The 144179-nt window shown below is 36.9% G+C and overlaps 4 protein-coding genes across 6 annotated transcripts; all 4 read right to left on the reverse strand.

Moving 5' to 3' along the window:
• Positions 1-23569: 23569 nt before the first annotated feature.
• On the reverse strand, positions 23570-43525 carry LOC109105149 (sodium-dependent noradrenaline transporter-like). Of its 2 annotated transcripts, XM_042727863.1 has the most exons (15): positions 43268-43525; positions 42498-42999; positions 41280-41411; positions 40689-40926; positions 33566-33704; positions 33284-33418; positions 33041-33144; positions 31215-31339; positions 30901-31013; positions 30543-30671; positions 30076-30175; positions 28317-28417; positions 26598-26765; positions 25727-25798; positions 23570-25598 (listed from the first exon to the last, which is right to left on the reverse strand). In XM_042727863.1, the coding sequence occupies exons 2-15, from the start codon at positions 42793-42795 to the stop codon at positions 25575-25577; spliced, it is 1878 nt and encodes a 625-aa protein (XP_042583797.1). In that variant the 5' UTR covers positions 42796-42999; positions 43268-43525; the 3' UTR covers positions 23570-25574. The 2 variants fall into 2 exon arrangements, with proteins under 2 accessions (XP_042583797.1, XP_042583796.1); XM_042727862.1 differs by lacking the exon at positions 43268-43525 and having other exon boundaries at positions 42498-43240.
• A 6918-nt stretch (positions 43526-50443) lies between these two features.
• Positions 50444-60226, reverse strand: LOC109105508 (lysophosphatidylcholine acyltransferase 2). The gene is made up of 14 exons (XM_042727864.1): positions 59784-60226; positions 58538-58680; positions 57561-57778; positions 57154-57266; positions 56774-56834; positions 55889-55947; positions 55569-55603; positions 55061-55115; positions 54834-54916; positions 54577-54702; positions 54242-54395; positions 53922-54020; positions 53486-53627; positions 50444-51505 (listed from the first exon to the last, which is right to left on the reverse strand). The coding sequence occupies exons 1-14, from the start codon at positions 59898-59900 to the stop codon at positions 51318-51320; spliced, it is 1593 nt and encodes a 530-aa protein (XP_042583798.1). The 5' UTR covers positions 59901-60226; the 3' UTR covers positions 50444-51317.
• A 995-nt stretch (positions 60227-61221) lies between these two features.
• On the reverse strand, positions 61222-77615 carry LOC109105509 (72 kDa type IV collagenase-like). Its single transcript, XM_042727860.1, has 13 exons — positions 77244-77615; positions 76567-76793; positions 72471-72619; positions 71903-72031; positions 71578-71751; positions 71231-71404; positions 70035-70208; positions 69731-69886; positions 68978-69104; positions 65611-65747; positions 63845-64004; positions 63272-63381; positions 61222-62182 (listed from the first exon to the last, which is right to left on the reverse strand). Exons 1-13 carry the CDS (start codon positions 77394-77396, stop codon positions 62079-62081), a joined length of 1974 nt encoding a protein of 657 aa, XP_042583794.1. The 5' UTR covers positions 77397-77615; the 3' UTR covers positions 61222-62078.
• A 53697-nt stretch (positions 77616-131312) lies between these two features.
• LOC109073196 (iroquois-class homeodomain protein IRX-6-like) lies at positions 131313-136128 on the reverse strand. 2 transcript variants are annotated; one of them, XM_042727865.1, is made up of 7 exons: positions 135604-136128; positions 134518-134781; positions 133984-134093; positions 133574-133869; positions 132819-133457; positions 132453-132558; positions 131313-131824 (listed from the first exon to the last, which is right to left on the reverse strand). In XM_042727865.1, exons 1-7 carry the CDS (start codon positions 135667-135669, stop codon positions 131806-131808), a joined length of 1500 nt encoding a protein of 499 aa, XP_042583799.1. In that variant the 5' UTR covers positions 135670-136128; the 3' UTR covers positions 131313-131805. The 2 variants fall into 2 exon arrangements, with proteins under 2 accessions (XP_042583799.1, XP_042583800.1); XM_042727866.1 differs by having other exon boundaries at positions 132444-132558; positions 135604-136127.
• Between the last annotated feature and the right edge of the window lie 8051 nt (positions 136129-144179).

Raw genomic sequence — 144179 nt, forward strand, 5'->3', positions numbered from 1 at the left:
GTAACTCTAAGGTGAGCAGTCTCAGTACTATGATACGCTCTAAATCCTGACTGGAAATCCTCACAGATGCCATTTTTTTCTAAGAAGGAATATAATTGTGAGGATACTACCTTTTCTAGTATCTAAAGGGAGGGCGTCGGACTGGGGGGGTAATAAAGGGTAACCGAGTACCCAGGGCCCGAGGCAGGGGGGGGGGGCCCTTAGAAGTCAGTTTCTTTCTATACATATACATGCACTAACATTTGTATAGCATTTATGTACAAATAAAAAAGTTCCTGTGCAAAAATAAACTTGTAGTTAGGCACTGGTTTGGTATAAAAAAGTCATTTTCATGCTGTGCAGGGCAGCTCTCGAATCAATGTAAATTACGACCCGCAGGTCAGGTGCTTTTGCTGCGGACCTGCGGTGAGTCAGTTAATGAGACAGGAGCTGGAGTTAGCCGTGAAATGAAACTAGGAAGACAGGGGAAGAGTCATGTCTTTCCTTAAGAAAGGAAAATCAGGGGCTCAAACACGAAAAGAAAAGAAGATTAAAGAGAGAAAGGCAAATGAGGGCAAGCAGTTGCTCACTCAGTTTTTTTGAAAAGAAAGGTGAGCTCCAAATGCATCATCGAGCATTGACATTGTTTTAACATAAATATCTACTCCAGGCAGAATAGCATACATTTCTGTTCGTACTCTATTTGAATAATATACCAATACTTTATAGTATCACACCCTACATAGCGAGCAAACAATATGGGTAAATAACAGGGAGTGAGAAGCAGACGGAGACGGAGCTGGGAGCTCAACACACTGCGCAGCTGGTCTCCCTCTTCTGCTGCAGTTCTCCCCAGAGTCAGAAGTTTGTATATTTCCCTCCATTGTCAAAATCTAACACCGCGCGAAAACACACATCGTTAGCGCCTATTTTACCGCGTTGTTATGCAAATTAGCTCGCGCACGCTCTTACATTAAGTACAGGATTGTTCTCAGTTTAATGCACATCTTAATGATTGAAAATGACTTATTTTAAAACGTAATTCAAAGACTGAATGTCTAGTTTGGCGGTTAGTGTACCCTGTGATTCTATAGTCTGCATTTATTTTAAACAGACAAATAATCAGCAATTAACTTGTACTTAGCCTACACTTTAAAAAAGGTATTTGACAATAAAGGATATTTTAGCAACCATTTGAAGCCATATATTTCAGTTTCAGACCCTGCAGCAGCAGGATCATGGCCAGGTGAAAGCAGTGACAGTGAGGTGGATGTGACAGTGAGACAAGGTGAGCTTTTAGCGGAATTGCCTGTTTTAACACTTAGTAATTAAGTGTTAAGAGGAAATAAGCAAAATGGGTACATTGTTATTGTACACATTTAAACTTTAAAGGGATAGTTCACCCAAAAATGAAAATTCTGTCATCGTTTACTCTCCCTCAAGTTGTTTCAAACCTGTATGATTTCCTTTCTTCTGCTAAACACAAAAGAACATATTTTAAAGAAGGTTGGTAATTAAACAGTTGCTGGTCCCCATTGGCTTCCATAGTATTTTTTTTCCTACTATGGAAGTCTATGGGATCCATCAGTCGTTTGGTTACAGACTTTTTAAAATATCTTCTTTTGTGTTTAGCAGAAAGAAAGAAAGTCATACAGGTTTGGAACAACTTGAGGGAGGGTAAATGATTACAGAATTTTCATTTTTGGGTGAACTACTGTAATTACTTAGTTTAAAGTTTAAATGTGTACAATAACAATGTACCCATTTTGCTTATTTCCTCTTGTAGCAGAGGCAGAAATAGAAGATGAGGTTGATATTCATATAAGTGATGAGAGGGAAAGTGAAGAATGTGATGAAGGTAGTCAGGAGCAGGAGGACAGAGAAGAGAATGAGAGACTTAGGCCATTGGTATCACAATGGTATTTGGTACGGGGGCCCAGCAAGATGGTTTGTACCCAGGGCCCAAAATTTGGTGCTACGTGATCTTGGACAGAAAAGGGAGATTCGAGATCGGTCTATAATTAACTAGTTCTTTGGGGTCAAGTTGTGGTTTTTTGATGAGAGGCTTAATAACAGCTAGTTTGAAGGTTTTGGGAACATATCCTAATAACAATGAGGAATTAATAATAGTCAGAAGAGGATCTATGACTTCTGGAAGCACCTCTTTTAGGAGCTTAGATGGAATAGGGTCTAACATGCATGTTGTTGGTTTAGATGATTTAACTAGTTTATACAATTCTTACCTCGGTATTTACAAAAACCTGCGTACAGCCCTGATTCCACCCTTCAACCGTGGATCATTAAAAGCGTACAAGCATGCAATATGTGTTAAATGTTACTGTAGTAATATGTCTCTATAACATACTTCGCCTTAATCAAAAATCTTCATTAACTGAAACAGTGAGGGTCTATATTTTAGTGGCTATATTTAGCTTATTCATATAGTGGACTTCAATGGCACCCAACTGGTTTAAAAGGATCTTCACAATCCCAGCTGAGGAATAAGGATCTTATCTAGCGAAACAATTGGTCATTTTCTTAAAAAAATGTTTTTAACCACAAACGCTTGTCTTGCACTAGCTCTGTAATGAATATACTGTACACAACTCCACGCATTATGTGATCACGTTGGAACAGTCACCCGTGGTTAGTTCTTCGTCTGTACTTCGGCAGGGTAGGGCAAAACTCTTCTCCAATTTCAAAATTGTCTGACATCGTTGTTTTGCCTTTAATGTTAAGGGAGTTTGACTATGTCACGCATGACTTTTCCAACGTGATTACATAATGCGTGAGGTCGAGCTTGTGCAAGATGAACATTTGTGGATAAAAAGTATGTCATTTATTTTTTATTTTTTTTAGAAAATGACCAATCGTTTGGCTAGATAAGACACTTATTCCTCAGCTGGGATTGTGTAGAGCCCTTTAAAGTCCACTATATGGAGAAAAATCCTGGAATGTTTTCCACAGAAACCTTAATTTCTTTTCAACTGAAGAAAGAGAGACATGAACATCTTGGATGATATGGGGGTACATAAATTATCATGAAATTTAAATTCTGGAAGTGAACTAATCCTTTAAGCAACTGACTTATTACCTCGCTGCCTTATCAGTCAATGACTTTGCAGGCAGCGTGCATGAAGGTACCTCCTGAAGCTGATTTTAAAAAGGCTTCTGACGCAGCATAATGGTCCAATGGTCAATTTGTCTCCAAAAATTTTATAATATAAGTTGTTCTAAACCATGCAATTACACAATCTGACCACTAACTTTCAGACACCATTTTAGCCTTTTTTAGCTCAACTGTCACACAAACAAACACACAGGATAGTGGGATATGATATAGGCAGCAAAGAATACAAAACTGTTCAGATGAATCTATCTCAGTATAGACAGGATGCGATACAAATTAATCATAGCATTTGCAAGTGGTTCCTATCACCGGGCAGCTTTTTTTTTTTTTAGCTTTCTAATGCAGGGTAAAGGGGCGATAATCGCCAAATCAAAGAGAGCTACTCTACCCTCTAGTACATATAGGATAACAGCATAACTTCCTTCTCTTGTGGTGTACAACATAACTGAAGCAGCATAGACATGACTGGACAAAGACAGAAAAATTCAAGGAAAAACACATATGCAGGTGCAGTATGTAGAGTGGAAAGAAATGCAATGAATCACTTACATAAGCACAGAAAATATATTTTCTTTGCTTTCTCTGTTTTGTGTCTCTGTTTGTACCCTAAGCCTGAAGGGGTGAAGATATCATCTGAACCAGTCCACCGCCACTGTGATCCCTGACATCCAGACTCCAGCCATGTTCTCTGTTTTCCTTTAATGTTGATGGATTTTTCGCATTGGGAAATAAACCCTGTGATGTCGCATCACATTTGCTGATGTTTGAAGATGATTATGTAATGACATGCAGTGTGATTTAGGCATCTGATAACAGAAGTGATTGCCATACAACTTTGTTCAAATCTCTTAAGAAAAGACCATCATTTTGGATTGATTGTTCCTCTGATGCTAGTGATGGACTTGGTACATTCCCACCATCTTTCAAGTGACTCAAAGGAAACTGGTTCTGAGAAAGATATAAAAACACAGAAAAGAAATAAAAGAGATGAGATGGAGAGATCATGAGAAAGTGTATACAAAATGAATGAATGTTCTCTGTTTCTTTTTTCTGCAATCAAACAATGGGCATACAGTATTAACATTTAAGACCATGTTCAAAGGCAAAAATAGAGACTCACCTTTTGATGGTTTATTAAGACAATGTAGAAAACATATCTTAATAACAATAAAATATTGATTTAATTCTGATTCTGGCAGCACAAACGTAGCAAGTGAATATGTAAGTTTAAAACTGGTTTTGTACACGTAAGTGAACTCGAGTTAAATAAACAAAATGAAGTGCCCCCAAATGAACCATTGAATTGGCTCTTTCAAAAAAGCACTCATTTCCCATTGCTTAATCTGGAAATCAGCAAATCTGTAATTACTACTGTCCAGTTTACTCTGTGCTATAATTAGTTTACATTGAAAGCCTCTTTGCTGTTACTTCTAAATGCATAACCAAAGCTGGACAGTCAGAGGAGACATTACACAACCTTTCAAACTTGAGGAGATGGTGACTTACTTGGCCTATTTTAGTTGTCACAATTAATACGAATATTTACAGAAATATTTATAAAACTTTTTTGATTCTAAGTATCGGCAAGTTGATGCTTCCCCTTTTACACAGACTTGATTTTTTTGAAGCATATTCACACAGGTTTTTTTGAGGAGATGGCTGTTAATTGGTGAACACCCTCAATGCTGTCATTCTCGCTGTTTGTTTTGGCTCCTGAAGGCTTCCTGAGTTAAATGTGTCTCAGATTTGAAACAAGAATATAAGTCTGTAGGTTCTGCCTTGAAATAGTATTTGTCTCTCCTTAAAGTATTACGATGGAAAGAGTATCTTATACAAATACAATGGATGTTATGCATTTAGTTTAATTCATTTCCAGTGGCCTTGACTTGTACTGTGATCTATTGACTTTTACTGAGATGAAACTGCAAGATAGTAACAGTTTTTGTTAGTGTTGGAAAGTGTGTTGTTAATAGATAAATTGATATTTCATAAACATTCTTGACCAAATGATCTTCCACCCATTTTGTTTCTTAATAGCGTGCACTTGCTTACGTGAGAGACACGTGTCATGACTAATAGCAATTGCCCACAATAACCTTGGAAAAAAATACTGTTTATATCTCATTTCCTCTTGAGTTCCACCTCAGTACTAAGTTCTAAAAGTCAATGCCATGCACTCTTGATGCAAAAACATTTCAATGTCAATTTTTCCCCATTCTTTCCATCTGTGATACAACTTGGGAAGTAACACACTAAAACATTGATGACATGTCCTTGACACTTAGTATGTGTCAACAGGCACTCACAGCAGACAAAACACTAAACATCTGTCTGGAAAGCATGCGTGCTATGTAGTTTTAAACAAACCTATGCAGTTTTGTAGCTGCTGTCATTCACTGGCAAACAGCAAGTGTGCTTCCATGCCAAACACTGGTCTGGTGTAAGAATGACTAGATGTCGTACTCTCCCAGTGCTGTAACCTGGCAGATTTCCTTTCCAGTTGTGAGGCAGTTTTGAAGCAATATCAAAATAGCCCCCACTGAACAGGCCAAGATAGAACATGTTATCAGAATAAACAGCTGATAGGAATGTCTGATTGTTGCCTTTGGACAGTCTGAACTACCACAATGTCTTCATAAAAAGCTTTACAAAAGGCTTTCTGATTTAATGGACAGCTATTACGTCAATTAATGTTTTGCATAACATTTGTATAAATTCTAAATTGAAATATTGCTCTTCTTTGTGTTTTCAGTTTACAGTTATCCCAGTAGCTTAGCATACTGCTAAAATCAGTCTGCTAAACTATCATGGCAGTGGATTTTAACAGAGGGCCACTGCATTATGCAATTTAGCACAGTGAGAATAAGAACAGCATTTTGATTAGCTAGAACAAAATATTGGCATTAAATGGTTTTGAGTAAGCTTTAGATGGAGCTACTGCTCATGGTCCAAGAAAGTGCAGGGTTTTTTTTTTTTTTGGAAGTAGGGGTGTAATGGTAAACAGATGTCACGGTTCATACCTCGGTTCGGGGGTTACGATTCGATATGATTTCGGTACAACAACAAAAAACAACAACTAATCTTCTATGCTTTCTTTTCATTTATTTTAAACAGACAGTAGTACAAATTAAAAAAAAAATTCCACCTAGATGGTGGATGGTCAAGGAGCTGACCTTGAAGAAGCCTTCTAGAAATCTAAACAATTAAGACATTAGGATATATTTAGATGTTATTTATATGTTAATAATAAAATGTTATATAATATAATATATAGTAATTGGTACTTTTGACTCATCCCTTTTCCTAAAAATGGTTTAAAGACAGAAATGTGATGTTTATCATTTTATAACTTTTTGTATTTGTGAAAAACTCTCTGAACTGTAAATGATGCTTTTTACAGTCATTTTATGATGTTTAATATGTTACCACAGACACTGACCTACCCCACCCATATGATATTAGTTTTATTTGTGCAGGTCTTAAAAATGTCTTTATAAGTCTTAAATTTGATTTTAAAAATCCTGCAGATACCCTGTAAAATTGTAGACTTTTGTTACAATCGACGGCTTAGCACAGGGGTCACCAGACTCGGTCCTGGAGGGCCGGTGTCCTGAAGAGTTTAGCTCCAACCCTAATTAAACACAGCTGAACCAGCTAATCAAGGTCTTATACAGTAGGTACACTTGAAACGTCCAGGCAGGTGTGTTAGAGTTAAACTCTGCAGGACACTGGCCCCCCAGGACCGAGTTTGGAGACCCCTGGCTTAGCACAGTGAAAGTATTTGAAGTTTCACTCACACAAATAAATCATTTAATTTTTTGATCGTTGTATTGGTCTTTGCTATTAAACTATATGGGTGTTTTTGTAACAAATTGCACTTCATGTTTTTACAGATTGGTGCAGAATTTGAGACATACAGAATTACCATAGGCCCATTAGCGTCAAAAATCTTTGCCAAAATGGATCCACACTGCAAATCTTATGAAGATGTTTGCAAACTGAAGAAGAGTCCTTGGACATAGAATTAAACCCACTTAATTTCCTACTACACAGGTAAGAACAACTGCATTAAACAAAAACATTAGAAACATTAAAACATTATTCTCTCACCAGCCACTGAGTTTTAGGGTTATGATCATGGAAATTAACAACAAAAAAAGGACATATAATAAGATTAGGTTTATTAATACTTTAAATACAAAATATGTGGTTTTACTATAAACTGACAGATTACAAATGGTTTAGCTGTGGAGTTTAGCTCCAACACACATGCCTGGAACTTCTAGTAAGACTTTGTTTTTGTTTGAAAATTTCTAAAAACCTTGATTAGCTGGTTCAGGTGTGTTTAAATGGCTAGATCACCCAATAATAAAAATTCTGTCATTAATTACCCACCCTCATGTCGTTTCAAACCTGTAAGACCAGCATTCATCTTCAGAACACAAATTAAGATATTTTTATGAAACTCCGAGAGCTTTCTATACCTCCATAGGCTGCAATGCAACTGAAATGTTCCCAGACCCAGAATCATACTAAGGACATAGATAAAACAGTCCATGTGACATCAGTGGTTCAACCACAATTTTACGAAGCTATGAGAATACTTTTTGTGTGCAAAGAAAACAAAAATGATGACTTTATTCAACAATTCTTCTCCTCCAAATCACTTGTTCCACCATTATGGAGAGTTTCACGAGGCATGGAGATTGCTTTCCTCTCTCAGGAGAAGAATTGTTGAATAAAGTCGCTATTTTTGTTTTCTTTGCACACAAAAAGTATTCTTGTAGCTTTGTAAAATTACGGTTTAACCACTGATGTCACATGGACTGTTTTACTGATGTTCTTACTACGTTTCTGGGTCTGGGAACATTCCAGTTGTGTTGCTCATTATGCAGGGTCAGAAAGTTCTCGGATTTCATCAATATCTTAATTTGTGTTCTGAAAATGAATGAACATCTTGCGGGTTTGGAACGACATGAGGGTGAGCAGTTAATGATAGAATTTTCATTTTTGGGCGAACTATCCTTTAACTGGGAATATTGCTAATCTCTGCAGGACAGTGGCTTTCTGTGCTGATCTGGCCCAGTACTATTTCCACTTTAATGTTTGCTAGAATTCCATCTTGACTGCTTGCCTGTATTTCCCATAAAGAAATAGATGAATGACTGGCATTTTTTTTTTTTTTTTTTTTTTTTTTTTTGTGATTAAAAAAAAAAAAAAAGGGTATTAGTTTTTCAAACAAAAAATTCATTGTTGTTTGCATCTTCAGACTAATGAAATTGAAGTACCCAAAATGAAGACCCTAGAAGTATGGAGTATATGCTGAGTTTATTTATTTATTTATTTTTATTTTCAAGGTTGATAAATGCTGTGGTAATGTTAATACACAAGAATTTGAGTACTCCATTCTTTTAAATACTTCTAGGATACAGACGTTGCCAGCAATCAGAAGTCGATTCAGAAGGCTCATGGTAATCTATTTGAAGGTGCAGTCATTGAAGACAGCCCAGCAGGTGTTGGAGTGTTGGAAGATAAAGTTCTTCAGGACCATGTTGCTGGGACTTATATATGTACTGAACTTGAGCAACCCTCCTGAACTCAGGTACACATCTGAAGCACTGCAGAAGTTCTTTCTGGAGCCAGTTCCTGTTTCTGGAATAAGGTTGGATTGGTTACCTATAAATGTCAATTAGAAAATGACAGTAGTTTGATATTTCTGCCATTTTGTGTAATTTTGCAATGTAGTTTCAACTGTATTTAACTGTATGTAACTATTTATTGCTTGTTTAACAAATACACTATGATCATTTGTGACATCTTGTCTTTTATGATTCATTACAAGACAATCACACAAAATGCTTTGTTGAAGGGAGTAACTTTAAATAGAAATCATTTAGTTAAAGTAACTAGAACTAATTGAATGGAACCACTGTCCGTAATTTAAATGAGTTGTTTTAAATAAACTTCTTAATGTTGATAGAGTAAAACACATTTGGCCAGTTTGTAATTAACCAAAACATGTCCACTAAACTTAACCAATTTAAAAGTAAAGTGAATAAATAGATTTGGTTAGACATTACTATTTCACATAGATTCTTCCTCATTCAATTGTGTTGTCACAACACAAAGAGTTTGCATAGATTCAAAAAATTCCATTAATGTTAACAAGATACAATTTGGTTGTGTGGAACCACTGTCCATAATTGAATTAAGTTAGTTTAAAGAATAATTTTTTTTGAGTGAAAAGATTAAATATTATATTAAATTATAATGTTATATATAAAATCTAGAGTACATGCATTCAAGGAATAAATACTTAAATATAAATATATTTGAATTAGATAACAACTGCGACAAGTAACATAGCCTATTATGCTGAGTTTCAGTTATTTTTTGTGGCACACTTAATTTGTTCACAGAAAGGAAACTCTAATGGCAGAAAGCAACATCCTATTTGTTTTCTTTATTTTATAAAAAAAAGCACAATGTTTTGTTTTTATTGTGAGTATACACAAATAAAAGTAGACCTTTTACAGTGATGCATTATTAAACAGTTGAGTTCACAAACCTTTAAAGCAGGGTTCCTCGAATCTTACCCTGGAGGGCCAATGCGCTGCAGAGTTTAGCTCCAACCCTGATCAAACTCACCTACCCGTGATTTTTTTAATGATCCTGAAGACACTGATTAGCATGCTGAGGTGTATCTGATTAGGGTTAGAGCTAAACTCTGCAGGAAAGTGGATCTTGTGGGACAGATTTGAGGATCCCTGCTTTAAAGTATACTCCTTTGTCAGTGAGAGACGTGTTCAGAATCAGCACATGGTCACTGTCTAGTGGGCTTTGTTTTCAAGTGCACAACTCATGGCATTCGCTGTTTTTCTGCTGGCGGTTATCAAACAGCGTAGCATTTCTGTGGGTGCTCCCTTCTGGATTGAGTGTGAATTGCCTGTTTTCGTTGTAAGGCCTCATGCACCGAACTGAGATGTTCATACCGTGATGGTTTGGTACAAATGCATGTATCGTTACACCCTTAGTTAGAAGATATGAAAGTTGCGACAGATTTTTTTATTTATTTATTATCTTTTTTTTAATCATTCATGTCCAATTAGAGAGCATCAGAGTATTTTTCTTACAGTATATTTTAAATCACGTATTATAATATGTTGCAATTTCTGATAAAATTACCGTCCAACTGAGTTTTATTTATTTGACTAAGCCATTTCTTTCCTTACATTTGGCACTTGTGTCCTTACATTTGGACCTTTCTTTTAATATAATATGGTAAGATAGTAGTTGGAAAGTAGTTGGAAAAATCATTGCCCAGTCCCATGTGTAGCAGTTTAATATTTTGCATTAAAGATCATTTAATACACTATTTTACTTCTGAAGTAATTAGGGAAGACTGATCAGACATAAAGTTTGTTTTTGTACACCCCTAAGATGAAGTGCCACTGTGTATCTCCTTTAGCTGGAGACTCAAAATTCTCATTTGGAACCAGATTATATGGATTAAATGTATTAAAGTGATTTATGTCCAGGCATTCTCAGACAGATGATTGCAATCTTAAAATAATAATAATAATAATAATAATAAAGACTATAACCCATGGCTTTACTATGTCAAATTCAGATACCCTAATGCACAGTGACGGTGCATGATTTACCATTGTTTATTATGTCTAACTGTAAGTTAAGGTATTTTTCTGGACTACGTACTCTGGTAACTGTGGTCTGTGGTAATCATAATATGACAACAAGACAAATGTTTAAGCATCTTTTCTCCAAATAACTAACTTAATGCACCATTGCTCCTAGAATGTTATTTATAGTCCAATGTTATGAGAGTCCAATTAGTCGTAGATTTTGGTTTAGTCCACAAAGTCTGTACTCAGTGCAAGTCTCTCTTCATGTCTCCTTTTTTAGCCTCAGTGGGAGTCTATTTGATGACAAGTGTGCTTCTGTGCTGTCGTGTTTTATTAGGGCAGAAAAACAAGTTTGATTGAGTGTGCTTCTCCATTAACCATGTAACAAAAACACCCACCTCAATGTTCACAACTTCATTTAGGCCTGTGTGTGTATGAACATACATGGGTGCCTCACTTTTGAACATCAAGATATGACAATTCTCTGTGTGTCTCTTTCTGCCTGTCCCTATTATTTCTAAATTTGATCCTATTTTTTTCTACCAGTTTACAACTGCCAATTACTTACACACCAGGGAGTCCTTGAGATAGGAAAATTCCCACAGCAATACAGGGTTTTTGATGTTATCAGTCAGAGCTTACATCTTTGTTGTGAAAAGTCTTCAGTCTTTGCTTTTAACTTTCTTAATCTCTGCTTCTGCTCTGCTCTCCTACACTCTCCAGGAACCAATGACTGCATCCTGTACGGAGAGAGTAATATTCTACTATTAGCCAGCTTTCTTTCAGCAGATATTTAAACTTTGTGAGAACCCATTTTGAAATATGCAAATGTATTTCAATAATAAAAAATTAAAATGTGTCTACTGTATGTTTGCAGAATTTCTGTATGTTTCCAAAATGAATTATCATTATCCAACTACAACAAAACAAAAGAAAATGTAATTAAAATAATTAAAATATTTAAATTACAAAACAATATATGAAATCTAAAAAAGCTTTTATAATATAATTAATATTACAATTATTAATAATAATAATAATAATTACCAATATCGATTTTTACAATTTCGATATTTAAATTTTTGTTTAGTTGAAGCTGACCTACTAAAATAGCTAAAACTAAATAAACAAACAACTAAATCATAATAGCAACTATATAGACATGTTAAAAAATAGTAAAAAATTACAGAAACACAACTGAATTAGAATTTTACTATATAAATTTGTTATATAAAACACAAATGAAGATATTTTTAATGGTATCTAAACGCTTTCCTCTGCATGTAAACAACGCATGTGCGTGGTGCTGCTGACGTAGAACACACATGCGCTGCGCCTCGTTTACATGCAGAGGAAAGCACGCACATGCATCATGGTAATCTCCATATTGGAGGCAGAGGGTGACTTGGGGGAGAAGAATTTTTGAATAAAGTCATTCCTTTAGTTTTTTTGTTTATTTTTTTGTACACAAAAAGTTTTCTCATAGCTTTATAAAATTACGTTTGAAACTTAATGACAGATTTTTCATTTTTGGGTGAACTATCCCATAATTTAATGTATTATTAAAAACTATGATAGTATATCAATGATACTATAATATCACTGCTTTGCAATTATTGGAGCATAATATGACCCATATAGCAACTTATTCTAGCCATGAACTGCCAACTTAAACAGTAAGTTAGAACATTTGCATTGATAGAGACCAATCATAGCTTTTGTTTTACATATCATTTAGAGGCAGTTGTAACTGAAGTTCTGTGGGAAGCTGAAAAAGGTTATCTTTCCCTTAGAACCAAAAACACACTTCTTTGGAGACATTCTTCTCAAGCAAGCCCTGCGCAACACTGCCGAATAAAGCGTGTTGATGTCCGCGCTTTCGCTCTGGGGTGTGTTTCCGAAAAGTAACATTGGTAGTAAGTTCTGTCATTGCCAACTGAGTTCAGTGGAACTTGGGACCATTGTTGGCTAACAATGTTTTTTGGAAACCTCTGGTCGAGGTATGCACTTGCGCTATTCTGTTAGAAATGCCCATACAAGGAATTCCACCCTACATGATGTCATGAAGAGCCATGCTCGAAAAAAAAAACTTTTTTTCTAGGCTTGATTGTGTTTATGGTGTGCAGTCTAACATGTGTTAATGCTTAAAAAAAAAAAAAAAAAAAAAAAACATTTTTCACATAATTAACTTTTATTCCACACCACTCTGTCCCTTCTCTGAGAAACATGCTGATCATTTCCTGCTTTTATGAAACACCTCCCTCAAAAACAGGCAACTGCACGCGCAGCCATGTTTAATGCTTCTCATAGCTATGTGAAAATAAGTGTATAATTGGAACAGTTCATGGTTGGAGCTGAGCTGAGACAGAGAGAGAGAGAGAGAGAGATGCAGAGCAGGGGGACCCGAGGAACAGTATTGAGAACCGCGGCTTTAGAACATTGATTTTGAAACTTGTGAATCCATTAGAATCATTAGAACACAGATTCATATTTGAATAGATTTTTACGTTCTCCTCTAGTTTTCTCTTCCTCCTCTCTAAAGCAGCACAGCATGGCCTCGCCCCCTTTGCTGCCTTTTCCGAGGGCAGGGTTTATCTGGGTTTGTTATGTCACAAACCTAGGAAGTAACTTGTTGTAGTCCATATGAGATGTTTTTTTAGGCATTAAACTGCCAGAATTTTAAAAGATCTCCGTTTGCACTGAGTGTATTTGGCACAGAAATGTCCAGTCATATATCAATTTTTTTGTATTTTTTTAAACTTTGGCCATGTTTAGCATGAGAATCCAACTCTTTTACAGTGTAAATAACTCAGAATGCATAAAGTTACTTAGACCCCCCTTTAATGTAGAGGTAATTCTATGCAGAGATAATTATAATTGTCTATCAGTAAGTATTTATTCATTTATATATTTTACATTTACATTTAGACATTTAGCAGATGCTTTTATTCAAAGCGACTTACAAATGAGGACAATGGAAGCAATCAAAATCAACAAAAGAGCAGTGATATACAAGTGCTGTAACAAGTCTCACTTAGCTTAACACAGTACACATAGAGTAAACAAACAAGCGTTTCCTAGCAATGACAACTGCACTAAACATTAATGAGACAAGAAATAAATACACTTACGATCTGCTTTTAACTTCTGCTGATTAACTGCTTCTCTCAAAGAGTATTTCCTTACACTGTCTTTTGCTTGAACTCACTTTACTGTTTATCACAACAAAGGTCTAAGCAAGCGCACAACACTGAGAGGGTTTTATAACTTTTATTTTTATAACAGTATCAGACATAAAAAAGAATGCAGAATGTACACTTCTATTTGTGCATAGTTTACTTAAGTGCCACAAACACCTATCTACTGCTTGTTTTGTGATCAATGTATATGAGGCCATCAATGAACGGGCTGTGCATCGTCCACAGGAGGAGGTTTAAGAACCTTGTGCCAGGGATGGCTGTCTGAAGTCACAAAAGTTTTGGTGTTTGAGGGAGTAAACAGGAAACACAGTTGAACATCACCACCAATCTTTGCCCAAGAGAGCGGAACAAAATCATGGCAGAAAGGAATGGTGGGCAATTAAAAGTACCCTCAGTGGCCGCAGTCGCTATTACTGTAAATTCCTCAGTGTGCAGCGGCCTCAGCATGTGCTGACCCAGTCGGAGTGTTTTCTTCTGAAGACCCATCAGCCCTGCATTAGCTGCTCATTTTCAACAATCAGATAACCTATAATGCTAAGGCTCTCAAGCATATCTGAATCACTGAAATGAACTATACAATATTAATTAAAGCCTGAGCAACACAGAGGCTAATTTCATAGCTGGCATTTTATGTATTCTAAGCACAATTTAATAATGTTTTTACACTGTTTGCGTAGTTTTACAAAATCCACAAACTAGTGGAAACTGAAAAAATGCACAACCTAGTTTTATTTATTTAATTTTTTTATTGATAACAATTAATAATAATAATATATTCTGTTACAATGAAATAATAATAATAATTCAATATTTAATTATTAAAATAACAATTATTATTATTATTAATCATCATCATTTGTATTAATATAAACCAACACCTGGTGCATAAAAGTTAGTTATATTAAGTACTTAAATTTGTATGTTTGTATGTATATACAGTTTTCCAGGAGACAAAATATATAACTTTCAGATTGTAAATTACTTCATACATATTTAGCTTTTTTCTTTTTTCTTTTTCTTTTTCTTTATGCGGGCTTCAGGGAAAAACTATAGTGCATCCACTGTTTTGAATTTCTCCAGAAAACAGCAAGGCTTATCTGGGAGCTGCAATCCTGCTACACATGCAACATTTTTGGCCCACTGCACTGGAAACTAAATGGAATATTAGCATCTACCACAAAAAAAAATTCCATATCCCTCATGTTCGCCAGAATCAGATATCTGCAATCAACACTGCAAAGGTAACTTACTGATCCACCCTCGTTGGACTATGGATTCCATACTTTTACTCTCTGGCACAGCAAACAAAAATAACCACTGGGAATTTTTACTCTACTGACGAAGAACATTGATTCCTGGCTTCCTCTGTTACACCCCAAATAGTCCCTTTTAAGCGAGGAAATGCCCTGCAGTGACCCTATTTTCTGACATTTAGAGATGTAGCGAAAAGCCATAGCACTGGAAGATGTTATTCGAAAGTGAAAACAGTAATGGAAATGGACTGCACAATACTGCTAGTCAGAAATCTAACACCAAGTAAACAACTAGCTGAACCTGTGGCCTACATTTTGATGGTAGACAGGGAGGGAAAAACATACCACCTATCAGTACACTGCACCTGAACTATCATATAACATCTCATTATTTAGTTATTTTAATTTTTAATTAAACCTCATTAAAGTTCCCTTTCAAGGGAACTTCGAACTGCGTCCTCTAGGGGTCGCTATGGGGAACACCTCGTCGTGACCCGTGTCTGAAGCATACAAATGAAAAAACACCAACGAGTTGGCCGGCGACAGCCTCTGACATCACTACCGGTGCGACTATAAAACAGGCACCGGGAAAACACTTCATTCTCTTCTTCGTCTTCACTGACTGTTTTGTTTGAAGCGTGCATCTGAAAGAACCGGTAAGAGCGCTCTTTCTCTGTCTATCATGGCGACTACTAGCAAGCGTTAAGACAATGTATGCATCCGTGTCAGCGTTATTTGACACCCGATGACACACGATCTTTACGTGATTTGTTTGGGTAAAGAGCACACACGCGATGTCTTTGAGGAGGCAATCTGCGTGCATTGCGAGCATTTTTTCAAGGAAAAAGCTCCGCTCTCATTCGTCTCTCTTTCCGAAAAAAAAAAAAAAAAGGCAGCCATCTGCTTCCCGCGGTTCAGGACCCCGCCGCTGCTGAGGCACGGAGGAGAATGAGCTCGTGAGAATTTCAGGTGGATCTGTCTGAATGGTTTAAAGAGGGACTTTACCTTTCGCGCTCAAAATGGCGGCTTACGAGAGAGAGCCTCGGGAGGATGATGTTATATCTTTAACACTTTCTGATACTGAGGTTAGTGCTCTGCTGGGTTTTTACCCAGGAAAAGCAGGAGATATTTGAGGAAGGTGAAGAAGCTGAGGCTGAGCCTTCTCAATTATCCTGCCCTGCGTATGTAGAGCTGTTGGAGTTTATGGATCGCGCCTCGATGAGCGTTATCTTTCCGACCATAGCCCTCCAGCTCAGGTGAGCCTTCCATTTCTGCCTGATCTCCATACAGAGATCGAAAGGAAATGAAAGAGGCCGTTTTCTTCTCGCATCCATCGGTTTCAGCATAAGAGTTTTGCCGACATCGAGGCGATGCGCGGAAAACGGCTATGAGAGGATGCCCCCTGCAGAAAGAGCTTTCATTCTGCGGGGGAGACATCCTCTCTTAATCTCCCTCCTTGCCATCTAAGCCCCTTAAAGCAATGCATCTTGCTTAAATCGCAAGGCATACGCAGCAGCAGGTCAGGCTGTGGCTTTATTACAAAATAAATGCTTCAAGCATATCAGACTGATCTGCTAAGAGACCTGGATAGAGGCGAAGGCCTTTTTCCTGATCAGGTAGCCGAGTTGCGCCGCACCACAGGCCTCTCTCCGGGCTACCAAGCAGGCCGCCTCTGCCAAGCGCAGGACTATGGCGGCCATGGTGGTGGCGGAGAGACATCTGTGGATGAACCTGGCAGACATCGGGAAGAAAGAAAAGGCTTTCTTCTCGATGCTCAGGTTTCACCTTCTGAACTTTTCGGTATTTCCGTTGAGACGGTGATCAAGAAGTTCGGGGAGACGAAGGCGCACTCCGCTGCTTTCAGATCCTTCGTTCCACGAAGGTCCAGGTCTGAGCCCGAACAACATAGGGGTCCTGGCCTGTCTCGATCTGAGGATCAAAGATGGGCACAGAAGGCTAGTGTCGCGACTCACGCTCCTCCCCCACCTGCAGGCAGGGTTAAGAGGATTTGTGGGTCACAAGGGGGTAAGCAGAACCTAAGGGATGTGATCCAGACGAGGCAGCGTTCTCGTCTGAGTCAGAGTGATACTGAGGTATCTACTCATTCCCTTTAGGGATTTTTAACTTCTGCTTTTATCCTCCCCTTCCTAATTTCCCTGTAACCACCAGCTCTCCACCTGATCGAGGTTAGGTGGAAACCTCTAACGCATAACAGTCTCCTATGCTGGACCTATAATGTTTTGGCTGGTTCTATTTTCATAGCAACCACCTTACTGATGGTCCGGACTAAAAGGAGGCGCCCCTTGAGCGGGGCTCCAGCGCAGGAGGGTGGGAGTATAAAAATAACCCTTTCTGTATATACTTATGTGTAAATTGCTGGTGGTTATGTGTCTACTAATAAACTCTGTGAGTTTCCTTTGCAGTGCTCAGTTACAGTGTTTACTAAACACTCATCAGCACCAGCCATCTGGCTTCATGTTTCGGTATTAGGCGGCTGAGATCATAGGTTTCTGCGAGAGCCTCCTTGATCATCAGGCCTGGCACAGCACTGCAGGGAATTTCATGGATGTCCGGCCAGGTCACCCTGAGGGGTCTCCTGGCCGCTTAGGTGCTGTCGCATCCAGCGGGAAGTGAAGGTGGCAGTTACAGAAGTCTTCTTGTATATGCTGCCTCAGGTGATGCTCCCCTCGCTAGAGGTTTATAAAATTCGAGCTTGCCTCTCCCGTGCGGTTCAGCGCCTCTGCGATGCTTAGGAACCTTTAGGTACACACGCTAAGCTCTGTGTGCTTTCTGAAAACCACATGGTGGTCAGTGTGCACGTGAACACTTTGCGCACTTTCTAAAAATCCACGTATTGGTAAGTGTGCACGCAAGACTCTGCGCACTTTCTGAAATCCTGTATGGTAAGGGTTACGCGCTCCGCCTCGTTCCCTTTCTTGAGATGATTAGACCTTGGTTCCTTGGGCTCCATTCAGCCAGTGTGTATTTGTTTATACACTTCAAGCATCGCTTCCTTTAACATGAGGGGCTATTCGGGCGATTCTCGTGGTAGTTTAGCAGCGCTCCCCTTTTCCAAGAAGGGTCGCCTATGAGCGTGCTACTCTGGATTCAGGAGTTCTCCTCTCATATGAGACTGAGTTCACTGTTTTTCCCAGAGCGCTCCAGCATTATTTCCACAGATCGAGTTAATGACTCTCAAACATACTTTTATGAGATGCACCATTCCATCTATGAGCTGCTCTATCAGAGTGCCACGAGAGTCCTTCCTTAGAACAGTATTTGAAAATCCATGATATGGTAAGTGTGCACGTGAAGTCTTTGCACACTTTCTGAAATCCACACTGTGGTAAGTTCGCACGCTAGTACTCTGCGTACTTTATATAAAATCCTATAGGGTGAGGGCTTCGCGCGGTTGCTTCGTGCCCTTTCTTGAGCTGGTAAAAGCCCCGTTCATCTTGGGCGCCACTCCACCCATGTATCCTCGGATACCTATCTAAACAGGGTGTTGCTACTGGAGATCTGTTGAGACAGCTCCTTCAGCAAGCTTTTACGGAAGCAAGCTGTAGCCCATGTGTGACAGGCTAGACTTAGTATAAAATGCTAGGTTCCTAGCCGTATCCCTTTAAAGGAATCTTTCCTGATTCCAAGCCTTTAGCTCTACCACTGGGCCGAGGCCCTAACAATTAAGTTGGGTATGTAGCTTAGGCCTTTGGCCGTAAGGGGTATTGTCACAGACAGCCGTCTAAACGTCCCAGGGGGAACTCCCATTGAAATGGTAGAGTTGGTACTTAGTGTTCGCCATGATTCTGGCCTGCACTCCCCTCAGCATGGCGGCGTGGGTATACTGTCCCCAATAGCGACCCCTAGAGGACGCAGTTCGAAGTTCCCTTGAAAGGGAACTTCTCAGGTTACGAATGTAACCATGGTTCCCTGAGTAGGGAACGAGACACTGCGTCCTCTAGCTCCCTGCCATGCTTCGGACGCAAGCTTCAGACGAAGAAGTGAATGACGTGTTTTCCCCGGTGCCTGTTTTATAGTCGCACCGGTAGTGACATCAGAGGCTGTCGCCAGCCAACTCGTTGGTGTTTTTTCATTTGTATGCTTCAGACACGGGTCACGACGAGGTGTTCCCCATAGCGACCCCTAGAGGACGCAGTGTCTCGTTCCCTACTCAGGGAACCATGGTTACATTCGTAACCTGAGACGTTTTCTTGTAGTGTCAGCTCACACTCAATGCCATATTATATACTTATTCCAAGGAAATGCTCTAAGTGCAGCATGTTAAGGTGATCATTTGTGAGCGGTGCTTAAATCGAAAATGAACAGTCTTTGTGATAAACTGCAATCTGTGTAATTAAAAATAATGAGACCGATTACTGGAAGATGATTTACCGCTATGGAACGTTTCTTGTGGTCAGCAGAGTTTTTCATCCCGGCTTTTGCAAAATGTTGAATTAATCTTCTTGGGACAACAACACTCTCTCTCTCTCTCTCTCTCTCTCTCTCTCTCTCATTTGCCAGATTTAGGTCTTCTCTGGCTGTCGACAGAAAGTATAGATTTTATCAATGTGGTCACATGGATTAATCTTCTGCGATTGGATTACAAGGAGAGAACAAGGCCCTCAACATGAAGAGAACCAAAAAACCTCTTTAATTGCATTACAGCTGCAGAAAGTCTGCAATTAGCCCGCTGTCTGTGGAGAGCCGGCTTGACTTTTATTGGCTAAGCAAATTTGATGAAAGTTTGTGGTTTTGACCTTTTTGGTGCATTAAGCAAGAACACAGGGCAGGCCACAGCAGATAAGATGAATAAGAGTGGGGGAAGAGGAGAGAGTGAAAGACAGAGGAAGAAGGAAAGAGGCAGGGAGAAAGTGTTATCAGCGCTCAATATCTTCCTGTATCAGGAGCTCTGGGAGAACAGAGTACGGAAATTCAGAACAGGTCATCTCTCTCTCTCATCAGCGAAGGATACACTGACCGGAATAACTGAGTTTAGGAGGATGACCGAACCACAAATAAAATAAAACACAAGATATCCGGCAGCTGAATTCATATAATTTATCCTCAGTTTATATACTGTAGTCTTATTCTGGGAAATACTACGCTAGACATCCTAAAAATCTAGTCTCCGCTAACTAATACTCTACAATTGATTTATAATTCATCAATCAGAATAATTAAAAATAAAGTTACTAAAATCTCCTTCAACCCTCAGCATACTTTTAAATATGCTAAAAAATTTGAGAAATCACAAGAAAAGGTGGGTATTATTTCATCTATCAGAAATATTAACAATAAATGTAATTTAAATCATTATTTGCATTAAAACGCAAAAGGTCTGGTTTCTCTCATAGCAAACACATTGAGGAGGTCACAAAGGATTTTTAAGAGCATTAAATATTATTAAAGACAAATAGTACTAATTATTTTTTTAGCCAGAAAGTCAATAAGCTTCCAATAAATTGTCTTTAAAATATTTGAGTCAAATTTAGTCAGCATGTTGCAGCTAGAGATCATCTTTAAGGTAATCTTTTTATTTTTTATTTTCAATTATACATTTTCAGTATTATTGCTCTACTGACTCATGCAGTCTCTGTTCATTATAAATAAGTATCAGTCTTGATACTGTTTGCCTAATGTGTTTTTAAAAATCTCTGTCCTGAAAAGCAATTATACAGTAATCTGACAGATTCCACTCTCGGCACCTTATTGCACTGCAGGGGAGAGTTAATACATTGGTGACCCATTAACTTTGCTTGCTTGTCTCATGTTGTGAGAGGAGGAGTGACCTTTCACCTCCAGTCTTCCTGAACTGTGGTATTCCAATAGTTTATAGTTTGATCAGAGTTATTACCCTCAATACACTCTGATATTGGTTGGTTCTTTGAATAATGTTTTTCCTGTCTCTTCCAGTCTGCGTCCATCTCTCAATTGCAGAAACTTGTAATTTTCTCCCCTTCATTCATTATTTTCTCTCCCAGGATTAGACAAACTGAAGCAGAATAAAGCCTCTAATCTCCTTTCAGGCACTTAATTCCTGCTGTCTCCTGCGCATGTAGTCTGTCTGTCTTTCAGACTAATTGGCGTCGTTCCCTTATTTTTTTGTCTTTCGGCAATTTGTCTTTATAAGCAAATCATTAAAACCTTTTAATTTCTTAATACCAGGTCAAGGGTACATTGTTTCATTTGTTCTGTAGGATTACATATTGTGTGCTTGAGAGTCTTTTCATGTGAGAGAAAAGATAGAATTGAATTTTACTACCTAAATCTCCATAAAACAATGCCCAATTTGTCATAGTGAAATATAAATGAATTAAAACATTTATTATTCATCTTATTATTAAAAATATTGACAAGACTGTCTGTTTATTTCTGATTTCAAGATTCAGATTCAGGTTTGTGGAGCTCCTCTTCTGTAATATGTAATGTACAACCCAGTTCCAGAGAAGTTGGGACATTTTGTAAAATGCAATAAAATCAAGAATCTGTGATTTGTTCATTCTCTATAACTTTTATTTAATTGACAAAAGTACAAAGAAAAGATTTCCAAAGTTTTCACTGATCAATGTAAATGTAAACATGAAGACATTTTTATTTTGATGGCTGACACACATTCCAAAAACGTTGGGAAAGAGGCATGTTTAACACTGCCACATCAACCTTCCTTTTAATTACAGTCATACAATTTCCTTGTTTGGGAATTGAGGATACCAATTGTTTAAGTTTTGCGAGCAAAATTTTTGTCCAGTCTCGCTTGATACAAGACTTCAGAAGCTCAGCAGTTTGTGATTGTCATTGTCTGATTCTCCTTTTCATGACTAGTCATACATTTTCAGTAGGAGACAGATCTGGACTGCAGGTAACACATTCACTCTGTCTCTACAAAACCACCCTGTTGTAGCACATGCAGAATGAGAGCTGGCATTGTCTTGATCTAATAACCATAGACTTCCCATGAAAGACATCATCTCCATGTCAACAGAACCTTTGCACATATGCCAATTATCCATGCTATTTGCTCTGACCATAGTCTGCTGCTGTAACTTGAATATCTGTTACTCTAGGAGAAAGCTATACATCAGTTCTATGCAGCGATTCTGTCAGGTTCTCTGGGCCAGAGCTCATCTCAGATAGTCAAAAAGACAGTGAAAATGTGTGCTGTACTCAGATGAGTCCACATTTCAACTTGCTTCCAGGAAAAAATGGATTTCGATTTCTCAGTCCCAAAGACCAAAGGGACCATCCAGACTTTCATTAGCGACAGAAGCAAATGCAAACGTCTGCCATGGTATGGAGGTGCAGAAATGACTGAAGTTTTCTGAAGTACTCCTGAGCCCATGTGGCTGTATTTTACACCGCAGCACGACAGTTTCTTATTCAATACCATCTGAGGGCTCAAAGGTCAAGCACATCCAACTGAGGTTTCCTGCCTTGCCCTACATGTACTGTGATTTCTCTGGATTCCCTGAATCTTTACACAATATTATGTATGGTACTTGGTGAAAGACATAAATTCTTTGCAATTTTGCATTGCGAAATGTGATTTTTGATTTGTTTGACATTTCTCTCATGAAATTTGGCACAAAGTGATGAGCCATGATCCAGCTATGCTTGCAAAGACCGAGTTGCTCCTTTTATACCCAAACATCACTGACCTATTGCCAAATTCACCTGCTTACTGTGAACTTTCAAAACAGCTTAACATGGATATTCTATAACCTTTTCACTTTTATTTTCCCTCTCCTAGCTGTTGTGTTGAAGCCTTTAAAAACACAATTTGTTCATATTTACAGACTACATTTACATTGATCAGTGAAAACTTTGGAAATCTTTTCTTTGTACTTTTGTCAATTAAATAAAAGTTAAAGAGAATTAACAAATCACAGATTCTTGATTTTATTGCATTTTGCAAAACGTCCCAACTTCTCTGGAATTGGGGTTGTGCTATAGATATTACCCTGGAAAGGGAAAATGAAAAAAATTGTCAGAAAAATCTTGGCTGATGTATAAAATTTGATACTCAACGCATATGCAACCTTTTTTTTAATGAACACTTTACTGAACCAAAAAAAAAAAAATATATATAAATAATATATATATATATATATATATATATATATATATATATATATATATATATATATATATATATATATATATGCAAAAAAATGCATATGTGTTGAGTATCAAATTTTATACATGCTATATACTATATATATATACTATATGAAGCTCATACTCAAGGTGGGGAAAAACACCTGTTTATTATGACCCCAAAAATATGCAGTTTGGTGCAGTTGCTGATACGTATAAAAGAAGATGAAATTCTGAAAGCTTCTGATAAATACTACTTGTCAATCAATATTTCCCAATATGTATTGTAAGGACTTTATTGTTATAGTGTGCATATTTGAACTTTTTCATATATGTTTGTCACTTACAATCAAAATGACAGTTTTGTAGTTGTACACATTATTCTGTAAGCATCACTCAGAAATGCCAGAGCTGCTCCGTTTACATTCATGTGGCTACATCACCTCCGGTTACACGGAATAATACATTTCTGAATATTTATATCTTTACCGACATCACACAGCATGATATAACAGTAGACACTTTGTTTAAAATGTTTTACATTCACATTTTATAAAGAATTTGTTACATACAATATTAGATATATAACAAAAGAATATATTTGTATCTCTTTATATGTCATAATCCACATATGTTGCTTGCTTCCTACCAGTGATCATGTTTTCTGTCATTTTTTGTATTTCAAATGATTCTACACAAATAAATAAAAAACACAAACCAACATAATGGGAGTTGATTTTGACACTTTAAAATGTTAAAACAATTCCTTCAAGCAAAAAAGCCACAGTGAATCACAAAATGTATGCGTCATCTCGAGACAAAGACAACCATATAGACTATTGATTTTAACTAGTTTGAAAACCTAAGAGACCTAATCTGTTATCTATACTCGCACACAGACACACAAACACACATTCCATACAAGGCATAAAATGCTCAAAGGGACCACATTATAATGGGGTTGTACCACAAGAGCTCAATTAATTGAATTGTCAGTGTATAGTGTAAAAAGATTTCCAATATCATGTCAAACAGAAGCTAAACCCCTGCCTAGTGTATTTGAACATTGCTGCTGTACATGGTCAGCTGGACTTTCTTGAGTTTAAAATATAATGTTCTTTGTCTTTGATCTGATGCTTTGAATCTCCCGAAGGGGCAAAAATGTCTTGTGCAAGGTAGCGAATTTGTCACAATAATAATTGCTGCTCTGATCCAAGGCCATAAGTAAAGCATAAAAGTTGATCCATTGACTCGAAACACTAAAAAATCCCTTTTCTTTAATATTGAACTATAACAAAAGAAGAGCTCTTAAGCTCTACTTGAGGCAGATCATTGGATCTCAGTTCATTTTGAAAGCTATGAGCGTAAATTGAGCGTCCTTTGGCATGGAGTTAATTGAGACTCTCTCTCAATGAGATGCTTTAGTCTTTCTTCATGAGGATGAGTTACTTAATGACAGGAAGTTCATGGCTAGATAAGGCACTGACACAGTGGTGTATGTCTGCTTTGTGAGATATGTCAAAAAGGGAAAAGATGTGCTTGAAAAAATGCTTGGTAGACCCTTGATGTAAGCCAGCTGTTGCAAACCATTCTTGGGAAACAAGGTAAAATGTGAGAAACTCACAGCTGCGCTCTAACATGTACTGTAGCAACGACTCAAAATGCTCCAAACCTGTTATATGGCATGAAAGATTTCCGGGAATATCAAGGGGGTTTCCATTTCTCAGTGTGTTACGTAAACCTCTACAACTTACACTATGAAATAGGGTATAAGTTAACCCGTCACACTCTCATACTCACCTTCCCAGCTACACAGAATAATATAGTTTCAAGGTGTTTTTCTGCTTACATTTTCATACACAAAGACCTATAACCATATATATATATATATATATATATATATATATATATATATATATATATATATATATATAAAACATCTTAAAAGATACCTGTTTTACCCCCAAATTAATGTATTTTGAAGTCTTTTGAGAGTTCAGACTAAAACCTAAGGGTATGATTTAATAAGGAGCCGCAACATTTATTTTGCCCTACAATATAAAAAAGTCTAGTCAACCACTGAACACAAATGGAGCAGACTGGACAATACAGTGTGTGGTTGGGAAATGCAGAAAGCTTTTGCTTCATTCTGTCCTTTTCTCGGGACACTTTTCAAACGGTAAAAGACCTTTGCAGAAACTTCTCTCTCTCACACACCATATCTTCTCCAGTATTCAAGTAGCATTTGAGAGGTCACTCCCACCTGACCCCTTCATCAGATGGATAACCAATGTCTGAGCTGGAAAAAAAAAACAAGACCAAATGTACAATAGAAAAACCGTGAGGATGTTGCTCTGTGGCATGCAATTCTCTTCAAATACATATTGGTAAGCTGTAATTGTAATTGTACCTTTTGCATTGTCTTACCTTATACTGCCTGACATTACCCTCCATCACCATGTGATATTCATGTTCTGGAGTAATGCAGTACGCTGTCCTCTGCAATGGAGGACATTAAAAACCAAAAGTGAACTGGCAGAAATAAGAACGCAGCAATAATAAACCACAAATTTAAACAAAAACTGCATTATCGGCTCACAAACATTCTGCATATGTTAGATGATATCTGAAGCCATTTAAGATAGCATGCTGCTTGTGGAAAATATGAGTATGTAAGCACTGAGCCAGATGTCAGTAGCATGTTTGTGGCTTTGGGAAGTGACGCATTTAGAAATGAAAACATCTCTCAGTTTTAGGACCACACAAAGTCATGAAGCAGATTTAAGTCATGGACAGATTTATTGAGCGCATTCAACGTATGACGAGATTGAAACAAGGAATCTAATCGAAGTTCACTCTGCTTGAGTGAAAATGAAGTGGTGAATGAATATAACACCTAATATAATCTGGCTTGATATACGATTATTTAAAATATAATTCTAAATTATCTTTATTTTTCTTATTTCACTCTAAGAACTGGACCTAAGAACTAGATATATAGTCTGAAAATGAATGTACAGTATATATTTATATATCTTCTTTTTTCTTTTCTTATTTCTTTGTTTCCTTTTTCAATGATAAATGTGTGTGTGTGTGTGTGTGTGTGTGTGTGTGTGTGTGTGTGTGTGTGTGTGTGTGTGTGTGTGTGTGTGTGTGTGTGTGTGTGTGTGTGTGTCTGTATGTACCTATAGCATTAAACCATATTTTGAGGACAAATGTATAGTATTTATAACTTGCTGTATGCAAAATTTATAGAAGTCCTCATTTAGACCATTAAGACAAACGTGTGTTTACTAACCTCCTTGAAGGTGCCTGGCAAAGTAAGGAATTTGTAGATGGCGTAGATTGGTACACACAGCATTGAGGACAAGGCAATGAACCAGCCCACAATGTTTGACCAGTCAGGGAAAACATAGTCATCATATCTCAATTCACCGGAGGTAACAATGCTGGCGATTACCACAAACTGCACAGAAAAAAGAAGTCAGGAAGTACAGAAACAATAAGGACAAAACAATTCACTATTCTGTACATTTGAATTAGATCTGTCTAATAAAAAGACGTAAGAAAATAAAACGTTTTTTTTACTGGTTGAAACTATTCTATTCTGTCAGCTGTATTACAAGTACAATTGAGTAAATTTTTCGGTTAACTGACAAAACAGATTTAAAGGGTAATCTGACAGGGGACAAAGAAAGACATTATTTCCTTAAAGGGGTTATGACATGAGAAACCAAATTTCCCTTGATCTTTTGACATAGAAGAGGGTTTTGTATGCTTGATACATCCTGCAAGTTTCAGAACTTTAATTTCCTCATCATCAATAAAAAAGCATTTATCTAATAACAAATGGCTCGTTTGGATATGAGGTGCCAGGTGACATCAACCGGGCACAGTAGTTTGCATATGACCACCTCCAGAGCAAGTAATCTTCTCACCTTAGGCCCCACCCACTGGTGTTCACACGTTTAACAGCTGACACCGTGTCCTAACTACATGCGAAGCTGCAACATGCGATGAAAGGTATCTTTTCCATGTTAATCAGAGTTTTTGTCCTAACTAGCCACGATGGCGATACGTGAAATTTCTAATTTAGAAACAACAACATACAAATGACAGTCTATAATGATTATGTGCTTTATTCAAAGGTAAACGTGTCTAATATGAGTTTAAATAACATTTTGCGTGACCTTATAGCTAAACTGAAAGCAACAAGATATAGTTTACCTCAGATCTTGAAAATAAATGAAAGCATAGATGTCCATTAAAACTGAACTCACTGCGAGCCAACAAGTGTATTCCATGACAAATATAGTATCAGTCACTAAGTATGTACATTTCATGATGTTAAAAAAGGATTAATATTTATGAATTAGATTATAAACATATCAATTTCATTCCATGATGCATCGAGGCAACAAGTCAGCTACCTAAGTTTGCAACCAAGATGATGGCGGAAGATTTCGTTTCGAAATGAAATACAAAAACACCAGTTTGGCAATATTTTGGATTTTGCCTGTTGACACTTGCCATTTATCTAAGGTGATTTTTGGAAGTTTTTTTGTATCAATTATTTTTTTATTATTATAATTTTTTTTTACTTTAGTTAAACTTAGTGTAATTTATTTATTTTATTTTACATCAAAGTGTAATGCCGTGCCTCCAAGCTTTCTTATTGGTTTCACTAATAAAAGCTTTATGTTTCTTATTTATTTGATTTGACAGTTTGCTGATTTTTAGTTTTTTATATGTGCTGAAAGTAGGCAAAAGAGGGTAAATTCAACTAACGTACACCCCTCCCCCCATCCCATAATTATTTTAGCCAGAGGGTCAGAATGAGGGTTGAAAATATATATATATTTTTTTTCTTTTTGCGCAAAAAAACTTTTTTAACATTTAAGTAAACCTCAAGGAATGTATTAAAATAATGAAAATAAAAATAAAAAATCCAAGTCATGACCCCTTTAAGAGTCAAATTACATCAGGTGTTATGTTCATACATCCCTGTTTCACTCACCAGTAAGAACGTTGGACTGACGTACTTCCAGCAGAGCCTCCAGTAGATCCCTGGTTTGAAGCCTGTCATGCGTTCAATGTCCTCACTAAATCTGTCCACGCCTAAGGGACAAACACACAAGCAAATTAGCAGCATCTGGACATCATTTCAAGATAAAAGTACCAGAGACCTTTCTCTGTATTTATCTGAATTGTGGTTTCTCTTCAATATCAATGATGATCTGAACTCTTTGTACTCTACTCTTAGACAGCACTGTATTAAAAATTTATGTAATACAATATAAAGTAGATATGAAAAGTTTTGGATCTCAGGAAGTGATGTACAGTAATGGAATGCAGTGCTGATAATCTTGGCATTTTAAAGTCCAGAGGCTTTAAACTATTTGTTTATGTTTGCTCTTTTGGAGAGGCAGGGATACTTCATATTCATAAAGTAACCATGGATCGTGCTAGAGTAATTGCATAAAAAAATATTATAGACAATGTGTTGGAATGTACAGTATGCAAACAATTTTTTAAATACACAGAATACACAGTATGACTATAATAAATTACCTCGCTTGCAGTAACTAAAACTGCATATGTTTCGGAATAATTACAAAAATATATAAAGTTGAGATAAATGTATAATTGCTTGGTCAGTCTTCAAACTTTCATTGTCATAGCTCTGATCTGGTTCAGCTCTGACCTTACTTGCACTGTAATGCATTAGTGTGTTGAGGCTGAGTTTCTCAGTCCTACTGGAAGATGCAGTAGCTCCACTGATAACCATTCAAAAGTAGTTGTGTATGCAAGATACACACTACATGGACAAAAGTATTGGGATGACTGACTATTACACCAACAGGGACTTTAATGGCATAGCGTTCTAAATATAGAAACATTAATATGGAGTTGGTCCCCCCTTTGCAGCTTCCACTCTTCTGGGAAGGCTTTCCACAAGAATTCTGTGGGAATTTGTGCCCATTTATCCAGAAGAGCATTTGTGAAATCAGGCAGTTATGTTGGATGTGAAGGCCTGGTTTGCAATCTCCATTCTTGTTCATGCCAAGGGTGTTCGATGGATTTGAGGTCTGATTGAATCAATTATTGATTAATTATAAGGTGTGCCCCAAAACATTTATCCAAGGAGTGTAGATATTAATATATGTACCTGTATGTATATATCAATACCAGAAGTCACAGTGAGTATCTGGTATAGCCACCAGCTGCTTTTAATGCTACAGTGCATCTCATCCTCATGGACTGCATCAGATTTGTCAGTTCTTGCTGTGAGATGTTACCCCACTCTTCCACCAAAGCACTTGCAAGTTCTCAAACATTTTTGGGGGGACACATGGTTACCTTCCTGTCTCCATGTAGCACAGTTTTAGGCATCTTACATTATGGACATTGCAGTTTATTGCTCTGGCCACATCTCCCTGTAGTCCCTGAGTCAGTAGAAAGGTGTCTTTACTGTCCTAAGTTACTGTAAATGTCACCTTCATTGCCTTACACCTGTAAACTGTTGTCGCAAGTGTTTTAAGAACTATTGCACAGGTGCATGTGGAATAATTGTTAAAGGTTCATTAAAAAAGCATGAAAAATACTGTTTTCCAAAAAATTAAAATAAAAAGAACTGTAAACCTTATTTGGATTATCCTAAATGTAGTACAAAATCCTGTTATAGACTACAAAAAGTTTACTAGTATGTGCACGAAATTCAGTCAGTAGTGGAAAGGACCTTTGAAGATAAATTTATGTTGTTTATTTCTGCTCACCATAGAACCAAGATACTCCAATGGCCTCAATCAGCACCCCAAATAGAATAGACGTCCCTGCAGCGTACTTGTCCAACAGGGTCAACACATAGATCCCTCCCTGTCATGACCGAGATATAAGTCAAAATGCTGCTGAATAAAGGACTTCTATTAATTAACTCATCATTATATTGCTTTTTTGTTATTTTGTGAATATTCATTTATTTTGCCTGTTCATGAATAAAAAAAAAAGAAGTTTTTTTTTTTTTTACTGTAAGCTAATACATGCTGAAATTCTCCACAGTGTAGTTTCAACTGATGTGATCACATGGATCACACCATTGATGCTGAATAAATATTATCACAAAAGCAAATTAAATAGGGATATTATGCAGAATATAATATAATGTGACAAGAAAATAAATCATATTATTATAAGTATTTTCATATTGTCACACTACTAAAAAAAACAGACACAACATACTTACATTTGTGATGCACAAAAGGGCCATTAGGAATGTCCCAAATGCTACAATAAATGTAAACAATTTTCTATTCCTCTTCAGGATTTTGAAATCATCTGATAGCCCAGTGATCACTGCCTCCATGCCACCCATCTAAATAAGACATTATTAGTAATTCAGTTATTAGTATTAGTAATTCAAATATCAGTTATTAGTAATTTCATTGTTTAGGCCAATTATATTTTATGTGAGATGGCCCAGACAAATAAAAAAGGTGTTTAACCAAAAGGACTATTCACATGATTTTTATATATGCCATACAAATATATTACAAACTAGTTGCATATAAATCTATACAATTACAAGGTTACTTTGTACTCACAGCACTGTCAATTCCAAGAGTCAAAAGCATAATGAAAAAGACTATCGCGAAGAATGTGGCTCCAGGTAGGGTTGAGATCGCTTCTGGGTAGATAATAAAAACCAGTCCAGCTCCTGCACACAGATATAAACAATCACTACATAGATCAGCAGAGGGACACTGTACAAGACCAAAAAAAAAAAAAAAAATGTTGGGTGTCACACTCTGGTTAACCACAAAAGATGAAAGAATAGTTTACCATGTAAGACAGAGAAACATGAATAGGTTGAGTAATACACAAAGAGGAAACCAGTGAGGTTTTAGGTGTCACAGACCCTCAGTGGCCACATCCTTTATGTTGACCTGATGCTGATTAGCCATATACCCCAGTACTGAGAAGATGGCAAACCCTGAGATGAAACTGGTTACACAGTTTATTGTGCTGGTCAGAATAGCATCCCTGCAACAAAGCACAAGATAACAGTTTACATTGCACCAGAAGTCTCAAAACTGCTAAGCAGAATCTATGACTTGAACACCTTAATCCCACAGTGAGTCGATGCCAAAACTGTGGCTTATCCCCAATGTGGATATGCTTCGAGTTATCAAGTCTCATTTAGATGGTTCCTGTGCAGAAGAACTGTGCACTGTTGAAGTTTAGCATTGTTCTTTGAAAGGTTGTTCCCACAATGTTTGCCAGTTGCAGTGACTAGACATTACAAAAGCCCAATTCATAAACAAACAATTTATACAAAGAGTAGATCCAAGAAGAAAGTACTGTATACAACAATTCATGATTTTAATCATTTCAAAGTGTGTCCTAGAGTGGAACCAGTCAGTGTAGTCTGTGTAGAAGCGCATAAATCTGAGCAGCCATCTGCTTGCAACATATTGCCATGGTGGCCAAAAGATGAAGAGGTGAAAAATGCTGCTGAATACTATGTACTAGATAATTTAAATGTGATTAATGTGAAGATGAATATTTCAAACTGACATCTTCATTGGTTTTCTTTATTTTCTGTTAGAAACATAAGCAAATATTTTGTCATGACTTTAGATTTTAGGTCTTAGTAAGACATATGTGCCCTGGAGAGCAAAAACCTGTTGGATCAGTGGGGTTCCAGCTTTAGATGTCAACATATTGTGATGTGAAATCAATAGTGCTTACTGTAAGTCATTGACAAGCTTTAGATGTGCACACTGACAAAGCATCAAAAGAAGATTGCAAACATATTTGAATATTAATCTAATGTAATTTAAAACAAGCCAACCAAAGTGGACATTGACTTTTAAGTCAATAAATGAATCAGACTGACTTTTGCCACTTCATACCTTCACACAAAACTTCATGCACGAACGGAAATCACCATATTCAAGCCTCTTGTAACTTTGTACCAATTTTAACTACGTGACAAATAGTTTTTTATGACAACCATGTTTGCAACTTTGTTCTTTCATTCATACCTGACAATTTCACCCCACTTCAAATATGTAATTTCCACCTCTGCAATTACTCAGAAATGAACAAGTTGTGCCATTAATCATGATGAGGTTAAATGCTCAGTGCACAACCGAATGAGTGTTGAAACATATGAATCTACAGACTGACTCTAGTCTAGTTGACAAGAATACTGTACTATAACCTAACTGTTATTTAGTCTATTGGGTTCCACAAAGCCCACAAGGTGACTGCCACCTGCTGGTCCCACTAACAACTCTTCCTAACGTTTGATCTCTGGAAAGAACATGCTGGTTTTCCCATGAGAACTTTAACCCTCTAGCAAGCAAAGCCATAGCTTCTTAGTATTAGTAAACTGTAATTATGGGATAACAGATCAGGCAAAAAATCATTATAAGCCTTCAAATAAGATATTACTCACATCGGAACCTGTTTGTAGTAAACACCATTATATAATTCTGAAGAGTTGTTATTAAGGCCAGTGCACACTGAACAGACAGACGCAGACCAATGCCAACAGTGAAGTGAAGACCTGACAAACACTGATTTAACATGTTCAATCGATGAAATGAAGCATTGACCAATGGCAACAGATACTGACAGATGTAACACAGTTATCCGACAAAAATCATTGTTGCCGTTTGTCTGCATCTGTGAATAGACATTTAGGGAATTTACAAACTTATCAAAGATTGGTCGTACCTGTAGCAATTATTTTCAAATTTATTGTAGCTTGCGAAGGCAATGAGGACTCCAAACCCAGCTCCTAGAGAATAGAATATCTGAGTAGCTGCGTCAATCCATACCTGCAGCAAACAAAAATGAGTGACAATCCATTTATATCAACGAGAATTATGTTTTGTGACCTTTTTAAAAATCCAAGATATACAGTATATATCAGGAATAGTTCATAAAATAGGTTGAGCCCTATTGACATGAATTTACTTGAGGATTATTGAGCTTCTTTAGGTCAATGTGGAGATATGCCCTAATTCCATTCATTGCACCAGGGAGAGTGATGCCTCGAATCAGCAACACCAACAGCACTATGTAGGGCATAGTAGCTGTAACATACACCACCTAAACACACACACAAATAAAGATAGGTAATTTTTTGTCTAGTGCCTTGAGATTGCTTTTCAATTAAAAGTGTATATATGAACAATAAATTCATCTTTGACAAAATGAAAAAAAAAAAAAAAAAAAAATTATCTGGAGTTTTTGCACCTTTCCTGAGGACTTGACTCCCTTCCACAGGCTGAAGTACAGGATGAAGACAACCACAATAAGGCAGATAGCGAGCTCCCAGCGAGGAAGACCCAGGTCATCAATGCCTCTACTCTCATGAATGTGCAGCACCCCACGCCTGGAGGAGGAGGAATGGTAAGTGAGATCAAACAATTACATCAGTGTGCCTTGTTTAAAGGCTCTACAGTAGTAAAGGAAGTGTCCTGGGCCACAGTTCTCCTGGGACCAGGAGATTCTTTGGAGTGTTTTCCTCATCAAATGATCTCTATTCTTATCTCTGTTATGCTCTATTCTTAGTCATGCTCCAAGAGAATGGTGCAAAAATATTTATCTGCACACAAAAAAATGTTTTGAATAAACATATTGTACAGGTCCATTGGTGCCTCTATGCAGGGGTGTGTGTGGCGGGGAGGGGGGTCACTAAGTTATAAACCACTGAAATTCTTGTTAGACTCTAAGGTGTATGTAGAAGTTGCCTTGTCACTTGACGTCACTGCTCATATAATTCTTGGAAAATGAGTTATGTATCAAAATAAAAGTGATGTTCTCTCAAGTTAAAGTATGATAAAGCCCTGTACTGATAACTGAAGATCCTATAAAAAATCTACAGCTACAGAGAATTAAGTCCACTCCAACTCTGTCTAGGGAACTGTATCTTGTTTTTATAACACATTCTTACACCCTTTCATGTGCTTTATGTAATGCTTATGCTAACTCTCATTTTACGGCTGTTTCCACTAGACTGTCCACTTTGAACTGATGTTTACTATGTGCTAACTCTAACCTAATCTTCACAGAAACTTAAATAGATTTGAAAAAAAAATAAAAAAAATTGTGTGGACCACTTCAGATTGTGGGTTTCACAATATTAATGACATCTTCAAAACTCACTAGTGTAAAAATGGGAACTCAGAATTTAGTGACCACTGGATTCAGTGTCTATAATTATATAATAACAAAGGTACAAGTAACACAGAAACAAGAAAACAGAATAAGCTCATCAAACAGTACAACTGTGTAAGTACCAGGTCTGACAAACAACACTGGAAACACAAGGCCTTACAGTATATACATAAGGGCTAATTTGGTAAAGGGAACAGGCAAGACAATCTGGGAAAAACAAGAGGAAACAGGAAACCAGGCACAACTACAAACTACAAACTTTAGTGATATTAAACTGTCCCTCTGAAAGAGATGTGTAAAAATGATTTAGGCTACTATTTGTCATATATACCAGGAAAGACAAATTATAATGTAAAGAAGTAGGCCTATGCCAGTCATTCATTAATGTTAATAAGAATTTCAATTAAAATGTGTGGTATGTTGCAGACTGGGTGTGGTGGGCTGCTCTGTGCCAGAAATTCCAGGGCCATTTTTTTATCCCCAGTCCACCCCTGACTGTATGTGTCACACAATCGCTTCAAAAGATTTGCCAGATAGTAAATTACCCATAAACTCCCTTTTCCTCAGGTTCTTGCCCCCCTAGAGGGATGACCTATGTTTCTAACATTTTAATGGCTGCATAAATAAAAAAGGGTTGAATAATGGTTAAGAACAAAGGTTTCTCAACCAGCCAATGATGAATATTATTGCTGGTTTCTAGCAAAATATCTGGATACACCCTGTGAAAATAGTCTCTGAATAATGTGATCTAAATGATTCCTGTGCTGCACCCAGTGAGGTTCAAAGCAGCGAAACAGTACAGGCCATTGTTCATATATTATAAACAAACCCCTATAGCACTGCCAGAATATTGCTGTAGTCTTTTCCTAAAGAGGTATCTTGTAAAGGAAAAACGAAAGCTGCTCTGTTTGAATACACTTTATAATAGTTTAGAAGCCATGATGTGAATGTAAGCAGACTTGATCCATCTCTATTTTACTTTAAAAACAATATTGAATACCCAGAATATCAACATTAGGACACTTGTCAAGTGACAAAATGACATTCCCTAATGATTACGGTCTTAAATTCTGTTCAGCCCAATGTATTAATCTCTGTAATATTTCTGTGTAATATGCCAGAGTTTAATTTGATGACATTAAATCAGTATTAATAAATGATTAAATCTTGCTTGGTTTTGCAACATTCCAAACTAAGATAGTTGTATTTAAAAGAAAAAATTTCAAGCTAGAGAGAACTTGAGAATTGCTCAACTTCTCATCAAACAAGTAATTTGGTCATGCACTGGAAATAAGGGAATAAACGAGGTCCACAGAAACATGGATGTTGAAGCCATTATGGCTGAGTTAACAAAGAGAAGAAAAGCCAGACAAAAACTCAGGGCTCAAGAGACGGGAGACAGTCCAATCCCATCATCACTGCCAATAACATCACGGTGGGACCTGTCGACCCGCCTGTCCTGCTACAACTTGACCTTTAATCCACTCTCTGTGACATTTCAGTTGACCCCTGGCCCTTTAACATACCTACATCCTATACAAATCTCTCAGTTTATATCAGTCTGTCATGACAATAAATATTTTTTCGAATAGCTCACTCACATTTGATAATTCATTTACTGGAATTTTTCACTAATCCTTTATTAAATCAAGCTTTGATGAACATCTTTTAGAATTACACATGTGTGTTGGTTGTACGGAGCCCCGCACATGGCATGCAGGAAAAATAGTAGGCTAAATCGTGCGCACGATTTACTATTTCATTCACTCAATTTATAAATTGTACACACGATTTACTAATTCGTTCCCTTGATTTGCTAAATTGTGCACACGATTTATAAATTGAGAGAACAAAATAGTAAATTGTGCGCATGATTTAGCAAATCGAGGGAACGAATTAGCAAATTGAGGGAACGAAATAGTAATCGTATGCACGTTTTAGTACATTGAGGGAACAAATTAGTAAATCGTGCGCACAATTTATTTATTTTTTCTTGCATGTCATGTGCGGGGCTCCGTATGGTTGAAAGCAAAAGTGCAGGTAGAAATTCTAACAAAACACAGATTTTAATTGATACATTTTAATAAAAAGCACTGAAAAAGATACCGCATATCCTAAAAGCCAATGACAAACAGGACTATGTGTTATACAGGTTAAAGACAGCATTTGGGTGTTTTCAAGTAATCTGCTCACCAGATCCAGTATTAAAGAACTACTTTATAGATAAAGGACACATCCATATTAATGATGGGTTTGTTTCTTACAATCACACTACTTTTTGTTTCACAGTATGTTAATTAATAGAGTGGAGTTATGTGGGATACTTGTGGCTTACTGTGATGTTTTTTATAAGCTTTTTGGACTTTCATTCTGACAGCAACCATTCACTGCAGAGGAATCATTGGTGGGTAAGTGATGTAATGCTAAATTTCTCCAGATCTTTTTAGATGAACAAACAAGCTAATCTACAACTTAAATGGCCTTAAAGTGAGTAAATTTTCATTTTTGGGCGAATTTTGAAGAATCCAATGCTCTGTTATAAGCCAACAACAAAACTAGTTATTCTGTCACACTATGACAGAAGGAACTGTGATAATATAGTCCAAAAACACGCAAACAGAAACACAAACACTCCTGAACAATTTTCCTAACTTCAAAAACAGACATAACCACTCTTTTCAATCCGTGGCAGCAGATCTTGAGCCTGAGCTCAGTCTCGGTGACAGCGGTTAAGTCAGGACAGATGTGAGCACAGCCTCCTCTAACTGAATAATTACATTAGATTGGCGAGTATCTTGGCAAGCGTTCCCTCTAGAGCTCTTCATTTATCTGCTGTACCGTCCTTGCCAAGCTAAATCCAAACACCTATGATTTCAGCATATCCTCAGCTATGTACACTGAGCCAGAAATCGTCCACAGAAGAAAACTCTGATGGTATGTGGGGTCACATCACAGCTTGCTTAAGGCAAATTATATTTGTTTTCATAACAGGCAACTGAATGTCAAAATGTGTGTGGTGTTTTTTTTATTTTTTTTTTATTATTTTTATAATTATTAAAGACACACAAGCACTGCAAATAAATAGCATTTGTAAGACTTACAACCTTCATATCTCATTTTTTAAAACTATTTACTGAAACACAACCGCTTGGTACTTTTAATAAATCATGATATAAAAAATAAATCAAACAAGCACAATGAACCTATATACTAAGGGTTCACTATTATGCTGGTTTGATTTACTATTTTAATTACTTTTACCCCCTGGTTTCACAAAAAAAGGCTTAAGCCTAGTCCCAGACTAAAATGCATGACTGAGATGTTTTAACTGAAAAAAAAAAAAAAGTCTTAAAATATGTAAGTGTCTTTGATTATTTTTTTTTTCTAAGGCATGTTTGCAAAAATGACTTAAATGTTCTATTTAAACTATGGCGTAATCCTGGCTTAGTCTGAAACCAGGCCTTAATGATTATTATTTGAAAACACCATAAGCATGGTCAAGATCTTTGTCTTGGCTTTTCAAATGATTATATTTTTTTCCTCAAAATCCACTATTTCTGTCTTCATGACATCAGTCCGGTGTTAAATCTAACAAGATTTCAGTAATGACGGAATAATTAGATCTAGGACACCTGCTGTGTAAAACAATACATCGGAGCAGTAACGGTTCATTATTCTCAACAAACAGTGATCGACTCGAACATGTCAAGATTGGCAGAGACAGCGTAGTCAAAGGATATGTGGGTGGCATACAAGCTGATGAAATTTGCTTTGTTGAGCTTGTCATATTTTGCTTTTGTCTGGTTGTCGGTTGTTTTAGAAAGATGTGTGTCATGAAGGATTTGTGTAAGACCAATGAACTTGACTGGCTTCTGGACTGACAGCTGCTGGTTCAACACCTCTTTCTGTGATTGGTTTCTAGCTCTCCCCATCATTTTAGATTTTCCGAGCAACACACTGCTTAATCTAATATTCAATGTACGGCACACCTGCTGAGCATGTGAGTCTGCTGTATGTGTGACAGTAATGAATATTCTCTAGTGCCCTGTGTGCTGTCCCATGATGGCAGGATTACTGGTGGCCGAAAACTATTATAATAGAGCGGCATGAGGGGGGAAAGCGGAGGAAATGACAGCTTTCCACATCCTCTCACACACAGAAGACAGCTGGGGAAATGACACTTCAAAGCACTGCTGGGTGGGAAACCAGTCCAAAAGAGGGTAAGAGCACAGGAGAGGGAGAAAGTGAGAGAAACAGCTAAACAGACAGTGAGAACAAGACAAGCAGAGGGCATAAGAAGCGGCAGATCACCAAGAAAGACAGGAAAAGGGGAGAAACAAATGTGTTGAGGGTTGGACAAATTAAACTATATCATACCTGTATGTATAGGAGATAAACAAATGGATTCTACAGTGATGCTAGACTCTTTAAAAGATTTTGTGATATACAAACATGCATAAGATTTGAGCATTAATAACGACACGGAAACCCTCACTAGAATCTGATGACGTGTTTTTGTGATTTTGTCCATAACTGATTGTAAACAAATCAGCAAGTGCTGTAGGTTCTTCCTTGTTCTACACATTCTTCTGGTTTCCCCTGACACAAGGAACCTAATTTTCCCTTAGACACAGGAAAAGACTTGCTTTTCTTTGAAGTGCAAGCGGCTGCATTTCTTTCAGTCAACATCAAGAGTTTTACACACAGATTGTAGGCAGGCGTTTCAGAGTTTCGAGTGCCGCATATACGTTTAAGTGATTCTGACCTAATTTTGAACAATTTTAAGCAAAATTGTTCACATCTGATCTGCTAATCATTGGGCCTGTGTTCTACCCCAGAGCAGCAACAGGGTACAATATACCTGGATAATCGTTAGGAAGAAATAGTTACAGAAAAATGATAATTCTGTCAATATTTACTCAGTCTCATGTTGTTCCAAATCTATATGCTTTACTTACCTCTATGAAACACAAAAGAATACATTTTTAAAAACCTTAAACAGTTTGACGACCACTGACCATTTTTTAAATAAAACAATGAATAAAATCACTTAGAATATCTTATGTTCCACAGAAGAAGGGAAATCATACAGGTTTGGAATAACATGAGGGTAAGTACAAATTTCATTTGTAGGTGAACTTTAAAAAATAAATACATAAACAAAAGATCTCAGCTGGGCTGTATCCTCAGTTAGGAAAAGCCTTAAAAAGATTGATTTTCTAGAACTTACGGAACTTACGGAACAGAAAAAAAACTATAAAATGTGTTAGATTATTATAAAATTATTAGATAAATGCAGACTAAAAACCTTTTCCTTGGTATTCCTAATGGGATCACTAAAGCCAATTAACTTTTCCAAATGGCTGTCCCTGATACATATGCATCTCATGTCTGGGACATACAATGCATGCATACAGCGAACTTAAACTGCAGCTTCACAGTTCTAGAAGAAATTAGACCAAATATTGCTTCAACAAGATAATTATGATAACTGCTAGAATGGATGGAAATCAACCTGTCTTCCAATACTAAACTAGCACTGATACATCTGACTGATTTAGTCTCCCTCATAGCTGACTCCTCATGCAACTAGAAGTAATGATTAACTAAAACCCAAAACCCCTCCAACACAGGCACAGGCACAGCCAGGTTTGATATGTCTTTTCATCTTTTCCTGTCTGATCCAAAAGAAATCATTCATATCTTTAAGAATGTTCTCATGATCTCACAAAGGAAAGAGAGAAAGAATTTGTGAAAAACAAATAGCTAAATGGTAGCTCCATTAGGCGCCATATCAGCAAGACTCCATAGGAAGCGACAAGCAACTGGTACGACATGACAAACTGGAACAATGTCGAAAGACATCACAGACATTGTGAAGCGTAAGGAAACACCTGACTTGTTAAACAGCTGTATCATTCATAACTGATTTTGTACTTGGAAATGTTTCATGTACTTGTTTTAATGGTTTTGGAAAACCTACAAGACAAAAATACAGTAAAAGTGTTTGTTTAGTAAACAGGATATTCATACTTTTAAACAAATCTCAAGCTCACTGCAGTTAATTAAATAGAAAGTCTATCAACTGTGTGCCTGAATTCATTTAACTGACAATGATATGAAGATTTCATTTGCAAAAACAGTACAACAGCAAAGCCACAGAGCGAAAAACAATAATAAAAATGAATTTAAGACTCACTCGTAGAACTCTCCGGCTGGTGTGTTCTTGAACTTGGAATAGGAGGTTCTGTTACCCAAGATAGTGCCATTGATGTGTTGTGGTTCTGTGCAGTTGGGGCTGTTCCATGAATGTTTACACCCAAGCCAGGGCAGCTCACTCGTCAATGAGGCAAATAAGTAATACAATGACCAGGCTATGATGACGTTGTAGTAAAAGCCCACATACAATGCTATGATGATCACAGTGTACCCAACACCTGAGGAGGAAAGTCATGAATATTTTGTTATTATATGTGAAAAAGTTTTGCTTTATCTGTTTCAGGCCTCTCTTTGCTTCGGTATATGAGGTTAAAAGTGTGTGCACTGACTTCAAAGTCACAACACAGTCACTGTATAACCTAGTTCACTGCCCCAACGAACACATTTGTTGGCTTTTGTTTGATCATTGAGTTAACCCTGTTTGTGTTTGTTAGGTCAGTGCAAAATAAAACATCCAAAAGTTAGAACATTTGTTTTGGGGTTCGTTGAGTGAACTGTGTTAATTGTTGAAATGTGTGAACCTGGTACAGTTCATCTCAGCATCTTTTATGTCTACAAATTTTCAGCATACCTTTAAATACAGGGCAGATCTTCCAAACCGTAGCTGCTCCCTCTCTGTTAAACTGACCCAAGGCAAGTTCCATGTAGAACAGGGGCATCCCAGCAATGACAAGGAACAGAACGTATGGGATCAAAAAGGCACCTGGGGGGGGGGGGACACGTTTTTTACATTTGATAGCTGATAGATATGTACAGATGGCCGAAGAATAAATGAAGGCTAAACATTTGTGACTACACCTGCTAACATAGTAAATAGTCAATCAACAGTGGAGATTGACGTAATCATAGTTTTTAAGTCTGACTTTGCATTATAATGTATTCAGATATGGAAAATTCAAAAAACTTTCTGACCCCATGACCTTAAGTATGTTTTCAAAATCAGAAATCTACCCGATCCCTGCTATATTTGTCTTTGTTAATGATGTTTTAATATTATAGTTTTAATATTATAATTGATACACAAAAGGAAAGCATATCATTTATGCAAAAAGTGGTTTATTTTATGAAAAACTGATTACTGTAATGCATTTAAATTAGTGGGTTTTTTTTCAGTCATAAACCCATTTCTGCCTCAATGCTGATCTACATGCCTAAAAAGTAAAAAATAAATTTTGTTACTCATAAATTATAAAAGACAAGAAAACTGTTAAACAATAGCCCACTAGTAGTTAATGAGTTCACTGACAGTGATGTCTAGTATATGGACGACCGGCAGGTTGTTGAGAAAAACAACAGGTTAAATTGTTTTGAATGATGTGAGTCATTATGGTTGAAATCAATTATATAATGTTGTTTAAAAAGCATAAATATATAATGAAAATATACTCTTTTGTAAATTACAGGGCAAATCATTTTTTTTTTTTTACAGCTGACAAATGTAAAAAGTATAATCTTTCAACATATATTTCTTAATTTATGTGAAGATAATACAGTTATCAAATTAATTTTCTTTTTTTTTTTCTTTCATAAAGTATTTGCTCTCACTTATCAGCAATAAATAATAGATTCAACTCAAAGAATTTCTGAAATACTGAATGTGTTTTAAGCTAATAGTTTGACACATAATTTGTATGTTATACAATGTATATGCAATTAAAATTAATTTCAAAATCAAGAGCAACGTTTGTAAGTTCGTGAGCTGCTCCCCGTAAAGACTATATATCAAGTAGCCCACGTTTTGTTCAGTGTAAAGGGTGACCCTTAGAATAAACGGAATAACCGATCTTACCTCCTCCATTTTTGTAACACAGGTAGGGGAACCTCCACACATTGGCCAGGTCCACAGCGAAGCCTATGACAGAGAGCAGAAAGTCCAATTTCTTGCCCCAGGTCTCCCTGACCACATCATCAGCGGAGCCGGGGCTGCAGCCGCGGGAGCTTGGAGAAGCCACGACAGAGGAGTTCGTGTACTGGACCCCATTCTGCTCCTTCACCAGGATCAGCTCCACTTCCTTTTTCTCCATGTTAAACTGTTTCAACGGGGCCACCGAGGACAGTTTGTGCTCAGGCAGGACTTGGATGTTCATCTTTGCGCTCTGGCGCTCTCGTGGCCCCAAGGATGTGGAGCAAGTGAGGTGCGTGCAGCTCGAACTGACGATGATGATGCTGATGATGCTGCTACTGAGGATGATGATGGTGATGATGATGATGATGATGATGATGATGATGAATAGGAAACGCTACAGCAGTTGCTCTCCCGGCGAGGTTGATTGTTGCCTAGTCTTCATCAGCTGAAAGAGAGGAGAGATGAAAGTTTACTGTTACTGTGAGATATTAAAAGCATCCCATGCACCCTACTGTTAACCAACCGAGCGCGCAAAACGATTTACAATGAATGTGCGAAAGCGGTCTGTGTAACGGTCAACGGCGAAAAGAAAACTTTAGGGTGACAATCACTCGGCATTTTCCGCTGGGCGCAACATAATTTATGGGGTAACTGTATATGTCTGCATAAAGTGTCGCTTTTCGAATCTGTAATATTTAAAGATGACTCTGTACTTGTCAGCATGAGGGGGTCCCTCCATGATCCGTCCCTTCTGCTTGATCCAGAAAATAAGAGACTGCTGCTTCTCATGAAGTTTTACTTTCCCCTCCCTTCCAGCTGGAGGCTATAAATTCTGAGCATTTAAACCAACATCCAGTTTCTCCACACGTGATATTTTCTATACGATCATCTTCATCCTCTCTTCTTAATGTCTTTTAAGATTCATCTCCGCCCCGAATGTCACAGTCATCTTCAATCACGCGCTGCGCCACCGCGGGACTTAAAAAAATGAAGCACCTTACGAGATAGTTTCGTAATTAAGGGGAAAAAAACGTAGTAGCCTATAACATTACTGAATTGTTAATAAAGCAATCTAAATTCAGTGTGCAAAGTAAAGAGTAAACTGAATATATTCGATTCTGTTTATTTATTATTACAACAGAATATAATAATTGGACGTTTGTTCAGTGTTATAAGCTTTTTAATAATATTCTCAAAATAACAGTTCAAAATAAAAGTGAAGAACTTTTTTTTCTTTCCTGAAACGTTTTAGTTGAATATTCGTTTAACGTTTTTAAACGTTACTAGTACTTGTAAATGATAAAATAATTTTGGTTGATGCAATACTGTATGACACTGGTGGGCGTGGCTACCCATCAAAGGAGGACTTATAACATTTTTACTTGTAACTTATAAGGTTGCTCACTAAGTGTTCGTTCATTCAAAAGCAGGCTAACATTCTCGTAATGTTTGCAAAATTATAAGATGGAAAGTTCCCTTAATATTTTCCCTAATGATGGCATAAACGAGAAAAAAAAAAAAAAAGTATTTGAGTGTTAAGAGATCATTCAGAAATAAAGTTTTGATAACTTAATGGGAACGTTAGCAAAACGTTCTTAGAACATATTTTTAGCTGATGACGCTCCTAAGAGAACTCTTAACATTTTTTTTTGGTAATATGTAAGGTGAATACATCAGGTAAAGTGGGCCGTTTAAGCTCGATTGTACTGTGCTCAAATGGTTTACACTTTCAGAGCATAATCGTTAAAGGGACTCTATTCTTCTAAATGATAAAATAGTTTTGGTTGATGCAATATGACACTGGTGGGCGTGGCTACCCCTCAAAGGAGGACTGTGTCATGGTGAAAGGTAAAAAACTTATAAGGTTGCTCATTAAATGTAAACAAACATTATTGTGACAGTTTCTGTTTTATTCAATACTACCATTAACAGGGAATACAATGCAAATAATACATATATTTTTAAAACACTGTTCATTTTCTTGTAAGTTGTTTAAATATTGCTGGCCCACTTTGGCTGAAAGTGTTAGATAAAGTGGGCCGACCTTTAACCTTCAGTAATTATACCCAAATTCATCAAATAAATTGACATTCACTGGTTATTTTATAGTTGACATTTATAATTTACTTATTTAGAAAACAGAAATGAGACTGCAGTCAGAAATTCAAGTCAGAGATGGAAGAAAGGAAATAGAGAATAAAAAGAAAATTGAGGCATGAATTTCAATTTGTGGAGTGAAGAAAGGATGAAAGGAGAAAAATGTAGCTGTAGAATATAAATCTTAAAAATATGGACACAAGTAAAAATTGTTTAAAGTGTTTAGAGAGCATAGACAGAAAAACATTTTTTACATATGGTTACCATTTTAAATGTTCCTCTTTTTAATGTGTTTTAGCCTATATGTTGTTGCTTGTTGCTATATGTTGTTATAGTCACATCTTTAATATATTGTAGAGTTCAGTCTTTTTTTTTATCAATATTCTGATTTCTGAATATTCTGGTATTCAGATTTCATCAAATTTAATGTCAACACAACTTGTTCTTTCAGTTGTTAGGAATTTCACACATGATTTATTTTACTCACAACCTGTAGGTTATATGTTTTTTTGGGGGGTTGTTAAATATGTTGTTAAATATGTTTGTCTGATCATTATAACACGTTATATGAGCTGTATTCAAATTGAAATATTAAAGCTGGACCTTAAAGTAAACAAAAAGAAAAAGAAAAAAACATCCAGGAATCTAAATTACATGACTTTACCCAAGTTCACCCTACATAATCTACAATAAAACAATATATAAAGACAGTCTTAGGTTCAGACAATAAACAGTGAGAGGAAGCACAAAGGTCAAAGTCAGTCAAATGGTCAAAAGAGTAAATGAGTTTTGAATAGCTTGAAAATGCCAATATCAAATGTCACATTACTTCTGCATCATGTGCAACTCAAAATCAAGCAGCATGTGTGATGTTCCACTCATAACTTGACCTGTCTTTGGATGTGAAAAACAATTAAAAAGACATGCAGTGGAACACAGAAACGTGTTCTGTGTGAACTGGCCTATATGTTTTGTCAATGCTTGTCCAAAACTGATCTGGATAGAAAGCGCTTGAGGAACAAAGCATTGCTTTGGTTACCTTTGCTTATGTCTGTAAGATCAGTCGAACTAAATCTTGTAATCTATATCTTTACTAAAACATTGTGTAGTGGAAAATAAATAAATACATTTTAAAAAAGTGTTGCATTGGGAGTTACTAAGATAGTGGGCCTATTCAAAATTAAACAGCTTTATGTCATATGAATCATCATCTTATTTAAATGTGCATGATTTTAAGCGTGTTCAAAAATACTGCTCACTTCCCCCCTACAATTAGAAGGGTCAGATTTCCCAAATCCCTCTCTTAATTCACACCCTATGTATTTTGTCAAGAAGACATAAAAAATAAACATATTACAGCTATGTCCATCTCCCATCACTACTATATATATATATATATTTTAAAGTCTGTTTTTATTCCTCTTCGAGTTGCCTGTTTCTTCTCTCTTCTTCTACATAGATTCAATTAGTTGTTTTCTAAGAAGCAGTAAAAGCATTGTGTTCCACGTGTAATCTAATTCCACACCCGCTCTAGCCAAAGGCGATGATTTCTATTAGATATGGGCAATCAGTTCATCCCATTAAAGTCAATGAATGTCCCCTTAAAGCTCTCCAGCGTTTCTTTTATGAAACCTTTACAGGCCTGTTTTTGTGCAGTTTTGTACATATTCGGGTTCAGATTAGATAACAAAAGTAAGGAACAGGGTTTGATTTATTTGTTCTGTAACACACATTCTTCCTCCAAAGGAACTGGAATCTCTCATTTCTATTTCAGGATGTTGCCATACATGTGAGAGAGGGTGATGCTAAAGAAGGTAACCTTTAAAGCAAAGCAACCTTTCCTTGAAGCATAAAGGATATTTGCATATTTTGCATCAATATTGCAATAAGTCTCAGGAGTTAGACAGGAGTAAGCACTGGAATTATCTGCCATATGAGCCACTACAATATCTGAGGGCATCGTATAATCATGCTATAAACACAATCATTGAACCCTGACCTGCACTTTTATCTATTATTTAAACCAACTGTTTACATAAAATGGGTTTTGCATCATAAATCTATATACCAGTTCAGGGTATAATTCATTTTATTTAAAAGAAACTCAAAGCAGTAGATGATCAACGGTGCCAGGGCCCACAGTAAACTGTCACTTATTGCACTAAATAAGGACTTTGATGTCAAGAAATTAGTATTCTTGAATTCCCCTAATTATGCCGTTTCCAGTTCTGTGACAGATCAATGTCACGAATATGGGGTAATGCATGTCATTCAGGACAAGACTGATGAGCTAGGATCACATTTGCCCTTTTTGTTTTCTAATGATTGTATTAATATGTAGTTTGGATCAATAAACCTACTCTTCAGTGTTTTACAAAGCATGTATTGACCATTAAACACATGTACACATTAATTTCATGTATTTTGTCACTTTGGTTTTGGTATAAAACCTACAGTATAAAACAGAAATTGTGACAAAAATATTAGGACACCAAAATGTTAAGATAATGAATCTTGATGTCGTATACACTTATACAGTAAAAATACAGTATGACTTAAAAAAGAAGTCAACAATTGTATTGGTGCTTTTCTAATCCTTTTTTAACATGGTCAAATTGAAATGACAGATGTTGAATTGAGATTCATTAAGTATTTTTAAATCTCACACCAAAGATTTTTGTAGATGCAAGTCATTTAGCCATAATGTTTGGCAAGTACTTCCTACATTAGCAGTACAGTAGCCTATTTCAGCATTAGATCAATCCTAATCCCAGTTTCAATTGAACTAAACATCAGTATTAATTGATCTAACTGTCATGACAGATACACAAGTGAAGAACTTCCTTATATTTCCTCAAAAATGTTATTTCTGTCACATTGTGACTCATAGTTATGCAGTTCAAAAGCTGTAGCTTTACACAACACATAATTCTAATGCATTTCAAATAAATGCAACTTTTCTGAACTTTCTATACAGTACATCAAAGAACTGTGAAGAAATATCACGGTTTCCATAAAAAGGTGAAGCAGCACAATAATTTCCAACTAAGATAGTAAGAAATGTTTCTCAAGCACCAAATCAGCATGTTAGAATGATTTCTGAAAGATCATGTGACACTGAAGACTGGACTGAAAATTCAGCTTTGCACTCACATGAATAAATTACATTTTAATATATATTAAAATAGACAACTATTATTTTACATCACAATGATATCACAGAATTACTGTTTTTAATCTATTTGTGATCTAATAAACACATCCTTAGTGAGCACGAGACGACTTTCAAAAGCTTAAAAAAATATTTTAAACAGTAGTGTATGTATTCAAAAAAATATATATATGGGAAGTTTTTTTTTTTTTTTTTAGCATGAATTAATGCCTTGCCACAAGGAATCTATTTCACAATCTCTAGGCCTTAACATCAGTGCACTGTGCCCTATATTACATCATCTTTTTATGAGCAACATGTCATACAAAAACAGAAGCAGGTGTAATGATGAAATGCATAAAACTGAATGTTGTGCTTTGCTTGTCCTGTCTGAGAGAATAGACTTGAGTACATCAGCATGTACTCATTCATCCAGTGGATGGCGAAAGCTTAATGTACGTTTTATATGTGCTCTCACTAAGAGGAACTATAAGATGCTTCTTTCCAAGGTCAGGACCTCCTGCTCTGTAGGCATGATGGCTCAAAATAAAAAAGAAAGAGAGAGAGAGAGAGAGAGAGAGAGAGAGAAATGAAAATGATAAAACACAGCGATTTAAAGCCCCATTCTGACATCTTGACACACAAATTAAAGCTAAGATCAAAAGATGCAGTATGCTATACATTTCCTTATAAGGGAAAAGTATTTGATGCATACATTGTCTACACATACTGTGGGAGTGAAGGGTCTGTGATTTGCAGCTATTTTGCAACCCGTCAATAAGCAGTGTAGCCTGTCGGCACTGACCTTTTCAGACGAGCCCCCGATCAGCCCCCTCATCTGTTCCAGCACAGACCGCCCAGCCAAAGCCCTAACAGCTAACTCTTGTTTGGTCTTGTGCTAATAAAACCAGATTACTTGGGCTGATTGCCCACAATTTGACTAGGCAGACTCACCTCAGGCTGAAATAAAAATGAATGCTGCAATATTGTAAGCAAAAGAAGGGAGAAAGAGAGCGAAAGAAAGAAAGATGGACACGGAGACAGCGAGAGACAGAGAGAGAGAAACAGTAACAACAATGTGACTTAATTGATTCCATGCAATCTCATCAGTTGTGATTAAATGAAATGAATTTAATGAAATGCCCCCGTCATGTTTGAAAAGGTTAAAACAAATTGACGGTGGAAATCACAGCTGGTTATCACAGCGTGTGGAGCAGCAGGACCTTAATGAAGTGAGTGCAATCCCATCCTTCATCCTGCTGTATCAAGAGGAGAGAGAGAAAGAACATTAGCTGCTCATAAGACATCATCATATCGTCGTCCCTGACCTGCCCTCTGATGATATTATATGGACAAAAGCACTGCAAGTCGCATGCTGAGTACTCTTACTGAGTGACTTGGTTTTGATATACTGCAGCTCAGCACTACTGAAGGTACATTACAGAAACCGCTTAATGATGAACCTGTTTCTCCTTTACCAACCTCCTTTAAAATATTAAAGAGGACAGGTATTTCATCCTACGCTGATGGAAAGGCGTTGCAGGCATTGTGTTTGACTATGCTGAATCAATGTAATGTAATGTCACATGCTGTCTACTAAGCAACTTAATTTGCTTGATTTTTGGAGGCAGCAGATTTATCCTTCACTGCCTATACTGTGGAATCGATTCTGTGACAGTTGAGCTAAAAATAAATGGTGTCTGAAAGTTGCAGTTGGCGGTGAGTTTGTGTGTAAATGTATTTTTTGAATTATTATTATTTTTTTTTTTTTTTACAATATTTTGAACTTTTAATTTCATTTATGACAAGAAATTTGTATTGTAGTAGTAATTCAATATACACTTGGTTATCACCAAACCTCTCTCAATTTTGCTATCAAGAGAAAAATGACATTATCACTAAAAATGTTATAATTAAAAAATTATGCTTCCCCAGAAGCTTGTCCAGTTTTGTGAGGTACCTACTTGCCCAAAGGCTGCCTGCAAAGTCATTGCCTGACAGGCCAGCTAGGCAACAAGTCAACTGCCTAAACTTCTGGACACAGAGAAAGGGTGTCTTTTTTTGTCATTTTGAAGAATAGACCCTCTATGACCACTATGTGCCCTAAAAGCAGTTTATCTGAGCCTGCACTGATGCTGACTATACTTGACAGTCTTTGTGACATTATGACATCAATGTGTGAACTCAGATTGTAGAGGCTTATGCTGCTATTTGGGACAGAGCTGAGTAACAGCACAGATGATGAAACATGACCTTTGACCTCAACTATATGATATTTTATAATGACTTGAGACCGCAGAGAAGTGACAAAGGGGATTTTTCATTTTATTATTTCTAACTTTGTACACATGCATCCTGAAACGCCATAAAAGCGGGAGTATATCCACTATTGTGGATGTACATTTCCAGTATTTGCACATTCACTAAAGATTTCTTTAGAAATGAGGAGAGGTTTATGCAGATGATTGGCTTTCTGTATGGAGTTGCTGTCACCTAGTGGAAGTTTTCAGTATGAAAGTATTTCTTAGGAGGCTGCTAATCAGCAGTTTTTCTTCTGTATGGCCTGATAATTCACAAGAGTGTACAAACTCTTCTAACAAGTGTTCATGAACTCAGCCATAAAAGGGACAACAAATACTAGTTAAAATTCAAAGGATTTTTTTAATTGCAAAAAAAAGCTAACTTTGCTGTGTTAACAAAATCATAATTGCAACCTGCATTGCTAAATAAATACCACTGCAGAGGGATCATCTGAAACCAAGCCCTTTGGTGCATACTACCGTGGGCGTGTTGTGTTGTCTGTTTGCTCACAAATTGGCCTATTTTCAGTGGATGCAACAGAGCATTAGTCTGAACAAGCAGCAGGGACAGAACGCTAACTCAGCAACATCTCCCCTCAATGGGAATGCAAATAAAAACAAGATGCAAAGCAAAACCTTTGATTACAACTCACTTTCTGTACCAACATCCCTGAGCAGAAAGGGAAAAACATTTAAAAAGAAAAGAAACTTTGTATTTGTATAAGAATATATTTTGTAAAATATTCATTAAAAAAAAATCCACTTTTCCATAAAAGACACACAAGCACATGATCTCCAATGTTATCACAAAATAACTTTTTTTCAAATGAGATATTATCAAATAATATATATATTTATTAGACTTTCTAAAATAAAATGCATAAAAAAACTGAATTGGAACTAAGCTTCATGTCTAAAAAGCTGAGGGGTGTTATAACAATAAAATTAATTTTTAGCTGCAGATTAAGACAGTTTGAACTATGACTTTGTCTCAATAAACTCCTAATTTGCTTAAGGTATGTTTTAGCATGCCTATATGCATTATCAATGATCTGAAACCCTTTAAATAAACCACTGAATAGTTTATGAAATACTTGGTGGTGTAAACAGAAAACTGCTGACAGGGCATATGCGAGTGTACAAAATCCCTCCGCCCAAGCTTAATGGATGTGTTCAAATGGCGTGGCAGAATATGAACTTTATGACTGCATGCTCTCAGTCATCTTTCTTATCAGAGGTACTGTCCTCTTGGTGGTTATTATGAGAAGCAGTACAGCAGTGAGACAAACTGGCATCAAAATCTAACTCCTCCCCCTGGAGACCCTGGTAACGCTGTAGCTCGATGTAGGTGGTGAAGAGCTTGGCATACTCTGGGTGGGTGAGAGCGAAGGAACAAAACTCATCTGAAAGTCAAATAGAGAAATTAAAGTTACTACAGATTTATACTTTTGATACTCAAAAAGAAGCCACACTAATCAACTAAGTGTGGCGGGCATTAATGAATGAATAACATAATATGAATATGCTATGGTAAATAGGATATTTACAACAGACAATGTATGAAAACATCCTTGGTTTAATTTGGCATGCAGCTGAAATCAATTCACACTTCATGACAACTTTCTACAAGTTTTACAAAAGACCAATCCCAGTCATAATTCAACCTTGACAACTGATAAATGAGAAAAATAACAACAAGCCTTCACTAGAAAGTGTTCATGATTAAACATACAAATATTTTCGAAGGCACACTCTTAAAAATTACGGTGCTTCACGATGCCATAGAAGAACCTTTCTGTCTAAATGGTTCCATAAAGAACCTTTAACATGTGATGAACCTTTCTGTTTGACAAAATGTTCTTTGTGCCAAAAGAAGGTTCTTCAGATTACAAAAAGGTAAGAAAGAGATGGTTCTTTAAAGAACCTTTGACTGAATGGTTCCTTGTGGAACCAAAATGGTTCTTCTATGGCATCACTTGAAGAACCTTTTGAAACACCTTTATTTACATACACAGAATGGAATCATGTGCCGCTAACCATGATACTTTCATTTGCAGAAAAAGCATTGGGACCTGGGTTGATGCTTTTTAAATAACTTAAATTAGTGTGGAAACTTCTGTTGGACTTTTAAACCTATACTGAAAACAAGCATTCAGACTAAGAAATCTGCTAGTTCTTGCTTGCTGAATGCATGCAACAGACAGCCCAAAGTCAAGGTTCATTTCAGACATGAAATGATCTGTTTTAAGGGATTTGGACTGATTTGGAGTGATACTGCCTAGATTGTCAAGTCAAGACAAATCCATGTTCAAAAGCAGTTCTATTTAAACATTTATTGGAACAATTAAGCCTAAATATATTTTCAAATCAATAAGATTAGTTTAATAAAGATGATGTTAGTATAATGCAATTTAGCATTGAGTAATTTGCTTAATACAACCTAATCCAGGGATCTCCAACCCTGCTCCTGGAGAGCTACCGTCCTGTAGACTTCAGTTCCAACCCTGCTCCAACACACCTGTCTGTAATTATCAAGTAGCCCTGAACACCTTGATTAGCTGCTTCAGGTGTGTTTGATTGGGGTTGGGGCTGAAATGTGTAGGACGGTAGCTCTCCAGGAGCAGGGTTAGAGACCACTGACCTAAACAGACCACCAAAGTTAACATTGCCAGTGTTAGGCCTGTGTGTAGTTCAGTTCAGTCTTACAAGCAACAATTGGGTTTCACAACTTGACAACCACTGCCATCGTTCCTGTGAATTGTGTTTGCTTTTAAAAATCTAAAAAACATTCCAACTTGCAAAAACACTGAATATAGCAAAAAAATGAAATTATCATGACAGCCCACAGAACACTTGGTTATAATAGTAGCAGTTCTAATAGTATGTTATTTGTTTGATAATTGAAATACACCATGGTTGAAAAACGAAGGATCCCACTTTATAGTAGGATGTCTTAACTACTATGTCTATCAGAAATGTACTTATTGTGTTCATATGTATTGCAAAACACTTTTTCTGCTATTGAGGTGGGACATGGGTAAAGTTAGGGGACAGGTTTGGTGGTTTGGGTAGGTTTGAGGGTGAGTAATAATTACACTGTTGACCCATTCCTTGGTCAACAGTGTAATTATAAATGTAATAAGAGAAATCAATTACAGATGCAATTACATGCAGATATTTTTTCAAATATAAGTACAATGTAAAAACATGTATGTACACAAATAGTGCACTGTACCAAATGATTAATTTAAATGTAAGTACATAGTAGTTAAGGCCACCTAATAAAAAATGGGAATAAAATAAGTATTCTCTGAATGAAAGCAATATTAATATGATTGACAGTTTTATCACTATGGTAGTTGCTATACAGTTGGCAAACAGACCATAAGTTATGTGTCCTGATCCATCTGCATCAATTTCTTTGAAGAGGCTGTGGACGTCAAGATCACACACTCCAAGAGCAGAACGCAGCAAACCGCTAAACTCCTCTTGTGTGATGCAGTTGTCCTCATCAATGTCAAACAGCTGTAGCAAAAATTCACAGACACATGATGCACATTTTTTGACAATAAATCCCACAATAGTACTCACACGTAGTAATATTCTACTCTTGACTTTCTTTTTGTCAAGTTCAAGATTTTGTTTTTGTAAACCACCTCAAGGTGTTAACAACCACTGGCACTAACCACACCACAAAATACCTTCTTTTAATCTTTATCAGATGAAATCTTCTTTTTATCTTCGCACAATCACATTTTGAGATTTCATTGATATTTTTTTTTTTCACAATAACATCAGTGCTATCTGTGATATCATTACCTTAAAAATAGTCTGAATGACTTCTTCATTATTAGCAGGGCGGCACAGAACTGTGACACCAATGACATACTCTCTGAAATCAATGGTGCCATCACCATTCTACAAAGAGAAAACATATGCTTCAAACAGGCAACACTGTGAATAAAATATAATGCAGTTAGAGTCATCCAGTACCATAGATTCACTGTAGATTTGTTGTTTTGGAAATATTATTAAGCAGATTTTAAAGCAGATATCTGAGAGCATTTCATACATTAGCTTGAGTTCTGGATCTAAGTCAGAATATCTTTTTCCATGTGGTTAGTTATAGACAAACTCACCCTGTCAAACAGAGCGAAGAGCTCCTGTAGAGCTGGGCTGACAGGCAGTTTGAGAAAGCCGGCAAACTCCTCAATTGTGATCCTGCCGCCTTTGCAAGAACAGGCTATGTTGGCAAAACTCTCCAATTCCTTCTTCACATTGTCCCATTTTAATCTGGAGTTACAACCGAAACAAAGATTTTAAGCTTAAACTAAAATAAGATTAAAATGTGGGATACCAGTCTCAAAATGTTTACTAATATATATATATATATATATATATATATATATATATATATATATATATATATATATATATATATATATATATATATTTATTAAATATACAGTCATACTCCAGTTTCCTGCTAATCTTGGTAAACTCCACGAGACCTGCCTCCATAGGCAGGGTCAGTTCTCCAGCTGCAATCATCAGACGACAATCTTCGTAGGTGTGGTCTGTGACCGGTAGGCCCAGAGACCTAGTGACAGAGTGAGAAATTGTGATACAACCAATAACACTGAAATATTGTATTGTGCACACATCGTAAGTATCCATTAAATATAACATTATAAAGACACAGAAGGATAAATAGCAACAAGGCATGCTTACTCAGCCATTACAGCTCTCACTGACTGAGCAAACTTGAAAGGACACTTTTTCTCCATCTCAGTAGGAATTTGAGGGGGCAGAAACTAAAACACAAATGAAATAAATATACTTAACTTTTTGGAGATTAGCTATAGTATGTGGGATTAGCTTTGTCATTCATCTTTCTTCATTAAAGGTGCAAAAAGCTGAGCATATAATCATGAAATACATAAATATTTCTCACAGACCTCAACCTCCACTGTAGTATAGAGCTGACAGAGTGTGAGCAGCAGTAGTCTGGCCCTAAAACAGGAACTGGTGGTGAGGTTCCAAACCAACAGCATTTTCAGGAAGCACTGCTCTCTTTATATGCATGACTGTGCAACTGCATTTCTCGTATAACATACAAAAGGGTCTCAAAACCAAGCTTATCTACGAAAGCGATCTACAACATTACGCATGCAGAGATGTCTCAACGTGTAAGGAGGAAGATGAGAATTTAGTCAGACCACATGTTATTTCCCCATTTGGTTTGAATATAAAATTTCTCTTATATTAAATTCAAAAAAAAAAAAAAAAAGATTTATCATCATTTGGCTCATAAAAAGAGTGTTTCTTGCAACATAATATTCAATTCTGGCGGGTGAATCTGAATTATGATGACCTTTTCCTTGTAACAATGATTGGAAAATACCTAATTGTGAAAGCATTTCATCAGCTGTTTTACTGGCTTTGTTTATGTTTATTACTACTTACGATTTTGGACCCTGCCATGTCCATGTAACTGTGTCCTGTAAGTATTAAAAAGACACACTTTGGTAAGAAATCTTTCATTTAAAGAGGTATGTATGAACATTGATCTATTCACACAAGAGCAGCAGATTATGTAAGTGCTCAACTGACATACTTGCAGAGCCGTTTGCTAGGTATGCATTTGTATGCTAATTTTATGGTCTGCTAAAGTGCTCTTTGGTTATTTATGGATTTTTATTTTACATATATTTAAAATTCTTGTGTTACTCAAAAACTGAGGCATCATGACAACAGTATAGGACTTTTGTTGAATTCATACTGACCAACTTATTTGGGTATCTGATCAGAACAGGCTGTACTGGGACTCCTGGGACAAAGGCACCTATGGAGGTTAAGAGAGTAGCACATAAGCACCTTTTATTAATTCTCATGAAAAACTGCTCAGTACAAGAGTTCCATCTGTTTTCTGTATGGAGTCATATGCTTCAGAATGCTGTTAAATCCCTGTCTGACACTCCATTGATCACACCATGCTCTACATATCAGGTCATAGCTATCTGACAGGTTCTCAAGCGGACAATCAATGATTATAAATGAAGCAAACACTGTCCTAATGATATGACCTGAATGTAGAGAGAAATCTATAGATCTTACATAATACAGTAATAAATATAATCACTCTGATCTGCTCAATTAATGTAGCCTACAACATAACAGAGTTTTTTTTTTTTTTTAAATATATTTTAATAAATGTCACAGACTCAAAGGGATAAACACTTAGCGGTGTGGATAAAACCTATTCATAGACACAACACTCCCTCTCTTTTATGTGCTGTGTTTTGCTGGCTTCAGCAGACCTCATTCTACTTTTTATAGTACGCCAAAACAAACTGTAAGCTTTGGAATCCCGTAATACCACGATAGTTTCTTTTTCCCTTGAATTGTATACATTTGCATTAGGAAAATGAGTTATCTGATAACAGACAATAAGATTTCCATACTGTGCAGTTCATACACAATCTTCATTATGCACTGACTTTTGCTGCCTACAACACAGTATATTTGTATATTTAATGTATCTGTAAATATCTCAAACAGATCTTAACAGTTAATCTGTAATATTATAGTGACTATGTTATAATTAAAATGCATCGTTAATAGAATTTCTACATAACAAAAAAATAAATTAATAAACACAATCTGCTAACCTTGTTTAAAGGTAATGAGACATGATCTGTTTGTACATGTTCCTTCAGGGAAAATAAGAACCTAAAAAAGAAAATAACACCAGTGATATTTTCAATGGTCCAAAAGATCCAAAATGTTGACACCAAACATTGTTTGGGAACCGGACATCCTTTATTCTATCTGGGGAAGTACAGGTCTAAGAGTAATTTCCTGCTTTCAAAATGTGGAAAACACTTTGTTACTTTGGTTTCACATGGTCAGATTCACAAAGTCACATATGAAAAAATATATAATAAAATAAAGTTATTTAAATGAGGCAGTGTAATCTTTCATTTATGATGTAATCGAGTAAATTAGTGGTGTTACAGACCTTTAGGATGTTAGAAGAAGAGACACTCACCTGTGGCCAGTGTCCTCCTGACTTTGCTCTCCGCTCAATCTCAAGGATAGTGTTTCTACGAGAGTCTGGATCTTTGCGTGAAACAAGCACTGGCTGCACACAGCGCAAAAACCCTGGGGAACATAACATCATCTTACCCACTGAAGTATAAGGGAATGCTAAGTAATGATAATAGTCAATGCAAAACTAAACACATGCAAAATTAACAAATAATGGATATTTAACAACATTTTTTTTCTTTCTGCCCTGGTTTTGTTTTGGTTTGTTTCTTTGTGTTGTATGTGGTACTTAGAAACTAAACTGATAAACAAAACATACATATTCAAAAGCTACTAGAACACATTATGAAATCATTTGCCATTAGAGTTAGTTTTTGCATAGACCAGTATTGATGCAAATATCCATACTGCCAAAGATCGGTGCTTCCAGGGACTCTGAACGGGATACAGTAGAGGGTAGACCAGTTTCAATACAGACAATGGCATCAAAGAAAGAAGAGTGGGGGGCCACAGCTAGAATAGGGGCCTCTACACTGCTGGCCTGCTTCCCCTTCACCACAACCCTGAAGCCCATGCCGAAGAAATACAGCCGGCTTAGAAAGGTCATCACTCTTTTGTGCATGAACCTGCCCACAAACAAACATATACAAGCACACAAACATGAGGAATCATACTGGATATTGACATTAATTAGTCCAACATACTGACACATACACACAGCACAAAAAGCTTGCTTTAATGGCTTTGAAACTGTGTGCTCATCGGGTGTCAGATCAGCACATTGTTGCATCAGTTTAGAAAAGAACCACATCCCTCCAACCGCCGTGTTACCTCCTACGCTAAGACTTAATTAATCTGATCAGTGTGGTCAATCCAAGAAGAAACGAGATACAGCAAAATGAGCTGTTTTGCAAGAAACCATGTGGCTTGTTTGACAGAGAAGCATGAATTAAACAGAATGGAGGGGTTCTGTAATGCAGCAGTTATGTGTAACTGCTGATATGCAAACCACAAATTTCACACCACCATCTCTTACATCTATTATTAACACAGAGGAAACAAACACACATACAAATACATAAACCCACCTTCCTCCCACCCACACATCCTGACAAATCACTATTAGCTTATGTTTAACTTTTTAGCATGTAGCAAAGGGAACAAATCAGGAACTAAGACAAAAACTCAAAATGATAAGAGGTAGTGCTATCTGTAAGGTCAAGGTGTAAGGTTTGATGTGCTAACTGTCAAGTTTAGTTAATAGGCCAGGAGAATATAAAGCTCAAAAAAGTCGCCCATAAAAAGGTCAATTTTATTCTTGTGTTGAAATGTAAGAGGTGGCATGTATCTGTGATTAATATGAGTGAACAGGGACTGGTATTTACCTTCTCCAGCCAGTCATGGGCTCCACTGCTCCTTTCAGAGACTGTCTGAATGTTATCATGACAGAAACCGGCCACATGAACATGAGAACGAGAAGCAAGAAAATGCCACGGAGCGGCACAAGGATGATTCCCAGAAGAAAACACTAGATACACAGATAAGATAAAAATCGACACACTACATTAATATAACGTAGTTAATATTTTTTTTTAATACATTTCATAAACTTATCTAACATACAAATAACCCAGCACAATTTCCATCCTTGGCAACAGGATGACAGGATAAAGTATTATGTAGACATGCAATGCAGTCAAGACCTGTCTGGAAAACATTCGTCAACCAATCAGATTCAAGCATTCAACAGCCCTGTAGTATATATACTCATCTCAAATCAAATAAATAAATAACAAAAATTAATAAGTAAAGATAATATATATTTTTTAGACTTTTATTGAAGAACATGCACTTTTTAAAATGTCTGGAATCAGAAAATAAAATAGTTAGAAAAATCATCTTTGACAATTACAGTAAAAAAAAAAAAAAAAAAAAAAAATATATATATATATATATATATATATATATATATATATATATATATATATATATATTAGCTAAGCATATGAGATGGGGTTGGGTTACCTCAAATATTGCGTTGGGAAAGGTTGAGAAACGCCGACCTACCATGTAAACTAGCTCATTTAGACATAGTGTCAGAGATCTTGATTGTGTTCAACAATCAAAAGCATACCATAATACCCTAATTTTCCACTATATTTGATTGATATGCTTTACTGTAGTAAAAACATCTTATTAACTACTTTAAGTGATCAGAAATGCAACATTTATAACATTCTCTCTACCACATGTTGTGAACCGCGTTACTGCGTGATTCTCCCTTATTACACAAACGGTAACACTGTTTAAAATGGTAACATACACGAAGTAGCATAATCTGAACGCTTTCTGCAGCAGAGTGAAGTGCATATTTCTCATTTGTTTACTAATCTTACTAATTAAACATGTTCTACATTTGTTGAGAGCATTTACCAGTCCCTTTCCCTATTCAACCAATAAGATTAATCAGTTTTTGGAGGAAGGAGAAAATAAGAGAGTTAATGCAATGCAGAGGGAAACGGATCATAGGCAAATCAAATAGAAGTGGATACATTAATACGATGAAGACCTGAATGACGTCAGTGAAGAATAATATTGACAGGCATGTCATAAATGGAGAGCAGCACTCACTTTGATTGTATCGGCTTTAGTTAACTTAAGGTCGTTAACGAAAGGGTTGATGACGGCGGGCAGCAGCAGGGAATGCTGTCTGGGCAGCGCGAACACTCTCTGCGGAACAGCGGGCATCTTCACTCATCACAGCAGCAGCGTCTTCATGTGTCCAAGCCTGTCAGGGAAGCGCTTTCTATTTACACACCACAAGCACCACCTCACACATGACTTCAGCCCTAGCGGTCTGCGGATGTGTTTCGCAATCAAGTGAGCTACCTAACTAGGCGAGTGCTGTAACTTTGCCATATGCTAGCCATCCCAGGAGTCTGAGTTTCTGTGTGTGCACCGGCTGCCCTGAAATGCGCTTACAATGTCCTAAAACGTTGTGTAACTATAGGCAGCTCAGTAGGTTTTTGAGACAGAGCCGGTGTGTTTACACCCCACCTCTTAGGGACATAATCCTATTAGCCATGTAGTAGCCACTAAATGTGCCCTAGTTGTTATTCTCTTCGGGTTAACCTATGGGATGATATTAGACTCAAAATGATTAATAGATGCACGCACAATTATCCGTGTACTGCATACATTTTATGCATGCATCTTACTAACCACAAACAAATGCCTTTCAATTTAAATCTGTGGAATTCGGTATTAAATGATTGTGCAGCGACTTGAGCAAATGCAGACATGTTTGCGAATTGTGCGTTCATCTGTTAATAATTTTGATTCTAATATCATTCCATATTTAACAACTTATACTAGAGGCGTCGCAAGCCCTAATGAAATCTTTCGGATACATCGTCTAACATTATTGTATACGGGGCTGAGAAACATTTTTCTGACCATACTTCATGTCGAGGGCTCCGTTGGCCGGGTTAGATGCAGTGATGCTTGACTCGAGAATGAATCACTCATTTGAGTCGATTCTTTTTCAAAGGGCTGAACAAAGGTTAAGGTTGGGACAGTTCGGAAACGCACTGAATCTTTTAAAGTGGTTCTTCACTCAGCACAACAGTAACGGGATATTTATAAAATAAAGTAGGCTACATATTGAATTACCTATAATTAATTGCCAAAACTGCATCCTAGATGTTTTCAGCGATTTCTTAAGTTAAGCGGTGCATTTACTAGGTAAAGACATCTTCAAACCAAAAGACTAGCAAAACACTACCACAAAAGCAGTTAAGCTATCAAAAAGTAACCTTTTTTTTTTAACCCATAGATAAATAATCTGGGGGGTAAAATACATGTTACATAAACATATTGAGCTCGACTTTTTATACAATAACCACTAGATGTCGCTGTTTATCTAGGTGTGACGAGTAATTTTAAGGCGTTTAATAATGGGAACCACACTGTTTTCTTGATGTGAAAGTCAAAGAATCATCAATAGGACACAGTACAATGGTTTACAAAAGCTGTTAAAATTAAAAAAGTTGAATGACGAAATTCCATGTAAAGGATAGTTAATATTTATTTTGAGACATGGTGACAAAGTGCACAAAGCAAAATAGAAAATAATAAAAATAAAACATTACAAATATAAACAGATTGCATGTCATTTGAAAAACTAAAAATAAAATAAAAAGAGTACAAATGATTATTAATCAGTAATCTCAAGATACTTGCTTGACATGAGTCCATCATGCAACAAACCCTATACAGTCTTCAGGCAACCCGTGCCGTGAAACTCTCTGTACCATGAGAAGAAAGAAACAAGACTAACTAAAATGATGTGCTTTAACAGTTGTTTGGTCTCTCGGTTTATACACAATTAACATGTATAAAATGTGTCCTCTTATTAAATGCAGAATTTTTTATTGTACTCAGTACTCTGAAAATGTGTGCTTTTACATACTGCCTGGATGAATTTAATCTGGGCAAATAAAAAAATAAAAAAAAGGAAATGCATCTTACTGCCACAACTGCTACATTTACATGTAACTGGGAAATGTCATAAGTCCTTTTAAATCTGATGATATACATGTAGGCTATATTAAGGGGTAGGACCTGCACTAAACCCTCTCATTATAAAAAAAAAAAGAAAAATGAACAAAAATATCATGTTATGACAAAAGAACAACAATTCTGGTCTTTTCTGCCTATGTTTGGCATGCAGACATGGTCCAGGCAGTGAAGGCTACCAGGCCTCTCTGGTTAGCTAAGGATAGGTTATAATCTAATAGGCTCTGACTAACCAGGAGGGGCAGAATGGTAAATTTGAGTGCTGTCATTTGGCAAGGTAACACTGGCCTTGTTTATCTAGTGATGAAGGTCATCAAAGAACGCCAGGGCTGAATGTTCTGCTGATGTTTAGCAACGTAGCCAGTCCTTTTTGATATCCCCAACTTTGACAATTTTCAGAGCATTGTCATCCATTTTGAGATAGTGGGAGTCTTTGAAGAAGTAGCTGTGACCTAAAAATATTTAATAAGTGTAAATACCAAGTGAAAATAAATTAAAGGTTAAAGTTTAATGCATATGTACTTATTTCACTCCAAAAAACTTTTTGTTTATTCAGAATTGATAAATAGAAAGTTCAAAAGAACAGCATTTATGCAAAATAGATTTTTTGTAACAATGTAAAAGACTCAATTTAAAGTAAAAAAAATTTCCAACTCCGAACTTTTGCAAGGTAGTATAAAAAACTGAGGTAAATTAAACTGTGTCTATTTCATATAGTTTAGTTAACCAATGACTTCATTTACCATCAATCAGTGATCCAGTTATCTTTAAATTGTTGGTGAGTTTGGTCTTATTTACAACCTAGAGAAGCTGTTTTTGCTCAGATCCGAACAGCCTAATTACAAACAGAGGAACCTTTCAGACTCCACACAGGCCTGCTCTATGAGGTGTGCACATGTGTGTGTATACCTGTTTGAGTGTAGATGTGTGTTAGTGGCAGCAGAGGAAAGAGTTAGGTGGTCGTAAAAGAATGTATGTTAAGTAAATTCCAGTAAATCGAAACAAAACCAGAGCACCTTCCGTAAAACTGTTATAAATCCTTAACCTCTCTCTTTTAAGCTTTTCTCTCGTTTAGAGTTTTTATGTGCTCTTTAGACAAGAGGCCGTTACTGGAAAAAATGCCTCGTCTTGAGCAGGGGGAACCATATAGCCAGAGTTTTTTTGTTGTTGAAGGCCTAAAGCCAGCAGTAATTGGGTTGGCGTTAACTGCCAAGAATGCTCTACCAAGCTACATTTTAGTTCAACACACACACACACACACACACACACACACACACACACACACACACACACACACACACACACACACACACACACACACACACACACACACACACACACACACACACACGACTAAAATGCAAGTGGTTTTTAAAAGAAATCAGTAATATATGCGAGATCTTAAAGAATGTAGGTGAGAGAGTGGAAAGGAATGAAATGAAAGGTTAATTCAGGGTAGAGGTCAGGTTTTACTTCTCTGCAGAGGAATACCACAGACAAAGCTAGATCTGAAGCCAGGCACTTGGCCATTTGTCTCTTACCATCACTATTAAGGCTGACAGCAGCATCTAGGTCATCAGGGACAGCACTCCAAGAATCTGCAATAATTTTAGGGTAGCCTGGATCCATCTTTTTCTTGGCTTCATTGTATCTGAGAAGTAATGGAAAAAAGATTATATTATAATCAACATATTTCTGCTTTTGCTTAACTTTGAAATTCCCTGACACATCTTCAGTAGGTGTGTAGTTTTAAAAGCATGTGTAAATTCCAGTAAATCTCATGTCTGAGACAATAAATAACATAAATAACAGTTTAACCTTTTCTCTTATTATAACCACTATAATTTGCCTGTACTTTAGTAGAAAAACACAGGCTTCTCACAAACTTTGATATGGGAAATATTCAGTGCAACTGTATGAACATTATTGTAAGTCTGTTATAATTTACAAAAATGGTTTCTACATCTGTGGAACTTTGAAAAAGAATTTCATAATTCACAACTATCTACTTCTACTTTAGTTTCTTAAGGAACACTTGTATTTTGCTCATTAATCACAGTGAACACACACTTTATTAAACCCACAGATGCTGAGAGATATTAAAAATAGATTACCTCCAGAACTTGTTTCCAGCAAATAAGTAAGTCTTCTTGTTCTTGTGGAAAGAGTAGGCAGCATCAATTCTATGCAAATCTGAAGGAAGACCCATGCTGGAGATCTTCTTGGGATAGTCTCTCTCCAGAGTACTGGCAGAATATACCCACATCTCATCACCTAGAGAAACAATTTAAATATTTTAAATAAAAATTGTATTTTGAGGACACACACAATATTAATAATAAAGAATATATACAGTAATTTACAAAATCTTGAATCCTGACATACACTTCCATTAAATATATATTTTTTTTTGCTCACTTATGAAATAACTCACTACAGCTGTATTTTCAAATGAAAAATATCGCACAACTCTAATATTGTGAAATATTATTACAATTTAAAATAACTGCTTTCAATTTTAATACATTTTAAAATATAATTTATTCCTGTAATGGCAAAGCAGAATTTTCAGCAGCCATTACGCCAGTCTTCAGTGTCATATGATCATTTGGATATTATTCTAATAAGCTGATTTATTGGTCAAGAAACACTTTTTATCTAGAGATGCACCTTTCGACCGGCCAGGGACTGGAATTAGCCGATTTTCCTCATGATCTGTTTTGACGTCACACTTATGCTCACATCCGCATGTAAACATGTTGTTTTGCGCGAATGATTCTGATTTGAATTGCATTTAGTGTACACGGAGACTTCTAATGTATTGATGTTGTGTCAGATAAGGCTCAGGCTTAAGTGACTTCATTTTTGGAATCTTGCAATTGGTGCATCTCTATTATTCTCAATGTTGAAAACAGTTGTGCTGCTTAATATTTTTGTAGAAACCATGATGCACTTTCTTCAGGATTCTTTGATGAAAAGAAAGTTCAAAAGAACAGCATTTATTTAAAACACATTTTTGGTAAAATTATAAAGGTCACTTTGTCACTTTTGATCAATTTAATGCATCCTCACTGGATATACAGTATGTATAAACAAACAAACACACAAACATACTGACCCCAAACTTTTGAATGGTGGTGTATGTTTCTAAGTAAGCAAATAAGGACATTTTAAACACAAGAGACAGAAACATACCCACATAAACCTTAAAATTCTTGAAAATGAAGAGAGAAATAATTTAGGGAGAGAGAGAGAGAGAGAGAGAGAGAGAGAGAGAGAGAGAGAGAGAGTTTATACTTAAGATAATTTAAGAGAGACACATAGACAGTTCTTAACATGTCATGGAAGTCCACTGGCAAGCATTACACTATCCCATAAATACAGGATGCAAAACAGTAAAAATACAAGACAAAAACCAAAAGAGAAGTAAAATAAAGCAGTATCATTTAGCAGCATCACATCATTTACTAGCACGTAACAGAATCAAAAGAATATACTGGCAATGACAGGTTTCACTAGATTACCATCACTATCTTCTGTATTATTGATAGCAAGAGACTGTGTCATGACTTATTCATCACTGGATTCGATCGTAAACCAGGTCCCAAAAGCCTTTTTCCAATCGCAAATCTGGCATATATAAACCATAACACATCTCTGTTTCTAATGCCAGTATGTGAATAGAGTGTGGGTATACAGAGATTGATTGAGGATAAACTATGTAAATGTGTGAATGTTAGATTTGGTAGGTTTTGTGCCCAACTTAAATTAATAACAGGCTGCAGAACACATTTTTATCAATCAAATTCTATGATCAACATTTATTCTTGGCATTTCATATGTTTTTGTATTCACAGCCATCAAAAATTCTGTCTTTTACCTGCAAAGAAGACCGTCTTCTCCTCTAGAGGATTCTCATAAGCTGCGTCAATCTTCTCCGGAAGTTCACTCCAAAATGTAGCCACCAGCATGGGCCCTGTTGGCTTCTTCCTGACATCCGCAGTCCTGAAGAGGAATCTGTAACAGGAGGGGTTAGAATTAGACAGGGCGACATTATGCTTGTGCACTTATGAAGAGAAAGACTAAATGAGAGCGAGAAGGGAAAAAAAAAATAAGCAAGTAAGATAGAAAGAGACAGCGTGTGCCAAACTCTAGCTACAATGAGGTGATTCACTGAGCAGATGTTTCTTATTATGGCTGAAGAATGAGTTAAGAGGCGTTTAGACATGTCCAAATTTGCCTCCGGCCTCAGAATAAACCACAAAAACAAAACCCACCACCCCAGACCTCTTTCCACTGACCTATTTTTTAAAAGGCCAAAAGAGTTCATCCTCAGAGATCTCAGGACTTTCAAGTGACTACAGCTCACTACAGTGAAGAAAAGCTTCTGTGAGCAGCACACAGCCTCTGTCAGGAGTTATTTCACTTTATGGTAAGCTCAGTTAGAACTGAACTTTTATCAAACATTTTGCCCCAAAGCTCCACTTCTTCAGCTGAAAACACTTCTAAACATCCCTCCCTTCTCTGTTTATGCAATTAAACATGTACGAACAGAAGACTCCTGTAGTTAAAACACTTCTTGAGTTCAGTTCTTATTTGCAGCCATCTTAGAAAAGAAAAGATATGAGACAGACGACAAATAAATACCACCAAATGCATCAGAATAAACAAAAAAATCTGAGCCAAAGATTAAATCAAATAAAGACTTTCTGGTGCAGCTGAATAAACAAAACATTAGTGAGCCTTTTGGGGGTGCGCTCTCTGGCCTTACTCTCTCCTTCTCTCTCTTTCTCTGTGAAATGGCTTAAACAGCTGTCGCATTTATCCAGCTGGGTGAATATCTGAGATCTCAAGTCATTTTGCCCACACAGTAAAGTGAGACTTGCAGCTCCAGGGTTTCTCAGATTCACAGAATTACGCTGTAATTTGATCATAACTCTATAATAATTACATTTCCACTGCTGAACCGTTTGACTCCTTTCCTGCACAGACAAATAATAATCATCAGTGAAAATATGGAGAGAGGTTCAGAGAAGATTGATTTGTAAGTTGACCTACCATAGGCAGAAATTACCAGACTACTCATGATGCAACAATATTTCAATATGATGTGATTGCAACTTTTACTGTTTTAGAAGCATTTTTGCTATAAATTATAATTTGAACTATTTTAAATAAACAAACTGGATAATCATTGGTAAAATGTAAACAATGAGAATATTACATTTCCCCTCATTTTCCTCCATCAGAGAGAAAAAGGACTGTGAAGATAATAGAAATAACAGGCTTTATTTTTGATTTATGGAATCAACATGATCTGGATATTTTACATCAGTATTTCAGGATCTTGCTTAGAGGGTATAAGAGTCCTATACAGAGTACTCTACAGACATACACTCATACCCAGCATACACTCTTTTCAGTGTGTGTGTGTGGTCCTGTGATGATCTCTGTAACCGCACAGCAGTCAGCTTTAAGGTGTGTGTAGAATAGTGGCTGGCTCTTTTTCGTTCCAAAGCTCCTGATCCATGAGCATGTTGGTAAAAACCAATGATAGCACTCCTTATACTACCCTTATATTTGCTTTGGACACCCCTCCAAAATGTTAACATTTATGATATTTACTGTCCCTCTGATTATGCAAGTAATAAGCGTTGAGCATGAACAGTATTTCTGAATAACAAATAAGCAGAATGGAAAATGATATTTAAATGGATGTAATACATGTGTGTTGATTTATTTCGGTTGTTTCTCAGGCACCCACATAACGGGGTAACTCAAGCAACTTCAATACTGTGGCAGAGGTACCCTGAATGGTCCTTTAAGAGAGATTCTTGACTAATTGTTTTAAGGTAAACAATTAGTTACAATACTGGTTAGGGGTTGACTTTAGTATACAAATATGCTGTTTGCAAATTTTAAGTCTCCTATAGAACAACACTTTAAAAACAAGTACAAATGTCTATAGTCAGCAATTTGTAAAGTGTTTACTTTCTCAAGACCATTTGCTACATTAAAGCAGTCAAAAGCAGACAAAAACAATGTACTCAAAGGAATAAAAATGCCCCCTGATATGGTAATGTCTGTGTTGAGGTATTTTGATTTTGGGATGTGGGATCAGATTTGTGGACTTTCCCTTCTCTACCCACTCTCGCCACCACTTACTTTGTTTGAATTCATGGACTAACAATGTGGCTAAAGCATCAGCGTGATTCTTCTCCTGTTTAAATCGTCATCCTGTTATTCCAACCACTATAAAGCCATAACTCCCATTCATACTGATTTCAAAAAGATATGCTGAAGTTTTTTAATAGGCAGATAAACTGGGTCATGAAGTTTTCCCCAGATGGCCATGGGGCCATTTCCTGTGCATGCAAGCAGAAAGATTTTGAAACCACTACAAACAGATGAACTGAGCATTCCCTGCCAGCAAATGCTGAAATGAAATAACCAACCTGTCCTCCAACTAATACGCTCGTATAGGTCGTTTGTCCAAATCCCTGAAATACGACCCATCAGAGCGTATACTACAATTGCGCCCCTATCGGCAAAAGGTCGTGTTCATATTAATGTTTTGTACTCTTTTTTATTTGTCCCGTGATTTGCGTTTCGTGTAGCTCAGTTGGTAGATTATTGCGTTATACTTTGAAATGCAATCATGCTATCATGGGTTCGATCCCCGAGAATGGACGTGCACGTAAAATGTATATGCTCAAAAAATCATAATTTAGCATGATTTCTGTGAGGGTTAGGTTTAGGGGGTGGGGTTAGGTGTGGTCATTCGAACGAATAAGCCTCCTAGTAAAATATGTACGAATTACTGTGAGATCGGTGTAAAAAGTCCACACATTGCATTTAAATAAACGTGCGTTTTTGATTGGTAATGACGTTATACGTCATTTCATGACGACAGACGCAACGCGATACTGTCATTATTTTTACGCCCGCTAGAGGCCGCTTAACGTTAAAACGTAAAAATAGGTCGTAATAAGGTGCTTGCACAAACGACCTATATGGTCGATTTTTGTTGGAGGACAGGCTCGAAATAACTGCTACCCACAGTTGTGTGTACCTAGTATCATGGTGTTCTATTCAACCAGTTAAATTATTGCATAGATGTTTTGTGGACAGAAAGCCAAAAGTAAGCAATACTATGATCCTGCCTGAATATACTCTGTTATTTTCTATTCACCTTGGGAATAAGGTTAACATTCAAGCCTTTCTGTGAAATGGGTGTCCTTAGTTACCTGTCTGTAAAGAAGAAGATCTCTCCTCTGATCTGGGCTACAGCATCAAATATGATGTTTTCATTACATACATCCATCGGCGTGACCGGAGGGAGTTCAGTGGGCAATGGTTTGTCCGTTGGTACACCTGTACAGAGAAAAGTTTTAAGAGGAATAAAGAAGAGAAAAAAAACTTTGAATCATCACAGCATCTTTATAAACCAGGGGCCGGCAACCTACGGCACGCGTGCCAACAGTGGCACACAAAGGGATAATCGCTGGCACGCGAGCAGTAGGGAAAACTGCATACTGACATACATTTTGAGGTAATAACTTCTCATAGTCACACAGCCTGTTGGGAGCTATAAATACTATTAAAGTGTGAGAATTAAGTTGTGCTAGTCTATGGATGTGTGTGACCGCTGCACATACTAGGCACTTCAGATCAAATGGTCTAACAGCGCTTGTCAATGTCAAAATGACTGAGATGGCCAATCAAATCAAAGTAGGCGGGGTTTACTGTTTACAGAAGCAAAACGCGAAGCGTCAGTTTAATGTTAAAGAGAGCGAGGTAAGATGAAGCTGCAAATCATTTAATATTAGTAAACTTTTTATGATATGTTGTTGGCACAGTGGTTAACCAGTAAAATAAAAAAAATCGAACATCATGCCGAAAAGGTTGCCGAACCTTGTTATAAACAAATATAATGAACTTGCAAGAACTAAAGTGCCTAAGTTAAGTCTATTCTATTCAATATCGTCTTCAGTACTCACCATAGAGCTCCTGGATGCCTTTAACGTCATCATTAGACAACCTCAAGGTTTTGGTGAATGTGTAGACGGGCGCCATGAGAGCTCCAGGGTCCTCAGAGTGCTCCAAACCCAAGGCATGCCCAAACTCATGGGCCGCCACCAGGAATAGACTGTAGCCTGAGAAAAAGACCAATTTATTAATCTGACTGCAATTACATAAGTTTAGATTCACAAGAAGAGAGACAGAGACAGGAAGTGGAAAAAGAATTTTTTTAAGACATCACAACAACTAAATATTTTTTTGCATGCTACAAATTATATATACCTTGGTCAGGACAAAAGCCCCACTTGCGGTCGTCATCAAAGCTTTTGGTGACGGCACACCACATCTTCCCATCGCTGCGTCCCGACGTGGTGCAGGAGTCATAAGTGTTGCCCAGAAATTTATAGGGGAAGACACAGGGTGCACCTTCTGAATTTCCTCCAACCGTTGACATGGCTGTGCCATTTAAATAAATACCAAAAATTTTAGAGGCTGATAATGACGAAATTGTTGTTATAAAAAAATAGAGGGTTTGAAAAGTATGATCTACAGCATTCTTAACATAAAAAAGGGCCAGCCCTTAATTGGAAAAATAAATAAATAAATCAAATGCTTAACAACTAATAAAATACCAAGAAAAGCAAAAGAGGCATATGGAAACTGTTATGATTAATTGTCTGTATCTGTTATGATGTCACAAGCTATAATACAAGCTGTAGTTAGTGGTAAACCCACATTAGATCATGACATTTGAACCTAAAGAAAAACTACAGGAGCCAAGAGAAGCATCAGGGAGGAGTCCTCCTCAATTACACAGACTCAACAGTCTGAATCACACCGATTTTCGACAGACTCAAAATGAAGGACACACCAGCTTCATTGCATAAACAGAGCTGTGTTTTGTAAAAGTTCAGCTCAAGTATGGGACTGTGGTCCAAAGCTCCAATTTAAAGTGATGGCTTGCACCATACTGGACTTGTTTTTGTGACTCTTTTATTCAGCACACACACACACATACATACACAAACAGGAAGAGAGGGCTGCATTCCCAGGGTATTACCACCAGATGAGAAGTGCTGTGCTCCTGACTTGCTTATGCCAGATCAGTAACACAATGAAAAAGATCTCGTAATAAAGAAAAAAAAAAAACTTTTACAGCCTGCTGGAAACTGAGGAGTGAATGGAGAACTGCTTTAAAGACTGACTCACCTTAAAAATCAATTGCATAGGTTTGTAAGGCACTATTCTGTAACATGTTTTTAAGAGCATGCATTATGAAGAATTTAACTGAACAGAAATATACAACATGAAACAGTAAAGTTTATACTTTTGATAAATTTAATGCATGCTTAATGAAGTATTAATTTCATACAGACAAACATTTGAATGGTAGTATAAGTTATTCTTAGTTTTGGTTTTCAAAGGAATTTAAATAAATATTGCTCTGGATTGAGACTTATAACAATTTATAGACTGACCTGTCTCAGGACAGAATCCATAAGTCTTGTCACGGTCATAATCTTCGGTAGTGGCACACCAACGGTACCCATCATCCCGGCCTGAGGTGGTGCAACTATCATATTTTTCCCCCTGAAATGTGAAGGGGAACTTACAAGGAGCTCCATCTGCATTTCCACTCAGTGTGAAAAGGACTGCAACACAGGAAGGAAAAAAAACTCAGTGAGTCAGTGATTATGACATTATTACAGTCACGATGTGTCACACACATTTCTTCCCCAAATTAAATGTGAGATTTTGCACCACTTTGGATGGGAACAGTGTTGAATTATACTTTACTCTAAAACTTAGCACAATAGGTACTCACGCTCATGAGGACAGAATCCATACTTTCCATCTTCATCAAAATTGTATGTGGTAGAGCACCACAGATACCCATCATCTCGACCCTGAGAGGTGCAGCTGTTGTATTCTTTACCCATGAACAAAAATGGAAACTTACAGAACTCCCCTTCTGCATTGCCATACTTCACCTTTACCACTAAATCAAGATGGAGAGAAAGCAGGAAATCACTGTATCACATTTGATAAACAAATGTAGTAAAATGGTAAAAAAAACAAAAACAAAAAAAAAAACAGCTACTTGAATTTAAAGAGGTAACAAGTCACCAGAAGCAAGACAATTCATATACCTTGTCCCTCTCCCAATGTCCACAGCTCATCATCATCAAAGTGAGAGTCTCCTCCAGTACCAGGTCCAGGAGCAAAGGCATGAGCCAGAAGACCATCCTTCCCATCAAATGGGTAACCATCACCATGTTCTATAACAAATAGAACACATTTAACTCAAATATTTGTTTTAATCTAACATACAAGGGATAGTGTTTTGGGTAGGTAATAGTTTTAACATAAGTATAGTTTAATTTTCTTTAGATTTTGTCCACAATTTTTCATTTAAAGCATGCTCAGGAAAGATTTACACTGTGACAATACTGTATTTTTCTGTAATTGCCTTGCGATCTAATGATGGTATTTCCAAAGACCACAATAAAAAATCAGTCTCTGGTGCAGGAAGCTTTATACTAAGGATTTTCCGGAGTGACTGTGGTTAGTATGTGACTTTAGTAGTTAGAGCTGTGATTAGGAAAAAAAATAATAATAATCTGGGGTTTGTATAATTACACCACACTAGTTTAGAAACATACATAGAAACATATTTTATAGAAAGACATATAGTAGACTAAAGGTTTTCTTGAATACCATTTCGGCCGAAGTTAATCATGATGTCAGCTTCTCCATCCATGATCCTGGTGAATTTCAGAGGTGTGACATCACTCCAGACTTTAAATGCACGAAAGAAAGCATCATCAATAGTTTCTTCATCCAGATCTGGGGTGTGCCCTAAGATCCTACGGAAGAAGAAAACAATTGTGCCTTCTTTTTTAACTGTAATTTCCAGTTGATTATTCCATATTTTATTTACTATAATTACTAATTTATGGAACTATTTGTTTTATTATTATAGTAGAAAAGTGGGTACTGCATTTGCTTTTTATCTCATGACTTTGAGTGGCTCTAGAATGCATATGCTTATAAGTCCAGATAAAAAGTTGCCGGTCGTCATGTTCCACAATGGCAACGTCAAACTCAAGTACCATGTGCAGTAAACCTTTGGATGCTTCCATGCTCTTTGCTATGCTTTTTCCATGTCAATAGTTTGCCACCAATTCTTTTTTGCATTACAAAGAGACATGGGGATGTCCAAGCTCCCAGCTCAGTCCAATCAACATCAAGCTATTACAGATCACTCACACACAGCGATCAGAGGACAGCTGGTTACACTGATCACCTGCTGGTGTGCAGCATGGTCTGGTTTCTTTCTCCTAAGGAGGGATCTCCGCTTCAAACCAAAACCAGGACTGTCAAATCCAAACCTGTTCTGGCATTACAAGGCAGTCTGAAATGGTCCCTACAGAAAAATGGAGCAACATCAAACAAATTTGGCAGGTGCAAAAAACTAAAAAAAGGTTCTGTACTAATAATTAGTAAGAGAAGCTCTTCAATAGTCCCAGAACAGCATGGGGTTAAACACTGTTATTCTGACCACCCTGGAATACACAGATGATACTGCTAGCCTCTGACAAAAGACACAGCCATTTATAATGTACTGTACAATGACAACAAGGAACTTTCTGTGCAGCTATTATTACAACAAAATCAATGGGGCTGAATGCTCATCAGAGCTCTAGCCATTGTTTCGCAACCTAGGTTGTATATTTAAATGAAAGAACTTCATGAAACGCTTAATGTTCTTTGCAGGTGGACAGTTATCAAAGCAGCTAGCAAATAACTGAACTTGTGACAGTTACCAGAGCATGTATCTTAATCACATGAAATACTAAAGTTATGCTATTTTCTAGTACCAAACACCAGCACAATCTACAAGGACATTAGCTACATTTCCACCCACCTATTTTATGCACATTTTGGAATATTGCATAAAAACACTGGATGGAAACTTAAATTGCACGTAAATTCTAAAAATGCGCATTAAAAAAAAGCGTATGCGCACATTTGAGTAGGATAAACTTTTTATCCAATAAGAAAAGTTGCGCATAAACTACGATGGAAACACATTTACTGAATAAATTCCTCCATGGTCATCAAAAAAGTCATGTGACTGTGCTATTAGACGGGATAACTTGACTAGCAGCGGACTGATCTCGTTCACAGCATCTATATGTTGTTATGGTCATTCTGAAATGCTTGAGCAAAGTCTGTCATCAAAGTATTACTGTATAATTCCCAAACAGCAGCATCCACCTCCGAAAGCATCGAAAGCATTTATTGTGTTACGTCTGCTCACTCTGAGGTGCAAGTAATTTATATAATATGAAAATGATTGTATTCAGTGGCTTCTCCTATATTCTTAATGATATTTAGTGCCACAGTTTACCAGGAAGTGATGATTTCGTTCTCTTTGACTCGTTGGATGGAAATGTTGCTTTATTCGCATGTTTTATGTGATATTCCAGTTTTGGGCACAAGTTTATTCAAATCTTTGGATGGAAACATAGCTAATATATGTCAACCTGCAAAATAGTGAGCCTATGGACCTTTGTCAGATTAGAACTTATTTAAAGAGACAGTTCACCCCAATATAAATGAATATGCATTCATTATTTACTCATCTTCATGTCATCCCAAACCTGTATGCTGGAACACAGACAGAGATATTTTGAAGAATGTTGGTGAGGAATCAGTTCTGTGAACACTGACATTCATTGTATGGACATTGTATGTTTCACAAAAGAAAGAAAGTCAAGCAAGTTTGAATGACATAATGGCGAGCAAATGATAGCAATTTCCATTTTTGGGTGAACCAAACCTTTAATTTTACATGAATGAAAAGGTTGTGAGGGACAGAAGTACAATCTGTTCAGCTGATGAAGTATTGAAAATATGTCTTTCCAAAAAATTTCCAGTGGGCAAAACTGGAAAACATGAGTTGTGAAAATTAGATGTAACCTCAAGATAGCACGATACATTTGAATATTCACAAACTGAAGAGAGCATCCCTAGGTGAAACTAAAAACCAGTTGTGAAAAAGAATCAGAGTTGGTTACAGTTTCACAAGTAAGAAGCTTCACAGCTTCACTTAATGTACAGAACAGCACAACACACATTTGGGAATGATAAACTGTCTGCAAATACCAACCTGATTGTGAAATTTTTATTGCAATTATTATTGACATTAATTGTGCTGTTTAATATTAATTAACATTTAATGAGGAGATAGGCTTAATATAAACTTCTTTATGAAAGCTCTAAATCTAAATATATGTTAAATGAGCAAAGCTGACTCTGGCAGAAAATTTAAGGCTAAGCCATTTCTTCCACAAATCTGTGTAGAGAGCCTGAAAACTTTACTGGTAAAGCAACATAGCTGTGGTCATGACTCATTTAAACACTGTGAGGACATGTAGGCCAGTAAATATCCTCAAGATCCCAACTCTGTCCTTTTTGTTACAAAAGACTATTGATCACTTGTTTTGTGTTTGATTCTTGGCCAATTCCTTCAATGACAGTAAATATCCATTCATGGCCTAAAATTTTTTTGCATTTCCTGTACTCAGCACAACTTTATAACCTAATAAATTTAGATCTGATGTTCCTTTTTAACCTCCACCTTCAACACAGCCACAAAGGTCCCGCTGGAAACATTCTTTAAAGATATGTTGATTGTGCTCTCTGTGTTTTTAACTGGCTTACTGACTCACACAAATATGGTCCATATGTTTCTTTTTTAAATTATTTTTGTAAGCACAAAACTTCTTGCTCTCTAACTAATAAAAGATCACATTTTTAACATTGAATCATTTGTGTTAACAGGATTGTAAATATATATTAAAGGGTTAAAGTTAACGATACATGAAATTGGATTTTTGCCGATATGCCGATATTTTTCAATTCATTTTAGTCTATACCGATATATTTCCTTTTGTTTGGAAACAACACCAAGTCTCTGCTGTACAGAATTTATAAGCAAAATATTTTTTAATTTTTGTTAGTTTTTAACAAGAACTTATTTGTTAGAATTAAATAAACAATAATGAAGTTTTTTTTTTTTTTTTTTTTACAGTACACTGAAGCTTTGAAAATAAATATAGATAAACTATATATCAATTGCTGCATTTTGTTTCCCCAGAAAGATACATTGTTGTTAACCCTAACATTTTATTTTAAGATTTAACATATGTAGTTGGTCTAAACTAAAGCAAAAGAGTTGTAAAAATTCTGAAAATCTTCTAGAGCAGGGATAGGCAACTCTGGTCCTGGAGGGCCACTATCCTGCAGAGTTTAGCTTCAGCCCTCATAAAAACCTGCCTGTATCTATCTAGTAATCCCGAAAACACTGATTGCCTTGTTCAGGTGTGTTTAATTAGGGTTGGAGCTAAACTCTGCAGGACAGTGGCCCTCCAGGACCACTGTCCTGTCCAAGTTGCCTATCCCTGTTCTAGATCTTATGATTTGTTTAAAAAAAAAAAAAAACATATTACACATTAATGAATAAATCAATATATATAAAATTATTTAATTTAGTGTCATGTTTGAAGGAGAATGAACCACACTGCTGACGTGATCTAATCACTAGCACATGTGAGTTTACACATATTCCTCTTATTGGCAAGACATATCGGCATATTTTTTCATATTGGGCCGATGCCGATATTTACATTTAAAGCCACTATTATCCAATTCCGATATCAGTCTGATAATATTGTGCATCCCTAGTTGAAGTGACTGACAAACAGTAATGATACTTAGCTCAGCATTGTCTGAGGTAAACACACACCTGTAGGTAACGTTTTTCTGTCCCCACTTGGGCTTCCTGTGAAAGAAATTGTAATTGGCCACATCAGGAACTCCACATCGTGGTTTCTTCATGATCTCTACTGTCTTCTGGTCAATCTCTCCTGTCTCAGGTAAAGCAAAAAACTTCTGCATCTTCTTCAATGTGTCCTTCAGCACCATCAGATTACAACTCTCTTTTGGGCAGCCATAGAACTTATTTAAGTAGTGCTGTAAAAAAGATTTAGTAAGGATACATTGAAAGACAGACAGACAGACAGTGAGAGAGAGAGAGAGAGAGAGAGAGAGAGAGAGAGAGAGAGAGAGATGTGTCAACTTTACTGGAACTCTTTAACACATTCCACATATTCCCAACCACCATGTATATAGTGTACTTGTACTTTACATTTTCCATAGATATTGTAACAGTGAATAAAGGCTGAAAGTTAAATACTGTGCAAATACTTAAAATGATACAATTCAATGAAGTCAATGTTGAAGTTAAAGTTCTAAGGGACCCAAATTTAATATATAGAAACATACAAAAAACGTATTTCAAATATATTATAAATATGTTTGTTAAAGGAAATAATTATTATACTTAGGCCTATCCAAGAAAAATAATAAGCTTGCTAACAAACGAACAGCTTTATTCTTTCAGCGAAAAGAAAAAGCACTCACCAGAGCCACTTCTTTGTCTGTGAAAGAAGTATCATCGCCTGGAAACTTTATGATGGGTGAGGGCGCAGCAAAAGTTTGCAAGGAAGCAAGAAACTGTACGAGGAAAACTTTAAGGACAATTTGCCTACAGCTGAAAAACTTAAAGCACATCATTTTGGTCCGGTTCCGAGATGTCCGTGTGTTGGGAAAAAAAAGGTTAGGAACAGGCCTTTACGACGTGTTCTCCGAGCTCCAAGTTTCTCTGACTGCACTGCAAACGCTCTTTCTTTTCCTCAGCGACACATCCTGCTTTCGTGGTCTGTGGAATTGGTTCTGCTTGCACACGCACTTTTCTGATGCTGGGGCTTGAGCTGAGACTGCGCAGCCTCCGGATCCAAGAATTTGGGAGAGCAGTGAAATAGGAGACGCCAGCGGGAGCGAGCGAGCGCGCGCATCATGGAGACACTCAGAGAGAGACCTGAAGTTTTAAGTTAGGCCAGTCGGTTTTAAACACTTGAAATTTTGTTCTTAACTCTGAGTTTTCGTGTTTCATGTTTCACACTGTTCACATATTACCCTGGGGAAATAATTAACCCCAGGTTATTCTCAAGAGTTTACACTGTACATTTGCAAACCAAGGCATAACATTATAATGTGCATATTTATGAAGTCATGACATTGATTGGACAAATCCCCGAATGCTGTTTTAATGGCATTAAGTGTATCTTTGCAAAAGTGGCAACGTTTTTCCTCTCTTGTTGTTTTAAATCTCCTAAACGGAGTTCAGGCCAACGTGATTTACAGCTACAAAGAGGACAGACCACATTTCAGATGTGACAAAATAACAAGCAGTGAAGACACAGCGTCTACAAATGGGAGTGCAGCACGTGATTTACCGCAACAGCTGGAGACAAACAGCACAGCGTCCTCCAGCGAGTGAATTCCTGTAAATGAACACAGCAAAAACAGTCAACAGTCTACTCTCTACTGCTGATTCCAGTTAACTTGTTTGCTGTCACTTTGGGAGTATTTTTCTGTCAGAAAAGAGCGCGTGAAACAAAGAAAACACATGAACATTTAGTGAGGTAAGAATTGTGTAGTTTATGATTGGTTGTCTGTTGCTCAACAACTGGGCTGTAACCTTACAGTAGCAATGAGTTGGCTTGAGACATCGTGCTGTGGCCCGAACGTGGACCAAATGTGGCTAAAAGATTCTTGGGAAATATTGCTCTTAAAAGAAAACTTGGATAACCAGATTAAACCTCAAATGTGTATTGTCACATATTTTACAATTTTCTGTCTACTGCCTAATTAACATAATTCATGACTTAGTGTCACTTTCACCTTTGTGAAGGGATCAGATATTGTCCATTTTTGCTACTTTTGACCTTCATAAACAAAACTGTTTTTACATAAACAACTGGAATAGACACACTGCATTTCAGATGTTGTCACATCCCACAACCTCCTCATCTGCAGCAGAGAGAAATTGGCATTCAATTACACCAAAATACACACATACTGATGGACTTAAAGGCATCATAGAGGATTGTGCAAATATTTTACTGAAACGTTCTATTAATCTATTTTTTTGTTTGTTTTTATTTCTAGTTTAATGCATTTATTTATGTTCAGTGTTTGCTGTCATTTATTGAAGTACTTAACTGCTGTTAGAGCACTTGCCATTTTTGCTAAAATTTCACATTTCAATCAGTCAATCAATTAATCAATCAATCAATCAATTTTATATTTTATATTACGAGTGTTTACTGTATCTATTTAATTAGTAAAAGTTCTCATGTACTTTCATGTTTTTAATAATTTTGACAGAGGATTGACCAAGTTCAATGACTCAAAGAAAGGAAAGGTCTTCCCTCTGGTGGCCTAGTCGTGAAAATACATGAGAAAATGAAAAGTTTCACAGCACCATCCTAAAATGGCCCACATTTTGCACTTTATTTTTTTCATATATTAAAAATACTGTATACTTATTCTGAAGATTGATGTTAAAAGATCTTCCGTCCAATTTTTTGTTCTATCCCCCCGCAGCATCCTCTGCTACTCTATTTTTCTCTGTAACCTTTAAGTCTAAGCATGAGCTTTTATTTTCAGTCATTTGTGATTTGTATTTGTGTATAGAAGCTTTTTGGTTTTATACCGCAGTGCACCACATTTGTAGTCATCTATAAAGGGCACCTGAATGTTTCTATTACTAATTAGTAAATAATGGTAATAATAGGATATTAACATTGGTATTAATGTTACCAAAAGAGTTTGAGGGATCTGTGAATTAAAACCTTAGTAAGTGTGCCCTCTGGTGGTAGACATAAGCCTTCACATACTTTGATGTGTCCTCAGTGGGGTTTATTGAGCTTCAGCAGGCCTGGCCCTGCAGTTCGCCCCTGGATTTCCTCTAACTCCTCTCGACGTCTCTCTTTTCCTCCATTCGAGGGATTAATGTCGACAGCATATTGATGTGGTCTCTTTATAGGCGAAAGCTAGAGGACTTAGCATTGAAATCAAACAGGCTGAATGCTCTCAAAAAGGATTTCTACTGCATATCTCACCTGTCAATTCTCTTGCACTGAGAGGAGTTATTTTTTTAATCGCTGAGTGTTTGCCAATGGAAAGAGAGAGTGTTATGTTCATTTGACTGTGATGTGCGTGTTCATCTCATTTCATGCTCAGGACCGTAAACAGAAAGGAAACCATTTTTCACTTTATCGTTCTCTCTTCATTTCTTTCTGTCTGTGCCTCTCTCACCTCTTTCTCCCTCCTCCTTTTATATGATGAAATCAACATTTGGCCTGTATCAGCGAATAGTGGTGTCCTATTCTCCCAGGGCTTTGAATGCATCTGCTCTTATGAATGCACAACAGGCATAGGGAGACTGAGATGATAAACTTTTGATTTGTATGCAAATTGTTTCTTTTGTTCTGCATTTGTTGGCTGCCAGAGATCTATTACTTATAGCATGCTCCTCCTTTTCGGTTTCTCTCTCGCTGATGCTCTCCAACCCCCCATGCTTCCTCCACCAGAATGCAAATGCACAACTGATTCATCTGTTGGTTGATAAAACATTTAATCAACATCCCTGGCAGAGTCTAAAACTAAATAGGCTACATTCATAAGATGACTCTATAGGAGTCGGAAAATCCTTCGACAAAGTGAAAACATCATATTTCACTCTGTCTGGCATTTCTCTCTAGTTAGTTCCTCAGGGCCAGTCTCTGTGTCTGTTCAAGGGCCATCTTGCTCTCTCTTCCTCTCACATTTTCCGTGTTGTCACTAGTGTAAGGGGAATGCTACATGAGGCTGGTGACTGTCCTCGTCCCCTCTTTCTTTCACATCCAGCTGGCCCTTGCTTCTCCTCTTGAACCACCAGTGTGATTTTTGACTCCAGACGTCCCAGCTGGTTGAATCAGGCCAGTCAACAGGCCAAACTGATTCTGAGGGGGTAGTACAGGGTGTTGGGGATTCATCTGGGTCATGTCAGAAGATCTGTCAACACATCAGTCCGTTTGGGATGTATTCTGACAGTGTTCATATGTGCCACTGAGGGTTGACCTGCCCCTGCTACATTGGACATTTGTGGTCCTGTTCCAATTTGGATGTAAAAGTGTACAAGTACTCACAACAGAGTGAATTAATTTTTCAATGAAATTCCTACAAAGTGAATTTCAGGGCAGTTCACTCGCACTCGCAATACATGGCAATTTGGAGAGGGTTTGTGCACTACCAAGTACTTTTTAAAGATAACTTCTCATCCTTGTTTCAATTAGCATTTTAGGTGAACAATGCCATTTTAATGCCTAAAGCAGTAGTTCTCAAACTTTTTGACTCTGGGAGCCCCCATTGCCCAAGATAAAATTTGAAGGCCCCACTTCTCTAGTTTTTTGTGGTTTACTGGATTTTTAAAAATTTAGATTAATTAAATGGAATTGATAACTCAAATTCTATGGGCTACCTGCTAAAATATTTAATAACTTGGAAAAATGTCAATGGCATTTTAAGATTTTATTAATATATACAGGTGCATCTCAATAAATAAGAATGTTGTGGAAAAGTTCATTTATTTCAGTAATTCAACTCAAATTATGAAATTCATGTATTAAATAAATTTAATGCACACAGACTGAAGTAGTTTAAGTCTTTGGTTCTTTTAATTGTGATGATTTTGGCTCACATTTCACAAAAACTAGTTAGAATATGGTGACATGTCAATCAGCTAATCAACTGAAAAAACCCGCAAAGGTTTCCCGAGCCTTCAAAATGGTCTCTCAGTTTGGTTCACTAGGCTACACAATCATGGGGAAGACTGCTAATCTGACAGTTGTCCAGAAGACACCCTTCACAAGGAGGGTAAGCCACAAACATTCATTGCCAAAGAAGCTGGCTGTTCACAGAGTGCTGTATCCAAGCATGTTAACAGAAAGTTGAGTGGAAGGAAAAAGTGTGGAAGAAAAAGATGGACAACCAACCGAGAGAATCGCAGCCTTATGAGGATTGTCAAGCAAAATCGATTCAAGAATTTGAGTGAACTTCACAAGGAATGGACTGAGGCTGGGGACAAGGCATCAAGAGCCACCACACACAGACATGTCAAGGAATTTGGCTACAGTTGTCGTATTCCTCTTGTTAAGCTACTCCTGAACCACAGACAACGTCAGAGGCGTCTTACCTGGGCTAAGGAGAAGAAGAACTGGACTGTTGCCCAGTGGTCTTAAGTCCTCTTTTCAGATGAGAGCAAGTTTTGTATTTCATTAGGAAACCAAGGTCCAAGAGTCTGGAGGAAGGGTGGAGAAGCTCATAACCCAAGTTGCTTGAAGTCCAGTGTTAAGTTTCCACAGTCTTTGATGATTTGGGGTGCAATGTCATCTGCTCGTTTTGGTCCATTGTGTTTTTTGAAAACCAAAGTCACTGCACCCGTTTACCAAGAAATTTTGGAGCACTTCATGCTTCCTTCTGCTGACCAGCTTTTTGAAGATGCTGATTTAATTTTCCAGCAGGATTTGGCACATGTCCACACTGCCAAAAGCATCAAAAGTTGGTTAAATGACCATGGTGTTGGTGTGCTTGACTGGCCAGCAAACTCACCGGACCTGAACCCCACAGAGAATTTTGGGGGTATTGTCAAGAGGAAAATGAGAAACAAGAGACCAAAAAATGCAGATGAGCTGAAGGCCACTGTCAAAGAAACCTGGGCTTCCATACCACCTCAGCAGTGCCACAAACTGATCACCTCCATGCCACACTGAATTGAGGCAGTAATTAAAGCAAAAGGATCCCCTACCAAGTATTGAGTACATGTACAGTAAATGAACATACTTTCCAGAAGGCCAACAATTCACTAAAAAAAAAAAATTTCTCTCTTTTTTTTTAGTGGTGAAGTATTCTAATTTGTTGAGAGAATGGGTTTTTGTTAAATGTGAGCCAAAATCATCACAGTTAAAAGAACCAAAGACTTAAACTACTTAAGTGCACTGAATTTATTTAATACATGAGTTTCACAATTTGAGTTGAATTACTGAAATAAATGAACTTTTCCATGACATTCTAATTTATTGAGATGCACCTGTGTATATATATATATATATATATATATATATATATATATATATATATATATATACATACACATACACACACACACACACACACACACACACACACACATAGGTTTCAGTAGCTTTTATAAGGCTTTGTTTCTTTGTATAGAATTTAGAGCTAGCAAAGAACCACCAAAGAGCCGACTCAACTAACAGAACGATGCCTTACGTTAATACCAAACGGGACTCCGAAATCTTTGAATGATAAATAGGTTTGGCGCATTCTGTTAAGTACCTTTGTTAAAATAATTTCGTGAAGTAGCCTGAATGCCCTTATATTTACATGACACATATTATACAGCAGAGCTAGAAACACTGGGATGAATTATTGATCATAAACCCATTATCTCTAGCATAATTTATTAATGAGCGCATTAACAAGCTACTCAGACGCTTCGGAGTGATTGTTTCTCTATTATTTTACTCTCAAAAGATAATTCTGAAAGTATGATTCCACGGGCTTTTGTTTGATTGGCGTTTTGTTGAAGAAAATGGCCCAGAACAGCATTTGTGAAATCATTTTGATTTAGGCCTACCGCTTTTGTTTTTCTTTTCTCCGCGCGCGTTTCTTTTTGAGCGCGAACTTGTAAACACTGATGGAATAACGCGTTCCATAATGACAGAGTGGGCGCGCGGAGTGTCCCCTGTGGCGTACGTCTCTCCGTCTCAATAATAGGTCAACAGCTGTATTAAAAAAATTAATCACATTTCTTGGCAGTCGCAAAGGTTAGCTCGTCGCGCTTGGAGATGAAACCGGAGCACTCTGATCGGCGGAAAATCTCGCTGGAGATGAGCGGAGCTACCTTTGATGAGACGAGCATGTAAATGATTTGTGTCTTTATAGGACACGCGTGTGCGTATTCTCCACCGGCGTGTGTGGAAACAAGTTCGACTGATTGCTTTGCGTTTGCAGTCTGTGCATTTGTTCGGAACACTCCACGTGCACAAATACACTTATCCATCACTGAACAATCAGACCGGAACTGACATTTAAGATTAGTAGGCAGCAACAGTGCTTCATCAACAGAACTTCAAACTCAGACATATTCATATTAGAGCATGTGCTGCTGGTGCAGATGGTGGCGTGAATAGGTTAGGCTTACCATCTCCAGTCACCCTGTAGGCCTTTTTTAAAAAACATGTTTACCCTTTACCAATTTGAAATATTGATGTTTTCACTAGCTTCATACAAATTACTCTAAGAGATATCAAGATGTGTGTGAACATTCGGATGAAATATTCATATGTACCTCAAATTGCTTTTAGTTACTTTAAAATATTCACTCTGTTTTGTTTTCCCCCCACCATGCTGACAGAACAGATTGACTTCTGCTCATTTTCATTCATCCCATCATATAAAGAATGTTCATTTTTTTGGGTGAACTAATCCTTTAATAAGAAATAAATTATAAATGGAACACCATTCCTTAATTCAAAAACTTGCATTTTTTTTCATTTTACGATTTTATAGTTTTGTATCCTGAATGTATTATTCTACACTAAGGTAAAATAAATAAATAAAATAAAAAAGTTGAAAATGTACTGGTAATTTTCTGCCAGGACATTATCTCGTAATTTTATGCACATTTCCATTAACCCTAAAACACAATGTAGTGAAGTGCAAAATTGAAAATACAGGTAAAACACCTGTAAAATAAATAAATAAATACAAAATATCTCTTATATTAATATTACGTTAATACAGTACATTGTGAAATATAATTTTAAATGGAATGTAATGTAATGCCTAAGATTCTAGAGGCAGTACCATGTCAGTCCATCCCTCTGTTTCCCTGTTTCCCATTCCTTCTGTGTGCTCCAGTGCTCAGAAATCTCTCTCCCAGCATGTATTGGAGGTGTGTATTCTCTCAGCAGGGACATGTGCTTGTTCTTAGCTGTAACTACAGTAACGTCTACCTGACATTAATACCTGACTGGTGTTAAAGTATTCACACATGAACTGTGTATGTTTATGTGTGATATTAGATTAGTTTGCAGCACATTTGTCTCCCACACAGATTAAAGTGTCATATTTCTGCTTATTCCTGCTGTCCTTGATTGAGGGCTGTTGTAATATGTTCAGGTAAGCACAGTTAATCAGCTTTGGCTGTGTGCTTGCAGTAGAGCTGGATTTCATTTGATATGATTTGTATCTGTCACGCAGATGGCCTTACACCAAAGAGTAGATTTTCATAAATGTGTACAAATATGGATTTGACATTTAATTACATTTATTTATTTTCTTATATTTGTGTCTAAACTAGTAACTTTACTGTTCTGATAATTATGATAGGATTGAACACAAAATTCAGATTGCGTGTTGACACTGTCACTCAAGTTCAGTTACAATGTTTTCAGAATTACCTTGCTTAATGTAACTTGCTTATGAAGAAATATTTACGACATTGCACACAACTTGAGTTCTAATAGTAGATTTGTTGTGCAATATATGTTGTCTTTCATCATATCTGGGCCCGTATGTGTAAAACTCAGAAATGCCCTTAAGACTAGTCTTAAGCTTTGATTTAAGTGTCAAAAAATTCTTAGTAAAAAGTAGGACTTTTCTAAGAGTAGGAGACTTTTATAAAGAAGCTAAAAGCAACTTTCAGTAAAGTCTAAGACTGATTCTAAGTGTTGACTGAGGTGACGCTTAAGTTTTGTGAACTAAGGACTACAGTACAATGATGTCAACACAAAATGGCTGACCTCGACCTCTGAATCAGCCAATAGTGAGTCTGCTCATGTAAGGTCACAGCAGCACAACACCAATCATTTAATGCAACGGCAATAAAATCATTTAATTAAGAGACTGAAATTTTGTAATATTTAAATGTATATATATATATATATAAAAAAAAAAAAAAACGCTTTGCAAAATTATCACAAATTATTACTGATGCTTTGTTTTCTATTGGTATGTCTCCTGTTTACAGTTGGAGCAATGATGTGAACATGAGTTCCATCAGTGGCTCCAACAACTGCAAGAACGCCCACAATCCTCATAAAAATAGCTTGTTTTTGCAATATGGTTTGGCGGTCAGTTGGAAAGGTAAATAACTGCCATATAGTAGTGGCCAAAAGTGAGGTGCGGCCTAGGAAATTAGACATCTTCCCCCTTAATTTAAAATAAATAAATAAATAAATGTGCAAGATTTTGTAAGCATATTGTGTAGTTGCAGAGTCAGTTGTTTTATTTGTGATAATAATGCAATGAAACATGCCGAATTGTGCGGTCATAATTTTTGGCACACTGTCATACAAAGAAATTATGAACACGTGCAAAAACAAGAGGACCAATGAAATATTAATAATTTATGTTGTAGTCAGTGTGCCAATGTTGCCAATTTAGTGATTTTTGTCACTAGATTTAATGACATGCCTTTAGAGACTTTTTTCAAAAGCCTAGCAACACAATCAGTTTCTTGGACAAACCTTATGTACATTCCGAGACTCTCCCATGACATCATAAAGGAGAGTTCACTGATCTATATAAATATAAATATAGATCAGTGAACTCACCTTTATGAGATCATCTAGCAACATTAAGTGACCAGTTTTAGCTATTTTCAATTGAAAGCAGTTGGCAACACTGGTCAGTGTTTTTTCCCCTTTGTATTGTAATGGTTTAAGTGAAATGTGGGGTCATTAAAATAAATAAATAAAATAAAATAAAATAAAATCCACACATCACTTTTGGCCACTTTTGTGTTTGGTGGGGTTAGTGCCACAATATTTAAGACCCTGCTTACTGTGTCATCGCCGATGTATTGCTGTATTTTTCCAATTTCCCAGTCAAAAAAAAAAAAATTAATAACTACATTTCTGCAGTTAGAGCATTGACTTGTTGAGAGGAAGAGGTTATTAAATTTTTTACTTTGTCAGTTACAGTAAATAAATAAATAAAAAATGACATTTTGATCTTGGCAATCAAGTTTGTATCATTTATTAACTCCGTATCATCATATAACTCCAGTATGTCATATCTTCACTGGAAAGTGTTTGTCTCCTAGTCTTTGCTGCCATCTTGTTACTCCCAACTAGGTTAGCAGACCTCTTCAGCCCTTTTAAATAATTTAGGAGCTGAGACCTACAATAGTCTTAACACTTAGGAACTTTATCAATCACTCTTATTCTTATGTCTAGGAATTAGGGTAAAATTGCGTCATTCTTAGAAATTTGACACACTTAGGACTAAAATTTTACTCTGAGCGGCTTTATGTATACTGTACAGCCCCAGATCTGTAACATGTTAGTCTCTGGTTGGCAAGTCACAAGTCATTGAATTGAACGAGAGTGTTGCCCCTTAACGGCAATCTAAAGTACACATTTTAGTTTCTGTTTCTTGGAAGTTTCTTGGTTTATCACTTTATTAGGCAGACTTTTTAATGGGACTAGACTACGTTCTTGATGGATGTTGGTTGTTCCATATCCATCCCAAAGGCTGTAGTTTGTGTGCTTTTGTGGTACAGGACTGAGTCAGTCACGCTAGTGGTTTTTGTATGGACTGAAAACAGCAGTGTGGCGTCTGCATTAAACTAGCACCTCTGTTGTGATGTGTGCATGTGTTTAGGGAGTTAGGATGTTGATTATACAGACACAGGCGTCTTGCCTCCCCTCATTCCTGTTGCCTGTGATCTAAATGGCCTCCTCTTTTTTTTTGTGAGCACTACCTGGCACGCAATCTCTCTCCTTTCCTCTCCCTCTCTCTCTTGATTTCTCTCTGTCTCTCTCACTAAATCATAGCTCTCTCTACCCTCTCCTTCTCTCTTCAGGATATTGAGAAGGACCTTTGTCAGGAAGCAGAGGCCCATGGGGTGTGGGGGGGTTAGAGAGACACAAAGCAACACTAGTGGATCACATTTCAGTATGTAGGTAAAACAGATGCACTTTTATCTTTTCAGACCGCAGGTACCAAAGACTTTTGGGTGAAAGAGTGCTGATAGAGTGGCCTTGAAAGAAGTGTAATGAGAGGCGCAAAATAAAGTGTTACCATGATGTTTTTTTTTGTTTGTTTTTTTAAGTCTGTCTAGCTTGTTAACTGAAGATATTGATGAAATGTTCACCACAATAATTTAACACATTTATAGAATTCAATATTACTGATTCATTCTACTTTCTGAAGACTGAAGTCAGAAGTTGTGCGATTAATTGCAATTATTTTATTCTACTGATATCCTTATTTTTAAAAATAGAAATAAATAAATCTGCATAATTATTTTGGTAAATTTTCTTTCCAACATTATGTAAACAACATGCAAAATAGTTTGTGTTTTTATAACTTTAGCACATTTTATTTCTGTACCACTGTCAAATCCAGCATGTAATTTTTTTTTTGGTAGGTTAAACAATTTAATATTTTTAAATTAGAAAGTTTTAATTTGTGTGTGTGTGTGTGTGTGTGTGTGTGTGTGTGTGTACATATACATTTGAACTAAATTGCAGATAATATTTTATTAATTTGCATTTGTTCAGAGACAATATAAAAGTTAATTATTTAATTTAAGGGACAACATCTTATCTTTAGAATATTATAAACAGTTGTCCGCACACAATATAATTGGGTTGTTGTACATAACGATATGTAACTGCTTTTATATTTTAAGAAAGGGTTCGCTCTCTATGGGATCATCATATTTTGGTGTCCATGCCATCAAAAGTTTGAAAATGCTTGCCTTAAGCAATTGTGTGCTTTCTACTAATACTATATTTGCTCTTTTGAAAAAGTACTTCAATAAATCTCAGTTCTCAACGAGTCTTCACTGATAAGACAATGTAAGCAATGGCAGTAGATCAGTGTCACTGCAGCATCTTAGATTTAGATCAGTTAGTAAAAGGAGATCAGTACTTCAACTGTAATCTCCCTTTAGAAGTAGAATAAAGACCCAGATTGAAAAAAAGGCCCCTGTTATGAGCTGTGTAGGGTGTCTCCAGCATTAAAGGTGTGTGTGTTTCTGTGTTGAATAAATAAATGTTGTGTTCCGAGCTGTCAGATGTTTGTGTGGCAGCTGCACGAGGATCTGACAGCCTATGAATCAAAAGCAGCCCTGCACCAGCAGCCATTAATATGCAAACAGAGAAGACGGCTTAAGTTTAATTTATATAATATTCCCCTAAGAATCATTATTATTCTAGGATCTTGCCAGCAACATTTGGCCTATAAAGAAATTAACTTTGTCTCCTTGTTAAGTACACCAATGCATCAAGCTATAATCTCTGTGATAGATGAATCATATTTCATATTATACAAGACGAATGTATTCATATTTCATATTTTTCTAATTTTTCCTGTCTGACCATCTGTATGTATTAAGTCTCAGTAAGATTAATCTCTTGATCCTATTGCAGTAGGAGGCAGGTGTTTTTCCTAATACATCTATGAGTAAATAAGGCCTAGTATCAGGACATAATCCCCTGCATTATTTTTTTTATATCTCACGCCAATGTCACAATTTCTATTGTGTGTGTGTGTGTGTGTGTGTGTGTGTGTGTGTGTGTGTGTGTGTGTGTGTGTGTGTGTGTGTGTGTGTGTGTGTGAACGGTGGGGGTAGCATATGCCCAGACATTTCCTAAGAGCAGCATTGTGAATATCAGTGGTGTATGAAATTGCTTGGAATGTCTCCGGATCATAGTGCTAAATCATTTAAAAGCTCCTTCCCCTTGAAAGGGGATCCGTCTTGACAGGAAAGTGTGCATAGATGTATGTATGCATGTGTGAAAAATGGGGGAACTGGAGGTGTTTAAAGAAAGAAAGCAAGGGTCAATGCAGTTGTGACCTCTGTCCTTTGCTGCGTTACCAGGTCCTTTGCGATTAGCAAATCAGCTTCTCATTCATAACTTAAAAAAGTGATCGAGCAACAGCATCTGGTGTCAGTCAAATCTGTTCAAGTCTGGTCTTTTGTTACGTGTCATGTGCGTATACTAATATTCTCATTGCAGTTTGCAGCTCTCACAGATATACACGTCTTGTCGGAGACACTTTAGGCATACTGATTAGGATGGCCATTTGCGATATGAAAATGAATTCCTGAGCCCTCCAGTTCCTTTCATCTGGGACTGATCTCGGGTCAGGCCCCACAAGGCTCATGCACGCTGGGTAATTCATCCTCCGTATTATCTCAATAATGATAAATTTGTAGCTTTATGAGTAGAGATGTATCAGCTGATGGAGCTTTGGATGTTATTTAGGAAGGGTTTTGGATCACTTTTGACCTCTAATCCTACAGATAATTAAGGAGGGGCTGTAATTTATTCCTGTGATGGTAAAGCTAAAGATTTGTAGCATCATTACACCATGCTTCAGTGCCACGTGGTCCTTCAGAAAACATTCTAATATGCTGAAATATTAATTATTCCAAGCTTTGTATATAATATATAAAAAGTGTATGCAGTAGGCTATTTAAATAAATAAAAATTTACCCTGCAAAAATGTACAATTCATGCCAAATTAGACATAATAGTTTTTTTATTTAAAATAGCTTTAAAATGCATGTTATTGTTATAGCATTATACATAATAATTATATTATTATAATTATTATTGTTGTATATATTTTTTTCTTATGACAAGGAAAGCTCTAGCCACTCCCATTGATTAAACAGCTGTTTTTGATTGCTTACTAATTGTTTAGGAACACTTGTTTGAACAGTTGATGTTTATCCTGAAGAAGGCTTTGAAGCCAAAATGCGTAGATCTACCTTTTAAATAATTTTAATGATTTAGCCCAGTCAATTAAAGGCTTTTTATTGTTACTATGAGTGCCTTGGAGTAATTCATCTTTTCAGTTGATATTTACCTCTAAATATTCAAAGAGCATTGTTGATTATGTGAGAAGACCAGTGCAGCATTCCTGGCTTCTGTTGTTTTGCATATTGTTATGCTTGCTGGAACCTTACTAGTATCCGTTAAGGTTATCGAAGCCCATTAGGGAACAGTCTGTGTTTAACACTGTCTTAGTTTATGTGCGTGCTCAAGTTTAGATCTGGCCTGTCAGGTTAATTGATGACTACTGGGTGCATTTCGGAAGCTGAGGGCACGGAAACTCCTCGGGAAAGTCCCTGTTGCATGTCTTTTGGGCCTCTCATTGAACGCTGAAAGACTGGCAGGGACACTTCAACTCTGCATGGAGTGACTGGGTTACACCCACCCTCCTTCCTTCCTCCCAGCATGCCTATGGCCTCCTTATGAGCAACAAGGTTAACACTTGTGTTTTGGGAGTGGCAGTGCCTGCTGTCTGTCTGCCTTGATTCACGTATGAACCCTATTTTTGTGTCTTTGTTTCTCCCTCTCGCCTCTATCGTTTAGAAATCAGACTAAGTAAAGACCGTAATCTAGTTTTCTTTTTGTTCCTTGTAATAAGTTTTTAATTATGAGCCTTTGGGGCCTTCATTTTCATACAGACTTCACGGTGAAGTGCTTGTTCAAACATATACAGGCGCACACACTTTTGTACAGATCGTGACTCCCGGCTGGCATTCATTAAGGCTTGTAATTGATTGCACATGGCAGTGGAATATGTGATATGTATGTTCCCTCACATGAAAGGTGCAGAGGGGAATTGCCTGGTCGTAGCATTGTTAGCCGTCTCCTGGGGGGACAGATTTCCTGTGCTTGCTTTGCACGCGTGGCATGCTGTTGACCAAGTGACGGGCCAGTGGTGAAGTTAACACCACATGCCAGAAAATACAATCAAAGCTGACAGTTACAGCTTGGAAAAAAAAGGGCACAATCTCCTGTACATAAGAGAAAAAGAAAAAAGACTGTAACTTGCTATCTTTCAATAGTTTTTCATACAATGAGTTTAAGCAAAACTAGAAAAGGTGAAAAACAAAAAACACAGGCTTTTCAGAGAGAAAGTGAGGCCGACAGATCAGGTAACTGTGCATACTGGACATGTGTATGCAATTACGTCGTGATGTACACAAACTCTTTGTTGTCTGTGAGATGACGGATGGCTGTAAGTAATCGCCACATCTGAAATTTGATCTCCAAAGTTCTTTTGAAACCACTTCTGATCTGTATGTCAAGGGACTATCTGAAGATATCACCACTCTTACAGATGTTTTTGGTGAAATCAGATTAGATATGAATGTGATGGCTTGGTCAAAAACTATTATCTTTAATAATAAATCAAGAAATTTCAAAAATATTAGACTTTTTTTTTTTGTTAAAAAAAGTTATTGTATGTTATGTTTGTCATTTAAATACTTTGTTCTAAGTATTTCTTATGGAGCCCTGCACATAACATTTGGAAAAATATTAATTGTTAATATGTATACTGTATATTTCTCTTACCTGCAAGTCATGTGCAGGGGTACATGCTTTTCCAAGGATATTTCTGAAAATGTTACTTTTTTAATGAATTAATTATTATCCATGCCAGCAGCATTTTAGGTCTTTCATTCCAGGCCAGGTATAGGTGATATTATGTTGTAAAACTTTTATAAAAAAGAAAAAAAAAAAAGAAAAACCCAAACAAACATAAAAACACGTATTTACAGTACATGTCTCTTTATAGCAGTGTAATGATTAATCAACTGATTTGTCATATAAATGCCAACGATCCTGTGACCATTGACCACAACAAACCAGTGTTGGCTGTCGATTTCAAACTCCTGCCTGGCAAACTCCAAAGCATTATTAATAAACAGCTGTTGCAATGTGCAAATTGTGTTCATATACTTCAGAATCTCTGATTCAGTTGTCCATATGCATCATGGAAAACAGTGTTTTGAAAAGTCTTGGCTTGTCTGTGACCTAAAACACTGTTTATGTCAATGGGAGGCCACAATGCAGTGAAATGTCATATTTTTGTGGATGGGGCCTAAATCATACTGGGAATGTGGCATGTCAAATGTGCGCACATAAATTCAAGAAGTGATATCAAACCCAAATGAATATGAAAATGAAACTCGTGGATGTCTGTGTGTGTGAGAGCTTCGTACCGTAGGTGAGAATGAAAAGTTTTCTGAACCTGTAACCTCTCTTCCCCTGCCAGTAATCTCCTCAGAACCCTGTAATCCTGAGCGCATGCAGATGCCGCGACGGGAATATTGCTGTTCATATTCTTAATCTGCTCTCAAATGCCTTTCTGTTCCCCTGACGAAGCGCCCCTGCTTGCCGTGTTCTGCAGGGAATTAAGTGTACTACACAGGATTCATGCAGAGGTAGACATCCCGTCTCGCTCAAAAATCCAGCCGAGACGGAGGTCGAGATGGAGCTTTAAGGAACAGCCGTGCTCACGTGAGGCCTCTGATGCCGTATTTCTCATAAACAAAGCGTAAGAAAGTGTGGAGGTACAGGGGAGAAAGTCAAGGAGGAAACTGAAAGCACTGGCTTGATGAGTGCCTGCATTGGAAATCTAAGGAGGAGTAAAGCTGGTTTAAGTTGACCTGGTTAAGCTGCGTACCTGTTTCATGTGACAGAGAGAGACAAGCCTGCACACCTCAGTGAGAGGCTGGATATTATGCATTAAAGGCTTCTGTAGACAGGTAGACAGATAGAAAGACTCAAGCAGGTAACATGCAGGGTCTCATCAGTAGGTAACATATCACGACACAGCCTGCTGTAGAGCTTTGAGTCTGTTTGAGAACATTTCCATTAATCACCCTTATGATTCTCATGACATATTAATATCCACATTAAAGTTAACAACATGTGTTATACTAATCGGTCTAGGATTGGATTATTTGTGTTTTTGAATTATGACAAAATTTCATCTATTAGAGCCCATTCACAGCTAGAATGATAACAATATAGTCAACTATAACGTTAACTACAGTATATGAGCACCCACACCAACAAATGTCAACATTCTGTTTATTATAAGCATGCATTGCATTTTTGTTGTCTGTAGGGGTGGGTGATATGACCAAAATGACTATACGAGTAATTTTATTTCACAGTAACAGTATATATCATGACATAGTTATTTTTGCTTTAAGTAAGGTCTTGATAACAAAAATTTTGATACCGTAGAAATTTCCTAATTCTTGTCACCTAAATGAAAAACAATCAAACAAACAAAACCTCAAGCTCACTGAAGGCAAGTAAAGAGTCAGCGATTAAATAAGAATAAGAAAAAAGTTATAAAGTTATAGAGTGATTTAGCTGTCACTTTAAGAGGTGTCCGGGGATATTGAACTGGTCAGTTAAGTAGCAGAAGGGTTTTTTTAATCAGTTTCAGCTGCTTTGGTGTTAATGAAATTAACAATAGGTGGACTAGATGGGCAACAATGGCACAAACCCCAACACAGGAATGGTTTTACAAGTTGAGGCCACTGATTTTTTCCCCCACTCATTTTTTCTGACTCTTTTTCACTAGTTTTGCATTTGGCTAGGGTCAGTGTCACTACTGGTAGCATGAGGCAATACCTGGATCCTAGAGGTTGCACAGGTAGTCCAAATTCTCCAGGATGGCACAGTCTCAAGAGCATGGAGGAGATTCCAGGAGACAGGCAGTTACTCTAGGAGAGCTGGACAGGGCCGTAGTAGAAGGTCCTTAACCCATCAGCAGGACCGGTATCTGCTCCTTTGTGCAAGGAAGAACAGCACTAGCAGAGCCCTACAAAATGACCTTCAGCAGGCCACTGGTGTGAATGTCTCTGACCAAACAATCAGAAACAGACTTCTTGAGGGTGGCCTGAGGGCCCTACTTCCTCTAGTGGGCCCTGTGCTCACTGCCCGGCACCGTGGAGCTCGATTGGCATTTGCCATTGAACACCAGAATTGGCAGGTCTGCCACTAGCACCCTGTGCTTTTCACAGATGAGAGCAGGTTCACATTGAGCACATGTGACAGACGTGAAAGGGTCTGGAGAAGGCGTGGAGAATGTTATGCTGCCTGTAACATCATTCAGCATGACCGGTTTGGTGGTGGGTCAGTGATGGTCTGGGGAAGCATATCCATGGAGGAACACACAGACCTCTACAGGCTAGACAATTGCACCCTGACTAATGGCTTAGGTATAGGGATGAAATCCTTCATCCCAGCGTAGGGTCTGACAATGGGTCCTGGGTTCCTCCTTGTGCACAACAAGTATGCAGGCAGTTCCTGGAGGATGAAGGAATTGATACCATTGAATTCCCCCCGCGCTCGCCTGACCTAAATCCAATAGAAAACCTCTGGGACATTATGTTTCAGTCCATCCGACACCGCCAGGTTGCACCTCAGACTGTCCAGGAGCTCAGTGATGCCCTGGTCCAGATCTGGGAGGAAATACCCCAGGACACCATCCGTCATCTCATTAGGAGCATGCCCCGATGTTGTCAGGCATGCATACAAGCACGTGGGGGCCATACAAACTACTGAGTACCATTTTGAGTTGCTGCAATGAAATTTCAGCTAAATGGACTAGCCTACTGCATAATTTTTTCACTTTGATTTTCGGGGTGTCTTTGAATTCAGCCCTCTGTAAGTTAATTTTTTTTATTTCCATCAAAAGTTTTGCCATCCTTTCATTCCTAACACATTACCCAGTATCACATCCACATCCCACATCCATATCAGTATAAATATCCAGCATGATATTTTCCCCATTGAGACTGATGTGTTTTCAAAGTGTTCCTTTAATTTTTTTGAGCAGATTAGTTATCGTCCTTGCACATAATTGTGGTGTTTTGTTCCTGAATCAATAAGTATTTTTGAATTAATCAGCTGAATCACTGAGCAGTCATATGTTTTGTTTATAAAAGAATCACTGTGTTTGAATGAATAACTTGAATAAATGATTAAATGACTCATTAATTTTTGCCCAAATCATCTAATGGCATAACAATTGTAACATGCAGAAAATGTCTTTTTAGCCTCTTTAGCCTTACATGTTGCAGGCAGCTTGTTACAGATCGTCCACCCTCTAGTTTAGATAAACAGTACACTTAATAAGTTCTAAACATCAAACCACCTATGATTTATTTTGTTTTTCTCTTAATCCACTTTATATGGATTGACCATGCTCTTGTATAAATGCTGCCAGTCAGTCAGTGCTGTGTGTGTGTGTGTGTGTGTGTGTGTGTCACCAGGTGAGGCCTGTGTGCCAGCGGAGTGTAAAAATGTGCCAGTTGGATTGACAACCAAATGACAGATACCAGTGAAACTCACTCTCCCTTCAGACACTTGAGATTATTCTCAAGGAGCTGATGCTATAAACAAAACATCATCAATGGCTGCACTCATGGATTGCCATCCTCTGTGTTTTTTCTTTTGTGTTGCCATTTCTGCCCCACCCCCGTTATTCAATAGAACATGGAAGAAGACTAAAATGTAGCAGAGACAATATTTTTTTGTGCTGTTTCGTGAAGAAACACTCTCTCAATTATAAATGTATTGAGAAGCCTGTTCAACTCACTGAGTGGAACTAGGGGGCGATGGTGTGTGATGGAAATTCATTCTTTTGAGACGACATGCTGTACATTTGCATGTGAGCTTTTGTGTGAAAGTGTGTGTGTGTGTGTGTTTGCGTTAATTCTTCTATTCTAAAAAAAAGCATCCAGTGTCACAATCCTCAGCCCTGCAGAACTAGTTCAGTAAACAGTAAATGGAAAATGGTTGGTTTGGTTTGTGTGTGTGTTTTGTTTATATTGGACGTGTTTTATTTTTTCCTCCCTGCTACGAGCCACACTTCTCAAGTGCATCCACTTTATTTTCTCTGTCCCAATTACAACGCCTCTCATGGAAAATGCTGATTAGTCTTTTACTTTCTATCCCCTTCTTCAGGTCACCTTGTAAGGAGAGTCGTCTGGCGGGTGGGTGCGTGTTGGGGGAGGCAGCCAAGTGCCACACACACTCCTTAAGACTTATGAGTGCATCATAACCTTGACCAAGACAATCTGTTCAACGACACTTAGTGAAGATTCCTCATGATGTGCTTCAGAGCCGCTGGGACACAGCTCTTCTATTCTTTCTGTGCACTATCAGCTCGGCACCAGATCGCGCCCATACCACTCAACGGCCATTACTCCATCTGCAAGATAAATCTGGACTGCTGTGTCAAATCAATCACAACTGTCATTTCATCCACACAGACCACAGTACTAAATTGAAGCCTTTTTGCCCATATGCATTCCAAATAGTCATCAATTCTCTGCCATACATTCATTGTTTGCTTTGACAGCTGCAGGCAGGTAATGAATGATCAGGTAGTTTAATTTTGAGACGCCGTGGGTCAGCTCGGACGCTAGGCGGCAGTTGTTTGATAATACTGAGCGTCCTTTTTCTGTACTGCGATTGTACGTCTCATCTTCCCCTACTTAGCGAGAGGGAATGGTATTATATCACGTTTTCCCTTTTTTGCATGGTTGTCGTACATGTGTCGACATTGTCCGTTAGCAAGCGTCTGAAATGTGTATCAGGGTAAATATTTGTGTGTCGCCAGGGATGCGGGTAAGGACAAACAAGTGTTCCTGTAGGCCTTTGGTGAGGGACCCTACAGGCTTACAGCATGTCTACAGTGTGAATAAAGCATGAAAACTGTCGTTCTGTTCTGAGGCCACGGCTCTGATCCCTGTCCTCCTTCTTGTTAGTCGATAATAAACATGGCTTGTCCACTAAAGGATGACATGGAAAGGAAGATTTAGTCAGCGGCTGCGGGTTTTATTTTTTTATTACTTATATGTGTTATTTCTTTTTGACATTGGATTAGGGATGTTAGTTTTTAAATAACATGAATTTTCAGCTGATTGGGGTCACCGTGGTCAGACGTCATTTTTGGGACGTTGGGGAAAATTCCACAAATGTCGGCAATTGGCAACTGAAAAGATTTTTTTTTCCTTCTATCAAACGTATTTTACACAACAGATAGCACAACATATTTTGTAAAGTATCCTGACACTGGAAGATAATCCTTACCCATTTGACTCATTTACAAGTGGTGTCGGTTTAGCTAATGCAAAAACAAGGATCACTTTACTTTCACAGCCATGTTTTTTTTTGCCTCTCTCGCTCATTCTTTCTGACTCACCTTGCCAAATGTGCTATTGTGTTGTACAGAGATGAGAAATGAGGGGCTTTCTGTGCTGCTGATACCTGTTATTTGATATCACAGCCTTGCAACAATTCATCCTTATGGGCTGTTTAAAGGATTTGTTGGCTCATAATGCATTGGTATTAGTTTAAAATATTGCTACTTTGCAAAGCAGTGCAGTTGGGCCGGGCTGATGCAGCAAGCGTGAGGGAACAGGCTGAAATGCTTCGATATGAGATGTATTAAATGCACGAGTGATTTCGATGCGTCTTACTGTAATTGATTCTTTTCAAAGGTGTCTTCTCACTTTTCACCACCTCCCTCACTCTGTGGGGCTCTCGATCTCTCTCCCCTCCTCTCTCTATATCACTCGCACCTTCTCTCTTGTGCATTTTTGCGACGCACTGGAGTGTAACATTGTTTAATATTATACATTTGCCTATTTCTTGAGGTTTCGATTCCTAATAGCTAGTTAAAATGAATATTCTGTAATCTTTTACTCACTGTCATTTCAAACCTGTGTAACCTACTTTAGTCTGTAAAACACAAAAGAAGATGTTCAGAAAATATATTTGTGTTTTTTTGTCCATATACAATGAAAGTCAGTCATGTCTAGAGTCTCTGTGAACAAAAACAGACAGAACATTCTTTAAAATACCTTTTTCTGTGTTTTGCTAAAGAAAAGAAATCATAAAGGTTTGCAATGACAAATAATTACAGAATTTTAATTACTGCTGTTAGTTTGTCTCATGTTTATGCAGCATTTTTACAACATACAGAGCAGATTTATTATGTGAAATTATCCTGGCACATTTTTTAACAAAAGAATCATTAATGTAGGCCTACAGTATGTGTATTTACAGTAAGTCCTGCATCAGTCAGTGCTCCCTAAACCTTTCATCCTTTTACCCAAGTACAATAATATTAAATTTTTTATCTACAGTGTGAAGGTTTTTGCTCACCAACTCATTGTTGTTGTTCATTTTTTTTCACGTTTTTTTTTATTTTTTATTTTTTGGTGTGAACGCCAGGGCAGAAGTGGGTGTTGTCTGTATAGTGTAACAATGTGAAATGCAAAAAAAATCCAGAGCCATTACCTACATGCGCTGTATTCATAAACAAGGCACAAGTTATTTTAGAAATGAGGTAATTAAGCAGTTCTAAAATGAACCCAGCCCCCGCTCTGAGCGCTGTCATTTGCATGCCTTTGAATATGCTGTGTGTCTCTAAGGGGGTTTCCTGCTGATGAGATTCTCAACGCCATGCCGTCTTTGTTTTAAACACAGCAAATAAACAAACAAAAGCATCCTGGATGCCAGGCAGCTCTTTCTCTCTCTTTCTCTTTTTTAAATGACCTACAGCCGCGGTCCTGTCTGAAAAGGACGTTTCCCTGGTCAGAAAAAAAAAAAAAAAAAAAACTTGCTCATGGTGATTAGAAAAGAAGAGACAGGAAAAACAACAGAGAAGTTGAGTCACATATATTTTCTTTTGGTCTTAATTAGAAAGACCATACATCAGCGAGGCTGTGCCTCTATTCATCCAGCTGATTGGGGACATGACAAATGAATGAGGGTATAAAAACAGGGTGTCAGCGGAGAGAGGGAGAGATGGATGACTTTTGGTCTGAAGAGAATGGAGAGGTACAGTTAACCCTGGCTCTGGGCCAAGGCCTGTAGTCTCCTTTCCTCTCACCTCACCCCTCGGGCCTAACTCAACCCGACACACCCTGCCCCAGCTCCTGACCCTGCCTCCACTTCCATTTATTAGAAAATCAACACCCTTAAAGGGAAACACACACATACCTTCATCACCATGCATCACGGTACCCTCGACCGCCGCCTCGTTTAGCAAAAGGGAGAGCTAAATAATAATCATTTACAAGGTATTTCAAAGATGGGTTTAATAACTTTTTTGGACCTGTGCTGGATGTAATACTCAGAGTTCAGATGAATGAGTGCAAAGAATGTGTAGCACTTGTTGTGAAGATGTAATTATGAATTAGACACAGTGAAAACAGCTGCCGTATTTGAAAAAAGTCGATTAAAGGCCGATTGCGCACAATGCTCCATTAAATTCAACCCGGCTCCTTTCAGTACTAGAGCCGGCCGGGCTAATGGGTTCATTCAAGTGTTTCAGTGAGTGAGAAGGAGAGAGAGAGAGAGACAAGGAAGGGGAGAGATTGCGAGATTATTGTGAATTAAAAAAATATTAAAGGCTTCATAGGAGATATCATTTAAGATAGCACTATTTTTTCTTTCTCTGAAAACTGGGTGCAGGCTGTATGCAGGACTGAATGGTGTTATGGAGATAAATAGTTTATTTATATTAGTAGTAATTTTACAAAGATTAATGTGGTTCTCCTCATCACCTTTCATTTATACTTCTATCCACCCACCCAGCTTTCGAGCAGACTTTGACTTTCATTAGAAAATATAGAAATAACACACTGAATTGGTTTTTCAATTACTGGAGCCGAGCCGCACACACTGGCTAAACAAAGATATTCTGGAAGGAACCATCCAGACAAGCGGAGATTATACATTACTTCAATATGTGATTTAATAACTCACATTTTCTTTTATTGTTTTTCTATTTTCATTCTACTTCTTTCCGGAGCTGAGGCACTCGCTGGCTGTTTAATAGGCAGAGAAAGATGCGCTTCTTTCCACAGTCAGTGTTAACAAAGACGTCCAGAATGAGTTCGGTGTGCTAGCTGCAATACAGAGAATCCTCAATCAGAAGACTTGAAATTGGATTCATAGTTCACTTCATGGAAAGCAGCAGAAAATATTAAATCAGTTTCTTTATTGGATTAAATTAATTATGGAGAGACTGCATATTAGATATAGGCTAAAAGGGCTTTTAATGTGCTCAATAAGAGCCTTCAGCCTTTCTTGGAATAGGCATAAATCTATCTCTACTGCTTATTACAGTCTGTTCCTTTCCACTGCCTGCCTTTATTTAAAGTATTAGTCATTTTTTCAACAGAGTATATGCCCTTCAAATTCTTAATCTAGCTTCCGCTGTTCTCCAAACACAGACAAATATAAGCAGACATACGTGCGCACACACTGTTTTTCTTTATTTACGTGTTAGGCTTTAAACTGAAGGTGCATTATGGGTGGTCACACTTGTCACTGACCATTCTTCATGTTAAATTGATATTTCTTAACATCCCGAGCAAAGCCGGCACTGTTTTGGTTGCAGTGACCATATCATCTTTTGATGTAGGACTTTATGAAGCTCGAAGTGAAAATCTCATACTTAGAGATTTGTCAATGATGTCATCACAATTCAGTTGCTGAGAGATGATTGATGAGCATAACAATCTGTGCAGGTAATTAAAAAGCCAGTCACACTTAAACAGCAAGAAGAGAAAGGGACAGAAGAATTTTTAGCTGAAACAAAATCCAACCAGAGGGATTGACTCCTTTTTAAAGCGAATCTCGCTTTCACTAAAATCATTAGAGGGAGAGATGACACCTTGTGTAGATGTGCATAATAAAGGAAGAGCACACAGTTTTTAGTTTCAGTTTCATCCTGTCTGTGATGTCATAGTATCAAACTCTCAGTAGGCACATTCTAGAGATGCTATGAAAAGAACCAATGTTCGGATTTGGCCCTCGGCAACAGTTGTAGTATCACACTCAATGCTTGCAGAGAGCTGACACAAAAAACATTTGAAAGGAGGAAGATATACTGACTAATTGATTCTCATTCTTCATTACACTTTAGCCGAAGTTACACATGCACCCACAAGCATGATGAAAGTCAGATTAAGGCACTGAGGCAGGGCAGAATAAGGGCATTGATATAAATCTGTCATTTGGATATTCCCCATGGTGCTTTGCTTCTTAGTGCAACTAAATAACCTCTAAGCCCTCTGGGGTTAAGACCTAAACATGTTTAAGTTTTTGAGGCAATCAAGGCTTATTTTCTAATTTAAAAAAAAAATATTCTGGAGAAGCAAATTTGAGAGGACATCTGTTCCGTTATGAATTTCACATAAATCTTAAGCTTTCTGCTGCTTCAAATGAGGCTTCATTCAAGCCAAATGAATGAAACATGATGGTAAACCCCTCACGCGCTGGAGGTTGTCATGCAATATTGAGTTGCGTATAATCACTGTGTAATCTGTCTGTGTGCCAGGGGAGGGTGGAGCGAAATCCCCTTATACAACAATATCACGCCAAGATCACAAACTCTCTCTACTCTCTTTGGTAATGAAAAGCTGTGAGATTCTTCTGTGAATGTCAAGCCATTGCTCTTTGGCAGACGAAGACACAGAATTGAAAGTGTGATGTTTGCTCCCGTTTCAAAGAGCAGCACAGTTCTTCCATTTAGATGTTGTGATCTTAATGTTTGTTTGTGGTTTTGTTTGAAGCAGCTTTGTACATTTGTCTCTTGCCTTTCTGACATCTGTATAAACCTCAGTGATGTGACTGCCGAAATATGTGTGTGTCACCATGTTTTAGAGTTTTGAGTGTTGGATTAACTAATTTCAGGCATGTATTGTATTGTATGTTACTGGTGGTTTTGCTCATTGAAGTGGCATTGTAAAAAAAAAAAAAAAAAAAAAAATCCTGTTAAATTTAAGGCCCATTTATGGCCTTCTTTTACCAACCTACTAGAACTACCAAATCTTGCTTTTTACCTTAAAATCTACTCATAACCACCATAATAATATAGGTGGTACAATAGAAAACCATATCATGATTAAGAGTTCATTGTAAGTCACCTGTCCATAAAATAAGGCCACTGGTGCACACACCATGAGGGTAACAAATACCACTAAAATAGTGCAATAAAAAATTACAAATAAATAACATAACATGCAACAAAAACCACATTCATACTTACAGCAAAAATAAAATGCTGAACTATTTATATAAAATATAACAATTTGTGATGTCACACAGGGACTTCGGAGAATGTTCACCATAAATTAAATGGTCATTTATTTGTAGTTTTTTCTTGAAAAAAATAAAATAAATAAATAAATACATTTGACAGTATTTTAGAGTAAAATTACATATAATATGAGGTTAACAAATAACTGGTTAACAAGTTTTTACTGTAACATATTTGTTGTCTTTTTCTGTACAAATGAGATATTTTTTTTTTTTTTTTTTTTTTTTTTACACAGAATTATGTTCTGTTTGTTGCAAGGGCATTTCAGTCAGGTAACAACAACTCTTGCAAGATCCCATCAGCTCAAATTAAGTACAGTCCTGTTTTCTGATTCACATGTCCAACATCAATTTCAAAAAATAAATTAAAATTAATTTTCCGTATTTATTTTTTACTGATGTTTTACCTTTATTTTGAACTTTGCATTTCATTGCATTGTATTTTAGAATTAACAGAAATGTCCATAAAATTATTGGATAATGCCCATGGCAGACAATTACCACATTTTAACTTTATTCCCACAGTGCATATAGAGTTTAATTAAAAAGGTTTCACTTGTGACTGTACAGTTCGGTTCTATCTGCATATCATGAACTAAAAAATTGACTTTTTATTTTATTTTATTTTATTTGATTTTATTTTATTTTATTTTATTTTATTTTTGCTTTGCCATTATCCAGTAATTTTAAGGACATTTCCATTAATCCTGAAACACAATACAATGAAGCGCCAAATTTAAAATACAGATAAAACACCTTTAAAAAATCACTAGGGGACTCAGTAGTCCTTTCTGCCTTATATGGACTTATACACTACTGTTTGTTGGTTATATGTAGCAATTAACATTAGCGTAATATCACTTAATATTTAAAATTTTGAGTAATTTTAGCCTTCTTCAAGTATCGGCTAAAAACGCGTCTTCCATCTTTATTTGACCCTCTGACTCTAGCACTCTATAAAAATAAATAAATAAATAAAAAACTTGTTCCTTTTAGACTTGCACTCTATTCATTTACTAACTGCTTGTTTCCTTAAAAAAATAATCTTTTGTATTCTATTTGTTTTCTTTTTATTTATTATACAATTAACAAAAGCAAAAAAGGCCTCTAACACTAGCTTGCTCTATTCTTTTTCTATTCTATCTGTTTCATTTTTATTTATTATATAATAATAATAATAATAAAAAAACCTTGCTACATGTACTACGTTAAGCTAACTGAGTTACAGCACTTGTATATGATTGCTCTTTTGTTGATTTTGATCGCTTCCATTGTCCTAATTCGTAAGTCACTTTCGATAAAAGTGTCTGCTAAATGACTAAATGTAAATGTAATTTTGATTTTAAAGTATTCTTCATTGTTTGTTCATTAGTTTTTAGTTTGGTTAATTAGTTGTTAGATGTAAATATTAGCTATTATATCTGTTTTTCCACAGCTCTACCTGTATGTGAATAGGATTGGCATGCTCTGAGTTGCGTGTTGGACTGTTTGTCTCTGGCACATTGATGTGATAACACCAATAAATTAATTTGCACCGTTAGACAACTTTTGGTATAGATTTCTGCTCCTGTCCTGGTTCAGAGAATGATGAGCCATCTAGAAAAGTTCACAACAGCGTCTGAGGCTCTGTGATGTCTTGAGAGAGATCTCCACTCCCTTTCTGTTTTTGTTTTTATGCAAAGCACTGAGACGGGAGGAGTGGTACACAAACACATCCAAAATGGGGAAAGACCTCAGTATTGTACTGCCTCACCCATGGCCTAATTAAAATTCACACAGAGATCGTCTCGCTTTTGTTCCCTTAGTACAGCAGTATTGTTTGTCGGGAGTGAGAGGCTCCAGCAGCGCTATACTAACCCTGCTAGCGTTTCACAGCTGCCCTCTTCTCTGGAGATTTAGCCTACTTTAGCCTCAGACTGACAGAAATAGGTTGTCTCTTTCAAAAAGGGAACTATCATTATTACTCTTTTGAATGGAGTAGCCTGTTGTTATACAAACACACACACGCCTTGAATCAGTCTTTGTCTCCTGCCAAAAAAGTGTCATATCCGCAGAAATCCCTGGAATTGGACTATAAGGGTTAATTACTTGCCGTTTCCTCAAAGAAAGCTGTTAATATTCAGTATGAGAGCATAGGAGATTTCTCTCGCTCTTTCTCTTTTCTCTTTCTCTCTCTTTTTGTTTCTTGTCAGATAATCCTGATTCTCCAAGGCATTATTGAATTCTCTTGTTGTCTTTTTTGCTTTTGTGTATGTGTGTGTTTGAGGGAGAGAACGGAGTGGAGGCGGGTTAAGAATGAATCTGATGTTTGATTCTCATTCACCTCTGCAGATCCACGTCAAAACAAACCGAACTTTTAAAGCCTCCGCTGGCTTTGAAGTGATTGAATTGCTTTCTCTCTCCCTCTCTTTCCCTTTGCCTTTCTCTCACTCTACAAAATTAACAACCATGCACTGCCTCCAGGCCTCTTTGATGTCTGCTGATTTTTCTCTGTTAACTTGGTTATATTGGACAATGTGTACTCCTGCTCTCAGATTTGCTCACATTATCTTTTAGTGGGAAGCCCAATTCACTTCAGAGAGAGAGAGAGAGAGAGAGAGAGAGAAATATTAATTAATTTATTTTTGTTTGTTTGTATAGGACTGTTGTTTTCTGATTTTTTTTTATATTAATCATTTTCTTTTATTATTATTTTAATGTATTATTGTTTTTTATTTGTCAGTATTGTATTTATTATGTTTAATTGATTTGAGTTTTTTTAATATTTTAATTAATTTGTAAAATATACAATTTTTTTTTTTTTAATTGCATTTATTTAGTTATTTATTGCATATTTCATAACGCAACTAACTCTCACAATGTGACTTTGATTATCATGCAACTTGAATCATGCAACTTAACTCACAATTGTCTGATTATGGTTTGCTCAAATGTGGAAATAGCTTTTGGACAATAGAAAGACTAATTATAAGAATAAAATAAATAAATAAAATAAGTTAATTAACTTGTTGGGAAAAACTGGGATTGACAGTGTTTGTATTATCATTCATGTATTATTATATCATTTCACCCATTATTGGGAAAAACAAGTTCTAAGTGCTTTCATATTTATTCAGTATGTAATGATAAAATTGAGATGCAGTAAAATGCACAGGCCTGTCTGTCTCAGTTACTGGGAGGTGATGTTTCCTGTCACTGTGGTCCCTGTAAGGGGAGCTATTTCTAAACAAATAGAGAAGTCTGAGACAGAAGGATGGATAGAAACACAGATCCTTATTGAAACTAATCAGGAATATTAACCACACAATAATGCCAAGCTCTTCCCCTTGATGTAATCTGCCCTGATTGTGGGTTTGTGTGACTTTGATTAAAAAAAAAAGGGGGGCATCAGATCACTAAGCCCAGGGGAGCGTCCCTCAGTTTCTCCCGGTGGCCTCCTGTGACCCCATCCACACACACAGAGCATCAGGCTGGTGTCTCCAGACGGAAAGTTTCAAATCCTTCGCAGGACTCCTAATCCTTGTGCGAGTGTCTTTTCCTTTTCTTCATCCTCTTCTTTAACTTTGCCACTTTCACTTTCTTCTCAGCGGATTGCGAAGATGACTGCTATTTTAGGGTCAGCGTATAAAAGAGCAGCTGAGATGCCGTGTGGCAAGGGCAGACAGTTCCACAGGAATGCCTGAGACCTTCATTCAAAATCCACCAAGTTTGTCAGTTTAATGTATAACATATGACCTTATGTTGAAGATTGTCACCAGTTTGTCATCATTTAATCCGCCTCATGTCATTTCAAACCTTTATGACTGACTTTGGTCAAATGGTGAATTTTTGAAGAAAACTGTGGCCACTAATGTGACTCTTCTAAAGCCATGCAATAGCTTCATCTAAATATTTCAGTATTTATATATTTAAGTGCATTTAAATTTAAAGTCCACTTTTAGACTTCAATTTTAAGCCACATATTTTCAGATGACTTGGAATATACAGTACAGTAGTACGTGATGTGGGCCACTTTTATTATGCTTTTAGAAATTTGTGTGTTTTGTTTGACCTTATTCAAAAGATTGGTGATGATATTCTTCAAAATACCTTTTTTTTTTTTTGTTTCAATGAAGGAAGAAAGATACATGGTTGAGTAAAGCTTTCATTTCAGGATGAAATATTAAATTAATTTGCTGTCATTCAGTGTCTCCACCTCTGTGTGCATGGGAAACCTGAGCACTGAAACACATCAAGAGAAGTGTTCCTCTCTTGCTGAGAAAACTCCCTTTTTTCCTTCTCTCAGGAATCATTTTGTCTACTTCACTGTCTTGTCTTTCAGTAACCGTTCACCAAGAGAAGTGTCGCGTTTAGCAGAGCTTTGTCCTTGTTTGCCTGGAGGAGGGAGTTCAGTGCTATCACAGGACACCTTTCACATGCTCACTGACTGCAGTCAGTCAAATCAGTGTGTGTATGTGTGTGTAGTTGCGTGTATGTGTATGTGTGTGTACATTTACATCGTTTTTTGTTTTTTTAAAAACCAGTCCTTTCAGGAGATACGGAATAAGTTAGTGAGAATGAAGAGGGTGAGAGTTAAACTATTAGCATTGTACTTTTTAATATGGCATCCAAAGTATCAAACTGTGATGATCTGTTGATATATATATTTTCATATTGTTTACATCTACGGTAATGTAGACTTAGTTAATCTTTAATTCACTAATAATGTTTCAGTAAAAATATGTTGCAATGTCTAAATACACTTGTCATATTATAATTCATGCACTGCAGCATGAATCAGTTTATGCAGTTACAGGGTTATTGTTTTTTGCTGTTTACTAATTTAACTTAAACTTATTGTTATTTTGTCATTATTGTTAGTTATATGTTGTATTGTGATGTAAAGAGCCCATCTTTTTACATTTGTGGATTGTCACCGTTCTTGAGGTTTATGTGTCAAGTGTTGAGGCCTACTGTAAGTTCAACCAGTTAAAATTATATCCTGGATAAGTCTGCTTTTTTGGGACAATAGTTCCTTCACAAAAATAGATCACTTAAAATATTAAGTGTTCAATGAAACTATATATAGCTATCAAAACAATTATTTTATGTTTTATGTTGCTTAACAAGAAATCGGTTATTATTGTGATGAATTTATTGGCTGAGTGAGGCATTTTACTGAGCAAACTAATTTAACCAGACAAAGCATTGTTAGTCAGTAGTTAGTATGATTAAAACAATAGTTGAGAGAATTAAAAATCTGAATGCATCAAGTAGCCTTAGATGTTTTACTTCTTCCTCAGCAGTTTATTTTTATTTTTTTTTTTTACAGTGCATCAGTCAGATTTTATGTCTCAGTCTTACATCTGTAGTTACAGTGAAAAATTGCTGTGCTAAATGTCAAAGTAAATATGTTTGACTACTTCATGACTGTGAGTCCAGCAAAAAAATAAAAATCAATTCATCCCTTGAGCCTCATGAAGGCTGCAGTATGAGGTTGCTGCTTAATGAGTACGTTTTCTTGAATTTCTTGTTGTGAATATCATCTGAACAGCTGTTTAAAAGGATTTATCTTGATCGGACGTCTTTGCACTTTGTTCCAGCATTAAGATTTCTAATCCCTTTTTTAATTATTTCTAATTGCAGACAAAATGGTCAATGGTCACAGTAGACTAGATCAAGGCCAAGACCAGCTTAAGATTCTCTGTTGTTTTGGTCTCTTTTAAGATTTGATAAATTTCATTTTGGCAATAGACCATGTGTTTTAAGCTAATGCCAGTCATTAAGATATTTCAGACACTGCACTTTTTTTTTCAAGAAACTTGGTTAATTTGATATTATACGAATTTATGTCCCATGAAGTGCTGTTATTACACCCTATATGATGTTTATCCAAGAAGAATACGTTGGATAGACATTAGAAAGGAAAATATAACCTCACATGCAGAGTTTGTAGGTTAGTTAGTCCAGATTTATGTGTTTGCTGAGCAAATAAAATAAGGAGTGAAGTAATGTAATTTAAGACTAAATGAAAATGGCCAGGGTTTGGCTCTGAGTTATATGTGCAGAATAAGGAATGAGTCAGGACAGACTTCTCTAAATGAGAAATGCAACCAATTGTTTTCATAAATTAAATTATGAAGAGGATTTCTAGAGGATCTGATGGTGTGCTGACTAAAAAATGACACAAAAGTCTTATTAAGAATGCGTTTGAAGAAATTCAAGTGGGCTTAAGTAGTCCATCTTGACTGCAAGTCAACACACACACACACATACACACACATTTTATAGATTTATGCAGATGTATACATATATGCAGATTATATTCACTCATGCCTCAAGTATTCTCCATCTGTACCAGCAGCCCTTTGTCAAATAACCTCTTAATTGTTCATAAACATTTAATCAGAACTATTGTCCATCATTTGCCATTCTTTCCTCTCCGCTTTAAGTCCCTTTCTCCTCTTTTCTCCTCTTCTTTCTCTTTAGTTTTTGTCGAGAATTGTCGCTGTAAACATGTTGACAAATGGTCCTTTGAAAGCCCAGTTACAAATGACATTTATTCGGCAACAAAGCGGTTATTTGAGTGGCCTCCCTGGGCTTGCTTTACACCACTCTAGTGATCAGCTGTCTCATGGTCAGGCACCTCAGGCTCTCGGCCCACCCATGACGGCGGTTTCATGAAGGACCTTATTTAGAAATTCAGCTGAGGTGAGCTTTTCAAGAAGCACTGCTCCCACAGCCCTTTTTCTGCTAATGATGCTGTTCTGGCATTGGTAACTGTTCCTCCAGAACATGTAAATACAATTTGTCTTGGCATTCTGTAGTACTAAAAAAATAAATAAGCAAACTTGAAAAAATGAAGTTGGCACAGCCTGATGGCCATTGGGTTTTGAGTTACTGTGCCATATATTTTCAGTAAAAAGAAAAAAGAAAAAAGGCTTGGAAAAAAGATGCAATTGTCATTATTGTGTGTCCTTCAGTGTCCAGCTTCCTATTCATGATACATATATATATATATATGCCTATACACATAATTTCATAATATTTACATTTACATTAAATCATTTAGCAGACACTTTTATCCAAAGCGACTTACAAATGAGATCAATAGAAGCAATCAGACCAACGAGAGAAAAACAACAAGTGCCATGACAAGTCTCAGTTAGTCTAGCACAGACTAGTACTAGTTTTTTTTTTTTTTTTTTCAAGAATAGGATAGACAAGAAAAGGTAAGTACTAGTATTAGTTGGTCAAGTGCTGGCGAAAAAGATGAGTCTTTAGATGTTTTTTGAAAAATGAGTAAAGACTCAGCTGTTCGAATTGAGATCGGGAGGTCATTCCACCAGCCAGGCACAGTCCAGGAAAAGGTCCGTGAGAGTGATTTTGAACCTCTTTGGGATGGCACCACAAGGCACCGTTCACTTGCAGAACGCAAGCTTCTGGAGGGCGCATAAGTTTGAACTATAGTGAGTTTAGGTATATTGGTGCCGTGCCAGTGGTCGTCTTGTAGGCAAGCATCAAATTTGATGCGAGCAGCATAATATAAAAATATTAATATTATTTTAATATAAAATTATTGATATTACTTTAGAATGTTATATAATTATAGACATATTAAGTATATTTTACATTATATACAATTATTATTATTATTATTATTATTACCACATGCAGTGACACCACAATACCTTACAATAATTTTCTGCTTTATTTTAATTGTAGCATGTGTAGAGTTTTTGGAGGGTTATGACGTTATTTATCTATAGAAAGACTATTGACATACAGTACTGCATCAAATGCATTGCATGTGACTGTATCTGAGTGTGGTGACACCAGTGGACACAGTCTGTTTGATGGAATCAGGTGTTAATAAAGACAGGTGTTTGTGTGTGTGTGTGCGTGTGTGTGTGTGTGTGTGTGTGTGTGTGTGTGTGTGTGTGTGTGTGTGTGTGTGTGTGTGTGTGTGTGTGTGTGTGTGTGTGTGTGTGTGTGTGTGGAAACTGGAGTCGGTAAGTGTGAGTGTGTCTTAGAAGCCATAAGAGCTTCAGTGATTCAGTTTGTGTATGAAGAGTAGATATACTTTCACTTAGTGTATGTGTGTGTGCTTGAGGAGATTTGGGGACTGTGTGAAGGCCCTCTTTGGTGGAAGATTGCCTGTGTGTGGAGTTTGGTTGTAGTGGATGACTAGGCCAAGACAGAACAGCCTTTCATTCACACCCAGAGTGGGGCTCCAACCTGCAATAAATGAACATTCAATCTCTTTGAGTTTCTATTGCACAAAAACTTTCATCAGTTGTATGATTATATCTCTAAAACTCTCCAGCACTCTCTCTCTCTCTCTCTGTCTCTCTCTCTCCAATTACCCACTTTGTTCAGGATACAGGTCAGATGTCCATGCATGACCTGACATGTGGATGGAGAGAGGAGAAGGAAAGTTAGGAATTCAGAAAGAAGTTCAGTGTGTATGTTATGCAGAAGAAAAAAAGAAAAAAAAAACACTACATTTGGACTTTTACATTTGACACTTTAGAGACAAGGGTACTTTTAAAAATATAATTGAAAGGCAACTCTATTCACTGAGAAGTTTGTTTTGTGTAGAGAGAGGCAGTGGCTTCAGAAGCATGAAAAATAATGGCTTGTTTATCTCTGATTATTCACATAAATGAGCAAAAGCATAAGTATAAATTCCATTTGACCTGAGGCAGAATAACCCTGCCTTGTTTCCTGGTATGTGTATGTGTTTGACACATCACACTGAAGGAAAAGTAAAATGTGTTTTTCTGTGAGTGTCCCCTTTCTTCTCTGTTCTCCACTGGATTCCCACTGTGAGATTGCTAGTATTATTGTCAGCAGAAAGCAAACAACACATGAAATACAATTATTACATCTCTCTAACAGCAGGAAAGCGAAAACAAGTTTAACTAAAACTGAGGAAAAATGATCAGTTGCTTGCATTTTTCAAGTGGTTATGTCACTTTGTATTCATTGAGTAAGTGGATGATTTTATAATATAAATGGAAAAACTACTGTATAGACAAACACCATATTATGATTATTATATAAGTGTTTTTCATACATTACTATGAGATACAATGAACTTAACTATAATTATACTTGAAAAATAGAGACACACTCCACATTTTATATTCTCAGATATTTTTTTTAATAAATTAATCATCATCATCGTTGTTTTTTGATCATTATTATAATAAACGATTTGATTACCTTTGCCATCTAATGCTTGATTAAAGTGAATCATTTTTGTGAAACAGAAAGGTTCTTCAGATGTTAAAGGTTCTTTTTTGGAACCATTTAGACAAAAAGGTTCTTCTATGGCACTGTGAAGTGTAAATTAGCTTTATTTAAAATGTTTGTAATAGCAAAAATATTATTGGGTCATTGGTCAGAATTTTAATATAGGTCCATCCCTAACAATATATATTATTCCTTTGTATATCTATTTGTTCTTTTATTCTTATAATATAGATTTGATAAACTTGGCTTTTTTCATAGTGCCTGTTCTAACAGTGCAAATCTACAGTATGTAAGCTTTAATGTTGCACTCTTGTCCATTCTTTCCTGCTTGTTTTCCTCTTCCTGTTCTAGGAACTGACATGAGGCTGGCATAGAGTGATTCAGAAAGTGTGCATAAGTGTCTATGCAAAGTGCACAAATGCACTCTGACAGGGGAAATGAAAGAGAATATTGATCCCACGCCAGGTTCAGTTGCCTGGCACCCCGTTGTGCTGCCTGTTAAGACCCTCTGTTCCCTTTTGACACTCAAGCAAAATGCTGGCAGGGTGTTTGCCGAATACGGAGGGAACTGTTCTTGAGGTGGCCCCATTAAAAGTGTGTCAAACGAGTGTGTGTGTGTGAACAGAACCGGCTGTTCCCATGGCAACAATCCTATTCGAGTCTGGCCTCCTGGTTTTTGGATCCATACGTGGATGTTTCTTCCATGTTCCATGTTCCTTGATGGAATGCCAGAACTCACAAACCGTCAGTCTGTGTCCCGGCTTGTCCAGGCCTCAGACCAAATCTCTCTGTCTGTTCCACTGGATAGGATCAAACTATGGTCTCTCCATAATCAGATGTTGACCATTAAAAGGTGTCTTTTTCTCACAAGAGCATCCCAGGCTCTTCTGTGCTATCCAACTGTGGAACAGAAACTTTACAAAGTGAATACAGATAATTATTACCACCTGACTTGTTTTCTGTGATCAGTGTCCTTGTTTGTTTCTGCCAAGCTCTATTCTGTGTATGAAGTACATTTCTGAAACAGATATTAATGTTGTCATTTAAAAAGAAGAAGAAGAAAAAAAACTCAATATTTAGTTATTTAATAGTTTCTTCTTATTTCTTGTATCAGTACATTGCCATCATCTAACACTCATTTAAATAATCTTTGAAAATAAATTATTTAATACTACTGTTAAATGTAATCTTCAGCAGTGTTGTACATTATAATACTGTGATGCCTTAACTCTTGAATTTGACTTAATGAATGAATGTTGATGACTATGGATTAAGTTTAAAGGAATAGTTCACCACAATATGAACATTCTGTCATCATTTGCTTACTGCAATGTCAATCCAAACCTTTTTTTAATTTTATTTCTTGCCTTTGTGGAACAAAAAAGAAGATATTTTGAAGTTTTGGCATGTTGGTAGCAATTTTTGTAAAAATTTTGGTGACAGTTGACTTCCGATGTATGGGCAAACAACACAGAAATATCTTGTTCATTGTTTAACACAAGAAGAAGTCAAGTAGGTTTGGGATTATAGATTTTATTTTTTATTTTTGGACAAACTATCCTTTTAAGTATGACCAACAGTTCTTAGTGCAGCCTGACCTCATCTTTAACAAATTGGGTTTCCAGTAGACCAACCGGAGAGGTGCCATAACTGAATTTCTGAAAATATTTTACCTAATGTACTGGCAACTGCAATATGTTTCTTGAATGGATTTCTGCAGATCCCTCTCCTTCATGCTTCTCTTCCCTGTTTAACAGTTTTCTCACCATCAATATCTTTGATCCATCTCTCTGTATATCTGGATGATGTGCTTTTGGATGTGCTCCTATGTTGTTCTTGACAAGTTTAAACAGTGTAAGCTTTTAATATGGACCATGTTAAACTATCAGGTGAGAAAAGGTTGGAAGACTTGCGAAATGTATGAGAAATGAAGAAATGAAATGGTTCATGTTTGTGAAAATCTTCATATTCATCAAAGAATCCTGAAGGAAATTTAATGATATTGTTGAGAAATGTTTCGTTTGCACCAAATCAGCGTATCAGAATGACTTCATGTGTTTTTCTTTTGCCTTTCCTCTATGATAAGTTTAGAAATATAATCTTTAACCCTGAAGCAAATTCTGGTAGTTTGATTTATCCTGCTTGTCTAGCTACGTGACAGGGTCCTTCTCAAGCTGTGACAGTTCCTAAACAACATGCCAAAACTTCTAAAAGACTACTGACATATGGCATTTCATAAACAATACTTATAAATGTATTGCTGGCTAATTCAATATATTTTCTTTTACCAAAAGGACTCTTGGGATATGTGTGTGTGTGTATGTGCATCTTCATAATTAGTCCAGTGGGCTGTTTTGAGGGCGAGCAAAGGTACCAGATGGACTTAGGGAGGGGGGACTGGCATTAAGACAAGCCAACAAAACCAGACAAAAAAAGCAAAGACTGAGAAGGAAGAGAAGAAGTGTAGAGGGGACAAACAACTGAGGGATGCACCTCCTCCCATCTCCTCTCCTCCTCTAATCCTTTATCACTTCATCACACTCGCTCAGACGAATCTGGATATCCAGCAGAAGAAATGGCAGTTACACTTGTGCTAAAGTCAGTTAGTGTTCTTTTGTGGGAGAGAGCCGTAATCCCCTATTAAGCCTGAGAGCCTATGTTTGACCCAACTATAAACACCGCTCGCACTCCCCCTCCAATAAATATCCAAGTAAAGAGGCTTAAGAAAGAAGAAATGAATTACTTTGTGTCTTATGAACACATTTAATGTTGTTTTTTTGAGTCTTCATATGCTGTTTGATTTGATTTGCTGCTGTTGTTATTTTTGAACTTAATCTCTATGGATTTTAAGTCTCGAGGATAAATCTATTTTTCACTGTGGCTATTTGGCTAAAGTACTTTGTGGATACTTTGTTGTGGTGTGATCATAATATTACACTTTTATTCCACTTGTTTTTCTTATTTAAATTACAGTTGTTGTTGGTTTTTTTTTTCTTCCTAAAGACAAAGTAGCTTAAACTGTGAAAATATTTTGTAGTGCCATGTTGTTCTATTGGTCTCTAAACGCAGTCTTTATCTGTGTTCTGACATATTTTTGCGAGGTCTTGCATCTGTACAGCTGTCCTAACCCGCACTTCTAATCTGTGATCTGAACTGTGGACTGGGAAATACAACTGAGAGTAAGATCAGGCGGGCATGTTTTTAAAGATGTGTTGAGAGACAGCGAGGGGAGAAATAAAAGATTTCATCCAGAGAGATGCTAAGAAAATGTTGGAAGGCATAGCGAGAAACGGGCAGAGAGGAAAAAAGATGCTAAAAAGAAAGAAAGAAAGAAGAGAGGAGGGGTTTAGCTCCCCAGAAGACACCAGACTTTGACTCCTGCTTGACAGGCTGCTGGGTCTCGGACCATACGGGCCTGTCTCTTCCACTATCAGCCCAGCTGCACTCCCCCTCTGTCCCCACACCTGACACTTTGACACGGGCACAGCAGTGACAAATAGCTGGAGCTTTCACCTTCTGTCACCCTGTCTGGACTGTGCTAAATCAGCCCAGTGATACTGTAGCCTGGCCCCACTGACAGGTCCTCTGTCACAACACGGCACTGATCGGGGTCTCTATGGGTGGCTTAGTCCTGCAGAGGAGGGGGCTCTTTCTTCTCTTCATAATGCACTGAGAGTCAGTTAAGCAGCTTGTCAGTTGCTGTGGCATAGAACGGAGGCGGAGAGAGAGTTTGCGTGATGTGGGTGCATTGAGTGGAAGTGTGTGAGAGTGTTATGCCCAAAAGTTAGCTAATTCTGACAAAAACTCCTAAAAAAAATCTTTTAGAGGTAGATGACTTGCAATTGAGATGATCGTGACTTGTGAACTAAATGTTATTTAGTGGAAAAATTAAACTTAGAAATATTATCGACCAGTGATGGACCCAAGTATATATTGGCAATTATTCAGAAATGATTTAATTTAATTTAATTTAATTTAATTTAATTTAATTTAATTTAATTTAATTTAATTTAATTTAATTTAATTTAATTTAATTTTTAAACATTATATTAACTGTACAAAACAGTTGCTAGACCAAATTTCTTTTAGTGTAAAAGAAAGTGCTGTGAACAATACAATTATTTGCACTACAAACCATTGTGTTTATAATAATGATAATAAAATATGAGTTTGCAACATCAAGCAGGATAACATACTGTTTTGTACAGCTAAAATAACTAGAAGCGGCCGAAAAATGACTTTTACATTACAAAAAGGTAGTTTGCTTTTAGTTCTTATCACATGAAAGCATGAGATGCCTTTATATATATATCATATTTTCAAAGCCCTCCCACTAGAACTGATCTAAATCTTTTTGTTTATTTATATGAAAGTGTGTGCATTTGCCTTTTGTAGTTTCCTTTGGAAAAAATAAGAATATTTTGAGAAGATTAAGGCTTTCTTGTGCCAAAAGCTTTAAATATGGACAAATTTGCTCCAGTATAATCTTTATTTAAACTTGGAGCTTAACATGTCTTGAGAAAACCTGTGAGAAGTCTCTATACCATGTGGAGGGTCGCGCTACATTATGATCTACCTGAAGACAGATAGAGAGAGAAACCAACAAATAATAGATTATTTAATATCTCCTGAATGTAGGACCCACTATTGCCAGCAGCACACTTGTTAAATTCATGTCCCTGTTTCTCTTTCTTTCTTTCTTTCTTTCTTTCTTTCTTTCTTTCTTTCTTTCTTTCTTATTTTTGCTGTCAGTCTGTCTCCCTCCCTCGATCCTTCTTTAACCCCCTTCAGGCTTTGGAGTCCAGATGCATCTAACAGCACATTTAGCTAAACTACAGTACACTGAGTTTTTTTTTTTTCACCCCTTCCTTTCCCTTGCTCCTCTTCTCCTTTCTCCGTTCCTCTCTCAAATCCCATCCCCCTCTCTCTCTTTCCTCCTTCCCCTATCTCCCACAGCTGAAATGGAATTGGATCAAAGAAGGGAGGAGGAAAGGGGGATAGAGAGAGGGAGAGAAAACGCTCTCATTGGCTTTTATTGAAATATTTATAGTTCAAGGTTGGCTGGCTAAATTGAATATCTATGCTGATCTCACTCGCCTGTTTAACTTGTGCTTAGGCAAATATGTTTCCTAGGTGATAACCTTTTATGTACAGGTCTGACTTCATTGAAATGCATGAAGATAAAAATGTGTCACACTTCAGAGAGGCTCAGGTCTGTCACGCTGCTGCCTCGATTATTCAAATGATAATTGACCCCCACCTGTAGCTGGCTTATTTTCTCTCCTCCATCACTTCATTGACTTTTAATATATGGAATAAATACCATTTTTTTGTCATTTACATTACAAACCGTCGCAGAATGTCAAGCACCTCTGGCAGGCGATGAGAAATATATGGCCAATTATTATTTCCAGTCCTGTTAATAATGTAAACAGTGCCGATAAGGTACCATGAGCATTCAGTGCCGCGTGGCCCCATTTTCCACAGCATAACAAATATGTTGATGTTTATCATCATTTATATGTATCATTTTTCAGCTGGAATGCTGTATAGCGGCTGGCTGCCAGTGGTGATGAATTGACATCTAGTGTCAAGCCACTGAACCGTGTGATTTAAAAGAGCCGTGTTATAATATATCATCCACTTTCTCAGGCTGAAAGGAAACTTGTCAATTGTTTGAACGTATTTGTCAAAAGCGTGTGCTAACAACCAAACCTTCGTGCTCACCAGTCTGACTTTTGCTTTGTAATTTGTGCCAAGCATAAAGCCCCTCGTTTTTTCTAGGCCAAAAAAAGTGTTTACTTTATCGTGCAGCATCCTCAAAGGACACTCGTTTTCAGATGAATTGCATTTCGGATAATTTTAAATAACTCATTATAGAGTAATACCTCCCCATTATTAAATGTGATTGACCGTACGCTTTGATAACCCTCTCCCTCTGCTGTACAAACAAATGGCCGCAGTTTAGCTCCTAATGAGCAGGGATGCTAAATGTCCTCTTGCTTCATTAGCGCATGCATTAACCAGAGCACTGATTTAAAAAGAGCTCTAATGAAAGGCGTTGAACGTTTCCCACTCCGCTGCCGCTGCCTGTTTGCTCAGAGCCAGCCAAAGCTCCAGAATTAGAAATGTTTAATTATGAAAATGGTTACTGTGGAGAATTTCAAACACACTCCCTCCCCAGATCATTAGTTATGGAGTGAGGTGGAAAAAAAATAATAAAAAGAGAAAAAGAAATAAAGGAGAGAGGGGAAAAATTGAGAAGAAATGCTCTCAGCAATGAAGGGTTCATATTTCAAGCTTATAGCCGCTAAAAGGGTGTACTCAGAAAATCAATTTTATGAAAGTCCGCTCAGCACTAAAGGGAGCTCTATGCAACCGAGCAATCTTAAACTAACGTCCAAAACGATGGCATCGGCTCTGATTCATGCTGGGTATCATGAATGCATTCCCCTTGGCTTAGACATTATCCTCCAACTTGAGGTCAAAGGTTTCATCCTGGTTTAAATCAAATCATGGTTAATGCATGTGTGTTTCAAATTAGTCGCTTCTATAATATAAATAAAGATATTTTTGTTTAATTACTTTTAATATAACAGTTATGTATACTGTAAAATTGTAAAAGACTGTAAATGCTTAATGGAAGTTCTCTTACTATATGGTGAAAAACTGATCTAACCTTACATTTCATGTTATTTTACAGTAAATACTGTTAAATGTATGGTTTTAGGAGGTGAAAAAGAAGGTCATCTTGTAATTTACAGTGAAAACTGACATTCTCAGAACTCCCTGTGTGACAGCTCATATCTGATGGTATTTCATTTAAAAAATGTTTTACCAAGATGGTATGTTCTATTTGTGTGTGTGACACTGTGCATTTTCTATATGTTAAAAGTTACATCAGCTTGTGGAAAAGCTAATTGTGATTAACTTTTATTTATCATGTAGCTTTCTTTTTGCCACCTGTGCTATTAGGGCTGGCAGTATATGTTAAAGGTCCAAAATAGATTTTAGTAACAATGTGGCCTTGCTAATTCTGCAGATTTATTCATTTTAATTTTCATTTGGCACTATCTGTATACACTGAAACATTTCTAAAATATATAATTGAATCATTGCACATTTATTTAATAATACTGGAATTTATTATATAGAATTGTATTGTATAGAAGCACACAAATGAGTGCACTGCGATCTCAGTTTGCCATCATAATGAAGACCAAACTTGCTGCCACTCACTATCCGCTGACTCATTCACACACACACACACACACACGCAGAAAACAAACACCACAGCTTTCTGTGGCTAAATGGCATACGTCTGCTTTTTCATCTGTCTGTTTGATGGATCCCGCTTGGAGAGAGTCATCTAGGGCAGATAAATGTGGCAGACACTTTTTGAGACCTCAGATGAAACACTGATGCTCAGAAACATTGACATGGTGCATGTGTTTCAGCAGGTCCTGCTATTCTGCTGGACATAACTGAGTGTGTGTGCGTCAGTTGTGTATCTGTTAGGTTTTAGGGTTAACATTGTCTGAGAAGTCTAGTCTGTGCAGTGTTTTGCGGTGTTGTAGGGGGCTTTGTTTGGTCCTAAACACAGTTATTGGATGATGTGGTGTTTGTAAAGTCACTGTAATTTTGTATGTTTGTTTGTGTGTGTGTTTGTTTATGCATGCATATGCTAGTATTTGTTAGTTCATCAAGAATGAACTTTTGGTCTTGTATATTTAGGCTGGGTGGGTGCTTTTAAATAAGGGCTTGGGAAATGATTGTATACACGTGTGTGTTTGAGCTGGGAGGTCACTGAGATTGTACAGCTGGGTAACTCTGCCCACACTCTTCACCAGGGATTCCCATTAATTAGATTGATTGGTTCCTTTCCGTGCCCTTTGATTCATGCATTACACACAGCCCTAATCAGTACACTGCCTTATGGTGCTGTGCATCTGTGCATCTCTACATTAACACACACACACACACATTTACTTTTTTAATTATATTGTTTTTACAGCTAATTAAAATTACAGACCAACGCTTACCCTCAAAGAAAACTTGGTATCATTGTATACACACACACTCAGTTGAAAAAAATATTAATTTACTTAATATATTTATAACTTAAAATTGCATATACTTTTATTATATTAATTATATTATATTAATTATATTATATTATATTATATTATATCACAAAATATTATAAAAAATAAAACCAAAAAAAATAAAACCAAATAATACACAGAAAAAAAATATTATAATGTATTGACATATGGCCCATTAATATTATCCATTTGGTTTCTATTACTTTAGTGTAATTTTTCTGTCTCGTATCAACAGAAAATGTAAACCTCATGTATTCAGGCCTGGTGAAATCGATCAGTGAGTCCTTGTACCCTCCATATGGTTTAAACAGGCAGAAGTCAGTACACCACTTTTGCAAAGAGTGTGTATATTCATTTGAATGTATTTTATTATGTTCCCTCTGGGGAGAAAGACTTTACTGCTCCAGCTAAATTTGTCCTTTATGGCTCCAGACTCTTATATGTTTCCCATCATGTTTTGTCACATATAAGGACTGATGATGATGATAGCAGCAATGGTGTGAAACTCTATAAAAAATGAATAGTTTTGAATGAGATGCCACATGTTCGTCTACAGGCTGGGACTCGGGAGTGTGTGGTTTTGGGAAGCATTCTGGGAAGCAAAGACACAAACCTACCATAAATACGGTATGTATAATACATATCAGCATCAATTATATATCAAGGCTGCCTTAAAATAATAGTTTAACATACACTAAAAACCAGAACTAACATATTATTTTTTTTTTTTTACATTTAATAGCATTTCCCTTGGCATGAGTAAGAGTTTACATGCTGGAAAAAGCTGGAAATGTCTGTATATCTATCAGCCTGCTAATCCAAATATATCATGTTTACTCAAAGGAAAAGTAATATATATATATAATTTGGCTTCTCTCCTAGAATACTACAGGATTTCATTGATTTTAACAGGCTCCTTCTGACAGTAATATTTAGTATGAAAATATTTTGTTTCAGAGGGAAGAGTTTCTCCACGACTCATTTTTTCTTTTCTTTTTTCTTTTTCTTTTTTTTTTAGTTGGATGGGAGTTTTTATAAGTGTCATGTTTTAAGAAAACCAACATAGGTTTATTTCTTATGTATTGCCAGTGAAACAAAATAATCTTTTGTCATATAAATCTATGAGGACAAATATAAATGAATATATATACCATACACGTGAACACATAGTGGATGAACTGTGGAGAACAATGAGTGGTGTAATTTATCGAATAGATGAGAAAAAGGATGCTAAACGTATTAGACCAGTGATTGCTTTGTGCAGGGGTGAATTTCAGTGCACTGAGATTTTGAGGTGGTTAGGACAGTGTGTGTGTGTGTGTGTGTGTGTGTGTGTGTGTGTGTGTGTGTGTGTGTGTATGTGTGTGTGTGCAGTGAATGAATGAGACTAGCAGGTCTATGCGGGACCACAGGTTTACCTGAGTCTGTTCTCTCTCTGTCACTCTTATGGGCTGTTGCCAGAGCTGTCAGGGTAAGTGAAACTCCATGTTGTGCCTGGAGAGATCGGTCTCTAGAGGTCAGTGCAGTTCCACTAGTGACAGCTGCACTCACAGACCTGCTGTAGAGCCAACATGGCCGCCCAGACACTAGATGATTGTAGGGAGGGATGGGAGGGATGGGGGGGGGGGGGTAATTAAAGCAGGATCAAATATGTTTCCATGACAAGCAGTCGCATTCACACACAGATAGACAGATACACAAACACACAGAGGAGTAGCCCTCTAGGGTCTCTGACCTTGTCTCTAAAAATGTTGCTGTGTGTGATGGTGTAGAGCTCATGAATGAATGTAAATGAAGGACTGCTGTGTGGTTTATTCAATGCTCTGGACTGCTCTGTCTGAGAATTTTATATATTTGAATTATAGATATATTAGTTAAACAATATTAGTTTTTTCCCCCCTTCTATGTTTGGAGTCTCTCTTGTCAATAATAACAACAACAACAACAACAACAACTATAATAATAATAATTGCAGATAATCACTAATACAAATATAGCTAATTATGAAATTAAATATAATAAATAAATAAATAAAAATAAGCCTAAATAAAAATCTAAAAAAAAAAAAATGATGATAATCACTAGAACAAATATTACTTATTTATTAAATTATTATTATTGAAACAAATAAATAGAAGTACCTGTTGTCAATAATCTCTAATACAAATATAGCCAATAGTAATGGTAGTAGTAAAATAATTGTCAGCTATGATCGCTAATAAAAATATAGTCAAATTATTATTGCATTTAATTAAATGATTTATATTTTATGTATTATTATTGTTGTTATTGCTGTTGTCGTTATTATTATTATGAATATTACATGTATGTTCATAGTAATTAACTAGTTACATTTGTATTAGTGTTAATTGGCAACTATTATTATTATTATTATTATTATTATGAACTGCATGAAGCAACTAGATGTCTTATTTGACAGTTTTGAACAAAGAAGCGCACTGCATAGATATTTCCACCACCTGTATTTGACAGAAGATCGAAGTGTTTGGCCTCTAATTCTGTAGGACTGCACAATCCACTCTTCCGTTTCGGTCTGGCTTCTAGACAGCACATTTTTATCTGCTGCAGAAGTACAGGATGAGAATAGAGCGAATGCACCTCCACCCCTTTAGAGCTCTGGTTTAGCGTAATGTCATTATGTCCAGTTAGAAAAAAAAATCCCTTATAAACAAACACATACAGTGTCACAAAGGAAAAGGAGCTGCTGTTCCACTTGCTCTGTTTGTATTGTGGTTTCGGTCACGTTGAGCTTCAACTGACGTGTCTACAGAAAACGGGTGGCAGAAACCTGGCCTGCTTTGCCAAGTTTTAAAATTAGTAACAAATTTAATATGTTCTACGCTAGCATCCCCTGCCACAGAGATTGCGAAAATGCGTTTCTAGTTTGTCGTGGGGTCTCGATGAATGACCACAAAGAGGCAGAGGCAGAGAGAAATGCATAACAGATGCGAGAAGCGTCAGCAGAAGAGAGCTAGATCTCAGGACCACCAAATACGTGCTGCTCCTATAGTGATCTAAACACTTCCCACTCCACCATTCTCAGACTCTTAGTGTGACCTAAATGACAGAACCGTGCTCCCGTTAATGGCATAATAGTGATTTATCGCTCTCATTTTGAGGATTGCTATCCCCATAACTCCTAATACAGAGGGAAATATGTATTTTGGATAATGCACCCCTGCCATAAGCCCTCATGGGCAGTTAAAGCATGGGAAGGAACATATTACTGTCATAAATCTACATCTCTAACCTGCTGCATGAGAAGACGTGAAGATATTAGAATTAGGAATGACTGGGAATAAGAAAAATGAAATGCGAGAAATGGAGTTGACATATTGATACCAGGCAGCTAACTGTTATCTTAGAGCATTTCAGTAGTGTTTTATTAATGATGTTCGGATGATATTATCTCATTTTCACCTTTTACCCTGCCATCCTTGCTCGCTGTCTGCATTAACAGCTTCTTTTTCATGTTTTTCTCCCATGTTTTGTCAGTCTTAACAATATAATTTACAGTTTTAAATATGGTATGCTAGTCATAGTATTCTTTAGCTGTAGATGACACAAGCTTTCCTTGCTAGTATGTCAAGAACTGATCTTATCCATATTTTCACAATATACTTTCCCAAGACTGTCATCATAATCATCCCCTTTGGCTCTCCAGTATTAGATAAGACTACCTGTAGAAGGCAGAAGCTTATTTATGGAGGTTCCCGTGTTTGCAACTAAAAGTTGAACCAGCAGAGGGAGTGAGCCGCTGATTTATTTCCACCATTTTCTCAGCGAACAACCTTTGCTGATAACCCCTCATTTTGTATGATGCTGAAGAAACTTATTATTTTCTTGTGTCACTTATTATTTTTGGATAGCCACATCAAGAGCTTCTGCAAAGAATCATTTATAATGTAAAAGATAAGCGTGTTCCAATAACCGATTCCTCTCGAACAGCTCATGAGAGCTGATTATATGTGACTTCACATCAGGTCGTAAATATTTGTCAGCCCACCTTTGAAACAGGCAAGCCGTGGCGCTGTCAGCCCGCCCACATGAAAGGGCGAATGGAAACGTTTAGGGTTGGGAACCGAATCAGTCATAGCTGGAATGAGATGGCCAATAAAATGCATAATTATGATGCTCTGTCATTGGCCACAGCCCAGAGGGCTTTTTAACTGGGCGAAAAATCCCACACGCGCATAATGGGCCTTTTTTATGGTAGTCTAGTCTAAAAGTGAGCTGTGACAATGTGTGGTCTGCATTCAGTGCCCAAGGCTGCTGGAATAGGCTGTTTACCTAGCTAGAACAGTATGTAGGCGTGTTGCAACAGCCCCTGTTGATTACACCGTCTTCTGGAATAAATGATTCTAAAGCAGTGTCATAATGGCATGCTACCAGGGTAACCCTTCACTCTCACCTGCCTCCTCCAGAAACCTTCCTTGCTGCGAGTTGCAGATAATTGTCACGAGTTTGTGGTAAAGTTTCCAGAGGTTTTATGGAAATGAGGGTGTCAAGAACTTTTTTATACTGTAACTTCATGAACTGTTACTTCTGCAGCGAGGAGACTGAGTATCACTGCTGAAAAGTTTTGGATTTCTAAAAGGAACACATTTGCCTTCATTCTCAGCCTCATCCTAATAAAAGCTGATGGATGGTAAAGGTAGGCAGAGATTCCTCTCTGTCAGAATAATTTGTGTTTGACTACCTTGCGCAGTGGAGTTTAATGTAACAGAAGAGATTCCCACAGAGCTGCAGACCCCTAGCAGGGAGAGTGAAGGGAGGCATGTAAAAGCCACACTCTAGCACAAACCTGCTGTGAGCTACCACTGATTAGGCCCAAACTAGCCCTGCACTATTCACTCGAAAGGATTCCTATCTGTTAGATATTGTCGTTTCTCATTTGAACACAAAGTAACTAATAACAGTGGTGGAATTTTGAGGTTTTACGATCGTAGAATAAAGTTTGGTTTGAGATATTTTGGGAAGTTATATGCGTGCTGCATAACATATTCCAGGAAAAGGCTGCAAGGAAGAAAAAACAACAACAACAACAACAACAACAACAACAAAAAAAACATCATCATTCTGTGAATATCATCCATAAATTCTTTACTCCCTCACCCAACTCTTTGGCAGCTAAATTTGTGCTAGAGGTTGAAAAGAAGGAGTGGCTTCATTTCTGTCTAATCACATATTACAGACATAAATACACACAAGGCAGCGAGTACATTTCTTAGTAATTACAGTTCACAGTCATGAAACACAGAGCACTCAGATTTATAGATGTGTATATGTATATTCAGCATTTATAAATAGCCTATTCAAAACTCTGGGGTCGGTTAGATATTTGAAAGAAATAAATGTATAATTTTAATCAGCAAGGATGATTTAAATTGATCAAAAGCGACAGTAGAGACATTTATAATGTTAAAAAACCATTTCTGTTAAAAAGAAATGCTGGTATATCTATTTCTATCAAAGTATCCTGAAAAAAACCCCAGAAGATTTAGAAAACTGCACAACTATTTTCCGCATTGATAACAATAAAATTTACTGAGCATAAAAATAAGCATATTAGAATAATCACAGAAATAAATTGCATTTTAAAATTTATTAAAATAGAAAACAGTTATAAGATTTCACAGTGTTACTGTATTTTTCATCAAACAAATGCATGAGATTTTTTCAAAATCAATCTTACTGACCCCAAGCTTTTGAACAGTTGTGTGTTTGTACTGTATATGTGTTGAGGTGATTTGCATTGAGTGAGTAGGGAGCCTTATGGCAAACTTTAACAAACAGAAAGATGTTGAAAGGTGAAGTCACAGAAAAAGGAGACAAAACAGACGAAGATGAATAGCTAAACAGACATGATGACAAAAAATAGTTCATAGGCATGCCAGATCTTCCTCATTATGCCAAACAGAAAAAGAGGAACACATGCCTGACCAAGGCTAAACTGAGGCCTATGTTCTAAATGAACAAAAATCATGTCTCTGAGAAGGTTTAGGCCTATGTGACCATCTGAACCTGGGTGAGTATGCAGGATGAAAGCCTTTTGTGTCAGCATCACAGTGAGGATGAAAGTACTGTATGCTCTATGCTGAAGCTAGAGAAGACAACATTGAGACTCCATGTTTAAATATTATGTCTATTGTCTCCTGCCAAGTCAAGATAAGGTTTATGTAGAAGTAGTAGACTTCTAGTGAAAGATTAGTCTAGTTCAAGGTACAGTTAGTTGAGACCTGTGTTATATCAGGCAGGACTTCATCATTGCCGGACAGCAGCCCTAGTTCAGCCAGGAGAGGGTCAGGTAATTCAGGTCACTCAGAGTGCAAGGGGATGAAAATGCACTGTCCACACACAAGACATACAAAGCTAGCTTTTCATCGAGCACTGCGGCCACCGTGAGGAGCCCGTAATTATCTTTGACAAAACTCATTAGCAAGGACCTTGTAGCAACATCGGCGACCAGGAATTCCATGAGGAGAGACATGCACAGAAACAAAGCCCTGCACACATTTCACTGCGCCCTTTGACAAAATGTAATGAAGTGTGTTCATTGTCCCCCTCATCAACATTTGAACCCTGAGCCATCATTACTGAGATCCTCTCTCATATGCACTCTGTGGCACTGTGTGGGACACATCAAATGGCACCTTCACTTTACCTCTTTTGTCTGGATTTGGGCAAATTGTTGTAAGAGATGTTGTTGTTGTTGTTGTTGTCATCATCCTCGGCCTTATTAGTATGAATTGACCATTGCTATTCTGTCAGAACCAGTTAGCTGGTTTAACATCACAATCATATGCTCTGCGAGCAAACAGTCTGAGGTGAAAGTGAAAAACCTTCATAACCTAATTTTCAATAGTTAACCCTCTGCTGACCTTTGACACAAATTATTGCAGTGTTGTCAATTATAGCCCAGTTCCTCACTGGCCAGCAGAGAATATGATATACCAGTGATTTTTGATTACTCTAAAAAATAAAAGTTTATGTACCAAGGAATTAGTTTGGACTTATCTGTATAATGTGTTTGTTGCGATTTCCTGCTATTTTAATTTTAATTTATCCCCATGAAGTATCATGTTATGGTCTGAGAATGTGGTTTTAGTTTTAATGTAGCATCATCATTTTGATAAAGTGAAAAGAAAATTGGCTGAAATTAAACGTGTTTTAAGAACGTTCTAATGACCATATCTGGTTAATGTGTATATTGCTGTATTTAAATCTGGCAGGTAGATAAAGTCGTGGCAGTTAAATCTGTATCATTTCACATAAGTCATGCTCCCATATTAAACCAAAAATGTTCTTTTGTGGGTCACAGCAGCTGTGCCACCTTGGTCATGAAATATTTTTCATTTTGGTCATACACATCAAAATACTTTGATTCACATGTTTCGAGATATAGATTTTTTTGCCAGATCCCACCTCAGCTGATTCAAGATTCAAGATTTTTATCAAGATCCAAGATTTTTATTCGTCACATACACGATTAGAGAATATATAACCAGCAGTCAAAGGTAAGTGGCTGTGGATATCACCTGCTAAAGGCTCTTTTAAATCGACTTGAATTAACATTATAAAGATTAACATTGGCTCATCAGCAGCTACACTTTATCAAAATCTAAACCATTTATGCCACATCTCCATAATCCATAAAATGATTGCATCAAGAGTCCTTCAAATGTCATAATATATATATACTGTCAAACTTACGGCTATATGGAAATGAGAATAAACTTATAAAAAAAAAAGTCCCCGTTCCAGAGTTGCTCTTAACGTAGTCTGTGGCTATAAAGGCTTATTGCAGATTCACAATAGTGAGATATTATTATGACTGCAGACAGATTTAACATAGATATGGTCATCTGAATGTTTTATAGAAGTCAATTAAAAAATCTATGTTTGACTAATGGTTTTGCATTTCTCAATCATTGGGAAACATTTAAGGTCTCACAAAGGTTCTCAAAACTAGAGTTCTCACGTTATGTTAAAACAAAGCTGTCGTGCTGCAGTGTTAAGCCTTATTGATTAGAATGGAAGCGTTGCTGTTTGGTCGCGTCGGTCGCTACACGATGTGAGGGCGACGGGGCTGGAAAAGAGCTGAAGAGCAGAAGAAAGACTGTCAGCGGGAGGTTTGACTGCACACTTGCGGATCAGAGCTGTGTGTGTCGAAGCGTCAGCTCCGGTCATGACAGAGACGCGCCTCATCCACAAACAAAAGCGCGCGCCGCCTTCTCTCATGATGGGACATTCCATTTGCGTACTGATTTGTAACGAAGCACTGATATTTTTCCATTCCTTAACTTTACACAAACCTTTATGCAAGACGTTTAGTAGTCTGTGTTTATTAAGCTGTTTTTCTCGTTTGGACCTTTGGCTGGTCTCCGTATTTAGTTGATTGCGTGGTAAGCAAAACCTACCCAAACACATCTTCACGGTTCAAGTGACCAGATTTAGTGCCTCGTTGATGACACTTTATGGCCTAGCTTTTTGTTTATACGTCATGCGGTGGTGTTTATTTCTTGCGTCTTTATTATTGGAGATTAGTGTAAATCTGTTCTGGATTAGGCCGCTATCGCTACAACAGCCCGTAATTAAACTAGCACACTAGCACAGTCGGATGAAAAGACTATAGCCATGACACTGCTTTGTATCTATCTATCTATCTATCTATCTATCTATCTATCTATCTATCTATCTATCTATCTATCTATCTATCTATCTATCTATCTATCTATCCTCCCTCGGGTAAAATTGTGATTATCTTAAACAACTTAAATGTTTGGTGTATTCGGCATTTTCAGTATGGACCATTATTGTAATGCCATTTGCACTCTGCATAATGCATAGCATGTGTCCCCATGCACCCATCCATTAGACTAATGCACAGTCTGAACAACAGCCACGTACCCACAGAATCAGGGATGCAGTTCTTTGAAGGGAATAACACATTGTAGGACATACAGGACACATTTCCACTGTCCCCGTTTTAACGCGAAAGCACATTTTAGTCTTATTCTGCCCTCGTTGGTCTAGATTTAATATGGTGTAAACCTGTTGTAAGACAGGCTCTTAATTGATCTATTAGTTGCAGTATGAGCCTGATGCTTTGTGGCAGGAATCCATGCTATTATTGCCGGCTCCCTCAGGTATAGCGCTACCGCACTAATCCCATTGCACATGCATCATTACCTTCAATAATGTTTGGCAGCTCTTACAGCTCCCATTTTAATTACCTTTGCTTTAAATATTTAACACATGGCAAACGTCTTTATGCGGCCGATGCACAAGCTGTGTGACACTTGTCAATACAAAATCAGTGTTAGCAGCTTCTGTACAGAGAGCAGGAGTGTATAATTGACGTTTATATATATATATATATATATATATATTATAATAATATATATATGTATGTATGTATGTATGTATGTATGTATGTACAGTATGTATTTCTCGTGTGAATTTGTGTTGCAGGTCAAGTGATTGATCATACGTGGGACAGCAAGCTGAACTTTGCTATTAAGCGTTACACAACGGTGTTTTCAATCTTTCAAGTTACTCTGCTGCATCATGCCAATCTCGCTGCTTGTTTTTTATTTTCTTTTTTAATCAAAACAGTATTCAGAATATGATTTTGAGAGATTATATTAAAAGAGATTTGTAGAAATAGATCTCGCCTGTTGGACAGATTGCTTGGTAGTGGAGATCCTGAGGGATAATCCAAATGATAGACCGTTGACCTTTAATAAAACAAAAATATAGGAATAAGAGGCAACGCATGCCAACTGCGTGGTGGCAGACCTCTGATATAATTTTATTATTATTATTATTATTATTATTATTATTATTATTATTATTATTTATTATTATTATTATTATTATTATTAGTATTATTTTGCTTGCGTTTATCAGCAACAAAACTGTTGTAGCAAAAACTTTCAAAAATCCCCCCAAAAATGTTTTCTTAAAAGGAATGAAATGCAGGCATTTGTTACAATATTGTGGCGTATTTGACTACTATTATTATTATTATTATTATTATTATTATTATTATTATTATTAATTAAATAAATTAAATAAATAATAATAATATATAAAAACAAAAATTATGGACTGGCTCATTATTTAGAGCCTAACTTGGTATTATGGCCATAACCTTATTTATTTATTTATTTATTTTTTGCTGATATAAGACTTTTTAGTCTTATAAAAAGTCTCGTATTAACTCTTATTATTTATCGCGATATCATGAGCATCTTCGTCAACCTAAATTTCCTTTGAGGAATTCTGCGCCGCAAACAAGTGACATCGACAGTCTGCTCGACCTCCTTTCAGCTCGACCACAAATTGACCACAGCGCCTTTGAATAGACCTAATACTGTTATTACATGCTTTAATCTTTCAATCCGTCCTGAAATAATGTCTCTTTCGACGGCTTAATTTACTGGACCCTGACCAGTAGGTCATCACTTTAGTCTAGGTTTTATTTATTTATTTATTTATTTATTTACGAGATTTCATTTTTATCTAAAAAAAGTTTGAAGAATAGATCTTTAGATTTTTCAATAAAACAACTACACGCTATCAGGCTTGACATGAATTAGAAGCGTGATCGTTTGCATTTTTTATTTTTATTTTTTTTGGGGTTATACTTTTCATCATGTTAATACGATATTAAGCATGCCGAGTCATTTGCCTGCTCCATAGGGAAATAGTGTAAGATAAACGGAAAATGTTTTTCTCTGTAGTTTTGAAGCAGCCCAGTCATTACTTTACAAGTTAAGTGGGTGCTTAAAGATCCCCAGGGACGCTAGTTCGAGCAATTGACTGATCAACATCAAAACACTTGATGCCCGATACATGGTATGGATGCTCCCGCGTGACCTCGTTGTTAACTCAGAACCGAATGATGATGATGAACCTGCTCGCGCGCGGAGACAAAGCTGCATTCATAACCAATTCCTGCTTCTATGAGCCTGAACAGTAACAAAGTGTTTGATGCCAATTCCGATTAAATACTGACAATGTTAAACTGATGCACCCTTTTTTTTTCACAGTCCATTCACGTCCGCGTCTGAATTTATGACCTTTTAACAACGTCCCGGGTTTAGGCATGGAGTCAAGAGGATAAACTGAACTGTATAAAGCTGTAGGGATTCATTTATAAACGGAAATCATTAAACAAAAATGAGAAAATGATTTCAGAGAAAATATTTTATAAATAACAACATGACATTTATTCACAGTTTCTTGATATAAACATAGCACACTCCTCAGGAGCACAGTATCGCACCTCATTTATTGTTAATAGCTAAATAAAAGTAAAAAGACTGACAGTATATTTTACACCAGCTTCCAAAAAAGTAAATCACATAACATTAAGCATATAACCACAGAGAAATAAATGTAACACACAACAGAACCTTGAGAGGACACATGGTAACAGATAAATGAAGATGGATAATCAAACAATAAATAGATAAATAGAATTACTAAACTACGATTGCCAATGCAAACATAAGAAATCACAATTTATTCCCATACATACACAAAACATTGCATAAAGTTATTGACACCATCAAATCATATTGTGCAAAATTATGGCTGCCTCCAATTTTCACAGTTCCAGAAAGAGCACACATATTCATCGCGCTACTATTTCAAGTGTCTGCTGCCATGGGCTTATAGTTCTTCATTGACTCCGTTCCATAGTGCATAATGTAGATCATAAAAATGTCCCCGTGTTTATTGGCATTCCTCAGTCCTAATTCAGAGGGAGAAGGGAAATGTATGAGAATAAGGCAATATTGTGAAAGTAAGGCTAGGTGAAAATGACAGGTAATATTAGATAACTGTGTGATGAAATCGTGACACAGAATTACAGAACACAGAGGACATGTATTTCTCATTACCTCAAATCAAACACACAAACAGATGCCAAATAGAAAGAGACATTGCTGTTTTTTTTTTTTTTTTAGTTGTGCAATATAGCTGAAATAGCCATCCAATCCAATAATGTTTATCAGTTTAGCCGATGGCTGCACAGCACAAATGTTTACTGTTATCAAAGATACTTCACTAGAGAGTATGTGTAATGGCATTACTTGAATGCAGACTGTGGGGGACAGATATTATGTAATCCTACAAGACTGGATTTCTTTCTTTTTATTTTTCAAATAACCTGTAACCATACACAGTAGTTTGCAGATACATTTACATATTTTCTTACATATTAAGTATGCAATGTATTAATGTCAATTTCATTCTGGTCATTATGTGAGAGATAGCAGTTATATACAAACACCACCAAAACGTGTTCAATAAATTCATATTCATTCATTAAATGCATTAATGTGTGTATATGCATATTCACTCATGCTCACCTGCCTCACCTCTTCATCACAGGTCTGAATGCAGTGGTTTTGGCATCCTGGATTGTTGGACATGTGTCGTTGAGCTCACTGGATTCTGTCTCTGTCTTTCCTGCACTGGCGAAGCCTGTACACAAACACAAGAAATCACAACTGTCAGTAAACTACACAAAAAATGCTCAAATGAACACCAACGTTGTATTTAATATCCTTCATTTTGCATATCTATATGTAATTAGTTTGAAAAAATAAGGTATTTTGAATAATTGAAATATTACACTGGAAGCTAACTAGCATTTAGAATTACAAACAGCTGATAACCTTGTGAAACTTTATGATTGTTACTTGGACTTGTTCTATAGCTCTGTAGACATAGAAAGGCTGTACCTTCCATTGAGGAATACTGGCAGGATTCTGTCAGTCCAGGATAGGATGAAGAGTGAATCTGGAGGGACTTGTAGCTCCCACTACTGTATGCCTTGTGTATCCCCTGCAGTCCTTCTGGGTAAAGGCTTTCCGTATTGCTGAGGCTGGTAGGGTCCTGAAGGCCCTTCAGCTCCCCACACTGCACTCCTCTGATTGTGGGCAACCTGACTCCCTGCATCTGACAGTCCACAGGCCCAGTCCGTACATCTCCACCATGCTGCGTGCCTAATACAACCCCTGTGGCGGCTGTACGTGCCAGCGACCAGATCCGAGGCTTCTCCGATGCCTCAAAATGAGAGAGTGCCACAGTGTTGATAGAACTGGACTGAGGTGAGGGCTGTTGCTGCTGTGGTTTGGAGCTCAGATGATCCAGGTAGTCAGGGTTCAGAGCCCCCAGACTCTTTAGACCACAATGAAAAGATGGGAAGTTCGAGTGGAGAGGAAGGTCAGGGTTACAGTCTCTCTTTGGAGGGGAGGAAGTCGAGAGGTCATCCTGACCTGATTTCTCACAGTCACTGTCCAGCCTGTCACAGTCTTCGTCCTCTATGTCATCCAGGTCACTGAACTGCAGGTCCCGCTCATCCTTACTGTCTTTGGAGTCTGTGCAAGAGCAGTGAGAGATACTGAGTGGGCACTCAAATGCATTTACAAACAGTCTAATGCTTTTTTCTTTTAATTTACAGAATTGAATTTAGCTGAGAAGTGTTATGTGGTACCTTTGGTAATACTGTCTGGGTCACTCTTATTGAGGTCTTCCTTTCTGTCATCGCCGGCTTTGTTTTTGGGGGACCAGGTCATCTTGTTCTCTTTTTTTAGTCTCCTTCTAGCATTGGCAAACCAGGTAGACACTTGCGTGAGAGTCATTTTGGTGATAATGGCCAGCATGATCTTCTCACCCTTTGTAGGATATGGGTTCTTCCGATGTTCATAAAGCCATGTTTTAAGAGTGCTTGTTGTCTCCCGTGTGGCATTTTTTCTCCGGGTTGACCCATTAAAATCAACTGTCCCATACCTGAATCAAATTAAAATGTGACATCTTTAAAATGGTTAACAGAATGTGTATTTGAAGCAATAAATATTATTTATCAAAATACCATATTAGAGGCGGGACAGATAAAAGGCTCACCTGTCATACTGGTACTGTCCCAGTGAGTGGTCATATGGATAGTAGGCAGCAGGCTGGGTTATAGCGCCATGAAGACTGCCTGACCCCTCTTTGATTTCATATTGTGGGTTCTAGAGATGAATAAATAACATTAATAATAATAATAATAATAATAATAATAAACTTTAAATTTTAAAATAGCTGTCATATTACTGGCACTGAGCTAAGCACATTTACTATTTAGAAACAGTACTTTATCTCTTTACTATCCCTAAATTATAACTTTGTTTTATCACTTAGCCTACATGCTATATACACACATTTCTGTTTATTTATTGCAAATTAAACCAAGTAAGCCCTTTTACAACAAGCAAGACGACTATGTCGCTTCATTCTATGTTTATTTCTTTTGATTATTCAAAGTTATTTCACCCGACAGCTAGACAGCATGGTCCTCTTACCAAGACAAAATAATCAATAACAAGCCGTGACTTGAATGAGTCAATCGATGGAACGGAGGATCCGCGCTATATCTGATGAGAGGGCTACACGTACCAGGCTGGAGTAGATGGCAGAGGGGTCGGCGCTGTACGGAAAGTAATTGGCGTAGTTCTGACCGGCTGCGGCCGCTGCTGCTGCGTAGGGAGAGCCGTACATCCCGAGCGCGGCGTTGAGCTCGGTCCGCGTACTAGCCAGCAGCCGGTTCTCATAGGAGGGGCAGCAGAAGGAGGCTGCGGTCTGAGACGCGCTCGATCCTTCCGTCACCGACCTGGAAATCGAATCGCAGCAAGTCGTACTGGGGTTTGCCGACACGAAAAACTGCATGAAGAAAAATGAAAATTGTGGATAGACATGTCAGTTTATATTGGCGTTACAAAGCATGTGCACAGTTTCCTTAGTAGGCTAAAACATAAAAATGAGGTAAGGTGAAGTTAAGAAGCTTTGTGTAGAACTGGATTTGCTTGAAACCGCTTGTATTTTATTCTCATGCATGCATTTTATTCAATAGGTGAACTTGAATTTGACTTAATTGAGACTTAAAGGATTGAAATATCACATAACATTTACTTAAAAATAGGCGAATATTGTTTTTTGTGAGTTGTTTTATACGTTCGGCGTAAAAACCTGTTTCTGTCAAAGCTGAAAGTAAAACTTTCTGTTAAGTTTTGCTTCAGGGCAACAAAGTTAACCAGCAGCAAGCGCGGCGTCTTTTAACAACATAGACGTCCTTTTTAACATTAAAGTACAAATATAATTGATTGTAAGTTTTGTTGTCTGAATTATCCATCCGTTATCTGTTAATGTATAATTAGTTTATACACACAGACGACAAAGGCTACCGGCAAAGGGAGGAGTCTCGCTCTCACTCTGAACAATTACACTGTAAAGGTAATTTACACGTTTACAACAACACGTGAGGTCATTTATAATTCAAATAACCCATTACTATAAATATTGACAAACCCCACGATATCGCCTAACTTTACTTTAGGACTTAGTGACAGAACAATCTGATGCTACCTAGTGTTAGTTACTGAGGTCCAAAGATTATGACAGATTGTGGGGGAAAAAAACATTGCGCGCGCGCTAATTAAGAATCTACACGAGAAAGAAAGAAAGAAAAAAAAAATTCATGCTTACCTGAGAAGTTGCATTGTAAGGATATCCAAACTGAGAGAAAGACATAGCTGCTTCTTTTGTTACCATAAGCAATATTCTTCTCCTGCTGATCGATTGAAACCAAATCTACTTCAAATCCACCGTCTTACACACATTTCCACACTCGGCCTTTCGCTCAATAATAAATGACTGCACTTAACTGGGAAGCACTGAGGATGTTTACGCCAGCTCTAGTTTTATATGTATAGATAATCCCCTTAAGGAAATGAGAAATTAGAGTTAAGCTTCATCAAGTACAAAATATTGTTGTTAAACAGCTGTAGAAAGCTTAAAGGATAACGTAAGACTTGCAAGATATGAACTTGTGGTTGTGCTATTATTTGTGCCTCTATAGTTCTTTAGAATTCATCCATGCACGGGTATCAGTGTGACGTCATTCTAATCCCGGGACGGCGAGGATAGAATGATGTCTTTGCCAATCACGTCATGCTTCGCGCTTTTCTTGAGGTGTGTTTTGCACACCCCTGTCCCCTCTGTTTTTTCCTTTTCTTTTTAAACATTAGTGTAGCTATTCCAAGACTTAGAGCGCAAAAAGTATTACGGGGTTTGCTAAAAGCGATAGAATGAATAAACAATAAATCATTCTTCATTTTTTTAATAATACTCTATATATATATATATATATATATATATATATATATATATATTATATATATATATATATATATATATATATATATATAAATAATTATTTTTAATAAGAATTAATAAGCATCCACCTTGATTGAGAATGTTTTAAATATTCATTACAAAATGAGGTTGTAATGCCAAATAGCGTTTTATTACCTATTATCTGTGCTCTCATAAATATCCATGTCAATATTTTATTCAAGTACAATAATTTCAAGTTCATAAAGATAGTATATCACTATTTAAGATGTAATCATATTATTTTATATAAAATATCTAGCAATATATTTATCTGTCGATTCCTCTCTTTTTTATTATTATTATTATTACATATCAGACACTACCCCGTTGATGAGCAAATGAACTGAGGAGGGATCTGCAGGACCCTTGCTCGCATCTGTCTGACCGATCAGAGGTCCGACCTGATGTTAATTGCGATGATGTTTCCATCTCTCTCTATTAGAGAGAGGGCCAGTCCCGGCAGACGTGAAAAGAACCTCTGGCAGGTCAACAGAAAACTGATTGATGCGTATCTCGGGACCTACGCGACCATTACGAGAAATGCGTAATTGCATCAATTAACAAATGGATATGGCCTTGTTTAACCAGCGAGTTACACCGTGAAAATATGCCTTTGAGGTGAAATTAGACGATCAGAATGGAACTGAGAGAGAGAGAGAGAGAGAGAGAGAGAGAGAGAAATTAGCTGAATCTCTCAAGTCTAATTATACGGCAGTAGTGGGAGGCGACGGGAACAGCATTCTAATTGAAGGATGCGTACTTGAAAGGGATGGTAGAAATAACGCTCCCTCACTTGGAATAAGTCTGGATAAAGGGTAATACATGCATTTTTATTAAATGATTTAGACAATATAATTAGAAGTCTCCCTTTACACTCTCTCCCTTTACACTCTCTCTCGTACACAAACAGGCACTGAGCAAATGATGGCTATAGTAGTCCTAAACCCAACTATCTCATAAACCTTTTTAGCACTTTAGATTTTCATGAAGACGTGTTTATCATTAGGTTGTATCAGTTAACTGGTAGCCCAAATAAATTTTTATTTGATTCCAACCCTATGGGAACATGTGGTCCTAACAATGAAGGCAAGTTAGCCAGTGAAATACTAATTTAATTAACTGTGTGAATATCAAAAATAAAAGAACCGAATGTAGTGCTCGAACATCATCATCCCTCACGCGCAGCAGTCACAGCATTCACGCGGTCACTGCCAAGCGCGTAGCAGTCTGCGACGATCCACTCTCATTTTATCATTTCCAGGGACAATATATGAGGAATAGTTCAATAACCTTGCGATGAGAACCTTGTCCACAATGATGTCTTTGCGATTACAAGCTCACTCTTCGAGAGGCGCCAGAGAGCTGCGAGTAAGTGAACGGCCCTGATGGAGCTGCTGTGATGGCGGGAGCGCGCAGGCCCATCAAGTGCCACGTTCAGTTCAAGTCACCGCAGTCTTACCAAGCATTTGGAAACAGAGAAGTATAAATGGGAACATTTTTGCAGATAAGTTTTATTCTTATGAAGGAGATGAACTATCAATTAAAGGGATTCTTCACCCAAAAATATACACCAAAAACTTGTGTCATCATTTACTCACTCTTATGTCGTCCCAAACCTGTATGACTTTCTTTCTTCTGCAGAAAACAAACACACAAAAGACAAAATCCTGTTGGGAACCAGACTGTATTGGTGAACTTCAAAAAGTCATACAAATTTGGAATGACATGGGTGAGCAAATGACTACAGAATTTTCATTTTTGGGTGATCTCTTTAACCTTTATTCCTGTAGGGTACTTTGTGTGTTACTTAATAGGAACCGATATACATGGTGAGATACTACTGGTGTATGTATACATTTATGTAGGTTAGTTACAGATTTCTTGACACCAGTGAGAATTTTTCAGATTAGGGTTTTTATTTATCATAAAATAGATTATTTTCATTAGGGCATGTTGTCACTGAATAGGTTGTCACAATGGAACTTGTCATTACGTTTTTTTTTTTGGAAAGTTGTATGTTTTGGCAAACAGTAAAAACACACACATGAAACAGCAGAAATATATAAGGTAATGCTTACAAATGCCCAAACTATTTTGCCCAAAAGTATTATAATAAATAATTATATGAATATATAACATTTAAAATACACAAACTTGACCCAATAAAATTGTGACAGCTTTTCCTGACTAACATTTATGAAGAATGCCCGTAGAATACAGTTTTATCTTTTGGTTAAAAAGTACTTTCATTATGTTTTATGCAAATGACTTTTTGTTGTGTTCACTCATTAGCTATAAAGAAAAAATAGGATATTGAAATCTTTTTGTCTGAAAATCAGGGAATTAATTCAAATTTAAAAGGTTTATTGATGTTTGAAACCAACATACAAATCTACTATTAGAGAAAACACGTGTGTAATTTGTTCAAAATTATTTCTATTCTATTCATTACTTCAGTGTAGCCCATGTGACAACTAGCCTGGGTCTCTCACATTCATGATTATACATTAACTTGTAGGTTAGTAATCAAAAAGGAAAACAAAATATCTGATTATTGAGGATTTCCAAAAATCTCCACATCCCCATCTCAGGATCAGTATTCATTCCACAAACTTCTCCTGTTACGATAGCACAATTAGAGAAAGAGGAACCGGTTGAGAGGAAGGTCAGAATATCCTATGCGATAGTTTACTGTAGTTTCTCTAAAGCCTTGTGCAAGGGCACGCATGATAGCCCAAGTGCATATTGGCAGCCTCATCCATAATGCATGTGGAACAGCGCCTGATGACTGGTACTGAGGTGTTGGAGGGGGTCGTAAGTTAAATCAACCTTAATTGAAGAGGTAGAGCACAATGACCAATCCTACACACCTATCACTTTTCATCCCTATTGCTTTCACTGCTTTTAGGATCTTGAGAGCTAGTTCCTGATATGATACCATCACATCCATTCCTATAGGAATGTGTTTGGTCTGCAGTGTTCTAAAATGCAAAGATGGATAGATCTGATGTTTTCCAAACTTTGAATTACTGTATAGCATTCTCTGTGACAAGGGAATTTGAATGGTCTCTTCGTTTACATTTGTATGTGTGTGTGTGTGTGTGTGTGTGTGTGTCTGGGCCTCTGTTAGCCTTGCATAGGGATTATGGAGGCTCAAAGCCTCACAGCAGAAAGGTTAAACCAACAGCCAGCTTCACCTTCTCATTTAATACATTTCTCAGGCTGCTTTAATGAATTTCACAAAGCTTTTCTGCTTTTTCATAAGACAGATCAGAGCTTTTTTATGAAATAATAATAAGGCACTGCTTAGAGAGGGGCAGAGCGAGGGGAGGGGACACTCAGGATCGAAGCAGAGTGATATCTCATTAAACAAGTCTGATATTCCTGATATATTCAGATGAATCCCAGACATGCGAGATCCTGAATTATTGCTCACTGTCTCTCCTCGCTTCATTTCTGGCCAGGTATTAACACTGCTAAATTATACAAAAATTGAAAAGGAAGTAATAAATATTCTAATGAGAAACCCTCAAATTATAATGGATGTGGCCATAACACTGCCCAGCAAAATCCAAAACAAACTTCATCTACAGTAAGTAGATGGATAAATTGATTAGAGTCAGGAAGACTATTCTTCAATTATCTTCGTCTACTAGAGAGGTAATAAAGTTATCAATCTAGCTATGTTAATAAAAGCTTTGCATTTCATGCAATAAATTAGGAATTGCTTTGATGTCTGCTCCTCAATGTCAAGTTTGAAATCATATAACTGCTCAATTTTCTGTAAATTATTAATTATACATACTATTTGCTGATTAGATACATTGTTTTAAAAGATGGTGCATATGCCTAAACTACTAAGTTACTTTCCAGGAGTATATTACACTGATGTTTTAATTAATACTCTTGTGAAAAGACATGCCCTTAATCGTATTTCATGTACTTCAAATCTGTATATTTAAAAAAATGTATTTGCAGATAAAATAATGGAATAAAAAGCCACATAAGTGTACTTAAAGCGTGCTTACACTTTCATGACAGTTTCTTAACACACGTACAGTAAGTACACTTTTAAAAAGTAAATGTAAAATACTTTAATTTAACTGTAATGTGTTATTTGATATACATTTTATATATTTTAAATGTACTAAATTTCAGCTTTAAATTATAACTGCAACAGTTATTGGTAACACACTTGCTAAGTGCATATATTAGTTTTTGGCTTGTGTGGACCAGGGATTGAATCTGGCATTTGTCTTGTCCCATGCAATCTCCTTATTTCCAACTCTCTTCTCATATTGTACAATAAGAGGCAAAAATAATAAAACATTTTAGAAAATTAATTAATTAATAAATGACTGGCAGTACCCTTTAATCATGTATAATAGAAGTAAACAATAGAAGTATTATGAAATTGCATATAAACTTTAGTCCTATTTAAGTGGGTCAAAAAACACTCTTAAGTTCAACTAATTGCATTTAATATAAATTTAAAATATAATGCATTTTAATTTAATTGCTGTTAACATGCGTAAGTGTCTGACAAAATCATAATCAATTTCCATTTAAGTATATATGTTTAAAGTATATTTGGTGTGTTTTAAAGTATGCTAAAGTGTACTTTTTCACTATTTGTTATTTATTTTATTAATTATTTATTTATTTAGTTTTATTTTTAACAACACAAAACCTGCCATTATTATATTTTCTCAACTCAGCAACAAATGACACTTATCATGGATGAATGTGTGTGCATTATAGTTTATAATGTACATTTAGGTTTGTTCTTCAGTGTTTTGTTAAGTTTGTGTGAACAGGACTGTTTAGCTGGCAGCAGCTCTAAATGCCCCAGTGTAATTTAATCAGTGTTTCTGTTCTGTCAGCGATTTGAAACTTGTTACAGTGAGATTTAACTGGCAGATACTTCGATGACTCAGTCAGTGTCTCTGTGTGTTTCTAAAAAGGCCCTCTAGTGAATTTGTAGGATCTGCTGCATATGTATGTGCACATGTATATGTTATCTTCATATACTGTAGGTTAAATATATGTTGTGTAAGGCTCTAGTGCTTAAAGGGATAGTTTAATCCAAAATGAAATTGTGTCATCATTCTGTTGACAAATAAACGTGGCTAAAGAACGTTTGTATATACAGTATGTGTATATTTACTTACTACTCAAGAGTTTTATGGTCTGTAAAAAATAAATAAATAAATAAATAAATCAGAAATCATTTTAATATGCTGATTTGGTGCTCAAAAACATTTCTTCTTATTATCAATGTGGAAAACAATTGTGCTGCTTAATATCTGTGAGATAAATTGAGAAAACGACATTTATTTGAAATAGAAATCTTTTATAGCACTATATTTGTCTGTCACTTGAATTAATGAATTAATGTTTTATTTTAGTAGTGTGTGTCTGTGTACACATATGCAATGCTTAGATTATGGCAACTATTAAAAGATGTTCAAAACACACACATACCAATTCCTTTCAACTTGCCAGTAAACTGTGGGGACAAATAAGTCCAATACTACATTAGTGTCTCAGTAATTATAACCCTTCATCATGATCTGTGACAACATCTGCAACATCTTGTGTGGTTCTAAAACTTCTGTAGCTCTGCAGTCATCCTCTCCTCTGTGACCCCTCTCTCTTCCTCTCCCTCTCCCTCTCTCCCTTCTCACCACACTTATGGGCCCCTGGAAAAGGTCCCATCTGCAAATGCTCGTGGGTGGTTAACCAAACGCTGGTGCCAAGTCATACAAATAGCCATGCTTGGTGTTTGTTTGCATAAACACTTCTGAGGGCTTGCACTGTTTTGTAGCTGTTTTTTTTTTTTTTTTTTTTTTTTTTTTGTTTTTTTTTTACAGTTTGTTGGAAGTTGAAGGGCTGCGACAGAGACACAGGGGATATGGTTCATCGCAAGGTCCCAATCTCCATTATTTCTGTCTGGATCCTGAGACTGCTGTGCTTTTGGTTTGCAGAGCAGGACAGTATAGGTTAAGTCTAATTTTTTGCAAACATTAAAGCAATCCAGGCTGTTGTGATGTCAAATATACTTTTCCACTTGCTCTTACTTCAAAGCCTCATCTTGGGTAGCATGCAGTATTAGTCAGGAGAAGTCCAACTAATTGAGAGGTTTTCTTTCACTTTTGATTTTACTCCTGGATTGAAAGAATGCCAGAGGAGGGAAAATGTTGAGCCGTGTAGGGCGGGAGAATTCAAGATTAAGTTACATGTACAGGCAGAAGAGAACATTCATTTATCCCCATTATGATCGCACATTTTAGTTTCAGGTTTTCATCCCTGGGATTTAGGAGCAACTGAAAGTGACCAATTGGTAGTCATCATCACGTAACTGTTGTTATTCTGTAGGTTTAAGAAAATTGACCTGACTGCTTTTATCTTCAGGTGAGAGTGTGCCGCTCTGGAGGTAAGTGGGAACAGACAGGGGCTGTTGAAACCCGCTCACATGCCAACGAACAAAACAGCCTCTCCTGCAATGACAGTTCAATTGCTGAGGCCTCTGGTCCTCATTTGCAGGCCAGGCACTGGAGGGGTTTTTCTTCTCCATGCTCACTCTAAAACGCAAGCCAGATGGCTCTAAAAAATATTTCCTCCACACATTTTATTGTCATCTTTCCTGTCGAGCCTTGTTGTGTCAGCGCTTATGGTGCATTATTTCAGATGTGAAACCAATGTTCCCAACCAATCATTGTGCTAAGCATCTCTTTCACTTTTCTGTGGATAAACATAATTTATTTACAAAGCCATTTCATCTGGGAATAAAAATGATTTTTGATTGGTAAGATAATGCTACACTGATATATCTTGCATAATTTCTGTATTTCCCTTTCTATATAAAATTAAACCAAAAAAAAAAAAAAATATTGTTTTATCCCAGTATCCCACACTTGGATTCACTTTATTCTCATGTAACACACTAGGAATGTCACCCCGTACTCTTTTTACAGTGCTGTGGGTTTTCATTTCCAGGACACAATACTGTTACCATGGAGTGCCATTCAGACATGGCTATTTCATTTCATTCTAATCACATGCATTATGTACCTCCAGAACCGACTGAGGTTATTTTCTCCAAACTGGAATCTGGATTTCACTATAGCAGGTCTATTGGGGAAAAAAAATTCCCTTTGCAGAACTTGAAAGCAGATGTTACATAGCTGCCAACATCAAATGGTCTTGTTAACTGTACAGAAAGTGAAATTAAATACCTTTGATTGCTGAAGTAGCTGGTTATTGTAAACTAGTTCTCGACATGGCTCTTACATAGCCCTTGACCTTGGCTTGGCTGCACATGCCTTATCAGATTTCAAAACCAACTTCAGCTTTTGGTTGTTACTGCTAATTCCTGATTAGCAGATTGTCAAGCTTACTTTGGGGAATGAGAAACTTGGATCAACCTTTAGAGGTGTTTCCTTTATTGTTTTAGAGTCAGCATCTCTAAGTAAACACAGATTAGAGTAGAGTGTTTTGATGCTTGAAATGCAATAGAGTGCTTTTAAGAGTTTTGCCTGCCCAGCAGTTTTCTATCACATAAGGATATCAGGTTCATTTGCTCTAGTCAACCATGTTATTTTAAGAAATCAATGCAGAACTTTTAGTTAAAATGTTTATTTATTTCATCAAATAAATCAGTTTAACCCCAAAGTATTTTGAATTTAAAAATGGACTTTAAGTTCATTCATGAGTGTGAATTTGAATTAAATTTGCCACCCCCACACAATGTTAAATTGGAATGACAGGAAGTGGAATTTACTGAATTGCAATTAAAATATATTCCATAGATAATAACATTCAGAAAAATAAAAGTGTTTTCCACCCTGCTCTAAGTTATTCTGTTTATAAGGCCTATAAAACCT

Source organism: Cyprinus carpio, chromosome B7, assembly GCF_018340385.1.
Source record: "Cyprinus carpio isolate SPL01 chromosome B7, ASM1834038v1, whole genome shotgun sequence".
Lineage (NCBI taxonomy): Eukaryota > Metazoa > Chordata > Actinopteri > Cypriniformes > Cyprinidae > Cyprinus > Cyprinus carpio.

Excerpts from the sequence above, each read along its gene's own strand:
- LOC109105509 (XM_042727860.1), bottom strand. The coding sequence starts at position 77,396 with ATGATGTGCTTTAAGTTTTTCAGCTGTAGGCAAATTGTCCTTAAAGTT. Across the intron at positions 70,209-71,230 it reads TGGATTCTGTCCTGAGACAG|CCATGTCAACGGTTGGAGGA; the intron begins GTCAGTCTATAA and ends TAAATGGCACAG. Across the intron at positions 63,382-63,844 it reads GCTGGAAACAAGTTCTGGAG|ATACAATGAAGCCAAGAAAA; the intron begins GTAATCTATTTT and ends ATTACTTCTCAG.
- LOC109105149 (XM_042727863.1), bottom strand. The coding sequence starts at position 42,795 with ATGAACATCCAAGTCCTGCCTGAGCACAAACTGTCCTCGGTGGCCCCG. Across the intron at positions 33,419-33,565 it reads GAGTCAAGTCCTCAGGAAAG|GTGGTGTATGTTACAGCTAC; the intron begins GTGCAAAAACTC and ends GTGTGTGTTTAG. Across the intron at positions 30,672-30,900 it reads CTCTTGGAATTGACAGTGCT|ATGGGTGGCATGGAGGCAGT; the intron begins GTGAGTACAAAG and ends TGTCTTATTTAG.
- LOC109073196 (XM_042727865.1), bottom strand. The coding sequence starts at position 135,669 with ATGGTAACAAAAGAAGCAGCTATGTCTTTCTCTCAGTTTGGATATCCT. Across the intron at positions 134,094-134,517 it reads CTGCCATCTACTCCAGCCTG|AACCCACAATATGAAATCAA; the intron begins GTACGTGTAGCC and ends ATTCATCTCTAG. Across the intron at positions 133,458-133,573 it reads CCCAGACAGTATTACCAAAG|ACTCCAAAGACAGTAAGGAT; the intron begins GTACCACATAAC and ends GCTCTTGCACAG.
- LOC109105508 (XM_042727864.1), bottom strand. The coding sequence starts at position 59,900 with ATGCCCGCTGTTCCGCAGAGAGTGTTCGCGCTGCCCAGACAGCATTCC. Across the intron at positions 55,116-55,568 it reads ACATGGCAGGGTCCAAAATC|GGCCAGACTACTGCTGCTCA; the intron begins GTAAGTAGTAAT and ends TTCCTGTTTTAG. Across the intron at positions 54,021-54,241 it reads TCTTCGCTCTGTTTGACAGG|AATGGTGATGGCACCATTGA; the intron begins GTGAGTTTGTCT and ends TTCTCTTTGTAG.